The sequence below is a fragment of the Prionailurus bengalensis genome, chromosome B4, assembly GCF_016509475.1.
Source record: "Prionailurus bengalensis isolate Pbe53 chromosome B4, Fcat_Pben_1.1_paternal_pri, whole genome shotgun sequence".
Classification (NCBI taxonomy): Eukaryota; Metazoa; Chordata; class Mammalia; order Carnivora; family Felidae; genus Prionailurus; species Prionailurus bengalensis.
This window is the reverse complement of record NC_057358.1, coordinates 69,754,647-69,898,825: the sequence shown is the minus strand read 5'-3', so window position 1 is coordinate 69,898,825 and position 144,179 is coordinate 69,754,647. Positions and strand designations below refer to the sequence as shown.

The 144,179-nt window shown below is 41.7% G+C and overlaps 1 protein-coding gene across 3 annotated transcripts; it reads left to right on the top strand.

The window, feature by feature from the left end:
* The first annotated feature begins 31,157 nt into the window (after window positions 1-31,157).
* On the top strand, window positions 31,158-142,974 carry PRICKLE1 (prickle planar cell polarity protein 1). 3 transcript variants are annotated; one of them, XM_043563415.1, is made up of 8 exons: window positions 31,158-31,784; window positions 132,576-132,761; window positions 134,342-134,455; window positions 135,102-135,239; window positions 135,814-136,017; window positions 137,299-137,485; window positions 138,405-139,265; window positions 141,121-142,974. In XM_043563415.1, the coding sequence occupies exons 2-8, from the start codon at window positions 132,630-132,632 to the stop codon at window positions 141,981-141,983; spliced, it is 2,499 nt and encodes an 832-aa protein (XP_043419350.1). In that variant the 5' UTR covers window positions 31,158-31,784; window positions 132,576-132,629; the 3' UTR covers window positions 141,984-142,974. The 3 variants fall into 3 exon arrangements, with proteins under 3 accessions (XP_043419350.1, XP_043419348.1, XP_043419349.1); XM_043563413.1 differs by lacking the exon at window positions 31,158-31,784 and adding an exon at window positions 122,691-122,753; XM_043563414.1 differs by lacking the exon at window positions 31,158-31,784 and adding an exon at window positions 122,884-123,273.
* The last annotated feature ends 1,205 nt before the right edge of the window (window positions 142,975-144,179 follow it).

The following is a 144,179-nucleotide window of genomic DNA, read 5'->3' as shown; positions in this document are numbered from 1 at the left end:
TGTATTATCAAAAAGACTTTCATTCGTAAGTTATAAAAACCTAATGTGGTTTGAGCCAGGTTCTTATCCAACTAAAATACCAAATGCTCACCAGACATTAAGACTCTCATTTCTCTGTATCACTCAGCTCTGCTTTGTGGGCAAATTTGTTGGCATTATTCTTGGACAAGCTCTTCCCAAATAACCAAAATGGCCCTTTGGCTACTTGAAGATTATATTTCAGCAGCATAGCAACCAAGTAAGAAGCAAGAGTCTCTTTCCCAATAGTTTCAGCCACCAGTGTGATTTTTTAAATGTTAAACAACTGGATTTTCAAAAAAATAAATGAACAAAAAAACTCTGGTTTTGGATATCCACTGGCATTTGCCAATTTCCATGGTGTAAATATTCAACCCTGGGCCAATTTCAACCAGCCAATTTGACATCACTAAACAAGGAACTGAGGAGAGATGTATGGTGTTTCTACCATAAAAAAAGAATGTGACATAAATAACTTATACAACGTAGGTTATAATAAAATGTAGTACAATAATTAGAAAGCTATGAGTTTTGAGTATTCACTACCTTTATTTTAATATAATTATAAGTTTGTGTCATCTAATTTTTAAAAAAGACTGTGTTTAACAACTGATTTGTGAAATTCCTAGAAATTAACATAGGCTCCTGTGAGCCAGTATGAGCCAGCACACCACTAAGCCCCTCAGAAATCCAGGGTGGGGGGCGCCTGGGTGGCTTGGTCGGTTAAGCGTCCGACTTCAGCTCAGGTCATGATCTCGCGGTCCGTGAGTTCGAGCTCCGCGTCGGGCTCTGTGCTGACCACTCAGAGCCTGGAGCCTGTTTCAGATTCTGTGTCTCCCTCTCTCTCGGACCCTCCTCCATTCATGCTCTGTCTCTCTCTGTCTCAAAAATAAATAAACGTTAAAAAAAAATAAAAAAAAGAAATCCAGGAAGAAAGTTCACAGGAGCCTGACTTGGGTCGCATGCCCATTTGTAGATCCATCTTTGAACCCGAAAGGACCTGGTGTTCCACCCGACCAAACCCAGACCAGGGCCAGGAACAGGATTAGACTGCAAGTGTGCAGACTGGGGAAGAGTCTATGGTGATGAGAAAAAGCAGTTCCATGGTAGAAGATGCTAGAAATAGGCTGGGCAGGCAAAACAACAGATATCCATTTAATAAATGAAATACCTCACTTATTGATGCACAAGGTAAGCATGGAATTTTATGATTCACTTTGAGAGTAAAAGAAGATAGATAGTATTAATTATTATCCTGGAACCACAAATAAAGAGTTGAAGGCCCAGGAAGGGGGCCTTTCTGGCTGACATAGAGTCACACACGTCAAGTGAGTAAAAGAGACAGGAATAAAGGCCACATTTCCCAATTCCCAGTTTAGCATACTCCATAGACCTTCTGCATTGTAATGGCATTCCATTTTTTCTTTCTTTGGGATGGTTGGCCAATAGAAAAATAATCCCCAAACTGAAAAAACAGAGTAGATTTAGTAGTTGAAATGATCTGAAATGTACTTTTTATTTTTTTATGTTTATTTATCTATTTACATAGAAAGAGATGGAGTAAGAGGGGAAGGGGCAGAGAGAGAGAGAGAGAGAGAGACCAAGCAGGCTGCATGCTCACTGCGGAGCCTAACACAGGCAGGGCTCGATCCCATGACCATGAGATCATGACCTGAGCCAAAATCAAGAATCGGACACTTAATCGACTGAGCTACCCAGGCGCTCCTGGAATGTACTTTTTAAAATTATGTATTGCACCTTCTACATCTCAGAGTTTCTTATCCAATGTTTTAATTCACGATACACTATTGTTGGCAATATAGAATTTCAAGAACAATTTGACAAAACCAGAAAAAAACCTTAACATCCTATATACCCATTGCCCCCAAAATTTAACTTCTGTGGACTAGTTTAAGGACCTAATCACAGATGTGCTCAAACATTTTACTTTAAGGATGTTAATTATAACATTAATGAGAATGAAAAAATTAGAAATAACTTACATGGTCAATACTAGACAAGTAGGCAGATAAATCATAATACATCAGTCCACTGAAGAGCCATAAAAATGAGGCAGACGAAGAAGGAAATGCCCAGAAAAAGAAGTCCATAATATACGATCACATATTTTTGTGAGAGGAAAACACGACTGAGAGGAAAGACCATCCCAAAATATTCACAGCGATAATCTCTACATTGAACAAAAGTTGCTTTTTTTTTTATTTTTTGAAGATTCTTATTTTTGTGTCTTTTTAAATATTATTAACTATACAAGTTGCTCAACTATTTTAAAAAATTTCCGTGCTCTGTCCACTGTAATGTGCTGGCTTTCTTCATGTTCCCATTGCTGCACTCATCCTGGTTTAAGATCAGTTTAAAACATTTTACTGGAGAGGAATCTGTCCAACGACAAGAATCACAGGGAAGGGGGGGCGCCTGGGTGGCGCAGTCGGTTAAGCGTCCGGCTTCAGCCAGGTCACGATCTCGCGGTCCGGGAGTTCGAGCCCCGCGTCGGGCTCTGGGCTGATGGCTCGGAGCCTGGAGCCTGTTTCTGATTCTGTGTCTCCCTCTCTCTCTCTGACCCTCCCCCATTCACGCTCTGTCTCTCTCTGTTCCAAAAATAAATAAACGTTGAAAAAAAAATTTTTTTAAAAAAAGAATCACAGGGAAGGGGAGACTGTAAAAACACAATTAAAAACAGTATGTGTCTCTCTCAACATTCAGAAGTCTGATTTTGCTGGCCTCCGAAAGCTAGGACTTTCTGCTCTGTGCTGACTTTTTCACAACTGTCCCAACTTTGTTTTAAACTTCCTACCTTGAGAAACTGTTGTAAAAGAGCAGAAATACACATCAACTCAGATTATTTTCAAGAATCTCTTGGTGGATGCCTGGCTGACTCATTCAGGTGAACATGTGACTCTTAATCGAAGGGTAGTGAGTTCAAGCCCCATGTTGGGCATGGAGCCTACTTAAGATAAAATTAAATGAAATTAAGTTAAAATGTAAAGAGGCACCTGGGTGGCTCAGTTAATTGCGCATCCAACTCTTGATTTTGGCACAGGCCATGATCCCAGGGTTGAGGGATTGAGCCTTGCATTGGGCTCCATGCAGAGCCTGGAGCCTGCTTGAGATATTTCTCTCTCTCTCTCTCTCTCTCTCTCTCTCTCTCTCTCTCTCTCCCCCCACACCCCTCTCCCCACTCATGCTGTCTCTATATAAAATAAAAAAATTAAAAAGTAAAAATAATCTCTCCTGTTTCCCACATAAAGGATGAATTCCAAGAGCCATGGGCTTTTAAGAACCCAGAAAAGACTCGTGGAGGATTGAGAGACTCGGCAAACACAGTTTATAAAAGAGTCAAAGGGTCTAATTTTGAAATTCATTTAACCAGAGGAAATTGAAAGAATAAAGGATATGAAACAGGGAGAAGAATGTTGTGGAAAATGAATTTCTTTAACGTCATTTAAAGGAAAGTTTATGAATGCAAATTTTAAAAACACAATCATACATTCCTTTTACAAGTCGTAATGAATTTTGAGGCGATCCAAACTCATTTACTTGAAGATAAAACATCACCCCAGCAACACACATGGTAAGAAGTCCCTGAAGGTACAAATCCATTTGCCTAGAGATGGATTTATTTTGCCATTAAATAGTAAGTGAAGGAGTGAACGAAGAAACAAGGACGCTTCTGTAGAAATGTCTGCTTCAGGGCCCAGATTTTAAAGCTACAGCTCTTGCCTTAGAAAGAGAACTGTACTTGCAAACTGAAAATATGAGTTTGGATCCTGGTTCTGCAATTTGTCAGCTCTAGTGCCTTGGAAAAAATAACTTCACCTTTCTAAATATCAAAATTTCAATCTTAAGATACGGATAAAATTGTAACAACGCCACAGTTGTAAGCACAATGGCTACTACAAATGGGTTGCTCAATGAATATGTGTTGAACAATGGTGTTTAGGAGATTACTTTGCAAACTGTGTGGATAATAGTACTTTCTGTTACTATAGTAACGGCGCCTGACACACATTACTTATCTATCTTTTGTGTTTTCTGCCTCCCTCGGCAAACGCAAGCTCCATGAAAGCAGGAATTTTCGTCTTTTCTGGGTCTGTTTCTGAATTGGTGTCACTTTTTAGAATTTAAAACAAGGCCATCCGGGCAGGGAAATGGATAATGCCTGTGGAAAGATTTGTGTTTCAGGTTCTCTTTCCCTCCTCATATAATCTTGAAAAACCGACAGAGATACCTATAGCAGAAAGAACTCCTGGCCCTGAATTACCAATGCCTTAACCCAGTGAATGTGATTTTCTCTTAATAAGAATTCAGTCTCACAGAGCCTGGCTAGTTCAGTCGGTAGAGCATTATACTCTTGGTCTTGGGGTGGTGAGTTTGAGCGCCATGCTGGGTATAGAGATTACTTAAAGATAAAATCTTAAAAAAAAAAAAAAGAATTCCGTCTCAATCCCAGTAGGATGTGTTCAAACTACAGGAGTACACATCTTGCCATGAAAAAGAAAGCTACAGAAGATTTAAGGCGATCCAGTTTATATTTTACAGTGAGAAGCTGATGCCCTCTCCCCTTGAACATAAGCTCCATGAGGGCAAGGGTTTTCCTCCAGCACCTAATATAGAGCCAATGACACACTGTCCTTCAATATACAGTTGTGGGGGCGCCTGGGTGGCTCAGTTGATTAAGTGTCCGACTTCGGCTCACGTCACCAGCTCATGGTTCTTGAGTTCGAGCCCTGCATCAGGTTCTGTGCTGACAGCTCAGAGCCTGGAGCCTGCTTCGGATTCTGTGTCTCCCTCTCTCTCTGCCCCTCCCCCACTCATGCTCTGTCTCTCTCTCTCTCTCTCTCTCTCTCAAAATAAACATTTAAAAAAAACTTTTTAAACAGTTGTGAGAAAAAAAAAACATTTGGGAGATGAATTTTCTCTGTGATTAGATTTCAGAACACAAAGCTGCTCTGGGACAGTGAAAGGTAGGTCTGTGAGAGGATCCTGGAGTCCAAGAGACAGATTTCCATAATCTCAAAGCAGGACATAGAGAGACAGAGGCACACTGAGTGCCATGAAAGGGAAATACCAGCGTGTAAGTGAAGAGAAGAAAATATCTTGCAGGGATTGTTGTGAAATAGAAGAAATAGAAGCCAGAAGGTGATGGAACCACGTCATTTTAGGCAGGCTACCACTCCTAACCTAAGAAGAACACACATAGAAAATAAATCAGCCCATAAGAAGGATTTGGGTTGCTATATTTTGAAAGGCAGTTACTAAAAACTGTCAACTTTTCTTAAAGTAATTTGCTCTTCGTCACCTAGAATAACAAAGCAGAGAGAGAAAAAAAAGGCTAAAATGAAATTTCCTCACTTAATGCCTTAAAGCAGCTTCAATGTTACCTATCAGAGGCATTGACCAGGAAATGAATTCCTTGCTTGTCTCAGAGAAGTTCAATTATCTCCATGCTCTCTTCATGTGCATTCCGACTTTGACAGACAATTAAACAGTAGTTGGAAAACTGCACTTACCCAAGTGACAAGGTACCTTTTAAAACACCTTCCTGAAAACACCTGAAAAGCCTCTCTCATCTCAGAAGTTGTGACTTCCTCAGTTTCCCTAACTGTTGACACCTCAAGGAGGTAATTAAAGTTTGTTCTGCTCTCTGTGCAGCGCTCTTAAAAAACAATGTTCCTTTCAGACTTCTGAGTGTAAAAAGAACATAAAGTCGCATTTCCTTTTAAACTGTGTGCAACAGACTCCTAGTAAAGGCTCCATTGAGATTTCCTGTAAAGCAAAGAGTGTGAAAAGGCCCAGAGTTTCCTGCCACACAACAGCGACACAGATTAAAATAAAGACCTAAATGATACACCTTGTTAACATGTGCTGCAATGCTTTATCAACACTATGGAAATTGGAATGTTTCTTTTATCCTTCTGGACTTTCTTGGAATGACTACCCAAATTCCCTTAATACATAGGCAGGAATGCACTTGGCAAGCTTTCTGGAGAGAAAAGAAAAAAGAGTTCAGCTTTGAAATCACTTGACATGATTTAATGGGAGCTTTAGAGAAAATGGAAGCTGTTGGCCAAATCTCGGGCTGCGTTATCGCAATGTGGACCTAGATACCATAGGGGACATTGGCTGTAACCGTCGCGGCTAGAAGCAAACAGCGCCATATGTCAACAGCAAGTACATTCAGTGATGGCTGCAAGAACAGTAAGGGGGACAAACCAGGGTCTCGCTCCACAGACGTCTCCATAGAGGCTTTTTAAAGCCAACTACACAGTCCAAGCCAAAGCCCTAGTCTCCAAAGGATGAGCAGCTTTCTCATAGTAGACAAAATGCAGATACCGGCCTTGAGAAGCTGAGCCAAAAAAATTCTCACACAATAAAACACAGGACTTTACCTACAAAGTTGTGTTGCAAATTTAAAATGTCCACCAAGAAATTCATCTGAAAATTAGGAAGATACAGGAAGATATGGCATACTAGCTAGACATGATCTTGGAAGGAAAAGAAAAAAAAGACCATAATTAACTGAAATATCCTTGTGTTTGGATGGGAGTTGTGGTGACAAAAGAACAAATGGGGCAGTGTTGGCCACCCCCATTTGTGACCAGGACTCTGCACAGACGTCCACTTTGTGCACCGGTAGCTCGCAGATGGAAGCGGTCCATTCACATTTCCATTCCACTGTGGCTTGCTTGTAAAAATTGCGATTCGAAAGGGAATGTTGAAATCCCAAGTATCTTATTTTTTGTGTAGACCATTCTCTTATAGTTAGATGAGTAGTTGACTTCGCGACATGCCACAGGTCTCTGCTGAGTAACCAATCAACTGGTTTAGTGATTTTATCTTGCAATTTATATCTAATAAAAAAGGAAGAGGGAATTCCTCCAAGAAGTTTAAAAAATTAGCCTTAATTAAACGACATTTTAAGTAAAACATGAAAGTACCAAAACAACTAAAAGTTACACCTTCTACTCCGCTTTCACTCCTGACGTTGCAATGATTGGGGACGAGGGTAAGGAATGCCGTGAAAAAATGATGTGGAAAAACAAAGAAGCAAGAATTTGATAGAACACAGGTTTTTCTTGTATTTGGATTTAGCCAGTTCATCTGTCTGGTATTCTGACCCATAGGTTTATACAGACAGTTTCTTAGAAATGGCTGAGGTATACTGACCAGAACTCTGACGCTAGAAGCAGAAATCGTTTTCTAAAAAAAAAAAAAAAAAAAAAAAAAGCCTGAATTGGGCCACTGATTACCTGTGTGATCAAGTCACAACCTCTCCAAGCCTCATGTACAATATGAAGTTAATAATTCAGACTTCACAATGTTGAAGATTATAAAACAATGCATGTGAAAATGCTTGGTTAAGTACAAACTATCTGTGATTGGATGTTAAATTCTGAGGGTCCCATTCAGTTCAAGGAAGCCTAGATCATAGAAGCTAATGCCTCACTTCCTACAGCCTAGTCATGGAACCTCTCAGAAAAGTGGAGGGCTCCGTTGGCTGAAGGGCAATGCGGAGCAAGAAGCCAAGGGCAGTGTCCTAGGACCGACTGTCTTATAAACCAAAAATGGACCTGGTATTTACTATGCATCATGCACTTTAAAAAGCACTTTGCATATATTAGCCTATTTATACCTGACAACAACCATGGAAGGCAACAGTACTATCCTGATCATCCCCATTTAAGGCGGAGCACCTGAGACAAAGATAAAAACACAAAGAGGTTCAAGGTCAGCTGGCTCTGCAGAACCAGAAGGCAAACCCAAGCTCTGAGGTTCAAGAGTCTGTTCTTATCACTTCTCTTGCCCACACCAGCATGGAACAAGAGAAGCCCCCAAGCTCCGTGCCATGGCAGTGCTGAAAAAGCCAAAGAGGCCTGGGGTCTGAACAGAGAGTCTCAGGCAGCTGGGTATGGAGTCTTGGGCACCAGAGGCAGTGGTCAGGCCAGTGGTCAGTAGTGGTGACCAGATGAAAGCACAGGAGGAAAAAGCAGCATCAGGGCACATCGCGTTCACCGCAGCAGACAGAGCAGGGACAGATCTGCCCAGGTACAGAGCAGGACAAGACATTTCATGAGGACCAGATGCTCGCTCTGTGGCCAGCAAGCACATGCTGTGCAGACAAGGTGGGAGGAACCCCCTCCACCCCCCGTAGGGCATGGAGGAGCCACGAAGAAAGGGACTACTAAAAGCAGAAGAGACTCCAGTGCCTTTCATCACAAAACCAAGTGTTTCCTTCCTTTAGGGAGTGTAGAGTCTGGATACCAAGATCAGTTCACGAGGAGAAAGTAAATTTGCAGGTTTGTATCTGCCAAGGTCCTTTACTCACTGTTCTCTCCACCTGAAATGTTCTTCCCCAGATCCTTTGTCTCATCTCTCTCCCATTTTGTTCAAATGTCACTCCTTGGAAGACGCCATCGCTCTCTATGCCCTGGCTCTGCGTTAATATACCAAGCTGTAATCACTTCGCTTATGATCTTTCCTCCAACCAGAGTGTAAGCTCTCTCAGCATACGGACTTGGTTTCCTTATTGCTTTCTTCTCAATACCGAAAACCCTGCCTCCCGAATCAGACACCCAGTGACATATGTTGGCTGACTTAATGCACCAGTTGTGCTCATATCAACCCCGACGCATACATATTTAGGCTAACAGAGCTACAAGGGAATATAGCATCCAGTTTAATAAATCCCCAATTTTTTTTCTTTTAATCAGAATACATCCTTCAAAGACTAAGATATAAGCAGAAAAAAGCCCTAGCAGCTCTGCTTGAATCCCGGAAGTGAGGGAGAGGCACTACAATTCTAGAAAGAATTGTAGAGAACTATTTGGAAAGCATTTATCTAGACCAACAGCTTTATTTTTTAACTGAAGAAATCGAAGCCCAGAGAGGTTATGTCATTTGCTGAAAGTCACTAAGTCCAAAAGTTAGTTTTCATGAACTTGAATCTGAATGAATACCGTATTTGCCAGTTGCCTGTTTTGTACCAGGCAAGGTGAAGGTTCTGATTCCAGAAATGAACCCCTTGTTTAGATTTTGTGTGATGGGTACCTTGCCTGCAGATTCCAACGGGCATGGCAGTCTTTGAAAATCACAAATCCAGGCTCTGGGAAAAGAGTTCCGTTTTCTATTTTTTTTGGGGGGGGGGGGGTCATAATAACTAAAATTTGGCAGACGTAACTAATGGCACAACGTGAGTTTCTTCTACTTCTTGATACTGTTTCCCTCACTTGCACACCCAGGATTTTAGCCTCATTTCTTTCTGCAGTTCAGTGATGTTCCTTCCTCCCGAAGTCCTCCCCTCCTCCAAACAATGTTGTGCCACACATGCTCCACATCTGTCAAAATGCCCTCTAGCTACACTCCAAAATACTTACACACACAGTTCTTCCTGAGTATGTGCATGTGGTTCCCTCTCTCTGTGTCTCTGTCTCTGTATCTCTCTCTCTCTCTCTCTCTCTCTCTCTCTCACACACACACACACACACACACACACACACACACACACACGCATGCACACACTTCAACTCTTGCTATAATAGGCTCTTTCTTCAAGTCTTTGGCATTCAAGTCTCTCTTCTTTTGGTGTATCTTTCCTCCTCCCCATCCCCCTCTCCCCCCCTCCTCCTCCCCCCCACCTCCTCCTCCTCTCTCCCTCTCCTCTCACTCCTCCCTTTCTCCCTCCTCCTCCTCCTCCTCCTCCTCCTCCTGCTCCTCCAGGCTCTGCCAGGCCTGACTCATTTGCCACTTTACTCCATTCCATGGCTCCTGCAGATGACAGGGGGGAGCAGGACCATTGGCCATGAGTACCAAGTGATATGTTATTATGGAAAATTCTTCTCTAAATGAAACTCGGCCATCTGGCAAAACGTGTAACAAGAGGAAACCAAAGGGAGAAGGAAAAATCCATGAAACATTTGCTCATTTCAGGTTAGGAAGGAAGATAAAAAACAGAAGATGATCTACTCAAATCCATCTAGTTAACATGGAACATAAAGTAAACAGGCTGGATTAGTGATAGAAACACCTGTATTCCGGTCTTGTGTACTTAATATTTCAATTCAAGATCTGAAGTTAAGTTTTGCCAAGAGAAACTTGTGGGAGGTAACATTTTTAATGGAGTTAGCAGGGGAGAAAATTTGCACCTCTTCCTGGTATAATCTGTGAATTACATTTCTTTGCCTTGCTCTTCCTAAGTGAAAGTAAAAACTATCCTATGGAAGATTTTTCTTTAAGTTCCTTGTTTTTTTTTTTAAATATTTTAATGTCAAAATAAAAAATTATCTAACATTTATTCTTTATGTCCATATTTTAAACACTCTGTCTGATTTTTAAATATTCTACTCAGGTAACCTTAAATCAGAACAGAAGGTCAAAGGATAGAGTTAGAATCATAATATATTCCTTCTCATAAAAAGCTATACATCAACCACAATGAAGATTTTTCCACTTTATCTTCAACTGAGACAGGATTCTGGCACAAAGCAGAGAAAGAATGTGCTTTATGAAAAACAGACAATGCTGACTTTTCCATAACTTGGCTCTATCAAGTAGAAAGTTATTTTCTAGTAATGAAAATACACGACCGTTTATGTTTGAATAATAATCGTGTTGAATTCACATCATAATTGGGATGTGAATTATCTACATCAAAAGTGGAAAAAAAAAGAGTGGTGATTATCAAAAGACTTTCAAGCACCTCTTAGTTCCCCCACTCTGCAAATAAAATGATGATATGCAAATTGTAAAACATCCTAACCACTCCTTCAAAAACAGATCGTTCCTGGCTCCTATCAATGGTATGTGTCCTGTGGAGGGATCCAAGATTCAACATTTGATCTGCCCAAGAGAACCAGCATCTTTGCGCTGGGCACACACTCCACATATGTGAAACTTCAAACTCGGACTCTGTCTTTCAAAACCTTATTTCTTTCCTGACTGTAGCTACGTCATGCTCTTTGCTATTTGTTGTCATGGGCCCGGATCTCCAACTTCTTGCACGGACGACAGAGTCCCCCACAGGAAGAGAGTCTGTGACTGTGAGTGAAAAAGGGAAGAAAACTCCCCATTTCCCCCCTTGATGATGAACTGTTTGTTTACATGTTTCTCCCTTCCTCTATCTTTATCTTCCCCTTGGAGTAGTGGCAGCGCAAACTGAATACTGGCTCGGTAAATGTGGAACCATTGAGATACCTTTGATTAGAGGCAACAGAAGAAAGTCTCACACTTGGTCTGGCCAAAAAAAGAAAAGAAAGAAAAGAAAAGAAAAGAAAAGGAAGACGAAGGAGTGAGAGATTTATCATTGGGATACAGAGGTGATTCACACAACCCAAGGGTAGGAATGTGGCCAGGCTTAGGGAAGACTAGAACAGGAGTGGAAGGTAGAGACCTCTTCTCTTCTGCTTCATCCTTCTTCTTCTTTTTTAATGTTTATTTACATAGTTTGAGGGGCAGTGAGAGAATCCCTGAGCAGGCCCCGTGCTGCCAGCAGAGAGCCCTCTCTGCAGATCCATCTCACCAAACACGAGATCGTGACCTGAGCCGAAACCCAGAGTCAGATGGTCAACCAGATGAGCCACCCAGGCGTCCCAATATGCTTCATCTTTCTTAATGTGCTGCTACTTTGTCCACTGGGTGAATATAAAATGGACACCCATAACTCCCAAGTTCAAGTTCAAATATTAAATTTCCAGGTTTTCAAGAGATTCTTCCTCAGCATCCATAGAAACGGTTCACGTTGGCCTACTGCACACCCTTCACCCAATCAGTGGTGACCGGGAGGGGTAAGGTCATCGTGCCATAGAGCTTCAGGGAGCCCACCATTCAGAAGGGGTGATCGAGTGGTGATGTGTTGGGCAAGACACAAGATAGTCACCACCTGGTGACTGAACCAGGAAAACTAACCAGGAAACAGAGCAGGAGTGACACCTAGAAAAAACTGACATTATTATTTTAGCCATTAGAAAAATATATTTGTGACAGACAGGGCTTGCTAAGTGTAAACCACATGGAATCCCAATATAATAGAAAGATTAAATGTGTAACTTGGGTGACCCGTGAGGAAGCACTTCTCATCCCTTCTCAAAAATACCCAAGAAAATGATCCCACTGAATTGCAGTTGACACAGAGTAAGTCCTGTTAAACTCTGATAATTTTATTTTAAACTTTGTGTGAGAGAAGGGGTCAGTGAGGCAGAGGGCAGGAGGACAAGACAGCTCGCAAGGAAAACATCTGAGTGAGGTATAGCAAGAGGCTCCATTCCGTTGTGGCCTGGAGACCGAAGGAGGGGGCACTTCCCCCTTGTCCCTCAGCCCCTCAGAAAGCCTGTGTCATCAGCAGCACCCCTTCCACCTCGGTCTGTTCCTTGGCCTGTGGTCCCTTCAACCTAACACAAGAACTGTTTGCCACCAGGCGCTCGGTAAAGACAGCCCCCACCATTTAACATCTCCCAGACCCAGAATCCAGCGCCCTGGGTCCTGTAAGTTCCTGCGTGTCTGTTACATATCAACACAGCAAGGAGTCTCCGAAATATAAACGAGATGTTGAGAAAATGAAGTGTCTTTGCAGAGGTGAAGGACAGAACAACGCACAACACAAGGCTGTCGCCTCATATTAACATTACCCAAGAGATCGTTTCAGGCTTGAACACATGGGCCTCAGCCCAGTTGTAGAAAAGGATAGGGCCTTGTGGGTAGGACTTTTTTTAAGGTATGAGAAGCCTTAGAGTGTCTCTGGGAACCAACAAGCCATCTAAAAATGTATGCTTCATGTTTATTAAACATAGTTCTATTCCAGAATTCTAGCATCTACAATTAGAGCAATTGGGGCACCTGGGTGGCTCAGTCAGTGAAACGCCCGACTTCGGTTCAGCTCATGATCTCATGGTTCGTGGGTTCAAGCCCCGCTTCGGGCTCTTAGCTCTCAGCACAGAGTTGGCTTCGGATCCTCTGTCCTCCTCTCTCTCTGCCCCTCCCATGCTCTCTCTCTCTCTCTCAAAAATAAACATTTTTTTAAAATAAAAACAAAATAAAATTAGAGCATTTGAACAAGAAGCCAGCAACCAGCAAACAGTATGAAGAGCAGCCTTGGGCAGGTCTGCGACATGCACGGAAACTGCACCCCATGCCCAGGACTCAGGAACGCTGTGGTGTCACCTTCCTTCTCTCTGTCCCAGCAGAAACTCATCCCTGATGACAAGAATGGCAGCAACAGAACCTTCTGTCTCTTCTTCTCCTCTCTTAGAAGCTTCAGGGGTACAGGAAGTGTTATTTAAGAGAATGGGAGAGGAAAGAAGGAAATATCAATGGAAACAGGGCAAGCATGAGCTCGTTTAAAATAAAAGAATGGTGCTGTTGACGTTCAATTCCAAAGCGAAAGTCTGCAAATGACATTACTAGTCAACTCGGTAACGAGAACCGTACTTTAGAGTTTGTAAACTCCTGGTGAAAGACGATGAACTTTGTGGGCTTATTTGATTTCTTGGCCAAGACTTTTCCAAAGACCCTAGAATCATTCATCTCCAAAGGGAGTACTGGCTGCAGAACTTTGTTAAAAATACCTACAAGATTTTAGCTTCTGTTGTCTTCCCACTTCTGGGGAATATTGGTGTTACCAAAATCTCTTCTGGGGAACATCGTGTTACCAAAAGAAACTTTATTCCTTCATCAGTCAGTCTTTCACTTATTTATCTAATACCATTAAAAAACAAAAAACAAAAAACTGGTTATTCACTATGCCCAGGCGCCGTACTAGATGCTGGGACTATGACAATGAATAAGAAAGACATAGACAGTACGCTTAAGGGGCTTTCAGTGGGTGGAGGAAGAACAGTGACAGAACCAATGCGCAATATTCCTAACTGGAATCCCCTTGAAACTTGCAATCCTGCCTGATACTCCTAACCCTATTGAACAGTGTTGGACATATTTTTCACCCACTCTCCATAGTCAAATGTTGGGGAAAAAATGACATTTTCTGATCACAAAAGTACCAAATATCAGGAGAAAGCATCACCCAACATATAAGGAAGATGGGGCGGATAAGGATAGAAAGTAAATAAATTACAGTCTTCAGAGAGAAGGACCAGGTTACAGAAGCACCATAAGTTGAAACAAAATTTCTTCAAATGAAATATATGAGATAGAAAGATACACACCTTGGGGCGCCTGGGTGGCTCAGTCGGTTAAGCGTCCGACTTCGGCTCAGGTCATGATCTCACGGTCTGTGAGTTCGAGCCCCACGTCAGGCTCTGTGCTGACAGCTCAGAGCCTGGTGCCCATTTCAGATTCTCTGTCTCCCTCTCTCTCTGCCCCTCCCCTGTTCATGCTCTCTCTCTGTCTCAAAAATAAATAAACATTAAAAAAAATTTTTTAAAAAAAAGAAAGATACACACCTTAACCTTACCGAATGTTATATGTCAATTATATCTCAATAAAGCTGGAGAAAAAAATAAAAATCTCCCAGGGCTCCTTGGTGCCCGCCTAACAGAATTTAAGCACACCTGCTCACACAAACAGTTGATGCAGTCATTCAGTGGAACCTACCTATGCTACGTAACGACCTAGACAATGGGAATCCGAGGCTCTGATCACTGCCCTGAAGAATCTCAGTCCAAATGAGAACACAGGTAAAAAAATAATAACAGTAACTGTGATATAATAGTGATATAATACCCTCAGAGCCATTGTCATGTTTACATTCAAGGTGCCGTGGAAACACAAGGAATGGAGAGTCAAATCCTTCCCAGGGCAAAAGGGAAATAAAATTTTAGAATAGATGTTCACATGAAGACTTGAATGATCAATGAGAATTCTTAAAGAGATAGAGGAAGAAAAGTCACAGCAAATTAGGCAAAGCAAAGGGACTAAAGCATCGTTTTCCTTATTCTTTTGTATGGAATTATCTGGTTGTTTAGATGGGTCAGTCAGCCAACTCGGGCAAGGTGACTACACCTGTCTACATAGCCTGTCCTGAGCAAGTAAAACTCTTGGCTTTAAGAAGTAAGGGTTTTTCTAGGAATGTATGCATATTTGAGACCTTTACCTGTTTGGAGATTTCTCAAAAGTATATATGAGAGCAGAAGACTGTATTTACACCTGGCAAGAATGAGTTTTATATACCTGTGCAGCTTCAAATCTTATCAATTTATTGTTTGGTTACTTTTTTCATCTAAAAATCAAGGGTGCTTTTAGTAAAAAGTGAAAGGCAAAGTTGGCCATTATGTAGGTGAGTTGATACATAGAGATAATTTTTATTGCATGAGCAATAGGAGATAATTCGTCAGTAATCTGGTAATTTAGACTATGTACATCACTGAATGTTAATATTTACTTATTCAACAAAAGTAATATAGGTGCAAGACTTGGTGCTCAATCATTACAAAGACCCAGCTGTCCCTCAGAGACCATACATTCTAGATAGACAATGAATAGGAATAGAAGTTTAAAAGATAATGAAAGTAGGGGCACCTGGGTGGCTCAGTTGGTTAAGCGTCTGACTTCAGCTCAGGTCATGATCTCACAGTCTGTGAGTTCCAGCCCCTGCGTCAGGCTCTGTGCTGACGGCTCAGAGCCTGGAGCCTGCTTCAGATTCTGTGTCTCCCTCTCTCTCTGCCCCTCCCCTGCTCATGTTCTGTCTCTCTCTGTCTCAAAAATAAATAAAAACGTTTAAAAATTTTTAAAAAATAAATAAATAATAAATAAATAAATAAATAAATAAATAAAAGATAATGAAAGTAGTGACAAGTGCCAGCAAGGAAATACAAAATAATATACTAAGCAGATGCTCCTCTCTGGGGAAGCAATGCTTTGGCAAAGATCGGAGATGAGACTAAAAACTTGAACTCCTGGAGTTAAATGTTCATTTGGGTTTCTACATGGATTAAATTAATAACAGTATAAAAGGGGAAAGGATGCATTCTGGAGCCGGGCAAACAGAATCCAGCCATCACCACTTGGGACAAGTTACTTCTCATTTCTGGGCATCTGCTTCCTCCCCTGCAATTTGGCCATGATGATGGCCACTTACCTGAGCCACTGATGGAGCCAAAAGAGGAAAATGCAAGAATAACCAGATATGTTGCCATATTAACTCATTTTTATCACCCAGCAAACCCAGACATAGGTACCATTATTATCCCCAGTTTACAGATGAGGAAACAGAACATAAATTAGAACTGAGGTTTAAATAAGGGCAGTCTGCAGATCCCACGCTTTTAAAATACTATATTCTGTTGTCCCGGTATTTTTAGCAGACAGGCAGGGCTCAGTCTTCTTCCCTTTACTTTGGACAAATACAGTTTTAGAAAACAGAAATCTGCTTACAAATTTATCCTAAGAAAATAATATGTGAGACCAAAGAATTCGCTAAAGAATGCTCATCATCACTACTAAAGAACATTAAAAAAAAAATTAATGTTAATGTCCAATAAATGTATCCTAGAGCGATAAAAATGGCTGTAAGAGAGTATTAAATAGCATGAAGAAGTGTTCATTATATATTAACTGAAAAGCAGCTTTCACTTGTCCAGTGTGATCACTTTTTGTAATATATGCATGCCCACGAATAAAAGGCCAGAAAAAAACATTTTCTTTATGCATTTCTATATCTTTAAAAATGTTTATAATGAACATGTTCTTTCAGCACAAGAGAAAGAATAGAATGGAAGTTATCAAAACACTACTCCTTTTACAATGGTCTCTTCATCTTTGTTTATTCGTATAATATATTTTTCCTCGTGGAATAATACTTCTGTTAACAAAGATACAGCATTCCAACCATACGTTGCATTCTCGGAAGTTTAAAGACCAGGGGTGGACAAATATAGAGTACTCTGGCATTCGCACCGCCTTCCAGTTTGGCTGCAATAGGACCCCTCCTCTCCACAGGCCCTCTCCAAGTTCATTGCTTTCCCCACCAAGGATCTTACCCGTCTCTCGGGGGCAACATGAGGGGCAGTTGGAATGTGCGTTTCTCTGGTGGAGAGGAGGAGCATGTGGTTCCTTGCCACTTAAAACGATTAAAACGCTGGTCATTCATGTGGAATAGAGCTAAAGAATGGGTTGCTAGAATTAGGCATGTTAATTTAACGGCCAGCCTACCACGGTGAGGAAATCGGACCTCATTTGATTCTTCTGACTGCGACTACAACTGATACCTTTACGCTTAGAGAACCCTGTAGCACACTAACCTATAAAACAGATAAATTAGAGGAAGCGTTTCTGCATCACACAGAAAAAGATGCTTTGCTTTACAAAAGATTCACCTCAGGGTTTTTCTGGGTTTTTTGTGTTTTTTGTTTTGTTTTGTTTTGTATTAATATAGGGACCCCTGTGAACAGCTGTTTATTTGTTTACAGGTCATTAACTATTTGGCTGAAAGACAGGCAGGTCCGGGTGGGTTCAGGAGCCAGCACCACTAGGAGCTAGAGATTAACGAAAAATGAAAACAGAGCTTTCTGGTGGTGAATCCCACCCTCTTTTTCCTGCCCTGTGTGTAGGAAGGTACTGCTAGAGAGCCAAGAAAAGACAGGCAGATTGGCAGGAAAGTAATTTTAGTGCAGTTCTGAGAAAGGTACAATATGGGTTTATGCGTAGCAGGGGAGGAAGGAGGAGCGGCGTGGAGAGGGTAGGCCTGTCCCCTAGGCTGTGGGTGGTGGCTGGGGCTGTGTGGCTTCCGGCAGGACTGTGGTGGGAGGAACCGTGGATCTGGATCCTAGATCCCAGTCCATATGCCCGGGCTCTGCTGTTGAGGCTTTGGAACAAGAGCTCTTGTTTTGCAAATCCAGAACACTCCCTAAGACACGTCTTAAGCCAGAGCACGGCCCTAAGAAAGAGCTGTCCCAGAGCTCTTGAACCTCTACAGCAATTAACAGGTCCTGATTTTTGTAAATTTCTGTGCATCCATTAAACCATTCAAAAATAAAACAAAACAAAAATAATAAGATACAGTGTTGCTTCTCCCATTTCCTCAGAAAAATTCTATGTCCAGAGCTTTGTCCTCAACAAACCTGGGTCTCACAGTCCCTTATCCCCCCTGAGAAGCAGGCTGGTTTTAGGTTTAGCTGCTCAACCGTTGCTTTCTGTTTCACTTAATGAAAAATTTAATTTTTCTGGCAATTATTGATCTGATGTCAGTCCTTCATTCCACAGGCGATGATTTATGGCCAGATTGCATGATGTGCATTGATCCAAGGCTTTTAATACTCCTTTACAGCACTTATTTTCCTACTAGTCTGAGAACCAGAGCTGGCAGGATTCCCTTTCTGACTGCTATAGCATCATTTTCAGGAACACAGACAGGAGTCAACCACAATCTCCTCTGATTTTAACTTGTGCCTGAACTATGAGGTACCAGCTCCAAATGCAATCCGACTTTGGCCAGCGGAAGATAAGGATCCTTTTTATGCCGATTGTATGGCACCACTTCCAGATTCCCGGAGTGGCCTCTAAAAGTAGTTGAACCTGTTGACCAATTACTGTCTAGAAGAACGGCTAAATAGCAATTACATCACACCAAACTCGGCTCTTGTCAGATGCATGTCACATATAACTGAATAACAGTAAACAATTTTATCCAAACGATTTCCCCCATTCAGTTATACAGGCTTCGCTCTAAGGCTGAATTGTCTTGCAACCAAATCAGGTTGTAGTCCTATTTAAAATTAAACATGATTCAGGGGTTAAATCAAGATTCCCTGAGGGCAGAAATAAATGGGGTTTAGGGTGACTGCTTCCCTTAAAACACTCCAGGCCAGAGTCATCTTATTTTTTTAATAGAATAGAAATTTGGAGATTCAGCTAAGTATTTCCTTTAATTCTTAAACAGATGAATAGCTCAGAAATGAGAAAACCCTCTACATTGTCCATAGATGTTACTGAGTTTATTGTCTATTATTTTACTCAAGAGCCTTTGTTTAGATATCCTTTTGACAAATCTCTTTAAGAGCTTAAGATTCTCTTCCAAAAAAAAAAAAAGCTTTCTTTCGTGATAAACCTTGATCCTTGAGGGCTTTGCAAATTGTCATATTTCCTACTTTATCTTGGCAGCTAGAAAGCATAGTACCTGGCAGGGAAGACTGGGTGGCTAGGACAAGGGGTGAGAGGGAGATGTTCTTATCATATACATGTTTTACCTTCTGAATTTTGAAACTTATGCCTGCATTATCTACCAAAAATGCGAATAAAATTTCAATAAGAAGGCACAATGACAACTTAGAAGACTGTCCTTTATTCTGCTATTATTCCCTTCCCTGTTTTTGGTGGCGATTGCTAGATTGTTTTTGCTTTGCTGTGTTTATTTTTATACCGTCCTTATGTGGCAAAATTAAAAGTTAGCAATTCTTACTGGAATTAGGCTAGGTATAAATACACAAATACGTACACACCCCACACACATACCCAAAGTCACACACTCCAATCCTCGTGCTGAAAGACCCCTGCAAAGCTCCTGCTCCCCTCCTCTGACCTGATGACTGGGAAAGACAGGCCGGAGAAGATTGGTACTGTCCCTCATCAATGGTGAACTTGGACCCAGAACCCATGCCCCCATCATTCCCAGTCCATTGCCCTTTCATTAGCATTGAATCCACACTTGAAATCAACCAAAAATACGATTTGCTTTATAAAAGTACTGTTGTAAGCCACTTGGAGAAGGCTAATAATTGCAAACGCAAAAGCTATCTCCAAGAACCGATTTTCATCTTTACAGGAAAATGAAATGAGCCCAGATATGTACTTTCTTTTCTTCAGCAGTGCTATTTATATTCGGCGACTTGTGGTACTTTGAGGAAAAGGACATTAGTTTAGTCAGTTTCTGCTCCACTGGTTCCTTCCTCCCTGTCACCGTCAGCTAAAAAAATATATATAAACTCCTTAGCACAGCACCGGCGTCCTTCCGATTTCCGATTCCTGCTTTCCAGCCTGGTCTGTCAGCTCTCCTGCACACAACTGCCTGTTTTCCACCATGCCAAACTACTTCTGGGTTCCTCCACATGCCGTTTCCTCTGGCGTTTGCTTGTGTCTGCACACACTGCCCCCTCCGAGGGACATCTCTCTTCCACCGAAACCCACCCCTCCTCCATGGTAGCTCTTTGGTGAAGACTCTGTCACTTCCTGGGAAACACTCGCCTGACCTCACAGGTGTCATTCCTTGCCCCTTCCTTTGCTCTCTGCTTCCATTAACATTTGCCAGACGCCTCTTTCAGCATTTCCCTCACCGTGGGGTGAATATTTATGACACGTGTCTTCCTGATGAAACTGTGAGCTCCAAAGCAGGACAACTGTCTTTTTTGTAGTCATTTCCCCACTGGCTGCCTAGCATTGTGCTCAGCATACAGTAGGTGATCAATAAATGTTCTCAGAAGGAAAAGGGGGAGAGAGGGAGCAAGGGGAGCCAGTATTTGGGACGCAAACAGAAAAAAGCCATCCTGTATGTTCATCTTTAGATTGTAGCTAAGGAATAGAATATTTCCCCTATGGCTAGTGGGCCCCGAATTAGCTACTTGAAAAGAAATTTAGAAAACCAGGCAAGACAGGCCTCAGGTCGAATTAGCTACTTAAAAAGAAACTTAGAAAACCAGGCAAGGCAGCCCTGGGGTAGGAAAGCAAGCAGATACAATGTTTGCTGCCTTGCTCTCTTCTTTCTATCTAGGCTCCTGCCTGGGAGCTACTCTTAGAGGAACATTCCCTCTGCCTCACATAAAGGCAGGGAAGCATTTGTATTAGCCTTTGGTATTAAGCGAAATGTCTTGCACTATGCCTACATAATAGTTATTATACACAAAACTGAGACCAGTACTTACAAGCCCCATGACTTATGCCTCTAATTCATTGTACCAGCCAGCCCCTCATCTCTTGAACTTTACTGAATGACACCAGTTTCTCCAACTGGGAACAAAAGAAAAAATTAGAAGTCTGACAGCCCAGTTCTAATCCCCACTGTGCCATGTGACTGTGAGATTTTTTTTTTTTTCTTTCTCCTCAGGTTCCTCCTCTATAAAAGGAGATGTTTGGACTAATGGCCCCTTCTAGATCTAAAAGCTTTTTTTTTTTTTTTAATGTTTCTTTATGTTTGAGAGAGAGAGAGTGTGAGCCAGGGAGGGGCAGAGAGTGAGAGGGTGGGGGGGAGACAAAGAATCCGAAGCAGGCTCCAGGCTCTGAGCTGTCAGCACAGAGCCTGATGTGGGGCCCAACTCACGAACCGTGAGATCATGACCTGAGCCACCCAGGTGCCCCAAGATCTAAAAGCTTTGATTTTGCATCAGAGTATAATGAGGAGTAAACTACATGCTTACTAAATATGAGTAATCGACCAATATTTATTGGATTCAGAGGATGTGCAGGCACAGTATCAAGGACATAGGTGTATGTGAAGGATATAAAGAAAGATTGGAAATGGCCCCTGCCCTCTAAGGGCCAACAATCTAATCAGAACTTTACAACACGCAAATCCTGCCAAATATTATCAAATCAGGCATGTGAAGCACCAGGTGAGGAAGAGAGATGATAAAAGCTTTGACACCACATTGCTGATATGTTAGCAAACCTCACTCATAGCAGACAAGGGAAAGAACGGACCGCTGAAATACTGACAATACTAACTGCCCAACTTATGATGCTCATAAATCAGGGAGTCATCTATGGTACTGTTAGTTTAAATCAATTTCAGCATCAAATTTAACAAGGAAAAAGAAGGGACACCTGGGTGGCTTAGTCGGTTAAGCATCTGACTCTTGATTTCTGCTCAGGTCATGATCTCATGCTTCATGAGTTCAAGCCCCACATCGGTCTCTGTGCTGGCGGCTCAGAGCCCGCTTGAGATTCTCTCTCTGCCTCTTCCCTACTTGCGTGCTTGTGCTCTCTCTCTCTCACTCTCTCTTTCTCTATCTCAAAAGTAAATAAATATGTAAAAAAAAAAAAAAACAAAAAGAGGAAAGGAAAGAAAATGCAGTCCTCCAGAGTGAACCCTCAAGACCTGAATAAAAATAATGTCAATAATAGTAACAGTAGGGCACCTGGGTGGCTCAGTCGGATCAGCGTCCGACTTCAGCTCAGGTCACGATCTCTCACAGCTCGTGGCTTGAGCCCTGCGACGGGCTCTGTGCTGACAGCTCGGAGCCGGGAGCCTGCTTCGGAGTCGGTGTCCCCCCTCTCTCTGCCCCTCCCCAACTCATGCTCTGTCTCTCAAGGATGAATAAACGTTAAAAAAACAAAATAATAATAATACTAGTAACGGTAGTAACAACTTGCCAAGTGCCAAGTCCAACTGATCAGCACTTGCACTGTGAAGTCAGGTGACTTAGTTCTGTTTCCAATGACTGCTCCCATGAAGAGTGCTTCCCTGACGGACTCATCCACCTCAACTGTGGGGAGAAAATAGTATCAGCGTATATCTGCCGAGACTGGGACAAGAACTTCCTCTCCTTCGGGTGTGTTTTGAGAGTTACCCCTCCTCTCTCCTTTTCCTCCCTACGCTTGTCTCCCACACACCTTTCCTGATTCTTGCAGGGACTCGATGAACAAAGCCATCAACACCCCACCGTACTCACATTTCTCTCAGGCCCCGCTGACAGGATTGCCTGCCTACTCTCACTATGCAGCAAGAGAGTAAGAGAGCAACAGTCTCACAGGCCAACTCCAACTTCAGATTAGACGAGATTTCATACGACTGGAAAATATGAAGTTCAAATGCCACGCAGAAGCATGGGCTGGGATCTCACCATCTTGAGTCACTTATGTGGAGAAAATGTACTCCCGATTCTTTGACTTCATTTCCAGCTCCTTTCTCTGGGGGGCGTTTCTTTTTTTCTTTTTCTCATATTGAATTATTCTGCTTCGGTGGCTGAAATAGTACTTTTTAGCAAGAGTGGGTTGTAACTCTGAAACTCTATAAAAAGGATTAAGTGTGTTAATTTGCTTGGCACCCTAATTTCCTCTGTTTCTCTGTGAGGCCCCTTAAACTTCATTATTACACAACATGGAAAGCTAAATTAAAAGAGAAATCTCCTGTCAGGTAACTAACCCTGAAAATTAAAATATTGCCGTTAGATTATCGGTGTAGTCTCCCGTTTGCCTTTTAACCTAATGGAGTTAGTAAACTAATTTCCTTTCTACATTGCACTCAGTCACATCATGAGTGACACATTATTCTGCTAATGCGTTAGGACAGTAATGTAGAGGAGAGTGTGCTCTAGTCACAAGGTAGGCACACTAACAAAAGAGGCTAACTTCGAAGCCCATTGGTGGCTCTCACTCACCCGAAAACCACATCCTGGTGCAGAGTGCTGGCCTGGAAGCCAGTTCCCAGGGGATCAGGAATGTGGCTCCAGGATTCTCCCGCCCCCTTCCTACCACGTGACTCCGGATCTGGATTTTCAGAGTGGGTGAGCATAAGGCTACTGTTTCCTTTTGGTTTTTTCTGCTCAGAAATGGCACGTAGTGCACCATTCAACGGTTTCCCCCTTCCCGTCTCAAACTCCAGATGCTGGACCGTAAGTTTAGCAAGGTCTATGTGAAAGTTGTTCCTTTTTCACACTTACAGCCCATAGCCACACTATTGAGCATGTAATTTTTTTTTTCTCACGCTTGCTTAAGTTTTGTTTTACTTTAATGCCCCACAAATTCTGGGCTCAGGGTGGGAGTTGGGAGTTGGCTTATGGAGGGGGGTGGCCATGAGCAGGAGTTATGGAGTTATTTAAACTCTGACATCTGGAAACTCCTGCCCCAGCCAAAGCATGAGGGAGGGGAAAAAGCTAATTTAGACATTGCAGGTCATTCTTGAAGATATTTATGGAACACTATGTGCTATCTATAGGAAATCTTCAAGCCCACGGCCAAAAGAATAAGCAACATTCTGAAGCAAGAATTGCAACGTTTTATAAAAAGGAGAGAATATGTAGTCAGACCCAAGATCTAGAGTTTGAGAGGCAGAGGATTGATTTTAATGGTCCTTCAGTGATTCAACTAAAAGCTCCAAAGTTCCTTTTCGATGAAAAAAAGAGAAAATGAGGCACCATTTAACTCAAGACATTTCCAGGAAGGTCATTAGAAGCCATCATGTCACTCTCTTAAGTTTTTATAAGCTGTCAAAGTGAATAAATTAGTTGTGTCTCTACATTGCACTAAGAAGATTTGAAATATAATAGGGATAATAGCTGGGAGCAAAAAGGACATTTATTTTTCTTCTTTCTCTCTCTTTCTCATACTCACAAGTATGTAAAATCGATCGTGTCTGGTTTGAAGTATAAATAAGGAAGACAGAATCAGAGAACCAAAATACACAAACACCAATCTATCCTCCAGTCTCAGCCTCTCCATTTTGGCGGTGGAGATCCAATTAATCTTGTTCCCCAAAGCGAGGTATCTGCTCTGGGTATCCTACCAGCAGCAGCCATGCCCCACTATGGGTAGATACCATTGGATTTCACCCCTGCTTTCTAATTTGGTCACTGGGACTCTGGTCCACACTTGAACTCCAGCTCCTTTGGTTGAATGCTGACAATCTAACACTCCCTCTTCCTGGGAGGTGAGACCCTGCCCCAAACCCTAATTGCCACTTCACCTGGCCCACTGCCTCCCCATCCGTGGCTGTCTCTACTGCCCAAATGCCTGCCCCTGCGTCCCTGCAGACTGTGGACCACACTAGCCTTGGCTGGATCACCTTAGGCATGTGCTGACCAGCTCTATCTGTCCCCCACTCACTCCTTCTCTCCCTCTATTGAGACCCCAGTAGTCACTTACTGTTCTGTGTATACTGAGCACCTACTCTGTTCCAGTCTCTGTGCAAGGCAGTGGAGTCACAACTGCTCCTCAAGGAGCAGACCAGCAGCAGAGACAACAGGTGGAAGATTACAAGGATTGCTCTGACAAAGGAGCGGACCCTAACCCACCATCTTGCTCCCACTCACCTCTGAAGTGATCTTGGATTCTTGCATATATCCTAGGGAAGTTTTCACAAGAGATGATCAATGTTCACAGTTTGGCTCAGCTGACTGTTAAAACATTTAACTCTTTTTTCTTTAAGGAATTGATTGATTGATGGATTGACTGATTTAGAGAGTGAGAGGACAAGCAGGGGTGGGGCAGAGAGACAGGGAGAGAGAGAGAATCCCAAGCAGGCTCTGCACTGTCAGCACAGAGCCTGAGGAGGGGCCGAATTCCGTGAACCATGAGATCCTGACCTGAGCCAAACCAAGAGTCAGACGCTCAACTAACTGAGCCACCCAGGTGCCCCAGACATATAATTGCTTTTTAAATGAGCAGCAGAGAGTGGTTGAGTATTGCCAAGGAATGATAATTTCAAGATCACTACTGGCCAAACTCCCAAAAGCCTGGTGCATATTTATTTATGGAGGATTGCCTGAAGGACACGCGCAGATTAGCCAGTATACTTTATACAGCTACTATCAACTGCAGAACCTTCCTGAGGTCCCCAAGGCCCACCCTTCAGGACCTCAGAGGGCCTCCTGCAAACCTCTAATTTAGATGTTCGATAGAACTATTAGGGCTTCATGGAGCACAGTTTGTTCTGGGTGGTCTGAAATTTAGCAGAAGAAGCTAGGTACTACTCTGCTCTTGAAATGCCCTCTGCTCCTGAATTCTTTCACACCACGTCCTCCCTCGCTCTTTCCTAGATCTTTGGCTTCTTAGTCAGTTTGGAGGGTTACCTTCTCTTGATATCCAAAGCTGAACTCACCAGCCTCCCCCACCAAAGCTTATTTATGACGCAGCCTCTGCCCATCTCCCCAGGCTCATCCACGCCTCCATCACTGCTCTCCCCTTGTCCCCCAAACTGCGGCCAGACTGGACATCTTTCAGTTTCTCAGATCCACCACACCCTCACTTTTACACGTGATGTTCCCTCTAACTAAATTGGTTGACCATGGACACACACACACACACACACACACACACACACACCTTTGCCTAGGTAGTTCACCTTTCAGGTGCCTCTTCTCCCAGGAAGCCTTCTCTGACCTTACCTCTATCCCCTCCAGCTATGTGGCTTACCTCTGCTGTGCCCTACCAGAACACTTTGGACTACCAACTTCCTTGTGATTGTCATATACTCTGTGAAGTGCTTGTCACAAAGTGAAGTGAATTAAATTACTCTTTCTGAAAAAGGAATTTTCTGAGAAACGAATTGACAGATGCTCTCACCAACAGCCCCAAGAAACGCATTGTCGTGTACTCTGTGAGGATGTTGTTGAGGATACTGTACATCATTTTTCTAGAGCCTTATTCATGATGACCTGCTCTGGGTGCTTCCTCCTGCTCTTTGAGTTAGCAATAGTTGTGCTTCTCCTACAAGGAGTATTTTATCTTAGACACATTTTGAATTGTGTAAGAATTATGATACCCTTGTTATATTGGCTGCTAGAAACCTGAAAGCTAAATTGTGTGCCACTCTTTATGGAATTCATTTTATAAATTTGTCTCATTTCTGTTTCTCATTTCATACTTACTTTCAAATTACAATTTCAAGTTCACTTGCCATATGTTATTGTTGCTTAATTGTAAGTGGGCTTAACTCTTTTTGGAATAAGATCAGGTATAATTAATCAAATAAACAAATGATGTGATAAAAGAGTAGAAAGTTGAACAGAGAAGGTAGCATCTAAATGGTGAAGGGAATGTACCAGTTAGTATTCTTTAATTTGCAAGTCACTTAAACCCCAAACTGGCTTCAAAGACAACAACAAAATATCAATTTAATCTGAAAAACTCAGTGGTAGTTTGTTTTCAGGCAAGGTTTGATCCAGGGGCTCAAAGAAGAGCGATAAGGATAAAAACTTTGTCTGTTTGGTTTATTATTAAATTTCCAGCAAAGAGGTCACTATTATATAAATGCTCAATAAGTATTTGTTGACTTTGTTGTTGTCAAACTCCTAAAAGTTCCTGCAAGATCCCAGGATCTATCCTGGATCATATGCCCATCCCTGGACCAATCTTTTGATTAGGAGGATCCAGGCCCCTAATTTTCTAGTCTTAGTCACACAGTCCAAACAACAAAGCCAGGGGTGAGTCCCCAAGGCAACCATAGGCATCGCAATGGGTGAAAATGGTTCTCCGAAGAAAATCTGGGCATTGCAAAGGAGAAATAGATGCTAGACAGACAAAACAATATGCATATGGATGGACAATCAAGAAGGTAATGCTTCAGTTGAATTTTAAAGGATAAGCAGGAGTTAGCTAATAAAGAGGGCAGTTATCAGTGGGTAACGTTCTAGGTATGTTCAAAGCACAGAGGCATAAAATAGCTTAATGCTTTTGAAGAATTGTAAATACTTTAATATGCTTAGAGCAAACAAGGGTGGGGACCGGTAGGAAAATAACTAGAGAGATAGAGTACAAATATGAGGGATCTTTTAGGCTAATACAGGAGGGTGTACTCAACCTAGGAAACCTATGTAGAATTTCTAGCAGGGGAACATGCCTTACAGCTAAGCCTATGACCTTCATTAAAAATTTTTTTTTAACGTTTATTTATTATTGAGAGACAGAGAGACACAGAGCATGAGCAGGGGAGAGGCCGAGAGATGGAGAGACACAGAATCCGAAGCAGGCTCCAGGCTCTGAGCTGTCAGCACAGAGTCCGACGCGGGGCTCAAACTGACAAACTGCGAGATCATGACCTGAGCCGTAGTCAGACGCTCAACCGTCTGAGCCACCCAGGCACCCCAGCCTATGACCTTCATTAAAGAGTCAAAACTGGTTTGCCCTGGAAGCACTGAGTGGAGCTGAGTCTTCAGGTCACGGAAAGGAGTCCCAGTTGTGGGCAAACACAGGGAACAGGGACCAAGCAAAGCCTAGGAATCAGACAGACCTGGGAACCAAACAGAGCCTGCCAACACTGTCCGGTTCTTGCTTTTTTAAGGTCCAAGCTTGGGGCCTAAGTTGTCGAGAACTTTTCATCTTCACGTGAAAGCACTCTTCTGTGAGCCGAGAGATATTCAATGGCATGACTTGGTTGCATATTGCATTCATTTGCTGAGGCTGCCATAACAACACCCCGCAAACTGGGTGCCTTAAACAACAGGAATTTATTGTAGCATAGTTCTGGGGGCTAGAAGTCTGAGATCACAGTGTCAGCAGGGCTTGGTTCCTCTGAGGGCTGTGAGAAAGAATCTGTTGCATGTGTCTCATCTAGCTTCTGGTGATCTCTTGGTTTGCAGAGGCATCACCTTTAACTTTGCCTCCATTCCATATTCACCTGGTGGTCTCCCTGTGTGCGTGTCTGTTTCCAAATCTCCCCTTGTTATAAGGACTCCAGTCATATTGGATCAGGGCTCACCCTACTGACCTCATTTTAACCTGATTATCTCTACAAAGACTGTACCTCCAAACCAGATTACATACTGAGGTACTAGAGGTGAGCACTTCAATGTATGAATCTCTGGAGGACACAATTTAATGCATCAAGCTATCATTTTAAAAATACAGTTGTGGGGTGCCTGGGTGGCTCAGTCAGTTAAGCATCCGACTTCAGCTCAGGTCCTGATCTCGCGGTTCATGAGTTCGAGCCCCACATCGGGCTCTGTGCTGACAACCTGGAGCCTGCTTCGGATCCTCTGTCCCCCTCTCTCTGCCTCTCCCCGTGTGTGTGTTCTGTCTCTCTCTCTTACTCTCTCTCAAAAAAAATATATAAACTTAAAAAAAAAAAGATCCCTTTGTTATCAAGGCTGTAAAAGAAAAGTAAACATTCCCTAAGTGAATTTATTTGCTTATAAAGGGTATGGTACCATGTTGGTTTGTAAAGGCAAAGAAAGTAACACCAGTAATACAAAAGACCCAGAAGCAACCCAATACTCCATAATGAAGAATGCTTTTTTCGATTAAATTTTAAAATGCTTCTTTTCTCACTTGTAGGATTTTTCACGGACCCTAGTGTAGAGAAGAGTGGCTGTGGCGTTATACGAACTTTCCATCTATTGAGTCTTTTCTGCACACCTAGCATTCAATCCTCCCCTAAAGTTCTCCGAGGTAGTTATCACTCTCCTCATTTGCAAATGAAGAAACTAAGAATCACCTCAAGATTAACTGCATTTCCTGGGCTGCATTTGGTGGGCAGTGGGGCTGGGATTTGAATTCAGATTTCTCTGATGACAAATCACCACATGCAGTATCCAAAGGAGTGTTATGAGAGTCCTGGTTGAAGACCAAGCATTCACATTTTCATTGAATCCAAAATATGCTGCCCGACACACTGTCTGGAGAGGAAGTAAGCCTCTGGAGGGAACAGTTGTGGATGCCCTGCCATGCCATGCCCAAACATGACATGTTTGATGCTCAAGTAAACAACACCTTTGTGGAGTCATCATAGAGTTGTAAGTCCTCTGATAACAGATTCATCTCTTAGCATAAGAAAGTAGCATTTCCCCCAATTAGTGGGGAAGTCCAAGTGCAGGCATTACAAATATTCTCTCCATGAGCTTCTACATACCCAATTCTGCCTGCTACAAATGCCTGCTGGTCCACTGAAAAGGACTTTCTCGTGAAGACGCCACAGTATGAGTGACGCCATTCTCTGCTCCATCCTCCATGGATTCTATTCTCCTGCATCACTCATTTGGTTGGGAAAGTGCTTTCATGTGAAGGTCTTGATTGAGACAATAGACAGATAGACACCCACAGATACTAGCAAAGAGAGTGGACTCTCTGCCTCTAAAAGTACTAATTTTACTACCTTCATGGGTGAAACAAATCACCTTGTCAGTCTTCTTGGGCAGTTCTGGAGGTTAGAGAGAAGCTAAAAGTTTATAGCTTAATAGAAGCATTTGTAACCATGGCAAGATAAACAGACATAACTTAAAAGCTAACTCCAATAAAATGCGGAGGGGCAAGACAGCCTAGGTTGTTTCCCTTCAGATTCCCATCAGTTACAAACACCACAAGCAAGTGGAGTTATTTCAAAAGCAACAGCCTTGTTTCCTGAGTGATCTGTGCTCAAAGAATTAGAAACTCATCCTGTGTATCTAGAAGGGAGACAGTTTCTGTAGTGCAGGAGATGTGAGTCAGACTTGGAATTACAGAGCACAGTGCCAAGGCGAAACCTTTCCCTAGATTTGTACCATTTCCTCCTCCCTTTGCCTTTAGATGTTATTTCCTTACATCCTCTTTTTCATCGGCTCTATTTTTGCTGAGTTGTCCCTTGCTTCACTTCCAATGAAAATCCAGGAGACTCGGTGCTCTGAAAAATTCTGAAATTGGCAATTTTGATTTTTCTTAAAGGAATATAAATGCTTCTTACAACACCCCCCCCAACACACACACACACACACACACACACACACACACACACAGACACACACACACACATCTTCGTCTTCCTGGAAGATGATACAGTATCCTAGATGGTTGTGACGGGTTGAGAGATCAACAAAGTCCAGCTTTGCACAGACACCTGTCAAGTTGGGGGTTAGCAGCTGCCATGGAGTCTGCCCTCTGCAACCTCGGGGGAAATCGTACCCACATGGGTGTGTGACTCCACTGATGTGGAACTGGAAATGGTGAGAGGTTCTAAGGGGACACAAATGTCAGAGCAGAACTTGCAAACAGGCCTAGTACATCCTGGGAGAAAGTGCCTGAGAGCCCAACCCTGGGAATCGGGCGGAGAGAAAACCTGGAGAGTAGTTGGCCAATGAAAAATGATCCTCGTGATCAAATTAATACTCTGAAAACAACTCCAAAGTAAGACGCGCTAACTTGGGTCAGGCTCTGGACATTGGGGTGGGCTCAGGTTCTCACATGAGCCCCCCACACTTGGGGAATTTCTTTGAGATGCTAGGACCGTCGAGGAGGGGAAGGGAAAGAACCTAGAGGCTGAATATTCGGCTTCTTGTTCCCAGGCCCAGGCAGCCCAGCCTGCAGGATTACACGAGATAGGATCGAGTCCAAGGGGGTCCCCAGCGAGGCGAGGCGAGGAGCGCCGGAAGGAATCTAAGAGTTTAATTAACTACCCCTTCCCCCAGCACACACGCCAAGTGAAGAGAGACCCAAATAGGCAATCCCCAAACCGTTTGATCAGAGGAAATTGGGTTTGTCTTTTCCCCCGCGTCACCCCTTCCTGTCTTTCAATCCATGAGGATTGTTGGTTTAAAAAAAGGGGGAGGGAGCATAAAATCGGGGGCGGGGCGGAGGAGAAGAGCGAGCTGCACTTGAGAACCTGGGCTGCGCCAGGGTGAACTTCATCTCGCAGCTTACCCGCCCCCAGCTCCGCGCCGCCGGCTGCTCGCCCAGCGGGTCCTGCCCAGCTCGCCGCCCGCCCGCCCGCACTCCCGGCCGCGCCGCCCCGCGCCCGCGCGCCCTCCGGAGCCGGGCACCGACCTCGCCGCTCGGGGCCGAGCCGGGGCGCGCGTGGGTGCGCGCCGAGCGGCCTGGATCCCGCGGCGGCGTCCGCGCTCCGCGTTTTCGCTCCCGCCGGGCCCCGGAGGCCGAGGGCGGGGTGCGCGGCGGCGCCGCGGCGCGGGGCTCCGGAGTCGGAGCGCACTCTGCCTGCAGCCCGCTGCGAGCGCCGCCTTCCGCGGCCGCCGCCGCCGCCGCCCGACAGCGCGCCCCGGAACATGCCCGCCGCGCGCCGCCTGCGCTGACTTCCCCGAGGGGCCCCGCGGCCGGCGCGGCGACTTGCCGGGCTCTCTGGATGGTTCGCTGGCTGCCCGCCCTCGCCCACCCCTGACGCCGCGGACCGCAGCACCGCAGACCTGCCGCGGCGCGGAGGACCGTCCAGCCGACCGCTCTCTGCCTCGCGCGGGGTGAGTGGCAGCCCGGCTCCCGCCGGCTCTGCAGAGGGGCTGCGGCGCGGCAGTGGGGGGCGAGCGCCGGACGGGAAGGGCTAGGCACCCAGGGGGTCACTGCGGGAGGTTGGGGGGGGGGGTGCTGTGACATCCAGGCTGGGCCGGCAGAGCAGACAGCAAGGGAGAAGGGCATAATCTGCTTGTTGGGCTGTGTAGACGGTGAAAGCAGATACTAGGTTGCAGCACCGACAGGGCTTCAGATAGGCTGTCCGCATGGCTCCGGTTTGCTGCATCACTACCAACTCTTCCCCTGATTCTCTCCTACGTGGAAACCCGTTCAGTGGCCCCAGAGTCGGGGCGATGAGGGGCGCAGGGAGGCGAGGGTGCGTCGGCATGTGTCCGCCGCTTGGGATCTCCTGTCACCTACTGGCCTCCGAAGGGAGGGTGCTGATTCCCTCCCAAGGCTCTGCGGGAAGGGCCGGTTGCTTTTCGGCAGGGGTGCTTCGGCTCCCCCGCGCCCCCCACCCCCATCCTCGACAAAGGTATTTTCTGAAGGTAGCACGTCCCTGGAAAAGAATGGGAGCGTCTTCCTCCCTTTTCGGCAGAAAAAAAAGTTGGAGAAACTGGGCATGTTAATTATTAGCAGGGCCGGGACTCGGGATGCAGCAGAAAGCTGTTAAAATTTCATTGCCCTCTAAGAAAAACAAACGACATCGCCAGTGACCATCGGCAGTGCCATATTATCTGGGGGGACTTGGGGGTAATTGCCCACAGATTGTCTTCAGGAGCCTGAAGAACGACATACGGATGGCACCGCACTGAGTTCCAGCCTGGCTGAGGGCGATTCAGAGTCAGAACCCAAAGGTGTTCGATTGCTGATTTTCTAAAGAGTATGGGAGGCAAGTGCGGCCATGAACAAGGTGAAGAGCGCAGCCTGGGAACCTGCCTAAAAGGAAAAAAGCCCCTGGAAAGATGTGGCCTCTCCGGAGAGGTTCACATGCATCTATGCTGTAAAAAGCATGCATGTGTATGTGACTTTTAGAATGGATTTGATGCAGGACGCTTTGTACCTAACAAAATCGAACGTGAGCATGCCTTACAGTTTCGTGTCCCTCTCTCTTCATTTTAATCAGCTGTGTGTGCAGCTGGTGTTACATAATTGGCGTGCTTCACCCTCAGATTATTTTTTAATGTACTTTTGGAGGAAGGGGAACTTCTGCTGTCCCTTCAGACAAGCCCAAGGTGTAGACCAGCAAGGGTTGCTGGATGTTTGCCCTGGTCCGGCTCCAGATGTGTGAGCTCAGCTGTTGCCTGTCACTTAGGTGACAACTGGCCTTTTCCCACTAAGCCTTTGCTGTCTCCATTCTCCTCAGCAAAGTGTCAGTGTTCAGCCGCCTTCTATTATCAAGAGTGGACTGCAGCCCCTTGGGGAGGCGGCAGTCTTGTTTGACCATCCTCAACAATATGTGTTTTCAGACTCTAGGAAGGGGGGGGAAATCCCATGACAGCAAGATAGATACATTTTGAATTGAGCACCAACTTAATCCAAAGATTCTGCTTTAATCAAGACAGCTCTGGAAGGATGACGCAATATTTGTCAAGCCTTTTTCCCTGGAACAATATTTACTCCCACCAAGGGATTTTCAACTTAAACAGCAGCCATTTATCTTGCTGTCTGGTGGGGCCTGGTTCGGGTTGCCTCCAGTGGGGTCCTAGCCTAGGTGGCTGGTTTGGCCTGGGACAGGAATCTGTCATTGTAACCCAGCTGGAGCCCGAAGAAAGCAAAATACAGCACCTGCTGGTACCAGGGGGGGGTTTCTAACTGCCATCAACTGGCCAGTCAGGAAACACAGAAGGAGATATTTTACAAGCCCTTCCAGAAATGTTTATACAGAGGATTTAAAGGTTAACAATGCATGTGTTCTACATATTAAAACTAAAGGTTCTGGAAACAAATGGACATTACCCACAGTTAAGAGTCAGCACGCTTGCTGATGGACTCGAAAATCTGTTTTAATAAGTCATGGCTAACAATAGTGACTCATGTGAATAAATCTAGAAGGAAGGAAAGAAGGAGGGAAGGGAAGGATCAAGGGAGGGAGGGGAAGAGAGGAGGAAAGGAGGAGGGAAGAGCTGGATGGTACATAGAGGTGGCCATGTTGATGTGAGCAAATGGGTTTAGTAAATTAATTTTTCCATCCTTAATTTGGTACTTAACTGTTGATTTGTCACCATGTGATCCTGTTGGTTTACAGATTTTTTTTAAGAAAAGTTATATATTTTACTAAAGTGACAGATTCAATCAGTTCTGCTAACAATACCAATGAAACTTAAAAAGTTTATCATGTTTTTATAATCAACTTCCATGGAACCACCGTTTGTCTCTATAATAAAGGAGATTGTAATGAGTCAGCTTTGGTCATGCAAATAAAATCTAATATCAGCTGGGAAGAAAAAAAAAACCTTGTAGGGTTAATAGCTAAACTATTAAGTTTAGAGTCAGATGTGGGTAAAAGTCTGATTGCTACTAATATCCTCTCCTATGATAATTCTGAAAAGACACAAAAGAAAAAGTTAAAATTTGAGGTTTCTTTAATGAAGGATTTGAAAAATTAAGCTGAAATCTAATTTTTAGATTAGATTTTAAAAAGTGGCATTATAAAATAATTTTTCTAACAACTTTGATAATTCCTTGAAAGCAAAACACAGAGTTGAATATTATGAGTGATGTTCATATTATTCATGGAATGGAATGAGAATCTTTAAAAATTACCTTCCAGTAATTAAGTAACTCTTAATGGCCTAAACCTGTAGTTTGTATTTTCCAATATTATGGGAAATGATTTTCAGAAAAAATGATCATTACGAGTATTCTAGTTAATTGCAGTCGGTTTTCTGGTTAAAGTAGTTCATAAAGAGTAGATTTTTCCTTTTAAAGAAGGGAAGTAATTTAAAAAGTCAAAGTGATTCCCATCTGTGCATAGAAATGTTAAAGATGCCACTTGACCAGGATAGACCCCTTCCTGTTGGAAAGATAGCTCTCTCGCTCTTTTCCCCTCACTTTTTGTAAAATAATATCAATTGTTTAACTCTTATTAGTATGAGAATATTCAATTTGCTTATAGCCACATGTAATTATTCCATAATAAAGAGGTGTTAAGAAAGTGAATGAATTGGATTTCTTGGTTGGTTGGTTGGTTGGTTGGTGTTTTAAGGGACCCTTACAGCTTTTTCTTTTGGTCACAGAACAAAGCATTTTCATTTTGTGCACTAACATCTTTGGAAGGCTGTTGTGAGAGCAAACACACTGGAAGAAGAAAGTCCAATAATCTAGGTGCCAAGTCCTGTATTGTTGCCGTTCCTCGAAACCTCGGGCAGCATGTGGGGCCAGCGCTCCAGAGCAGGGTACGGGGACAGAGATGGCACCGGGAACCACAGCAGTCCCCCCACTTCTGGACTTCACCATCTCCCATAGACACAAGTGTACCACCTCAGCTCCCACCACCACCCCGTAACACAAGACCACACTCAGTTTGCAGCTGTGCTGAACTGAAGTCAAGGAGGGTCACTGCATGTGTGTTGGTGAAGGAACACTTGGAGCAGTGGAAATGGGGGATCCAGTTAAGCTCTTGTTTCCCTCACTCCCCTCTCTCCCGAAGGAGGGATGGTGGGAAGAGGCATACATTCCAAGTTGGAGCATGCTGATGTCATGACGCTTCTGGCGCGGAGATACCACAGAATAATCGGATCACTTCCCTGTGTGCCAGAATGACACGATTTTTCCAAGAACCAGTCCTGAGCCAGTGGTCCACTGGCACTATTTCCAGTTACTAGAGGGGATCAGACCTCTCAAAGAAAATGGGATAATTCCTCCTGTGTTTCTGTGTTGTTCACTTGTTTAGACTAAATTCCAAATGCATTTTGGTCACTTTTGAAGGGACCTCTCTAGGAACAAGAGTGATTGCCCATCCTGAAGGGATTAGACCTTTCCAGCTTCATTTCCTTATAAAGAGAGATTTTAAATTTAAAATACAAATAAAAATGTCAGCAAGGCAGATGCCAGCGGAAACATTTTGAAACTTAAAGCTGGAAACTAGCAAACAGCTTTCATTTACCTTACCTAACTTTCCCCCAACCCCACCCCCAACCCCCCACCCCCGATCCCCCATCCCCCCATCCCCAGTCCCACTTAACTTTACTTAACTTCGCACCCGCCTTCTGTAAGTTTGGTCCTAAGTGATCCGTCTGACCAATTAAACTGCAGTTGTATTTTTCTCACTGGTAGATTTGGGGTCAACTCTTGGGAGAGGTGCCTTTGATTTCTAGTGGATTGCACTTCAGGAAAAAAAAAAAAAAGTTAGGGCTGTGTTATTTCAGTTGTTCTAGAACTGAAGTCATATACTCCTAAGAGTTTTGACCCAATTGCTGATTTATAGCATTCCCCAGCTTTTGCTTTGTGTATGCTTCTCTGTTTCCTTCTTTTCTCATTGGGTCTCTGGAAAGAAAGATTTGTCAATAATACAGTGGAAATATTGCACTCAGATGCAGACCGGTAAGTAGACGACTCAGTGCAGTGTGCTCTCACTCAGCTGCCCTTCTTTTATCCGAGGCAGATCCCACAGCTCGCAATTATGGTCTTTGACTTTGGTAACAATTCTGTTTGAAATGTTTCCAATTACACACAATATTGGCGGCATGTAGCAGCTGCATGCCAAAAAGCATTTCGAAGCATGTTCCAAGAATCAGGCTGTGATTGCTTTTAATTTAAATAAAGGCTATTTGGTTTCCTGTGAAGTTTTTTATAACCACCTCCCCCCCCCCCCATTTTTGTTGCCTTAAAAAAAAAGTCTGATATAAAGTAGCCACCACTTAACAAGATACAATATTGGTCCTGGTTTGTAGGATGGCCCTTTGCTTTGAGCAAGCATAACTGAACTTTTCATTAAAGGAAATTTTAAAGAAACATTGTACAGTAGTTTGGATTTCCCCAAAGAATAAGAAGGGAAGAGGTTATCTGATCACATACTGTAAGTAGCTAATGTTTTCAGGTTTCCCCGCCCCTTTCTTCTTTAGCCAAATATCATTCTAATTATCTTTGTAGGGGCACCTGGGTGGCTCAGTCTGTTAAGCCTCTGACCGGTTCAGGTCATGATCTCTTCGTGAGCTTGAGCCCTGCACCGGGTTCTGTGCTGACAGTTAAGAGCCTGGAGCCTGCTTCAGATTCTGTGTCTCCCTCTCTCTCTCTGCCCTCCCCTGCTCCCACTCTGTCTCTCTCTCTCTCTCAAAATTAAATAAACATAAAAAAAAAAATCCCCTTGTGGAGAAACTTAAATTATCTTTTTAGGTCACTGGAGACTATTTGACATACTGTCTTCAGATTTTTCTATTTTACTTTTGTGAGCCCATGATCATGTGTTAAAAATACATTAAAAGAGTAGGAGAGGTCAATAAGAATATTCTTTAAAGGAGTGGTGGGGGCGGTGGCGGTGGGGGGGGGGGTAGTGGGGGGGGAGAGACCAGCAAATAATTCCACCATTCTGCAGCAACCAGGCCCTCCAGATCTGCCCCCTCTGTGGGGTTGAAATTTCTGAACACTGAAACCTTTTAAAACGGTAGTGGTTTCAATCTTTTAATAGCTACCAGATATACCTGACTTATTAAATCTGAAAATAAGAAAATATACACTCTCAGGACTTGGAGTGAAGCGATTGGTTATAGCACCCGGGCGGCGGGGGTGGGGAGGGTTCTGTTTCCAGGATAGTTTGTTGGCCCATTTGAAATGTAACACCTAGAGCTAGAGGGTATCCAATAACTGAGGTGCTAAGATGGTCCTAATTAAGGTGTTTTCACATAGGCTCTTTCAATCCTGGCAAAAACATCCTATAGAATATAGTGCTTCTTTGGGTTGAACAGTAGTTGACTTGCATAAATGCCAACATCTCTTCTGGCATTTTTGGAAATCTTCCATAGCGTAATAAATAGTGCTGTATAATCCAAATTTGTAAATGCCATGTTTCATGTAGCCCCTGTAGAGACAGCTGAAATTAACCCAGGCTGCTAGGAATCATTGAGATCCTGGAGGCTACTGCCTAAATCCAAGGTACCTTTAACGAACAATAGTGAAGGCGTTTGATATAATCTAGGAGAAAGCGTGAGGTTCGATTTCATGTAGCAGTGTCTTGTGAAGAAGTGCCCTCCGACTGATGCTGAGACTTCTCCTTTATCCTTGAAACACTGTCTTGCAATTAATTTTAATTCTAAAAATTTCCTTTTTAGAGGAAATTTGCTCAGCTCGAGGTAAAACGAGGTTTATGTTGCTTTATCAGCGGAGCACCCCAGCCTGCCAGATACATGCCCCACCAGGGCCCATTGCTATAGTGACAAAGCCCACAGTAACCATGGTTGAAATAGAAAGTCTATTAAAACCCTTTTCTATATTGGCCATCTCCTCTGCCCTAGTTAAAATGCTGTCTTCTGGACACACACACACACACACACACACACAAATACAAGTGCATATATACCACTCTTTCAGTCTAAAAATAGTAAACTGATTTAAACCATCTTACAGTTTCACCAAAAGCATTTGCGCTTCTTTTTTTTTTTTCTTTTATCTCACTGATAAGCAAATAATATGGTAATCTCCTGAAGACACTCAGGACTTGTTAACCGTAATTGATATTTCCAACTATGTTATTTACATGCTTGGATAATCTAAGGTCCTTAGTTAGGATCTGAAAAAGAGCTAGTGTGGCATTTTGTTTTGTTTTAAAACATCACTTCCAAACAATTTAGGGAACGGTTAGATTTTATGTGCAAAGACTGCTTAGTGCTCCAGTGTTGAAACACTTATTGTAATGTGTGTCAAAAAAAAGAAGGCATTTTAAATTCTTCTGTGACTATGTAATAAGTGTGTTCGGAGCTTGGAGGATGCGCATGTTACATAATTTTTAGAAAGAGATAAAGTGAGGTCTGAAGTACCTTAGAGAATCACAGATGTTTCTTGTAAGGAAATCCATATGCTTCCTACAAATTTTGAACTGCTTTCTGATGCTTAGCCTTGTTAATTGCAAGAATAATTTCATTGAGTTCCTTAGTTCTTATTTACACGAGCCTTGAGAAAGGAGCTGAAGTGATAAACAACTTGCTCCCCTCACCTAATTCTAAAGTACTTTGGCCCTTATGTTTTTGTGAATGTGAAGGGAGGGAATAAAATATACAGAGAAGATGTTTGTGTTTAGTTAACGTAATCATGTAAGTTTCCTTTGTGGGCCTTCTATAAGCTTAAACAGCTTGCCAGGCTAATAGCCAAAAACATGTCCTTAAGTACTGCCAAACACGTTAAAGGCAGACCAGTCTTTCTTCATATTGAGGTGTTAGAAATGTTTTTTTTTTGACCTTCTGAATTTTAAGGAATAAACCAGAAAAATCACTCTCTTCTCCCCCTCCTTATCTGTGAAACCCAAAATTATTATTCATTGCAGTGCTGACATGAGAAACTGATAGGAATAATGATATTTATTTGAGAATGTTTTAAACTAGCTTGACTTGGCTGTTTAAGGAGGAAGCAACCAGCTTGCTATGGTGTATGATGGGTCTTTTGCTATTTATATGTTTGTCTTGCCCGTTGACACTGGCTTTTTACTTTGGTTCAGTAACTTCTGGCAAGTACTGGTCAGTTTATCCTGTCTCTTCTTGAGCAGAGCTTCAGGAATAGTGCTAGGGTGACTGGGTGGCTCATTCGGTTAAGCGTCCTATTTGGCTCAGGTCATGATTTCATAGTTCGTGGGTTTGAGCCCTGTGTCGGGTTCTGTGCTGACAGCTCAGAGCCTGGAGCCTGCTTCAGAAACTCTCTCTCTCTCTGTCCCTCCCTGGCTCACACGATCTGTCTCTCAAAATAAATAAACATTAAAAAAAAAAAAGGAATAGACAATAGTGATGTGGTATAATAATGCAGAAAAAGACAGCTTTTCTCCAGTCTCTTTCTGAAAATCAGGAAAATTAGACTGTAATATAGCTGTGTGATTTTGGGGAGGCCTCTCAACCTCTCTGGGCCTCAGTTTCCTCATATTTAAGTGAGGGAATTAGGCTAGATCAGTACATATTAACCAAAGGTTTGAATCGGAAATGTCTGTGCAGCTTTTTCAAAATACAAATACACAAAGATTTTAAGGCAGGAGGTTTTGAGTGTGGTCTTGCACATTTCGCCTGAAAAGGCTTCGTAGGTAATTCGATGCGCAGCTGTGGTTAAGAGCCACTAAATCAGATGATCTCTAAGATTTCCTTCTAGTTCAAAAATTTTGTTTCTAATCCTACTAAGCTGAACTGCTTTTCTTTCCTTCTTTCCTTTCTCCCTCCTTCCTTCACCTCTATGTTTATTCCTCATGTTGCTGTCAAAAATTTATAGATACCGCGGTAGCCCAGTTTCAGGATGGTCTATGTTCTGCTCTTGTAAATACTACTGGTAATTAATGTGAGGGAGGGACCATGTCTGCTCACCATTGCATACCCAATGCCTACCTAACATGGCCTGGCACGTGACAAATAGAGAGAGCCGAGAAAGTCAGGAAACTTTTTGAAAATGTAATATTACGTTCCAAAATAACATGCTCAATATGCTTTTTGTCAACATTCCAGATACCTTTCCAAATTAAAAACAATGGATATAATTGTTCATCTGAAAAACAACATGACAAATATATCATTTTCCTTCTGTTTCCAGACTTTTGGAATATCCCGTAGTGTATCTATTATTTTCGGGGGTCCAGATTAACAACTGCTCTTGCTGCTTTAAATTCAGAAATACAGAAATCACAAGTGTCGGCAAGGATGTGGAGAAAAAGGAGTGGCAGTGTAAATTAGCAGCCATTGTGGAAAACAGTATGGAGGTTCCTCAAAAAATTAAAAGTAGAAATACCATATAATCCAATAATTCTACTATTGGCTATTTATGTACCTAAAGAACACAAAACACCACTTTGAAAAGACGCATGCCCTCCTGTGTTTATTGCAGCACTATTTACAATGGCCAAGATATGGAAGCAACCTAAGTGTCCATCAATAGATGAATGGATAAGGAAGATGCGGTGTGAGTATGTATAATATATATAATGTATATACATATATATAATATAATTGTATTATAATATAATGGGATATTACTGAGCCAAAGGATGAGGTTGTTCCATTTATGACAACATGGATGGACCTAGAGGGTATTATGCTAGGTAAAATAAATCAGCCTGAGAAAGACAAATACCATATGATTTTACTCATGTGGAATCTGAAAACAATAGATGAATAAGCAAACAAATCAGATCTCTAAGTAGAACAAACTGATGGTTGCAAAATGGGTGAAGGGGAATAGAAGATACAGACTTCCAGTTATGGAATGAATAAATCGCAAGAATAAAAGGCACAGCATAGGGAATATAGTCAATGATATTATAATGGCATTGTGTGGTAACAGATGGTAGCTACATTTGTGATAAGCATGGCATAACATATAGAAGTTGAATAACTAAGTTGTACACCTGAAACTAATGTAACATTGTAGGTCAGCTATACGCAAATTCAAAAACAGTTTAATAAATAAGTAAACAATAAGGGGAAATTTAAAAAAGAATAGTTTATTTTTAAACAATAAATTCAGAGGCACTTCTGAAAAGTTATCTGGAGGTTGGGAAATAAAGGAGCAGATAATTTAAAGTGTAATTAACCTACAGTTAAAAAATAGTTTATCTTATGAAAAACATAGTTTTTCCTAAGTGTCCTTACCTTCTGGTGCCTGTATGTGTTGAATGAATGAATGAATGAATGAATGTGCAGTTTTCTGTGGTCATTCTAATGTGTATCAGTTTGAGAAATATAACCCAACCATAATTGCTATAAAGGTTTCAGAGCTCATCTAACAAACTTACAACTTCATTACAATTTTAAATCTCATTTTATTACATTTTAATTATGGTCATTTTAATGACAAAGGTCAAAATTCTTCAATAGATTTTTACCACTATAGTGTCTTTTTATTATTATTTATTTATTTAGAGAGAAGGAGCAGGGAAGAGGGGCAGAGGAAGAGAGAGAATCTTCTTTTTTTTTTAATGTTCATTTATTAAACATTAATAAAGAGAAAGAGAGAGAGAGTGCAGGGGAGGGGCAGAGGGAAGGGGATCTGACGCAGGCTCTGAGATGACAACAGGGAGCCCAGTGCGGGGCTCAAACTCACAAAGCTTGAGATCATGACCTGAGCCAAAGTCAGAGGCTCAACCAACTGAGCCACTCAGGTGCCCCTGCCAATACAATGTCTTAATAAAGTGTGTGTCTGATTAAGCCCTTCGTCCTTTTCAACAACAGAAATGCCAATTCCTATTTTTTTTTTGTTAGTGTAGTAAGCTAGCTAATTATAACTATTTTTTATGGCCAGCAATTATTTTGATTCTTTTACAGAGTCCGACTTCAGCCAGGTCACGATCTCGTGGTCCGTGAGTTCGAGCCCCGCGTCAGGCTCTGGGCTGGTGGCTCGGAGCCTGGAGCCTGTTTCCGATTCTGTGTCTCCCTCTCTCTCTGCCCCTCCCCCGTTCATGCTCTGTCTCTCTCTGTCCCAAAAGTAAATAAACGTTGAAAAAAACAAAAACAAACAAAACAAAACAAAAAAAAAAACTGTCCAGATCCATATTATACAGAGGCTCATATCCAAAATGTATATATATTTCTTGTTCTAGATAAATCAGAGTCTTAATAAAATATGATAAGTATGCTCTCAGTTTTTCTCAAATAACTGTGATGCATCTGAAAGTTTTATTTTCAAACATTGAAAAATTCTTGGTTACATAGTTTTATGGAAATTGATTAAAAGAGTTTATGAGCCATTTTGTTTCTTTGCTTTTTCTTATTTGGTCTTTGAAAATGGATTATTTCCTATCATTATCCATTATTACCCTTGCTGTAGAATAGCAAGTAAATTTAAAAAAATCCGTCATTATCACTACTGGCTGTGCCTATATAGTATAGACAAACAAAAAAGGAAATTTATACTTACATAGCTTATTTATTTTTTTTGTTGTTGTTATACATTGCTGTTATATGTTATATGTTGCCGTTTTTGTGGGTGGGGTTTTATTTTATTTGTAATTAAAAGAAGGATCTTAAAAACACACCATTCTAAAAGCTGGATAACTGTCCAGTTTCCTTTGACCTTTCACTGTATAGGATGACCAGTAGCAAAATCAGCTAACTTCAGCTCAGTTTTTCCTACTGGATGTCCATTGCCAAGTCAAATAATCAGGACAGTAGAGTGGAAATTTCTACCTGAATTAATCTACTTGTGTTGTTTGCACAATGTAACTGGAAAACTCTCTCTCTTAGCCATTATATGAAGAGATACTCTGAGGCATTTTAGTCAGGAAAAAGATTAAGTTGTAGCTAAACAGGGTTTAAGGATCATTGGAGATAAATTGAGAGCTGGTTCAAAGTATTGTATAAAGCTTTATTATTTATAAGTTTCACTTTTTTCTGACAGTTCACAGCTAATCTCCTTGTTTGACTAGACTTGACAAGCTAATATAAAAGGACAAGTTTAGGTTTGTCCAGGTGGGATCATAGCTCACTGCATCTTTTCAGGTCTCTGCTCAAAAGTCATCTGATACAGGGGAAGCTTTCCCTAATCACCCTGTATACAATGGCAGCACCTTTGCCTGCCCCGGACATTACCCAGCACTCCTGAGACCGCTCAACATGCTGACTTTTCTCCATAGCACTTATCACTACCAGACGGATACTTAGTTATTATAGCTGTCTGTTCCATGAAGTAGTCTCTATGCTGTCTCCTGCTTTATCCTCAATCTTAGAGGCACATAGAAGGTGCTTAATAAACACCTGCAGAATGAATGACTGCAAAAAGATAGGGAGCTGTCTGCGCTTCAAATTGGGACACCTCCTCCCCAATCTAACAGTATGTATTGCTGGGCAAGTTAGAGAGTTTTATGCTTATGTTCTTATTTTATAGTAAAGTTAGCAAATGGCTACCCTCATTTTACCGGATAAGCATTTGTGGACCACTTTAATGTCATATATAAAATAAAGACAAAGAGAACCCAGTATTTTGTTTTTATCCGAGTGTGAATTTTCAGAACAAAGATTTTTCTAGGTGTTGTTTGGATTTGTATGGGCATTTTGTTTTGTTTTGTTTTTGCAGCTAAACTAAGGTTTCTGAGCTGTTTCCTTCCTTGTCTGAATAAAGCCAGAGGAACATGATAAGAATATGAGGGAAGAGACTGACAGAATACCCCTCCTCCCCTCCCCTCTACCACAAAGTGACCAGTGAAATGTAATCAAATAGCAGATGGATTGTATTAATAGAAGATTGAATATTCACAGCAGGGAAGCTATGTGACTTACCTCTCCATAATGTATCCAAGCTACTCTGTAACCTTTACCAAAAATAGAGGCAGTATCTTGAGACAGACTTGTGCTGTTGCCTCGTGTGTGAAAATAAGGGTAACAATGGGCCATCTTTCACTCAAGAAATCGTCTGACTTAAATTCCAGAGGTGAAAAGCTAATCCTCTAAGTGATTTCAACTAGCTTACTAGGAAACCTAGTTGCTTAAAATTATTATTTTAATGTCTCAGGTTCCAGGGCTAAATGGGCATTGGGTCAGCTCTCCTGTTAAGGAGCTGAACCCACTTATTTGTCCAGAAATTACATCTTTTGACTGGGGTGGGGGGGTCTTTACTACTAATAAGACTAATACCTCCAACATACACAAAGCCTTGCAAATTCATTTACCTTTACTGCATCTTTGTGTGGAGGTTTAACTGAGATTTTCCCAATTTACTTTTGAAGAAGCTGCCTGTTAATTCAAGATGCACCTTCTTAAGGAGCTTTGGTTTGGCAGATCCTAAATAAATGAATGTTTGTAGTTCAGTTTTTGGAAAGAAAGAAGAAAAAAGCAAGAGGGAAAATAAGCAAGCACTTGAGACTTCTACAAAATTGTTTGATGATGTTTTATTGTTTTGTAAATATTGATGTTTACATTCGTTCTATATTAAATGCTTTTAGATAATTATAGCCTCTCCTTTAAAAAAAATTTTTTTAATGTTTATTTTTGAGAGAGACAGAATATGAGCAAGGAGGGGCAGAGAGAGAGAGAGGGACACACAGAATCCCAAGCAGGCTCCAGGCTCCAAGCTGTCAGCACAGAGCCCAACGTGGGGCTCCAACCCACTAACCATGAGATCATGACTTTAGCCGAAGTTGGATGCTCAACTGCCTGGGCCACCCAGGTGTCCCAATTACAGCCTCTTCTATCACTAACTTGCATGTGACCTTGGATAAGTCACTTAATTTTCTGGACTTCTTATCTGCTCTTTGTCTTGGTTTCCTCAATTATAAAAGGAGGGTCCTGATGACCTTTTAGACTCAAAATTTCTGAATTCTAAAATACTGAATTTGGAGGCTGCAACTTCAAGAAGGATTGGTAATAAATAGGAGCTGATTTTTTTAAATCATTAATTATCACTACCTAAGTCTCAGGCTAGAATTATTTAATAGTGAACTCAAAATTATTCATTTTAGCCAGGTGAGACTTTAAAACATGGTTTCCTTATTCATGATTCAGTGTGGCCAGTTCAGCATTCAACAATAGCTATGTTTTAAAGACCTAAGAGAAATTATACACTTCCCCTTACCAAAATTTTGGTTTAATAGGTTACATTATAGTTTAATATGAGGAGCTTAAAACTATAGTAATATTAAGAGCAAATTGTTAATCTGACATAGTTACAACAATGGCATTCTTATGTTCATACTAAAAATTAGAAATGTGTATACAGTGTGCATGGGAAATGTGGAAAACTTATAAAGTGGAACTCAAAAGCAGTATGTTCACTTTCTTTTGTAATCACATTGTGATTATAACTTTGTTTAACCTGTGTGTGTCCATCGACCAAATTGGAACTAATTTGGGGAAGTGTAGAGAGGCTGGAAAATAAACACAGCCCATTTTAGTTGCATTCCTAATATTTTTGAAACTGTAATAATATTCTTATCTCCCCCACTCCCCAAATAAAAGCTAGTGAAAAATATGCAGTACAGTGGTGAGACTCTTTCTGTATTAACCTGAAACACCACATGTTGGCGTATGTCACCTTACCTGCTGGCCTGGGTGTTCCATTTTTATAGCACTGTGATTAATTAACTCTGTAACTTTTAACCAAATTCTTAGGGCCTTGGATCGCATTCACATTCTAATTAGGCTGAACCCAAAGTTACAAATGGCCCACCGGGAAGTCGTATACCATCTGTGTTATATCTAAGAAGATGGAGTTTATGAATTGTTCGGATGAACATAGCAATGAGCCGTGGCACATCTCCTGGCAGATTCATAAATGACTATGAAGTGCTGTTCTAATAGGAAGGACTATCTATATAAATGTGACATTAATAATCACCAGTTTGAATCTGGGTCACTCGAGCCATGACTCAAAGATCAAACGCTATCAGCTGGTAATGAGTGTGTGAAAGGGCTGCAGGAAGGCATTCCCTTTCTTAATGACACCTTTGTGGGCCTCCTCAGCAGACTGTTAGAGGGTGGGCCAGAAATAAAGTCACGTATGCCCTCGGTTGGGAGGCTGGCCCTCCAGGTTACAGTTGGCACACTTTTGCAGAGATGGTTTGGGAATAGTTCACAGTGGTTTCTGTTGCTCTGGCTCCTTAAGCGGATATACAGAACCTTTCATCTTTTGCCTCTTTCCCTGACCATTTATTTGCTTCAAAGTGATGGTAGTAGCTCTTTTTTCATAGTCTCTGTCTTTCCTTTTTCTTTTCTATGCTCTGAAAATAAAGAGAAATGGCACTTATAAATACATGTTAATCATTGAATGCTAAACTTCCCCACTTTTTTTTCAATTCAGGGACATCATTTTCATTTCAACACACCATTATTGAGCCCTGTGGTTAGCTGGGCTCTGTGCTAGGCTCTGGAAATACAAACATTGTGTAGGGGTGGTTTCTTGTCTTTAAAGACCTGGCGGTTGTGTAGGGAAGGAAGGCATTGCAGTGCCTCCTTGTAAAACATCCTTGTGGTGGAGGCAGGAATAGAGAACCGTACTAGATGTAGTAGTGGCACAGAGGCAAAGGCAGAAGTCCTCATCAAGGAAGGCTTCAGAGAGGGGGACACGGTTGAGCTGGATGTTAATGACTGCACGGGAGTTGGCCGTGGCATTCGAACTGGAAAATGACTCATCCTGGGCAGAAGGAAAAGTGTGTGCAAAGGCAGGAAAATGAGACAAGCATGGTACTCTGTGAATTGCAAATCTTTCTGTTTGGCTCTGAGACTAATTACGCTCTTGCTCGTGCACTTCTTGCCACCTGTATAAAATCTCAATCAGAAACTAGACCTAAATTTTGACAGCTTTCATTGTGATCCTTTCTTCTCTGTCACTGACTTGAAGCTTCTGAATACAAGCTCTCTATTCTCCTTAAATGGTGCATTTACCTGGGCCAGTCTACTAACTATGTACACTGTGCCTTTTCATTGTTACGTTGGTACGATCTAAATTTATTTGCTCTTCAGTTTCACCGCCAGGTTTCAATTTCAGCCTCAAGTGTTTAGACAACATTATGTAATGCGTGTTATACTTTTATGACATTGACTTTAAGTACTGTAAGAACTTTCCTTGAAAGCTAATGGTTGGGGGGGGAAAAGAACCCTGAATGTCACCAAGTGGCCTCCAGATGTGTTTTATTGTGTTGGTATCTCTGTTTTGTTTTCAGAAAAACTTTTTTCTTAAGCTTAAAAAACCTTACCAAGCAGAAATAGCAGACAATAGACTCATAGGAGATGAACTATTTTCTTCATTTCCTGATTGTTTTCTTGAAGTCCTATTTTAAAATCTCTGATTCAGCTGGGGGAAAAAAATCACAATATAAAGTACTGTACTTTTAAAAGCAAATCATGTATGTTCGTGTTTCAGAGATAAACTCACAGGTTGGAAGATTCTGCTGTGTTTCAATATGTGGTTCTCCAATATGGTGACATAAAAATTGTGATTTAACATATTTTAGATTTCTTCCATCTAATTGTTAATCAGTATGTTTTCAGGAAGTCTGGCATGTGATAAATATTTTGTAGCATATGCGGCTGAACATGCCAATTTCAAAGGGCTTTGCAAGCTTTAATTAATTTTCACAACAGCCAGACGCACCCCGCTTTATTGATGGGAAATCCACAGACAGTGGAGTTGAGAGTGTTGCCTCGATTCCCCCAGCAAACTGCTTTTCAAGGTTTGCTTTTTTGTTTTTGTTTTTGTTTTTTTTTGATAGCTGAACACTTTCTTAAACACAAGATCATCTGGAACTCCAGTATGTAAAGTAGGACTGCTCTTGTTGGGGGTAGAGAAGGGGTTCATCACAGGGCTTCCAGATTTATCAAAATAAGAAAACACATTAGATGCCTGGCTAATTTGCATTTCAGATAAACAGTAAGTTTTAGTGTGAGTATGTCCCAAATATTGCATGTCCCTAAAGCAATTATTGGTGGTTTATCTGAAATACAAATTTAACTGGGCATCCTGTATTTTACCTGGCAACTCACGGTCCACAGTGTCAGTCTCCCTGTCTCCTCCCCAGCCAGGTGGGGGTCCTGGTTCCTTGAACATAGTTTGAAAAAATCTATACCGATGCTGAGAGAGAATGAATAATATGTTCCCCTTCTCAGTCCAAATTTAGAGAATAGTATCACTCTGAAGGCTATCTTAAAGAATCTCCATGATCATGCCTCTTCTGCTGCACATGGTAATTGTAAAGATAACTTCCTTTGCATTGCCTTTCTTATTTTTTAGGATAAAATAGTTTCCCAGTCTTTGGGAGCAGTGCCTTCTGTTTATAGAAGTCAGCAATTTAACTCACGTGAGTGAGGAGAACTCATGGTTTAATCAGAATTGCAGGTCGTCCAAATAGAGTCTATAAACAGAGAAATGGGTGGGAGCTCTTGGGAGTGATTCTAAAGCAACCCAAGGGGAGAAGTGTCTCGAATAGGTTTATCCTTGTCTTTTGGTTGATGTGTATATATTTGGTGGTCCTGGCTTGATGACAGTATCCATTAAGGTAATTCAGTCATTTTGCCTAAGTATTGTACAGTAGCCCTAGCGTATTACTCATGTTTCTCAAGCGGGCTACTCCACAGGATATTTTTATTTCTTCAACCGTTATATTTCTCAGTGTAACCGAGCACAGTCTGATTAATGATCAGAAGCCACTAACTTTGTTTAGGGTGAAACAGTCCTCCCATGCCCAAGCGGCTCCCCGGAGGACCCTGTGCTGGATCTGTGGAACTTGGATACGTTGGGTGTGATGCCCTGCAAGGGTGTCCTCTTGACTCTAGGTATGTGTTTTGTGTTTGCAAAATGTTAGTAGTAGTGTATTTCTTGGTGGTTAGATTAGGAATGGGTATGATTTTTTTCCTTTGTCCCTTTTTCAGTTTTTCCGAAATTTGTGCTGTGAGTGTGTTACTTTTAGAAATAAGAAAAACAGGGGTGCCTGGGTGGCTCAGTCGGTTAAGTGTCTGACTCTTGATCTCAGCTCAGGTCATGATCGCTCAATTTGTGGGATGGACCCCCATGTCGGGCTCTGTGCGGACAGTGTGGAGCCTGCTTGGGATTCTCTCTCTCCCTCAAAATAAATATATAAACTTAAAAAACATAAAAATAAGAAAAATAAGTGTTAGTGATATAGTTTAATATTCCTCAAAGGAAAAAAAAAAGCCCTATCATGAATAGTGTTTCTCTGTTTAAATGTTCCAAAATAGAGATGAAGATCATCTGGTTTACAGATAATAATTTTTTAAAAATTTGCAAATGCTTCTCTATTTTGAAAGTTAATTATAATGTAAAATCTACCCAAATTGTTTACACTTAAAATTTGTCTCTCATTCATTCATTCATTCATTCATTCAACTAATACTGAAAAAAACGTAATAATAGACATAATTCCTATACATCACAAGAAAGGGGGTGATGGAAGGAAGGAAAGGGGAAGAAGCATCCACTGCATCCTTTCTTATGTAACAGGGCTGCACTGGGGAAGGCACTCGGACAGGCATACCTAAAATAAGGAGAAAAGATGATTGGCCTCAATTAGCAAGTGGGATCTCTGCTGCTCAGTGACTTTCATGAAGCTGTGTGTCACCATCAGAACCCAAAGGCCCAGGTCATGCAAGGGACTGTTAGGTGCTCATGTTCTTGTACCATAAACTCAAGCTTCCCTCCTGGGAGCTGGATCTGGAAAGCCGTCAGAATCCCTGCTTCTTTCCCAACCCAAGGCCTGGGGTCTGGAAGTTCACCTGCTTCTCCCTGCTGGCTTCACATACAGGCTGAGTTTGTGCTTGGATGCCTCACCCTCCCCTAGGCTGGTTTCAGGGACTCGTTTTTAACCAACTATGTAGTATAAGCTATGGGACATTTTCTTTTCTTCTATTACCTTCTTTTTGAATTCTCTTGGAAGAAGAAGTAACCTGTAATTTTATTCTTAGAATACCACTTCATAACATCCCTTTTGCTGGTGTTATTTTGACTCTGAAACCTATACCAAATCTATAATATGGAAAAGCCCAAAATATTTATAGTTTTTCTTTTATGATATTAACACATGTGAAAATTTAGCTATTCATTACGTTTACCTCCTTTCACAGTCAAAGAGGCTACATTTTTCTCTACATTTCCTCAGTGGCCAGAGGAAGGTGGAATTCAACAGGCTGTTTGAGGAGATTTGCATGATAAAGGCTAGGAAATTAAAGGTTTTTTATTTGCTAAAACAACCTTTGGGGTCCAGGTTAAATTCACACAAACTATTGCATATTAAATTAAGCTAAGTTATTGTTGATATTAGTATGTAAATGTTTGTGAAAATCATCTCCCAGATATACAAGTTACTTTAAAATACAGCTAAATAGTTTTTCTTTATTTTGACTATATATGTTAAAGTTTATATAATAATTTTCAAGACCTTACTGAATATGGAATTTTTTATTTCTTAAGATGCACATTTGGATTTTGAAATCCACTGAAATAAATATAAAAATTTTTAAGTTTTTTAACCTTTCATCTGCATAAGCTAGGTGTTTTCTAGAAGAGAGATACGAGTGCCATTCAGAATTGCCTAATACTGCGTGTGTGACTTGTTGAAATCAAATAAATATCTTGATCAGTTGAGCTGCCAGATGGAATTTTATCTAAACTATTACAGCTTCTTTCATACATTAGGACTCCGGTGAATTTTATCACAAAGTCATTTCATACTCCATTTGGAAGGCAGCCACTTAAGCATGGAACATGACAATTGTTTAACAGTGCAGAGTAAAAGTTAAATAATTTATGACTCATGGAAGGGAACTGTATCCAATTGAAACTTCCATGGTAATTCAGGTAGGTGGACATAACCACCCAGGTGTCTTGGAACTATTCCAATTTGAACTGGCTAATGAGCTCATAAGGCTGAGGCCTCCTTTGCTGTGCCTCCCTTGTTAATTTACTTGTCCATTAGCTCAGTGCCACCTGACATCTTGCTGGGACATTGATTTTACATTGAATCACAAAGGAATGCCTTGGGTCACCCAGAGAGTATCTAGTCTATAGCAGGTGCCTCTGAGGGACTCTGATTTCAGAATCTGTGCCGTTCATCTGGCTGATGATACAGCCTTTCATCTGTACCAGCCAGAGCAGAATTTCTAATGCCACACTGCTCATCTTAAACATGAACCTTGGTAGAGTGATATGTTCCCATTACTGATCCATCTGTTCCAGGGATTACCTCAGCACAAAGGGTTAATTTGTCTTGTTTGGGGGGTCATGTTTAATTGCATAGGTCAGCAAAGGATGATAAAAGACTGCTTTTTAATTTCAAGTCTATGCCTTACTTTTTCTCCAAGACAGCGATCAGTTTCTTTAATCGGCATAGCTGTTACCATAGAATGAAGTATAGGCTGAAAAAGGTTACCTCCATTGAAAACCCAAGTTAACCAGTCCAGAAAGTTAACTGTAGAATATCCTTAAACTGAAAGCCTCCCGCATCCAACAGGAAGAAAGGAGGCACTAGATGGCAGTCTTAAACTTAAAATGACCTTTCCTCTCTTAAAACAAATGCATTGCTTGAAAGCAGTTACCTCTCTTTTAAATGAACTTGGATTTGAACTCCATTTTATAAAACTTGCAAATCTAAGGGCATTATGAAATTTAATGTCACATTATAGAATTTTGTTTTTTAAATGAAAAACAGTATATTAAAGGCCCATTGCTGAACTGATATATTGACTGAGTTTTTTTAATGACTGTTTCAACTTTACATTTTAAAATGCTGTCAGAGGGGCGCCTGGGTGGCGCAGTCGGTTAAGCGTCCGACTTCAGCCAAGGTCACGATCTTGCGGTCCGTGAGTTCGAGCCCCACGTCGGGCTCTGGGCTGATGGCTCAGAGCCTGGAGCCTGTTTCCGATTCTGTGTCTCCCTCTCTCTCTGCCCCTCCCCCGTTCATGCTCTGTCTCTCTCTGTCCCAAAAATAAATAAACGTTGAAAAAAAAAATAAATAAAATGCTGTCAGAAAGCTTTTATAGACCTTAAAAGCTAGGAAAAAAATGTTCAAAGGGTGGAAAATTATGCAGCTGTTAAAAATAAAGGTACAAAAGTAAAGTTGTATGAACAGATATTCAGGATATATTGAAGTGGAAAAGCAGATGATAAAATAGTAAAGTAGGATGTGCTCACTCTTTGGGGGAGAAAAGTGAATACTCATTTGTGTTAGTGTTTGTATGTCTGTGTTTGTCTCTAAGATGAGGTTATGGATTTTTCTTTCTGCTTACTATTTTTCTACCAAAGACCGTGTTTTTTTCTGGAGTGCAGCAGAATTCTTTTAATGCACACAGTAGAGGGGTGCATGGATAACTCAGGCAGTTAAGTGTCTGACTTTGGCTCCAGTCATGATCTACAGTTCGTGGGTTCGAGCCCTGCATCGGGCTCTGTGCTGGCAGCTTGGAGCCTCAAGCCTGCTTCAGATTCTGTGTCTCCTTCTCTCTCTGCCCCTCCCCCACTGGTGCTCTGTCTCTCTCAAAAATAAATAAACATTTTAAAAAATGCACGCAATAGAGTAAAATTGCCTTCCTGATCTAAAATGAACTTCTTGAGGATACTCAGTGTCACTTCATTTTTCCATCAAGTAGATTTGCCACCCTACCTTGTATACATTAGTATTTACCTGTGGGATTTTTGTCATTTATAATAATGCAGAAAGTGTTCATCATGTGCCAAGGTATAGCAAAAATGATACTGTACATTGTAGCAAATACAGATCTCAAAGATGATTTGTGTGTTTAATTTCTTTTTCTTTAGTTTCATCTTCAGGTGGATGCTTATTGGACCAGATTCATCCACAGTGAACCTTTATTATACACCAAAGACGTACAAATCACATATTATCAGATGTTATAAATATTGGGTTGTAAGGATGGAGAAGATGAAGGTTTGCAGGGGTTATCGCGAATTTCTCTTTGCGCTCTTCCTCATCTCCATGTGTGTTCGTGTGTGTGTGTGCGCGTGGTTAAAGAGGAAGGCATTTCCACCTAAAGATGGTAACCCTTACACTTCTGACCTTCAGTCTTGGACCTTGATGTCATCTGGGAGTTAATGGTCCCTTATAAGGTGGAGAAAAGTACGATAAAAAAATTATTGAAATGCCTTTTACATTAGCAACAACAATACACCAAAATTTTAACTCCATTTTGGAAGTAACCCAGAAACAGTCTGGCAAGACTGAAATTTTCTGTACCAGGTTATACCCTAATAGCTTTTGTAATGAAAGCTCAAAAAGTACAGTTCTATTAAGAAGGGGTCAGTGCAGACTTTTGGGGGACATTGGAGATTGTTAAAGAGTGTATCCTGCCCTTAACAGAATTCCTGGCACAGAATATGTATTTAGTACATATTTGTCTGTCAACTGATTGGTTCCGTCAGGAACGTTTGTAGTATACAATAGATCATTTGGATTGATGATCTCTGTATCCTAAATGTAAAAAGTTTTAGAGAAGAGCATTAGCAAGGTTTAAATCCTCTGAACGTTTTGTTAAGGTATGTTGATGCCCCATGAGGCCAGTTAATTACACTGCACACGATTATTTTAAATAGTAATAATCATCTCTTTGCCCCTCATATACAGAATTGGACTAAGTAAGGAGGTTAGCTAACCCTTTGGCAAAGATGGCAGGTGAATTCATCCAATTCACTCAGCCTCAGGTCTCCATTACAGCACAGAACACATAGTTCATCTCTTTATATTTTATGTTCTGCATCCTGAAATTTGAAGTCCTTAAAGAAAACAAGTGTGTATTATTCGTGATTCTTTTTCATTGTTGTTTCAAATCATGTTTCCATTTTTAAAATAAAGCATTTGGGGACACCTGGGTGGTTCAGTCGGTTAAGTGTCCGACTGGGGCTCAGGTCGTGATCTCATGGTCTGTGAGTTCGAGCCCCGTGTCTGGCTCTGTGCTGACAGCCCAGAGCCTGGAGCCTGCTTCTGGCTCTGTGTCTGCCTCTCCCTCTGCCCCTCCCCTGCTTGCACTCTGTCTCTGTCTCTCTCAAAAATAGATAAACATTTTTTAAAAAAAATTAAGCATATAATAGGACTCAAAGGTTTTTTTTACTTGATGAGTAAATAAATGCTTTTCAAGTGAAAAGCCAAGTTTGGGACACCAGATCCTGATAACTGTATCAACGCCAGTGGGGGTCACTGTCTAGTTCTTCATCTTTGGTGCCTGGGTTTGATGAATGGAGAGACAGACACAGAGAGGGAAGGTCTTAACTCTAAAGCTTCAGAGTTGAAGACTGCTTTGACACATTCTTATTTGATCCTGGTAACAAACTGTGGGTTAGCTGTCTAATTTTATAAAGAAGCAGATTCCAAGTGGTTGAGAGAATCTTACTCGGCTCGTACATGTTAGCACCAGACTAGAATCTGGGTCATCTTATAGGAGTCAGTACAGTGAGCCCCAGTTGGCTGGAGGTCAGCCTTAGAGCCCTCAGGCTAAGACACCTGTCAGACAGCTGCCTCCCCCCTCTAGCCGCTCTGTCTGCCATTGTCCATCCTCCGGTCTTCTCCACCATCTGTGTCTAGCCTTCTAGGTTAGTAGCCTCAAAACTACCTAGTTAATCAAACTAGAAACTTGAAAGTTACCCAGACTGCTTGTCTCGTTCACATTCATTCAGGGACAAGTCCCATCTAATTTGCCTCCTGGGCATTTCTGGGACTAGCCGTCCTCTTCTTTCCAAGGTTTTATCTTTTGTCTTAGTTCACTAATCCACCATGCAGGCTTTGGGCCTCCAGTCTTGCCCCCTTCACATTGCAAAGTGATATATCTAAAATGAAAATCTGAAGGCACCTGGGTGGCTCAGTCGGTTGAGCGCCTGACGCTTGATTTCGGCTCAGGTCATGATGGTTGTGAGTTTGAGCCCCGCGTTGGGCTCTGAGCCGAATATGGAGCCCGCGTTGGGCTCTGAGCCGAATATGGAGCCTGCTTGGCTCTCAATCTCTCTCTCTCTCTCTCTCTCTCCCTCCCTCCCTCCCTCTCCCTCTCTCTCAAAATAAGTAAATATTTAAGTAAATAAAGTGAAAATCTGATTTTGCTGTACTTTGTTCAGACTGTGCCCTCCATGGCCTGGCTCTCGCGTACCCCTTCCCATGTCTCTCCCGGTCTCTCCCTTGCCTTTAACCACCCATAAGACGGGCTGGGTTAGAGTGTCCCCATATCTTGCTTTAGTTGTCTCTTTCCAGAGTAGAGCTACAGTCTTCCTTCCCCTCCCCCAACACCCTGTCCCTTATTCTGGCCCATTTTTGGTGAACACAGTCATAGAATCAGCCTTCAAAGCCTGAGACTTGGACAAAAAAATCTCCGCAGAGGGTAGTTGTAGCTCATCCATGAGTTCCTATAGCCCAGTCCTTCTCCAGCACCACCCGCTCACCAGCCTCTGGGATCCTGAAATCAGCACTGGTTTAAAAAGAAACAGAACAAAACAAAACAAATACCCTGAGGAAACTGGCTATGGGTGAAAAGCAATTAGCAAAAACCAAGCAGATGCGAGCAGATATACACAACACATGGACAAAAACCACAGAATTTGGCTGCTTTGGTTGCTGGGGGCAGTGGACCCCTAACAAAGGCTGCCTTTGGGTTTACCTCTTCCCTGCCCCTGTGTCAAGAACCCCCATCGTGTATTTGGTGCTGCTTTCTTCAGTATCTGTTTATCATAGTCTTTCTGACATTTGGAAAAGCACCACTTTGGGGGGGCGGGGTGTTGAGGTGGGACAGTTGCTTACCATGTCCTTGCTCTACCCCTCCCTTCTAGATAGAAGTATTTCCTGAAGTTTCTTGATTCTTAAGGAGACCCCAAACCTTTTCTTCCACCCGCTGCTCTCCCCTGTCTTCAACTTGCCTGACTGATGAGTTTCGAAGAAGCCAGTTTAAAACTCTCATTGTTGAGGCACCGGGTGGCTCAGTCGGTTCAGTGTCCAGCTTCGCCTCAGGTCATGATCTCACGGTTTGTGGGTTCAAGCCCCACGTTGGGCTCTGTGCTGACAGCTCAGAGCCTGCAGCCTCCTTGAGATTCTGTGTTTCCCTCTCTCTCTGCCCCTCCCCCACTCATGTGCTCGTGTGTGCGTGCTCTGTTTCTCTCTCTCAAAAATAAACATTAAAAAAATAAAAAATAAAAATACTTTTTTAACAAATGTTTTTGATGTGTATTATTTTTGATAAATTTGTTTTGATAAATAATGGGGCTCAAACTCCTGAACAGTGAGATCATGACCTGAGCTGAAGTTGGACGCTTAACCAATGTAGCCACCCAGGCGCCCCAAAACTTTTATTGTGGATGGACCGTCCCTCAGACACCACCCACACTCCTGTAGTGCTGGCCAGATGTTCTTTCCGCACAGCTGGAGTTGCTGTTCCCAGAAGTCTGGTGATAGCCTCTGGCAACTCAGATTTCAGTAAGTCTGGGAACCCCAATTACTATATTCACATTTATGTTTTTGCCTTTGACTGTACTGAGTCAGATGTTTGTGAATAATTTTTAAACATGTGGATGCCTATACTAACTCCTCTTTGGGTTCCTTGTTCACTTTCATTTGCTAGAGCTAATGTTCTTGCCCCAAATAAAATGTATTTAAATAAATGCAAATTAAATTTAAGTTAATCCCTTTTGCAATAATTGAATTATTGTGCTTTATTACAGGTGACATTGAGCTCCACATCTGGATACATTTCAGCAAATGTATCCTTTTGCTTTTGTTTTCATCCCAGTAGGACTTTGGAATCCAAATGTTTCTGAAACTGACTCCCCCCTCCCCAAATTCAAATCCTCTTACAACTAACCCTTCCCAGGATATTTCTTTGAACGCTTCAGTGAAGTTTGGGAAACATTGGGAAGTTTAAAACATAGTTTTAAAAGTATGACCTCAAGAAAGATTTCATTGGTGCTTTGGAAATGGACATTTTTCATAGCAGGAGAAAAGTTGGTGTGATGAGTCCAATTTCCTTGATGTTATTTCACTTAAGAAATTGCTCCATATTTACGGGGACTATACATTCCGGTTTATGCCCATTGTCCCAACATAATAATTAATTGCTTTCTGAACGTGTCGTGGTTTGTGGGATGAATTATGTGTTCTCCCTATCTGTATTCTGTTTATCAAACAACTGAGTTTTAGGGGTCTGTAATTAAGCTTTGCAAAGAAATGGCAAAAAAAAAAAGAGAGAAATTATTGGGCTTTTAAAAGCTCCAATATTTATGTAGTTTGAGAAAAAAGCAGTCAGTATTCTTACTCATCCTGCTTGAACTTGGCTTGCCACAGGCAGGTTTCTATTTGTGGCAGTAACTTCATTCTTTATCTTCCAGAACCATGAAGTTGTCCTGATCTCAATTTAAAAGTTTTATTTAGTCTGCTAAAATTTGAATGCGAGCTGTGTCTTTGTTGGTGATCCATATGTCTGAGCGATGATGTCCCACTGTCTTAGGAGTGAAGTTTCATTCACCTTTATGCAATGCATCCTTTCTCTTTTCCCTCTGTGACTTGGGTATTGAGGCTACTCTTCCTCTGAGGATGTTCACACCTCTTCTCCACACTGTGCAGTTGAAGCTGCCTTACTTTGGTTCCTCTGTTCTGTTTAGTTCTTCTCTTCTGGTTCTTCTTTTGGTCTTCTGCCTTGCTTTGGTTCTTGTCTATTATCAAACCCTTAGGTCGTTGTTTTTTCTTATGCTTATTTGTTCATTTATTCCTTTTTCATCTCTTTCACCGCCAGCTCTCATTTTTTTTTTTTCATATCTGTTTTTAAGATAATCTTCCAGAGGTTCCTTATATCCCGGTGGACTGTGGTTAATCCTGTATCAAGCCGATTTCAAGTACATTAGCAACTTCCTTTAACTTCCTTTAGCGCTAATATGCAAACAATATCATATCAGTTTGCCTTTTTAAAAAGGTTACCAATGTATTTTACATGCCCGGGGTGCCTGCCTGGCTCAGTCGGTAGAGCACATGGCTCTTGATCTCAGGGTTGTGAGTTCAAGCCCCACGTTGGGCATAGAGATGACTTAAGAAAGTAAAGTATTTAAAAATAAAAAATTCCATATATATGTATTTATTTTTTACATACCCAAATTCCACTGCCTTTTACATAATCTGTAGTGAGGTTTCCCTCTCCTTTCTCATCTTTTCCTTTGTTTGACCACCATGCCAGCATATATACTTTGATTTCCAATACAACAAATGAGATATCTTTGCCTTTTGATTGATTTGAAGATGGGTGAGACATTACATTTTTGCCTTGCAGCAGCCACAGTTGGTAATTCAGTGACTGTGACAAATTCCCAGAGTGACTTTGAACTAGCAGTATATCTTGGCCGTTCTTAGAGATGACTTTTCATAGTTACTGTACATAAACAGTGCGTCCTTATCATTCAAACCAAACATCTGAAATAGAAAATAAGATGAATTTCATTTTGTACTCTGATAAAGTCCCTATTCAGGATTTATAACAAATGTGTTAGCCTGAAATTGAAAACTACTTGGGGGCTTCTAAAAATATGACTTTTAAGTTTAAATCAAATTAGCTCATTAATTCTTGGACAGAATAGAGTTAAGTTACCCTTGTACAGAAGATCACGCATTTGAAAACACACATCCGGGGCGCCTGGGTGGCGCAGTCGGTTAAGCGTCCGACTTCAGCCAGGTCACGATCTCTCGGTCCGGGAGTTCGAGCCCCGCGTCGGGCTCTGGGCTGATGGCTCGGAGCCTGGAGCCTGTTTCCAGTTCTGTGTCTCCCTCTCTCTCTGCCCCTCCCCCGTTCATGCTCTGTCTCTCTCTGTCCCAAAAATAAATAAACGTTGAAAAAAAAAATTAAAAAAAAAAAAAAAGAAAACACACATCCACAGAAGGTAGATGCCATCAGGAAGCTTTTCTGTGACTGCATGTTACGAAATCTGTAAGCTGAGTTGGGGTGGGAAAAAATACCACTCCGGAAAATACTTGGGTGGGGTTGCAGGAAAGTCCAGTAGAAGAAAGAAGGTCAGAAAAGTGACAGGGAGTGGTGAGAAAGGACCTTCTTAATGAAAAATGCCTTTGTCTGCCTATTGTGTTATAATTTTTTTAAGTGGATCTTTCCCTCACAAACACACACAAAGGAAAAACAGAATAAAGGTTATAACTAAGTATATAGTCCCTTTGTTGGCCCAGTGTCCACCACCTTGCTCTAGCAGATGACAGTTTATTATCAGTGGTAGGCATTTGAAGGATGTTGGTTTGATAAAGTATAACCCCTAAGCCACTTCCCTAACATGATCTTTCTAATATCTTCAAAAAGTTTCTGAGGCTTATCTCATTCTAATCTTGTCTGGCAATGTGACAAATGCCTCAGGGAAGTGGGAAGGATATAACCTGTCTTGAGAGATTTATAGCGTTTCAGACATCACAAATCCTGTAAGACATTCTTGTTCTTTTTGGGGATAGGATTCTATTAATATTTTTTACATTATTAACACAAGTTAGCAATATGGTCACTGGTTATCAGAACTGCCAATAGCACAGGTTTTTTTTACATGAAAACGGTGCTTTTGACCTGCCAAGATTAAGGGGTGTATTTTCCAGAAGCAGATGCACATTCGTTCTTGCCTGACCATCTTTGTGGATGGTGGTGGCCCCATGTGAACTGACTGCCCAGGGTTGGGGATTCTGGCTTCAGCCTTGGCAAAGCACAGACGTAACCGAATAACTGCCTAATCCAGAATAAAATATGGAAATAATAAATGCTTGCCCTTCATGGAAAATTGGGTCACATGTTCTCTCTTCCTCACTCTTGGTCTCTGACATTGTGTCCACACTTTCCAACAGATAGTCCCACACAACAGAAATGGTATAAATAAGTTTGAATACTGGGTTCAAAGATGAAGAATATATAAATGTGGAGAGGATTCCCATTTTATTGGTGGTATCCAAGAATGTAGTTCTCCGCCCTAAGTTTGAAGAACTTACTCCTGTTCATTTCCTTTCCAGTGTATATAGAACGATTGGTTAGCGCATTAATTCTGTGAAGTAGTATGTCAGGCGTGTGGATAAAATTGTTTTACTTGCCCTCCATTTGTGGATTGCATGAAACCCTTCAGCACAGGCTCTAAACTCCCCGCCTGGAACTTGATTGTAACTGCCCCCGCTGTGGGCACATGATAAAGACTGGTTTAAATCTAGTCCTTCAAATCCGGTAGAATCAATACCAGAACCGGGACGGGTGGGTTGACTGTAGCTGACGAAAGACAGACCAGGATGTTTCCCTTCACCTGGAAAGTCTTAAGTGGGTTTTATTTTGGTACATTTTAATTAGGAAGGTGTGTTTAAGCATCTTGGTATCAAAATAACTCTTGTGAATATAAGATCTGGGGCATCTGGCTGCCCCAGTAAAACATGTGACTCCTGATCTCAGGGGTGTGAGTTCGAGCCCCATGTTGGGTGTAGAGATTACTTGAAAAAATAAAATCTTAAAAAAAAAAAAAAGATCTCTGACTGCTCACATGGATTATATAGGTTAATGTGGCTTTCTAGAAGCCACTAGATAACAATTTGAAACGATGGCGCACCTGGGTGGCTCAGTCGGTTGAGTGGCTGACTTCAGCTCAGGTTATGATCTCACAGTTTGTGAGTTCGAGCCCCACGTCGGGCTCTGTGCTGACAGCTCAGAGCCTGGAGCCTGTTTCGGATTCTGTGTCTCCCCCTCTCTCTGCTCCTTCCCCACTCATGCTCTGCCTCTCTCGCTCTCAAAAATAAGTAAACATTCAAAAAATAAAAAAATTAAAAAAAGAAATGTGATATGATGGCAGTGGCAAAGAAAAAACATGATTTCTTTGTAGGAGTTTCGGTTCTGGTCTCACACTTCACAGAGGCCTGAAATCATTGTCCTTTGATTTTTTTTGGGGGGGGGGGCTGGTGGCAGAGGTAGAAGTGCCCCTTTTTTAAACTCCTTAGTGCTCCCAACTTCTTGATTTTCTACAGAAATTTACCCTTTTCCATCACAGCCTAAAAGCTAGGACTTCTTACAAATGAGAAACGTATACAACCAATCATGCAATTTGGAACACCTGGTTAAATGTCAGATTTAAAAGAAAAAAAAAAAAAACAAAAAAAAAACTCCTGCCTGTTTGCTAGCCCTTTGGCTCCGAAAGTTAACAAATTCCACGGACTTGTACTCGCAGCGGTGTGCCCTGCCTCCTGGGTTCAGCTTCTCTGGGATGCGGTTTATCAGCCGCGTATATCAGCTCTGGCTCTTGTGTGGGAAAATGAGGTTCTTTAAAAGAAGATAAGGCCATCAAACCCCAGAAACAGCACTTTATTACTTTCTGTAAGACGACTTTTAAGACAGAGTGTTTCTTTGTAGCTTAGTGACCCAAAGGCAACAGCAGCGCCCGTCCCCACGAGCTTGTGAGCCAGCGCCCGCTCCTGGCTGGCATCCGCAGGCCCGGGGTAGAGCCGGCTCGGGGACCAGACAAGCAGCGTCCTGTTGGAGACCTTCACTGCATTTTCCACAACAGCGTCGGAATTTTCCTAAGGCAGTTTCACATCTGGAATTTTAAAGAAAGTTTGCCCTTCAATAAAATGGCAGTAAATCTTAGGGAACATTGTGCCTTTTTTGTTTTAATTAACCTGGCATTTCTCTGCTAAACTATTAACAAATTATTGGCTGTTCCCTCCCTTGTTTGCCCTTAATGGTAATAATGGAGAAAGAGAAGCTTTATGAAATGCTCTTCTGTGTGTTACTTTTGAACGAAGGTGGTATTAATATTTCGCAGGATATCCTCTACATTTCTCACGTAAGAATATGCATCTGCTAAATGTAAGGCATAACTATTACATTTTATTAATGCAAAAATCGAATTATTTTCTTATGAGACTATGGAGTTTGTATGATTAAATAGTATTGAAACACATTTCTACTGAGTGGCTTGTGTGTGACATGCCTTTATCCGGTTTTTAGAGACACTGTCTTTATTTGAAAACCTGCTTGGGAGGCTGTCATCACTATAATATGCCAATTACTAAGCATGTGAACTATCTCTCTAAAAGCCAATTTTAATGACTCCAGCCTGCTATTAGAATAGTCTAATCAAATTCTGAAAGCGACAGTTTCTTACTTTAAAATGTCAAAGCTGTTCACTTTTTGATTGAAAAAATTGTGATGATTTTGGAATATCTTAGCGTGTGTTTGAGGAACCTTTTTAAAATATCTATATATAGAGAAAAACTTTGCATGGTTACATAAAACAGTCATGAAACCTAGAATTTTGATTTTCCAATTTTATAAAAACAAGATGACTCCCACAGAAATCTCAGGATTGTAATAATTCAAGTGTTCTACAAGTTGTGCGTGACAGATAACATAAGGATAGATCCCGTCCTTCCAATGCCTAAAGCAACTTTTAGACAAACACGGACACCTTTAAAACTAGAGCATTTGCAGAAAGCAAGAGAGGATCGTATGGGACCGGATGCTTTACAGTCTGGAGTTGTGTTTGGTATTTGGATTATTGGTCCCCCCCCCCCCACCTCAGATTTTGAGGGAAGCATCTGGGGGGGAATAGTTGCAAACTGGAACTTATCGCCAGCTCTCATGTACAGAGATCTGAACTACTTGAGCTTGCAAGTTGTTTAGAATTTGAAATGCATTTTCCCAAACAAACACTTTGGCCAGGTGCAGTTCACTTGCTTCCTTCATTTGTGCTTTCCTTCATCCATCCACTTACTGCGTTGTTCCTCAGCCCAGGTCCTGTTCCCAGGCCGGTGCACAAAAGGTTAGAGTGCATATGTTTTGAATAAACTGACTTTATTTAGAAAGCGTTCAACCATTTCCTCAAAGGCCTAGCTTGGTACAGCTAGGATGAAGTTTCTGGTCCCAAGAAATTAATGGCCTGTTATGGTATGTGTCCTGCACTGAGTGTAAGCTCTTCGATGGCAGGGCAGTATTTCCTTCTAGCCTGGATACTTGGCACAGTGTAGGTGCTTGGAAATATCGGTTAAACAAATTTCAGCATTGTCCATTTGAATCCTCTTTGAAGCCTAGAATAAGGTTATGTGCAGTGGAAAATCAAGAAGCCGGGATTAACTTCTTGACTTCTTGACTAACTGTAGAACTCATTTGTTCAGTCACTTAATAAGGATTTATCGAGGCCCTCCTTTGTGCCAGACCCTGTCTCTGAGTAAAAGTCGGATTGCAAGAGCACAGACCTGAAGCTAGACCGCGTGTTTGAATCCTGGCTACTACACTTGCTAGCTCGATGTTCTCAGGCAGGCCGTTTAACCTCTTCCGTTAAGGCGAGGCAATAATAGTTGCTCCCTTAAAGAATTGTCCTAAGGATTAAATGAATTGCTTTGTATATAATGCTTAGCCCCATATAGGTGTCAGTTATCACTGTTGTTGTGGCTGTGGTGGTGGTGGTTATTAGAAAGAACGAAGATGGGCATGTTGTGAGGTGACGCTGTGCAGATAGGACCACGTCTCTCAGTTGGGGCTTCATCCTCTGCCCAGGGAAGCCACTGAAACCCTTTAAGCTGGGGAAATGGAGTCATTAGCTTCTGCCTGTGCCAAGGCCAGAGAACCTCATTTTAGGAATCAAGAAGCAATTGCCTAAGGCACCCTCATAAGGGACCGCTTGAACATAATCAATAGGACTTTCTGTCTGAATCACAGAAAAGAATATTGAATGCATTCAGGAACTGAATGGGGTGGTAAATGTTTGCTTACCTTCAAAGTTGAATTAAGAGATACATAGTATCACAGACTTACCTGCAGGTTATTTGAAAAGAAAATCAAATTTGGTGATTAAATACTGAAAGGTGTAATTCTTTATACTCCCTGGGCCCCTTAGAATAATGGAAGGTTTGTATGCGCTGGGAATAGGGGTAATTATGACTAAGCAAGAGATTAGGAAGATGCTTTATAGAAATAATGGTCGTTCTAGAAAGATTCTAGAGGGGCAGCTTTAAAAAGCGATTCTTTATTAAGTAAACTTCATTTCTTATTGTTAAAGAATTTAGAATGTATTATAACTTACAAATATCCGTTTGTTATATTTCACAATTATGTGCTAAACCATAAAAAACTATAATGAGAAGAATTTCACCCCTGAGCTCTTGTGTCATTTGAAACTTGACAAAACATTGGAAATAATTATTTTTGTGCTTCCTTATATGAGAAATTAGTTATGTATGTGTAGTATTCAGGTAGATATATGTTGTGAAAGATGTTACATTTTAGAGGTAGGAATAAAAAAAGCAAAGAAAAGAAATGCTGCTAAACTGATTTTATATTCCACCTAAAGACTTTGGGTTTCCACATATTTAAACACAATAGTACTATTTAACCACCCCCCCCCTCCAAATACTTGGGCTAAATTTCTTCTATTTTCCTCTATATCGTACTGGAGTTTGTATATTCTACAAGAGTTTGGAGGGTTTTTTTCTTAAAGCCACTCACCAAAAGTGGTACTTTTAAATGGACCATTCCATCTAAGTGTCTGAATTGTACTGCCTAGGAAGGTGCTCTGAGTAAAAAAAAAAAAAAAAAAAAAAAAAAAAAAAAAATTCCAGGTCCATTCTGTTTTCTTCAAACTAGGGATTTTCATATTAATACTCATTATTGCCAAGTGCCTTAGGGAAAGAGTTGCTGAAGGGAACACGAACCTAGGTTTTAGGGGGAAAGTCTAGGTTTTAAAACCTCCACCATGAACTTGCATTTGTTGGCATTAACAAATTGATTCCCTTTATTCTCTTGGTTTTGGCTGAATGTCTTGTTTAAACCTGAAATTTCCTCTTTTTTCATAGGAGTCCTCCTGGCCTCATGTGATGTTTTTGCTGCTGTATAGCTTGCTAGTTCCTCCATGGAAAGACTTGGGCACTGTTAACGAGTCTAAAGGGAAATACAGAGGTCACCTCTCACCTTGGGAACATAACAGTGTCCTCTTCCAGATTCCTTTTTAAAAGATAATTAGGGAAATACATTTCCACCATTTTCTTGGAAATAATATCTTTCCCAAAGTACAATTTTAGTCATTTTTATAGTGTTTTACTTAATTCTAAAAGTTTCCATTTAAAAATGATCAGTTATTTTATTTTTTGCTCATTCGTATTTTCTAATTTCTTTACAATAAGAATGATAGGTACTGCATAATGAGCACATAATACATCCCAGGCTTATGTGCATTATCTCTTTTAATGTTCACAATAATAAGCAAAATGAATGAAGTCCTGAGACCCTTAATGGTATCAGCTTACTTAATGCTTACCACAACCCGATGGGTATTTTTATTACCCCCATTTTTCAGAGGAGGAAACTGAGGCAGACGTTCCATGACTTGCCCCCTAGCCAGTCAGGGTAAGTGGCAGAACCAGACTTGAACCCAGGTAGTCTAGCTGTCCAACTACTCTCTTAATGGCTGTGCTGTGGCACATTTCACTCCATCACATCCAGATTACTTGATATTTACCTGTATTTTACAGGTGAGTAAATGAGCTGAGAGAGGTTAAGTAACTTGCCCAAGAAGACAAACCTGGGGAGACATCCTTCCTTCTGATTCTAGAGTCCATATACCTTGCAATAATGTATTTTGATGGACATATTTGTTTGGAAAAAGAAAAAATGGAAAAAGAAATGGGGGGTGGCAAATATTCATGTTCTTTTTTTTAATTGTTTAACGCTTATTTATTTTTGAGAGAGAGAGAGAGAGAGAGAGAGAGCGTGCGTGAGCGCCAGTTGGGGAGGGGCAGAGAGAAAGAGGGAGACACAGAATTGGAAGCAGGCTCCAGGCTCTGAGCTGTCAGCACAGAGCCCAATGGAGGGCTCGAACACATGGACAGCAAGATGCAAATATTCCAACAGGGATGCAATATTCAGACCTGAGCCAGAGTCAGACACCTAAACTTAACCGACTGAGCCATGCAGGTGCCCTGAAATATTCATGTTCTAAGACACCATTTTCCTGTCTGTCATAAACTTGTTGTGTTTACTTGGCTTTAGAACGGGATCTTTATGTCCATTCCTGATGGAGCTGCTGTTGGCTGCTACTGCTCACAGCTACCTGAGCCCAGCTCTTTTAACGTCCTCTACTCCTTTTCAAAAGAGGAAAAAGGATGCCTCCTTCTTGGCACGGATGCTCCTGATGCTGGTGACCCCTTGGGAATCAGTGGTTTCTGTGACTTTCAGCTACTCTCTCTGATGAGGTTGGCCATACCGATAATGACAATAAAACTAACACATGTTACTCACACTTGTGGGGCACTTCCTCTGTTCTAGACCCTGGACTAAGCACTTTGCATACTTATCTTCTTTGATTTTCACAGCCCTCTATGGTAGATACTATTATTCTGTCCATTTTACAGAAATAGAAAATAAGATATAATGCCCAAGTTATAATGACTAAGTACCTGAGAGTATACAGGTAGTGAATAGCTAAGGGATATTTCAGTTAGCCTATGTCATACTTTACAAAACTCATCCTTAGAAAAACCCGCATGCCATTTTGTAGGTGAAGGACCATCATAATGACTAAACATTACAGAACCAGAGTGAAGGTTTTTGATGGGCTGGAATGGTGTGGATCAGCTGCTTCTTGGCAACTGGTTTTAAAAATTCAAAATCCTTCGTTATGTTGGTTAAAAACAGTATGGTCTCTGCCAATGAAATCAACTGAGCTCTAGCACTGGACCCATCCAGAAGCAGACAGTCACCCGGCCTCTTTTCCCAAGGGAGGATGTCCAAATAAACATCCCCTCCTCCCTCGGGCCACACACAGAGAGAAGAAAGCAACCTGGAGCTGTTGGCCCTAATACGTGTTTCTCTTTGCTCTGCTCTCCTTCTTCTGTATTTATTTGCCACCATACAGAGGTGGTGCTCTTATTCTTTACAGGTGGATCAATATTTACAGCCGTTCAGGGGAGACATTGCCTCCTCCCATACCGTAGGCTGCCGTGTAACAAAAGCCGCCTGTTTTTCTGGGGCTCTTCCCAGCTGCTAGCAGAGGGGCAGTTAGAGCGACCAGGAGCTTTGAGAGATGGCCATTTCAAAGGAATTCTGTTTGGAGCACTCACAGCCGTCTTTCTGTTTGCTAGGAAAGGAAAATAACCCTGCTGCACACAGGTATGAGACCCAGAAGGCGGATATGTGGTTTACGGTAGACGTTTATTTCTCCATCTTTATTTTTCTCATGATCTCCTCAACATTCTGATGTGTGATCACAACCATCTGTACAATTATAGTTATTTAACCTGTAAGTCTAAAATTGAAGGTTGCATAGGTGCATATTAACAAGGGCGGTGCTGATAAATAAAAAATAGAGGCAGCTGATCACAACAGCGTTTTTAAATTAATGAATGCGATTGGCTTTAATTATAAAAAAAATACATATGTCTAGCAGGCTTCCTCAATAAGACTCTTTTATGCTGACTGTGGCACATTTTTCCTCAAATAATTGCAGAGCTCAGCTTTATCATTAAGCAGATGGTTTCTATTAATTCCCAAGGAAAGTAAATGATTGCAATTAACCATATACTCAAAACTCGAAGATTGTAGAGTTCAGTCCTACAACTTCAGGCATGAATCTGTGTCATCTTTTTTTCAAGGGATGCAAAGAACAGGAACCCTTCTAACAATTTCATAAAATCTCTCATGATGTATGGGGGCTTTGAAAGTCATTTTGAGAGTCCTCAGAGCTAAGTTAGCACTAAATCCCTGTTGCCTGGCCGGTTCTAAATTTTTGTAGTGTTTTTCGTCTCTTAATTTTTGTTGTGTTGGTAGTGAGAAGGGGGTTAAAATATTCTAGATAATTTTGAGTACCAGCTGAAAAGAGTTCAAAAACTCTGTAAATTCAGGTAGTACCCTAGAGGTTATTTCTTTTAAGCAAATGTCCTATTGGATGGCACGTGAGATTATTTCATTGGCCATTTCAAAGAGAAGATAGACTGCTGGAGAATATCCCTATGCAAGTCCCTAGCCCTCCCCCCCCCCCCCCCCCCCCCCCCCGCTGCCCCGCATCAAATAAACTAATGTGTGCAGTGTATTTCTACAAACTTTTTGATTTCACCTAAATAATATTGATTCCTCTCTTCATTTTACAGTTCCGTCATTTGCTCAATGAATTTTTGCTTGGGTGGGCTAATGTGTGTGAGGGGCTAGGACTGGAAGGAGAAAAAGGATTTTGTTCCTGATTTCCAGGGCCTTATGAAGCAGGTGCAACCATGGCAGTTCTGTGAAATACCCAGACAGGGAACACCTCAGCACACGAGCAGGTGTCAAGGAAGAATCAGAGCAGAAATAGTACTTCTGCTAAGCTGGAGGGATGAATAGACATTTTCCAAGTTGTAGACAAGGTGGTGAGGGAAAAGTGTCGGGGAGGCCCCAAGGCAGGGTCGGTTCAGGGACCTCTCAGCTAATTAGATGTTGCCAGAATGTAAATTTCAAGGGAAGAGGGTTGGAAGCTCAGGTCAGACTGGTCGGCTGAGGCCAGGTAATGAGGCCCTTTATGTCTTGCTAAGAGGAGTTAAGATTTTATCCTGTAGGCGATACTCTTGGAGGCAGAATCCAGGGAAAAGATGGATTAGAGGAGGTGGGACCAGACAGGGGAGATGAGTGAGCAGTCTATTGCCAAACCTAGGGATGAGAGAGAAAGGAGTCTACGGTGACTTTCTGATTTCTGGTTTAGACGGTGTTGCAGGAGGCATGTGTATTCTGTGTGAAAGGGACTGTGGGTGGAAGGAGAAAGCAAAGGGTGCTCTTGAGTCATCCAAGCAGAGGTGGTCAGTATGCAGGGGCAGAGGTGGAGGGTAAGCGTGCCACCCATGTGGTCCCGAGTGTAAAGGAGTTCTGTGCCTTTGAGCCACAGTAGACCCTAACCTGAGGCCTCTGCATGCGGCTCATGAAAAGTATGTCAAGGCAAGCTTCGCAGCAGTGGATATTTTAACCTTTGTTTTCCCCTTGGGCTTTTTAAACCTCGTTATCTTGTATTCACACAAATCCCCTTTGATGTGGATTCTGCTGTAGCTTGTTTGGTGTATGTTCTTACCCCCTGACCAAATGTCGGCAGTATACCTGGTGACACACTCGCCTGAGAACACCAGGAAATGAGGGCCGCTGGGATGTGTGCAAGTTGTTCCTTAATGGCGCTCCTAGTAGTTCTATTCTAGCTTCCTGTGGGGGAGAGGCGACCCTTATCTAGAAAGCTAGAAGCCACACAAGCTGTCTCCCTTCTTATACCAAATCACGGAACCTTCCGAGACACAGGTTTGCAGACTTATCATTAGTTTAAACTGGACATGGAGGTTGGACAGGACAGCACATTCTCTCTGAAATCACGATCTGTGTCTTCCTCACCTCCTCTGCGAATACTGGCTTAGCTCAAATCCCACCCCCTCCCTCTTTGACCACACGTCCTGAAAGTGAGCCTGCCCTTGCTCCTTGGAACTTAGTCTTTTGCACCCTTCATTTGCCACTTAGCTTACACTGCCGTATGCAGTTAGTTATTCTGATGTGCATGGATAACTTATACTTTTTCTAGATTGAACTGTCCTCATGGAATTAGCCTGTATTATCTTCTTTGGGTCCCCTACTCTGTCTTTTGTAGTATGCTTATGCTTAGGAAGAACGTAATAAATATTTTTGTGTTAGTATGTAAGGGGGACTTAAAGGTGTAGGCTTTCCTTTGTCTACTGCATATACCATGAGTATTTAACATTGATTTTCCTCTCTTATAAATTAAAATTTTCAGTTATAAACATAGCTGCCTTTATTAGATACATAGCATTATTTTTTAATGTTTATTTATTTATTTTGAGAGAGAGCGCGACGCAAGTGCGCGTGGGGGGAGGGGCAGTGAGAGAGGAGGGAGGGAGAGAATCCCAAGCAGACTCTGTGCTCTCAGCACAGAGCCCAACCCAGGGCTCAATGTCCTGAACCACGAGATCATGACCTGAGCCGAAATCAAGAGTCAGACTTTTAACTGACTGAGCCACCCAGGTGCCCCTAAGGGCGTAGTATTATTAATCTGAGAATCTTGGAAGTAAGTTTTTCCAGTATCCAGCTTTTCATCTGAATTGACCTAAAATAATAGCTGATACTTGAGCATCACATATGTTATCCCATTAGTCTTTAAAAATGACATCATGAATTAGGTGTATTATTTTCTCCATTTTACAGATGGGGAGCAAGGGCCATAGAGAAGGTAAGTAACCTGTCCAGAGACACACGGCTGTAAAGAGACAGATCTGGGACAGGTGCCCAGCTGGGTTCAGCTCCAGTTCCAAACCCTGGGGTTTCATCCATTGCAATGTGCTACAGGATCTTGTGCACCGTTACATTACATAGTCTGCCCAAAGACTTTCTGGAAACTGGTTGCTAGCCTTGTTTACAGATGATTAAATCTATGTGGCTCCAAAGCCCTTGCTTGGTCAACTGTGTACCATTTCCTCTTACCAGCACTTGCTGGGGAGAGGCTTCAGATGTGAGTTTGATGTAGCTCATCTCTAAGAACCTTCCCATTCTAAGACTCTGTGCAATAAAAGCTAGATATCTACAGGAAATACCATTCCAGGGATAGAAATTATTCCAGCTACAGAAAGTAACCTGCTCTAGATTGCTTTTATTAGGCAGAATTCATGAATACTTGGAACCTGTAGCTAATTACAAGGGAAAAAAACCCAAAAATGTAGGTTTTGTTTTGTCAGACTCTTAACAAGTAATCAAAATGGCTGCTTTGGATTTCTTCCTTTTCCTTTCTTGCAAAATAGTTAAAATGCAACGGAAATGAAGGACTTGAAGACAGACAGCAACCAGAGAAATAGACCTCTTGGAAAATTCATAAAACTACATAATTTAGCAAGTACATTTTAGAGTTTTATTGCCTTGTTAGAAAACCTGATGTTCACTGAAGTTGGCTTCAGAAACTCTGGAGTACTAAATGGAAGATTCGCCACTTGAAAGGGTCCCATGTGAAGAAGAATATTTAGTTCTTTCATCAGTTTGCCTCAAATATTTCTAAAAGCTGGAAAGTACAGAGAGTCAGCGGCAAGTCAGGTGAAAAGTTCCTTCCATTGTATGAATCTGTTTTGATTTAACTTGTATTAATGTCCACTACTCCCATTTTGTCTCCATATAACATAGTTGTGTCTGTGATTGATTACCAGTCCATTGCAAATTTATGTATACTGTGATTTAATTAACTTTACCCTTAAGCAATGTATTTTGAGACATATTAATGAGGTGGGAGTCTTCTCAGAGTATTCATAATTTATACATCCTTTTTTTTTTGGTTTGTCGTCAAACCTTGAAATTCTAAGAGGCAAAAGGCTGAATTCTGAGCCTACGGGACTCCAGGGAAGATCTCCCATGTATTTTCAGGCACGTTTGCTCATCAATGTTTGCGAAAGATTACTTCCTTACACCTAAATTATTCTTTTCTGTACCTCCGATTAAGAATTTACTTGAAAAACATTTTTTGGCTGTAGAAATTTTTTACTGAGTCATTCAAATTAGTTTCATGATACTTCTTCAAAAAGTATTTTAATTTGGGGCACCTGGGTGGGTCAGTCAGTTAAGCGTCTGACTCTTGGTTTCGGCTCAGGTCATGATCTCTTGGTTCCTGGGATCGAGTCTCATGTCAGGCTTCATGCTGACAGCACAGATCCTGCTTGGGATTCTCTCCCCTTCTCTCTGCCCCTCCTCTGTTCATGTGTATGCGTGCATGTGCCCTCTTGCTGTCTCTCTCTCTCTCAAAATAATAAACTTAAAAAATATTTTAATATGTTGAATTTTAATGTTTTCCAAGAACATAGCAAAACAAGGTACAAATAATTTAATATATGTGACTTTGAGAGATTATGTATTTTCTCCTACCTTTTGCTCAGTGCATACTTGCTATGAGAAACTGCAGAGTGCTTCTTGGCTTTGTGCATTTAGATGCCTGTGTCCTTCATTCAGTGACATTCAACAAATATTTTTAAGACCTCCTAACTGTGCTAGTTGCTGTCAGAATTCAGTGTGGTAACCCTAGGAATTTATACCTACTTCTCCTCCAAAGCAAGACACAGGAAAAACAGCTCGTTCACATGTACTATAATGGGGAGTCAGAGATAATGACTAAAAATCTTAAATTATTTAGACACATGGAGGTAAGTATCAGAAGAAATAACTACAAGGACTAAACGTGATTGACTCTGGGGGGCCCCTGGGTGGCTCAGTCAGTTAAGCGTCCAACTCTTGATTTCGGATTAGGTCATGATCTCACAGTTCCTGAGTTTGAGCCCCTCATAGGGCTCTGTGCTGACAGAACGGAGCCTGCTTGGGATTCTCTCTTTCTGTCCCTCCCCTGCTTTCTCTCTCTCTCTCTCAAAATAAATAAACAAATGTAAAAAAAAGGAAAAAACAAAAAACTTCAAGTGATTGACTCTGGTGGCCAAACCACTACTGTTTCTATTTTAAGCCTTTTACCACTATTTGGTTCTTAAAAACAATTGCATATATATTACTTTGTTAACATAAAAAATGTTAACGCATAACTAATTTTGCCAGATGGCTAGTATTGTTCTTAGAGTTCTGGGTAGAGATTGAATCCTGTCCTTATCCTGATGCAATTCTCCTGTCCAGCAAAGGGCTCACCATCTTACTTGGAAAGTACAGTAACTCCATCTTTACTTGGTGTTAGGCCCATGAATGTTAACACTGGGGGATAGGAGTGGGGAGATTTTGCCTCACTGGATTCCCAGCCCAAATAATGAATGTTGCAGACTTTTCGCTGCAAACAGAGCAGCTACAAACATAGCATAAAAATTAGCTACAAAAATAGAGAAGATTTTTGAAAATAGGATATTGATACAATACCAAATAATTACATATACTAACCATTGGCAAAGAAAAAGAAAATTTTACAGTGGAGGAATCTGGTGTTTACCAGTTCAACCAAGCGTTTTCTTCTGAATTCAGTAATAGCGAAGCAATTTGATATGTCCCTCGGTGTGAAGTGATATGAAGTACACAACACCACCAATGAAATCTTCTTTCCAAGAATATTGAACCTGATCCAATTAACAGGACATAGAGGGGCTAGCAGAATGTGATAAAACACAATATAAGGAGATAACCAAATCCAGAATATGGGCCCTTCAATAAGACAACTGTCCTGACTCTTCAGAAAGTCATTGTCATTTGAAAAAACAATGAGGACACTATTCTAGACTAAAAAGACTGACGAGACCTTATGGCCAAATGTAGAACACAATCTTCAATGGATTCTGGTTAGAAGGGGAAAGAGCTGCTATTAAAACATATTTTTAGTTTATTTATTATTTATTTTGGGAGAGAGAGAGAGAGAGAGTGCACAAGCAGGGAAAGGGCAGAGAGAGAGAGAGAGAGAGAGAGAGAGAGAGAGAATCCCAGCATGGAGCCCAACATGGGGCTCGATCTCATTGACCATGAGATCATGACCTGAGCTGAAATCAAGAGTCAGAGGCTTAACTGACTAAGCCACCCAGGTGCACCTATTATTAAAACATTTTTAAAACAAATTGAAAATTTTGAGTGAAGTCTTTGAAATCCCTAGTTGTATAGCCTTACATGCTTTGACAATGTACAGAAATAAAAGCAAAGGCCACAAGAGCCCTATCTTGGTGAAATCTAGCAGTGTCACAGCCAAGTTCTCATTCTTCCCCTCCATAACTTTCCTCACACTTTGCCAATGGAATGACATGGGCATAACTTCCAGTTCTGCCACTTACTGGGTTGTTGGATATTTCCTGGACAAGCCATCTTCCTCTCAGAGCTTCATTGTCTTGGTAATGTAAAATAACTACACCAACCACATGAAGATGTGTTCTGCTGAGTTCTGGTATGACCAGATGGGAAAGCTATATGAATGTGAAGTTTCAAGCCTGTTTCTCTTCCTGGCTCCAGGCTGCCCCTCCCCATACCCTCTATGACTGGAGGGGGGATATAGATTCTCTGTCAATTACTAATACTGTCATAAACATCTTGAACATGAACATGTCTGCTGCTCTCCCTGTATTTATTATTTATTTATTTATTTATTTATTTATTTATTTATTTATTTATTTAATGTTTATTTACTTTTGAGAGAGACAGAAGCAGAATGCGAGTGGGTAAAGGGCAGAAAGAGGGAGACACAGATCTGAAACAGGATCCAGGCTCCAAGCTGTCAGCACAGAGCCCGACGTGGGGCTCGAACTCACAAGCTGTGAGATCATGACCTGAGCTGAAGTCGGCCGCTCAACTGACTGAGCCACCCAGGCACCTCGTGCTGCTCTCCCTTTAGAGAAAGGTCAAACTGATGGAAATATGCTCATCAGGTCCCTTCTCACCTGACTGCTGATGCACTGGCCCTTTGGCTGATGATAGGAGTTTGACTAGCCTTTGTGATTATCGCTGGGACCACTGTCTCTCCTCCCCACTGAGGAAAATGGGGAGGTTAATTTTACACTCAATAAGAAAAGAGAGGAGTTGGAACAATTCTTGTATAGGCAACAACCAAACTAGATAAAGACAAAAACAATCCTCTTTGTGACCTGAATAAGTAAAAGATATCCTCTGTATAATATAAATTATACATTTACTTCTCAACTCCTACCTTGTTCTGGGTTGTCAGACCTCACTTCACCAACTCTGTGACTTAGTTTTCTTCTAGAAGAGCACATCTTATGTTATTGACTATATGTAGATATTAATATATTTCTTGAAATTGTACTTCAGTGTCTTTGAATTATCATTTTTACTGGTTTATCTTATAAGTGGACATTTGTAACTCTTAATCCCCTTCACCTATTTTGCCCATCCTCCCATCCCCTCCCCTCTGGTGACCACCAGTTCTCTGTATTTTTAAGTCTGTTTCTGTTTTGTTTTGTCTTAGATTCCACATAAGTGAAATCATATGGTATTTGTCTTTCCTTGTCTGACTTATTTCGCATAGTATAACATCCCCTAGTGCCATCCATGTTGTCACAAATGATAATATTTCATTCTTTTTTATGTCTGAGTAATATTCCATTGTATCCATATGTATACCACATCTTCTTTATCCATTCATCTATTGATGGACACTTAGGTTGCTTCCATATCTTGACTATTGTAAATAATGCTGTAATAAACATAGGGGGGCATAGATGTTTTCAAATCAGTGTTTTCATTTTCTTTGGGTATATATCCAGTAGTGGAATTACTGGATCATATCGTATTTCCACTTCTCACTTTTTGAAGATCTTTAATATTGTTTTCCATAGTGGTTTCACCAATTTATACTGCATTCTCTTTTCTCCATATCCTTGCCAATACTTATCTTTTGCGTTTTTGATTCTAGCCATTCTGGCAAGTGTGAGGTGATACATCAAGGTGGTCTTGATTTGCATTTCTCTGATGATTAGTGATGTTGAACACCTTTTTATGTGTCTGTTTTGCCATCTGTATTTCTTCTTTGGAAAAATGTCTACTCAGGTAGAGCATTTTAAGATCAGAATATTTGTTTTTTTGCTGTTGAGTTGTATGAGTTCTTTATGTATTTGGGATGTTAACACTTATTAAATATATCATTTGCAAAAGACCTTCTCCTCTTCAGTGGGTTGCCTTTTTGTTCATTTTCTTTGCCTGAGGAGACATTTCCAAAAAAATGTTGCTAAGGAGATCACTGCCTACATTTTCTTTTAGGAGTTTCATGGCTTTAGATCTTACATTTAGATTTTTAATATTTTGAGTTTATCTTTGTGTACGGTGTAAGTAAGTGGTCCAGTTTCATTCATTTGCATGTAGCTGTCCAGTTTTCTCAACACCATTTATTGAAAACACTGTCTTTTCCCCTTGAGTATATTCTTGTCTCCTTTGTCATAGATTAATTGACCATATGATCATGGGTTTATTTCTGGGCTCCCTATCCTGTCCCATTGGTCTGTGTGTCTGTTTTTGTGCCAGTACCATACTGTTTTGATTACTGTAGCTTTGTAGTATATCTTAAAATTTGGGATTGTGATACCTCCAGCTTTTTTCTTCTTTCTCAAGATTTCTTTGGATATTGTGGTTCCATACAAATTTTAGGATTACTCATTCTAGTTCTGTGAAAAATGCTATTGGTATTTTGATAGGGATTGCATTGAATCTGTAGATTGCTTGGGACATTTTGACAGTATTAATTCTTCTAGTCTGTGAGCATGGAATATCTTTCCATTTGTTTATTCTTATCAATTTGGATGCCTTTTACTTCTTTTTCTTGTCTGATTGCTGTGGATAGGACTTCCAGAGCTGTTGAATAAAAGTGATGAGAATGAACATCCTTTTCTTATTCCTGATCTTAGAGTAAAAGCTTTTTAATTTTTCATCATTGAGTACCTGTGGGCTTTTCATATATGGCCTTTATTATGTTGAGATATGTTCCCTCTAAACTTACTTTGTTAAGAGTCTTTGAATCATTTTATCTCTGAATGGGGGTTATAGGACAATTCAGGGTGAACAGATAACATACTTATTTTTTTTAAATCCCCAAATGCCTCTTTCATTTCTTTCTTTTTTAAAAATGTGTATTTATTTTTGAAAGAGAGAGAGAGAGACTAAGTATGAGTGGGGGAGGGCAGAGAGAGAGAGGGGGAGACACAGAACCTGAAGCAGGCTCCAGGCTCTGAGCTGTCCAGTAGTCAGCACAGATCCTGATGTGGGGCTTGGACTCATGAGCCATGAGATCATGACCTGAGCCACAGTTGAACAGTTAACTGACTGAGCCACCCAGGCGCCCCTCATTTCTTTCTTAAATAGGTATTTTGTATATCTTAAGGGAAGATTTCTAAATACAAACACAAAGTAAAGGGTCTTAGAGGGGTGTGATTGGAGTGAAGGAAAATATTTCATGGCCACTGAGCTATGATTAATCCCTTTGAGATCTCATAAAAATAATATTCACGTAAAACTTACTGCTTTACATTTAAAGTCTACTGCGGGGCGTCTGGGTAGCTCAGTCCATTGAGCGTCCCACTTCGACTCAGGTCAGATCTCGCAGTTCCTGGGTTTGGGCCCCGCGTGGGGCTCTGCATGACAGCTCAGAGCCTGGAGCCTGCTTCGGATTCTGTGTCTCCATCTCTGCCTCTCCCCGGCTTGTGCACTCTCTCTCTCTCTCTGTCTCTCTCAAAAATAAATAAACATTAAAAAAAAAAAAACATTAAAAAGCGTACTGCTAAGTACTTGCTTATTGTGGTAAGTGTCATATGGTCAGTATTGTATTTAGTGCTCCCAGCAACCTTTCTCTCATTCCCATTTTATAGATGAAGAAACCGAGTAGCTAATTTTCCTCAGGCCCACATGATGAGGTGGTTCAGTGGAGAATTAGGATGCAGGCAGTGACTATAGACCAAGGTTCTCAGCCATCATACTGCTCCCCTCTTTCTGTCAGAGCTGTTTGCTCTCCTCCTGGGAAAAAAAAAAATGCTGTCAGTTAGTTATCCTCCCAAAGTGAAGTGGGAGTTTGAGGAATCTTAGCAGGAGCTTGTATTGGCTTAGGTTATGTAGCAAAAATAAAACTCCTGATTTAACTGTTAAAACATTTCCATCTTATAATTTGTCAGACAAGGTCTTAAACAAAACCAGGGAGGTTCATGATGTACACACGGTATAATCCTGATTAACTTGACTAGGTGGAATGATTTTATGTTGTATTAATCGCAGTTGATTTTCTTCTCACATCAGCTCAAATGCCAACTGGAAGAGATATCAAATATTCTTCTCTAGGACATTGGATTGTAATTAAAGAACTCTGTTCCACTGCTTCCTTAACTTTCTCTGAAGTCCAAAATCAAAACCAGAACTCTAGCATACTTGACATTTCTTTCAGTCTTGTGCATTAAAAAACTCTCTTTCTTGTTGCTTTGTAAGGAATACATTTAGAAAGGCACAAAGGGCTCTTATTTCCTTAAAAACTTAATGCATAAATATGTGACTTTTAAATACAAAAATGATTGACCTTTTAAACTTAACTACAAAGTTCTTTTTTTTTTTAATTTTTTAAATGTTTATTTATTTTTGAGAGAGACAGACAGACCGAGCATGAGTGGGGGAGGGGCAGAGACAGAGGGAGACAGAATCCGAAGCAGGCTCCAGGCTCCAAGCTGTCACCACAGAACCTGATGCCCGGCTCGAACTCATGAACTGTGAGATCATGACCTGAGCCTAAGTCGGACGCTTAACCGACTGAGCCACCCAGGTGCCCCAACTACAAAGTTCTTAATAATAACTAGTTACAAACAGTGATTACTGAAATTTCTAGAAAAGGGGAATTTGCTGATAGAAAGCTATGATAAGAATTCTAGAGGTGGCTGCTCACACAACAACTGTCAGCTGTCCCATTAAAAAAGGTTGCTCCCTATTTTCCGGGTAGGATGTAAGGTCTCAGTAATACAAAGACACGTAAAATTTCTGATTGTATATTTTTAAGTCTTAATCATTTTTTCTAATTTTGAGATAGAGCTTGGGTATTCAATTGTTTGTAATTATAGGAGATATTTAGCCTCCCTTCATCTATCAAATACACATTATATATGTTTTTTCAACTATTTCTTAAATGATTTTAAGTGTATGTGCTCTAATAAAATTTACAATTCATTTGAAAGCCCTTAAATAGGATTCATTCCCGTGTGTTTTCTTGAAGTTGCCATGTACAGCTACCAGCATCTTACTTTTAGGAAATTGAAGGCATTAAATGGCAAGGTTAAAGACCTGATGTCTTTCAAAAAGAAAAAGAGGACACCTGGGGAGCTCAGTTGGTTAAGCATCCGGCTTTTGATTTTGGCTCAGGTCCTGATCACACAGTTTGTGGCATCAAGCCCTGCTTTGGGCTACGGCGCTGAGAGTGGATTCTCTCCTTCCTCACTCTCTGTCCCTCCGGTGCTCACGGGTGCTCTCTCTCCCTCCCCTCCCCCTCAAAAACAAATAAATAAACTTCGAGAAAAAAAAAAAAGGAAACTCTACTTCTATGTCACATTGAAGCAATTTGTACCAAATGTAATGCACCTCCAGATAGGAGAACTTACTACCCATGCGTCCCTGCATTCTGCAGCCCATGATGAGAGGGGTGAAGAATGCAGTGTGGAGCTGTCTTCTGAGGAGTTTAAGTCATACTTCGGAAGACAAAAAATCATGCGCATTAAGCTTTGCGGAATTAACTGCAGTCCTGAGCTGGAATCTTGGTACTCCAGTACGTCAGGTGTGGCGCTCAGGCTGGGGGCAGCTCGCCTGCTTGGAGAGTATTAGGACTCTAGAGTCCCAGGCCCCACCCCTGACCTACTGAGTTAGAATCAGCTTCTTAGCAAGATCCCCAGGTGAATACTATGCATGTTAAAGTTTGAGAAACACTGAGCTAGAATAATGCAAGCAAAGTGTTCTAGGCCCCACAGCACTGTCCAATAGAACTTTCTGCAATGAGGGGAATAGTCTTTTTTTTTACTTTTTTTTTTTTTTTTTTTGCTGTTCAGTGTTATAGCCACTAGCTTATGTGGCTTTTGAGCACTTGAAATGTAGGTAGCACAGCTGAGGCACGGAGTTTTTAATTCTAAATGTAAATTTAAGTAGTCGCTTACTTAAAACTAGTGGCTACCATACTGGGCAGTGCAGGAGAAGAGCACTGGACTAAGAGTCAAAAGATTCCCTACTGTTTCAACATACAGTCTGTCTATGGGCCACCTTTTCATCTATAGATAATGGGTTGGTTTAAGTGATCTCACAGTTTTTCTGTTACTATGACTGTCACAAGACTGTTTCGGTGGAAAGAACACTTCTTCGAACAACCAAATCTTGACATAACTAGTTACACACAGTGATTACTGAACTTTCTAGAAAAGGGGAAATTGCTGATAGAAAGCTATGATAAGAATAGCTTATCATTTTTAGAGTCCTTTCTAGGCAGAGTCATCAAGACAGGAAGGAATGAAAGATGGATTTACTAAGTGGTGGCTCTACCAAGGTAGGAGAGTGTGGGGTGATAATCAGCACATACGAAATATTCAGAGAATGTCTTGTCCCCAGCTGTGTCCCTAAGGCCTAGATCACTGTCTGGTGCATGGTAAACAGTCACTAAATACTCGTTGCAAGAGTGGATGTGATGGTTAAAATGAATACTCAAATTAACCAAATAGAGTTGTTATTCAAGTCCGTTGCATTTGGGCTATATGACTGGGTTTTGTTTTAATTTTTTTTATGTTTATTTATTTATCTGAGCAAGCACAAGCTGGGAAGGGGCAGAGACAGAGGGAGAGACAGAGAGAATCCCAAGCAGGCGCTAAATTGCCAACGCAGAGCCCGATGCGGGGCTCGAACTCACGAACTGCAAGATCATGACCAGAGCTGAAGTTGAACACTTAACCAACTGAAGCATCCAGGCACCCCTGGGATTTTGTTTTATTCTGTTTTCTGTTCCATGGTAAATTTGCTCTAGAATAGTCTCACCTCAGGCCCCAGTTAAAGCAAAACTGAGATAATGCAGTAGGCATATTTGTGTTGAGTGAGGTGTTTTAATTAACACCATCCTAAATAAGATCTTTATGTTGAGATTTTGTAAAAACAAGAACTAATAAGAGGGGCACCTGGTTGGCTCAGTCAGTAGAGCATGTGAAACTTGATCTTCGAGTCATGAGTTCAAGCCCCATGTGGGATGTAGAGAGATTACTTTAAAATAAAATCTTAAAAAAAAAAAAAAAAACAAACCCGAGAAGAACCAAACCAGCTCTGTAGGTGGATACATATAATTTTACCAGTTGACGTAAGACAATTGCTAATCATACGTATCCTTACCAGTATCCCCACCTCCACTAAAAATGCATTAAAGTTTCCATGATTTGGGCACGAAACTTCATAAGTCTTCCTAGCAGACAGGGCGAGACACGTACACAGGTGCGCACCACGTAAGGAGAAGGTCTGAGAGATGAAGGGTGGGCAAGAGAATGGGAAGAAGTAGAAGACATTAGTGAGCCCACAGGCAGTGAGGCCGCCTCAGCATCCGAGGCCCCCCAGGAGGTGGGGGCGCCTCAGCCAGGTGCCAGAGTTCATGAACTCTGCAGAAGGCGGAGGCCTTCTTCGTGTGCACCCAGGGATTCAGGAGAGAGTGTTCGGACGTGAGAACCGAGCAGGGTAGCAGGGAGAAGAACTCCCAGTGCCGAGGACTGGGGCCCTCGAGAACGGAGGAAGCAGAAGCCCGGAGCTCTTGCTCAGTTCCTGAGCACCAGAGCCTGAGCTTGGGAGGACGGCTGATGTCCAGCCTCACTAAGGAGAGAGCTGGATGTAGAATCAATCTGAGGATGATACAGTAATTGGTCAGAAGGACACATCAGCCATAGGGATCTCAGGCTGGTAAAGGCCAGGAAAAGTTCCCAGAGCTGACGTGGTTTTGCAGCAGCTAGAAGCGTATTTAATGCTGGTCCTCTTTTGTGGTGTCCCTCCTTACCTTCTGTCCTCAGGTTCCCAGACTGATTTCTTTCTTTAGCAACTTTATCTCTGGAAATAGACCGGAGTGCCCTTCGATTGCCTTAGTTCCAGTTCTAAGTGCTAAGTCTTTCTGCTCGAGGTACAGCTACTAATGCTGAACATTCATCTTTCAGATCTCCTTATCTTTTGGCCTCTGCGCGATCCAGCCTTTCATTATACAGTTTGGCGGAAGATGCTTATGTCTAGACCAGAGAGTCAAGAGATTTCATTGTGATCAAGTGCTGATTTTACTGCACTGTGTTCAGTTTGTAGGTAAATTATGATGTAGGTGTGCTAACCTGTGCCTCCTGCCTTTGCTGGAGCTAGAGTAGCTGATGAGCTCGAGGGGGGAAGAGACTGTATTTGTTACCATATTCCTGCACCTAGCGCAAGTAAGGCACACTGTAAGAGCCAGTAACCGTTTATTGACTGCTAGCTGTTTGCACCTGCATTTCCACGTCATCGGCGCCTGACTCCAAGGAGGAGGAACAGTTTCACTCTGACCACTTGAATGCTCAGTTTTTTCAAAGGTCATAGAATTTTCAATCTTTCTGACCACTTCTCTGCCATTTTGGCTAACAATGGCCTTACTTTGACCCTCATTTCTATCCCTTCTGCTCTGACTCTGATCCATACCAAGTCCCTTTTGGTTGAAAACAAAGGGGTGCCTGGGTGGCTCAGTCGGTTAAGCATCCAACTTCGGCTCAGGTTATGATCTCACGGTTTGTGGGTTCGAGCCCCACTTTGGCCTCTGTGCTGACAGCTCGGAGCCTGGAACCTGCTTCAGATTCTGTGTCTCCCTCTCTCTCTGGCCCTGTCCAACTCGTGTTCTGTCTGTTTCTCTAAAAAAATAAACATTAAAAAAAAAAAAAGAAAATCCAAGTCAAAATTGCTAATCTGAGAAAGGGAATTAGTTGATTGATTCAACCAAAAAGTCTAGAAGTAAATCCCATTTCTAGCATGTTTGAATCCATGTGCTCAGTGATTCATAAAGACTTCGTCTCTTCGTCTCTAAGCATAGTTTGCTCCTGTGCTGGACTCATTCTCAGGCAGCATTGTCCAGCATGGAGGCAGGTGTGCATACCAGCAAGCTGTAACTTTATATCTTTCTCAGTCATTCAGGAAAGCCCCGGATTGAGCTCATACGCCATCAGTCATACCATCTCTGAACCACTTACTGGCCAAGGGGCATGGAATGTTCCAGTTGCCTAGCTTTGAAGGGTCATGTGCTCTGCTCTAAAGCCAGAAGTAGTGTTTGCCCCACTAAAATACCGTAGAGTGAGAGTAGGGGAGGGGTACGTTCCCAAAGAAAGTTGTTTTTCCCAGGAAGAAGGAAAATGGATGTCAGGAAGACAAAACCCAGAGATCTTTACTACAGAATGTGATACATACTTCTTTGTCCTTCCTCTGTGCTTTAGACATGAATGAATTAGATCTTTAATGTCTGTAAGGTATGTTTATCCTTCTGGAAATAACAAATCTCAGTTTCTTTGTTGTTGTTGTTTTTCCATTATCCTCTTTCAAAAAAGAGGGACAACGGGCATCAGAATGTAAATCTTGGAAGTTGAGGCAGTCCAACAAAGAGGGTAAGAACTCTGACGAGTGTCAGCAGCTTCCAGCCCTGCCTTTATAAGTCATGTCACCCTAGACAAGTTACTAACCTCTTAGGCGCTTAATAATAGTTACCTTAAAGGGCTGCTGTAAGGAGTTAATCCATTATTATGTCTAACGCTTTTAGCATATGTCTGGCTCATCAAAAATGCTACATTTTGTCTGTTGCTACTGTTGTTAATAATAATAGGGGTGCCTGGGTGGCTCAGTTGGTTATGCATCCGACTTGGGCTCAGGTCATGATCTCCCGATTTGTGGGTTCCAGCCCTGCGTCAGGCTCTGTGCTGACAGCTCATAACCTGGAGCCTGCTTTGGATTCTGTATCTCCCCCCCCCCCCCTCCCTCTCTGGCCCAGCCCCCCACTCTTGCTCTGTCTCTCTCTCTCTCAGAAATAAATAAACATTAAAAAATTAAATAATAATAATAAAAGCCACGGCTAGCATACTGTTGCCTAGCATACTGTTGCCGATGCCTCTGCTGGCACCCCACAGGCTCAAATGTCTCCAGCATTCTTCCTTTACCATACTGGCCAACATTGGACTTCGTGAATTCACCTGAGCCCCCATCTACCCTGGGCCGGTGCATGCCCCACTGTGGGAAGGCGTTCTTACCACTTGCTACCTCTTATCCATCAGGTCTTGTCAGTGGGTTTGTCCTTTGTCAGTGGAGAGGCCTTTCCTGACCACCCACACAACCCCTGCCAAGCCCTGACCTATTATTTTCTTTTGTAGCACCCTCTTTTCCTTTATTGCCCTTATCACCATCTGTGATCATTTTTGTCTTTTTGTGTACTTGTACTGACTATAAGCCCCACTTTGTGCCGTAAGTAGGAGCTCAGTAAATATTTCTCAGTAAGAGAAATCAGCATCAAATGTTTGTTACTTGAGAGTCATAGAAACCTTGCTGAGGATACAGTGAGGAATGCCAGAATAGCCAAACAAAGCTCGGCTAGTGATGGGGGAACGTTGAGAGCAAAGTTTGAAGAAAGGGGGGCTAATTTTGCTTAAGGGCCTTTTGCGTGTGTGTTGGGGGTGAGAGGGGAAGAACACGATGAAGAAGGTCAGTAGAGTAAGGTCTCTGCTGTGTGAAGTGGATGTCAGGCACACAACATTCGTTTTCAGTTTTAGTCTCACTGTTTCAAAGTGGATTTTGTCTGTTTAGCATCTTTGCCAATTTTATGTATTTTCTCTCTTTTTGTGCAATTTAGGGGTTTAAGGAGGGGTAGGTCACATTGCCTATTTATTATACAATTCCCCAAGTACTTTGAATGGAAAATTTATAAATAATGGCTATTTATAATTGTTGTCTAGACTTAACAAACGGTTATTTAACAGGCAATGAAATAATTTCCTCACGGTTCTTATACTATAATTACACACACCACATTTAAGGGGCAAATGTTAGGGCTTGTGCTGAAAATATAAGTCTTGTTCATAGTGGTGAATTATTCTCTATGGACGATGAAATTTGTATTCACTAGTGTGAGGTACAGAACAAATTCACTTTTCAGGGATCAAATTCTTACAGTGGAATGTCTAAGGTCATAAACTTCATCGATTTAATCATTGCTGATTGAGGGATATTAATAGAGTCGTTTATTAGCTTCAAAATAAGACAGGTTTATCGTCAAACATTTAGAAAACAGAGAAAAAAAAAAAAAAAGAAAACAGCCATAATCCTGATTCCCAGAATAACACTGTAAACATTTTGGTGTCTACCCATTTAGGCTTTTTTCTTCTACTCATGAAGTTTTAAAGTATACAATTAGAATTATACTGTACATATGTCATATAATCTGTTTTTGAAGTTTAATATATTAATGATTTTCTAAGTCTAAACATTGTCTATCGCTGCACTATACTATAACCACTAGAAACATGGGCTGTTGAGCACTAGTTAGTTAGCTAGTTAGAATTAAGATGTGCTGTAACTGAGCCCGTGTGGCTCAGTTGGTTAAGCGTTCAGCTCAGGTCATGATCTAACAGTTTGTGAGATCGAGCCCCCTGTGGGTCTCCATGCTGCTTGGTTTTCTTGCTCTCCCTCTCTCTCTGCCCCCTCCCCTCAAAATCAAGCAATAAACACTTTTAAAAAATATGTGCTCTGAGTACAAAACCACACCAGATTCCAAAGGCAGTACAGAAAGGAGAATATCTCATTATTAATTTTTGTATTCATTACATGTTGCAGTATTGGGTTACATAAAATATATTCATAAGTTAATTTTACTTGTTTCTTTTTGACTTTCTGTAATGTACTTTCTTTAAACCTGGAAAATTTAAAGTTGCGAATATTCACATTCTATTTCTGCTGGACAGCACTGGTTCTATGACATTTTATAGCTGCATAATTTTATTTTACATGAATATAGTTATTTAACCAATTCTTTTAAAAAAAATTTTTTTTTCAACATTTATTTATTTTTGGGACAGAGGGAGACAGAGCATGAACGGGGGAGGGGCAGAGAGAGAGGGAGACACAGAACCGGAAACAGGCTCCAGGCTCCGAGCCATCAGCCCAGAGCCCGACGCGGGGCTCGAACTCCCGGACCGCGAGATCGTGACCTGGCTGAAGTCGGACGCTTAACCGACTGCGCCACCCAGGCGCCCCTATTTAACCAATTCTTAATCAATTCCATTATGCTGCATCTTCAGGTTGCTACTTACTTTTTAGTACCGAAATTAGTCTCTGAACACCCTGTACACAAATCTTTTTGCACATCGGACTGTTTCCATAGGACTTTCTGCTAGAAGTAGAATTGCTAGGAGAAGAGAAATTTTTAAATGAGAAATAATGTTATAAATAAATGAAGAAATGAAAAGTAATGCTTTTACTTCTCATTATTTAATGTTTTCCTTGTAGAGAAAGATGTGATTCTGATCTTTAGCAGCTGCTCATTTTATATTGAATCACAAACACCTATAACAACCATATTCAATTTAAATTAGCTGTGTATGACTAAGTTTTTGAAAAGTCTGCTCTGAATTTTCATGTTTTATGTGAATTGCAAGGTTATTAAAGGGCTGGAATTCAGCATTCTACTCTCTCCTAAATGAAAACATGTATACTTTAGGTTGTTGAGTTGTGGACAATTATGAAATGGAAAAGATTCACAGTGTACAGATTTTGAAAGCTTTGTGATTTATCTTTGTAATACTATGACAGGGTGGGGATGAGCTTAAAAGATCTTTTATCAGAGGTCCAGAGTATTTGATCTATTATTTCCATAAAGATATAACCTACCACTCTTTATCATTGTATATTAAAAGCAAAGCCTTAGGATATTTAGCAATAAGGCGTATATTTGATGAATGTGGTTGTACTTTTCTTATAATATTGACTGGATAAAGTACACTGAAGTTTTTGCATCACATGGCCTGTGGACCCTCTGTAAGATCTTACTTTCTGACTCAGGATTTTTGCATTTTGTATGTTTCTCAGGGGTCTCAGGGAGTCTTAGGGGAAATGTCAAGATCCTTCAGGAGTTGCTGGACCCTCTTCCTCACCCCCCTGGGTAATATTGAAGAAAATGCCAGTTCAAGAAATAGAGGTTATGTTTGACTCAGTAATTTAGCATTGTTGAGGATTTATCGGACTAAATAGTGACTTGAATATAATTTAGAGGGAGTGATTCATGGCATTCTAAAGTATAAAATGATGAGTTTCTGGTTCTCTGTCAGTGTTTCATTTAAAATAATAAATTACATTGTCCACCAATGGAAGAAGAAAAAAGAATCCATAATGCAATCCCACTTGGCAAATTCTTCCTTTTTCCTAACTTTGGGTCTAAAGAATTTGAAGAATCAACCTCCCCGTGCCCTTTCTTAGCAGGAATTCCAAACTGGATTTTCTCCTTATGAGTGAGGATAGAGACTAATTTTCAATAGAATAGTATTCAGAACCACACACAAAGAATTATTACTTTCTGAAGATAATGTTGTATGAGAGTGTACCATCAGTACATTTCAGATTATTATTTAGTTGCTTTATCTTTTCTCTGTAATAGGTGATCATCCAAAAAAAATATTTACAAAGCTCTTTTTAATTTGAGGTACAGGGGCATCTGGGTGGCTCAGTTGGTTAAGTGTCGGACTTCGGCTCAGGTCATGATCTCACAACTCGTGGGTTCAAGCCCCACGTGGGGCTCTGTGCTGACAGCTCAGAGCCTGGAGCCTCTTCAGATTCTGTGTCTCCGTCTCTGTCTGTTCCTCCCCGCTCACGCTCTGTCTCTCTGTCTCTCAAAAATAAATAAACGTTAAAAAATAATTTGTGGTACACTTTTCCCATCTTTGCCAACTGATTGCGAAAGAGAGTCTCTTCGCTTATTAATTTTAAATGTGTCTTCAGTGAACACCACCTCCTATATTCTTCATGGTCTGCCTTTCAGTTAATGTCCACAGAGGTGCAGTATGTTCTAGTAGCATGGGACACTTTTCATTTTCAGATCAGATGAAGAAGCAGTGGGTCTGAGATGACCTGACTTCTGGTGGCGTTTTAAATAAAAGACTAACATTTTATTTCAACCAGTAGCAAAGTACAAACACTTTGCCCTAACTCTTAATTCTAGCCTGACTCTTGCATTTCCCGGCTAAGCAGACACTCAGCTGCCATTTTGCCTATTAGAAGTATGAAAAAAAAATGTAAAAGGTCGTTCATTTAGATTTCTTTTAACTTGTGTATATAATTAATAGCTTAGTTTAATTTGGTATTAAACCTTTGCCATCTGCAGGATTACCATGCAGACATGGTGACATAAAAGTTCCGTAGCAACAGGTTTAATTGAGTAATTAAGACTACAGAAATGTTTCCAGAGAAATATTTTGATTGCAAATAAAATCAAAGTAAAATATCTAGTTTTGAAGGACTAGGTATTTTTCCTAATTTAAAAAAAAAAAAAACCTGCCATTTATCTTAGTGTAATTTTCTAAATGTTTCCATGTGTAATGCCACAGAGCAACAAGTCTAAATCTAACACATTCATTCACTACAAAAAAAAAAAAAGCAGAGGAAGAGAGGCTGTTTTCAAGAGAGGCTTCTCTCAGTAGTGGTACTTTACAGAGTAATCTTTCAGTTTCCACATGAAGATTTACTGGAGATGTTACAAGGACTGTGTTCTAAGTATGATGATGGAGAAGAAGCTGTGTGGCCCTTTTAAAAACTTAAATAGCACAGCTCATCCACACGTGTATTGTAGAGCTTATATATACGTATTAGCTATGTGATTATTATGTCTTGATTTCATTCACACATTCAATAGAATTTTTTAAAAGGACGTTAGTTTTTTCATGGCGGTCTTAGGTTCACAGCAGAATGGAGAGGAAGGTACAGAGATTTCCCATATACCCTCTGCCCGCCCCCCCACCCCCCAACATGCACAGCCTCCCCTGCTATCAGCATCCCCCGCCAGACTGGTACATTTGTTACAATTGATGAACCTACAGTGACCCATCACAATCCCCTGAAGTTCCTAGTTTACATTAGAGTTCCCTTGGTGTTGTACATTCTGCAGTTTAGAGAAGTGTAGAATGACATGCATCCATCATTAGAGTGTTATAGAGAATTTTTTCCCAGCCCCTCAAATCTTCTGTGCTCCGCCTATTCATCCCTCTCTCCAAGCCCCTGGCAACCACTGATCTCACTTAGTGTCTCCGGTTTTGCCTTTTCTGGAATGTCGTAGAGTTGGAATCATGCAGTATGTAGCCCTTTCAGATTGGCTTCTTTCACTTAGTAATATGCATTTTAGTTTCTTCCATGTCTTTTCATGGCTTCATAACCCCTTTCTTTTAGCTCTGAATAATACTCCATTGTCTGGATGTACCACAACTAATTTATCCATTCACCTACTGAAGGACATCTTGGTTGCTTCCAAGTTTTGGCAGTTGTGAATAAAGCTGCTATAAATATCCAGGTGCAGGTTTTTGTGTAGACATAAGTTTTTAATCCCACTGGGTAAATACCAGGGAGCACTATTTCTGGATCATATGGCAAGAACATGTTTAGTTTTGTAAGAAACCAGCAAACTGTCTTCCAGGGTGTAGCATTTTTCATTCCCACCAGCAATGAATGAGAGCTCCTGTTCCATATTCCTGCCAGCATTTGATGTCAGTGTGCTAGATTTGGGCCATTCTAATAGTCTGAGAGTAGACTGTAGGATATCACATGGAGTTTAGCTGTTATACAGTAGTCCAGCCTTATCCATGGAGAATACATTCTAAGACCCTGATAGATGCCTCAAATCATGGATAGTATTGAACCCTGTATGTACTATTTTTTCCTATACATATGTACCTATGATAAAGTTTAATTTATAAATTAGGCACAGTACGAGATTAACAATAATAACTAAGAATAAAGCAGACTGACTATAACAACATACCATAATGAAACTTACATGAATATGGTCTCTGTCTCTCAAAATGTCTTATTGTCCTGTACTCACCCTTCTTGTGATGATATGAGATGATAAAATGCCTACGTGATGAGATGAAGTGAGGTGAATGATGCAGGCATCACGATGCAGCGTTAGGCAACTGTTGACCCTCTGGCAATAAGTCAGAGGGAGGATCATGTACTTCTGGACCTAGTGGACCATGGGTAACTGAAACCACAGAAAGCAAGATCACAGATAAGGGGAGACTACTGTATTCCAAACATTTCTGATTACCTCAAATTCTACCTCGTTGATAGAAGAGAAAAATTTCTGGGGGCGCCTGGGTGGCTCTGTCAGTTAAGCATCCGACTCTTAATTTCAGCTCAGGTCATGATCTTATGGTCGTAGGATTGAGCCCCATGTCTGGCTCTGTGCTGATTGTGGAGGCTGCTTGGGATTCTCTCTCTGCCTCTCACTCTGCCCCTCCCCCCCCCTTGTTCTCTCTCCCTCTCTCTCTCAAAATAAATAAACATAAAAAAAGAATATAAAAGTTTCTGGTGTTTCAAAATTTTAATACAAACATTTAAAATTTTCATCATACCTAAGATTTGAAAAATGATTATGTTTTATTAGGAAATGACACTTAAAGGCGGATGTAAACCAGGCTGTATTATGTTTTTTTTTTCTTTTTAAATATGAAGACTTCTTGGAAACGTTCAGTTTTTCTCAAAATTGAAACATATTTTTTCTTGCCACGGTCGGACTTGTACACAAATTTAGCTTTTCCATATAAATTTGAGAAAACATGCCTTTTATTCTTTTTTGTTTAATTGCTTTAAAACAAAAAGATATTTAGATAGACTTAAAATAGTAGAGTATATATAAAATACTTAATAGATTGCATATCATTAGATACAGAATTAATTACCCATTTTTTCCCAACATAAATACTTCTTGACATGTCTTCCTTATTTTACAAATTTTCATTTTTAAATTTGTAACATTTCATCTCCATTTTATAAATGAAGAAATCAAGGCACAGGAGGGTTCAGAAGATTCAGGTAATTTTGAGACACAGTCCACTACTTTGTTCACTTTCTATTTAACAAAGTCAATGAACAAGCATTTATTAAGTGCCCTCTACATGACGGACCATGTCTTCAGGGGCTCCCAGTGAAGTCTAATAATTGCCCTGTCATAACCTGGGCTTCTAGTAGTGTCTCTTGTGTTGCCTGCTTAGTGAATCTTGAGTTGCATCTTGACTTCCACTGTGGAAGGAGGAGAGAAAGAAGCAGCTTTCCTTTAGGAGATACACCCTCACGGGCACCTGGGTGGCTCAGTCCATTGAACATCCGAGTTCAGCTCAGCTCATGATCTCACAGTTTGTGGGTTCGAGCCCTGTGTCGGGTTCTGCACTGACAGTGTGGAGCCTGCTTGGGATTCTCTCTCTCTTTCCCTCTCTTGTGGCCCCCTCCCCCATTCATGCTTTCTCTCTTTCTCCAAAATAGATACATAAAAACTTTTAAAACAAAAAAGAAAGACACCCTTAATTTCTACACTTCCCCATGGCCCCATCTGACTTCATCACTCCTTTCTTCGTTGTTACAATCACCTGAACGTATAGAGATGGTGCCAGTCCAGTTTGACATAGATACATCGTCTTTGACTATCACCCCCTTTGTCACTCAAGCATCATAGATTGTTGGTTCTACCTGGGAACCATCTCTCAAATCATCTTGGCATCCTTCTTGTCATGCTTAAGGCACCACCATCATCTTTAACAGCCTCCTAGGTGGTCTTTATGTCTCAGCTTCTTTCTATACTCCTGAACCATTTTCTACCCTGTGGCCTTGGTCACTGTTCCAAAAGGCAATTCTGATCATGGCCTGGCCCTGCCAGAACATGCCAGTGGGTCGCCCCTCAGCAGAATTCACATGCAAGGCCTTTACAAAGCTGTCCCACCCACTCCTACATACCTCTCCATCCACCATTTTGGTACTTGTGCTACACAGAACCTCTCACTACTCTCCAGGCAGGAAAATGCCCAGAATTGTCCTCCATATTCCTAATGGACATTTCCATCACTGTTAGCTCTCTATATTACCCATCATTCCAGTTCCTGTTTGAATGTCATCCTGAAGCTTCTCCTCATTCCCTCAGACACAGTTTGTCTTCTGTCCTCTGCCCCCAACCACCCCTTGCTCTTCAGCACTTTGTCCAAACCTCGTTCACACTTCCATTGCATAATTTATTCCATCAGTTTATGATTGTGCCTTGCCCCTACCAGATTATAAACTGTTTAAATGCAAGTCTACTTTTGAAATGATCTTTGTCACTTAGGATCTAGAAAAGTCCCAGGAAATAACATGTGGATGCATCTCTGGCCTGAGTTTTTGCCTCCATATCCCACCAGCCGAGCTCAGTCTGGATCAGAAGTTTCTCTGACCTTCTCGGGGCACCTGGGTGGCTCAGTGGGTTAAGCATCCAACTCTGCATTTCAGCTTAGGTCATGATCTCATGGTTCGTGAGTTTAAGCTCTGCGTTGGACTCTGCACTGACAGTGTGGAGCCTGCATGGGATTCTCTGTCTGTCTGTCTCTCTCTTTCTCTCTGCTCTCCCCCACTCATGCTCTCTCTTTCTCTCTTGCTCTCAAAATAAGTAAAGAAACATTAAAAAAAAAAAGATTTGATCATCTTAGCTTTACACTGTGTCCACTGGCGTTTTAAAATCCTAGACGCCTCTGCGGCATGCGTCCAAACACTTTAGATACTATAACCGTTTCAAACAGAAGACAGCTTAAATGCTTTGCATTTTGTTCTTGGGAAGAGGCATCCAGTCCCTCCTTGTCCTTGGTAATGGGCTTTGGTATATTGGTAATAGTGACATTTAGCATCTAGTGAGTGCTCACTATGTGGTGGTCATGGTGCCTTATGAAATATCACACTTAGTGTCCATAGCAACGACTTTATGATGTACGTGCTATTACTGCCTCCATTTTAGAGAACAGAACATGGTGGCCCAGGGAGGTGACAACGTTTGAGTGGCACAGCTGCCATATGAACCGAGTCTCCGTGAATCCAGAACCCATTGTCCTTAACCATTGTGCATCACTGTCTTCTAAAAAAAAAATCTATTCTTAATAGGATCATAACTGATACAGAAGAATTTTAAGAAAATGTAAGAACATTTAATAATGGTTATCACCAGAAATTTTTACTCAGTGATTTAACTTTGGTTCTTTTATTATTTCAGGAACACTTCAGACCGTTATTAGATTAGTAGAAAAAATTATGAAAAAAGTCAAGATTACCTAGCCAAAATTCAGGTGCCTGCATTTACCTGTCCTTTGTTTTTCTATAATATGCAGTGCTCCAGCATAGTCTTGATTTTCATAATCAAATATTCTGTACAAAACATTTTATAGAGCTTCTGAGTTATAGGTGCACTTGCTGTTTCAAATTACATGGATTGCATAGGTCATTTTAATGGAAATAAAATTAGCTTAAAAATAGGAAGTGCCCTTGATTAACTCAGTGAAGCCATGGTCAATTCAATTAAAGTGTTAAAATATATTTCAGAAGAAAGAATGTTTAGGGTCAGAAATTAATTCAACACAGTTGTTCCTAACCACTTACTATTTACCTGGGAATGGGTACTATGTTTGGTACTTTGAAGATAAATGTTATTTACAAAATGCCTGGTTAATAAAAACTTGCTTCAGAATGCTGTTTAACATCAAAGATATTTATTCTGAACTTTGTGGTTGACAAGTTTTAATTTTGTTTAAGTATGGGATAGGAGAGTCTTACTGGATAAGTTTGCATATAGATAAAAGTTACAGGCTTATCCAAATCACCTGTTCTGTGTTTATAGATGTTTTTCCACCTGTACTACATAATGTGACCCTAGAGTTTTACCCTTTAATACATCTACAGGGCTTGTATTTATAATTGGGCATTTTTTGAGCCATCTGAAACACTGAGTATGTGAAAAACTTGTGAAAATTCATTATGTCTATCAGTCTCCCTTTTTTTCTTTCTTGGTTGTTTGAAGACTCAAGAGAGGTGGTTAATATCAACTTGTTTCCAACAAAGCGTGTAAAATAGTTTGTCGAAATATTTACCAGGTGACCTCATTGTAAAGTGACACGAAAAGACCTGGTCCCCCATTCAAGAGTTGCCCCTGCACAAATTGGGCTCGAAGAAAAATTCAGAAAATGGGCATCTAGGTTAACCTTTAAATGCCTATTCCACGTGTAAAGGGCACTTAAAAGCTCTAAGAATCAACTTTCAATTCATATGAACTGCTTTGGGATATGGGTAGTCTTTCTATCCGAGTGGCTAGGGATAAAACGGACAGAGGAGCACAACGCTTGCTTTCCTCATGAGAATTCACCGAAAATTCCAAGGTCCCTTAAGATCGACTTTATGTAATATATCCACTTTAAAAATAACTTTGCCAATTTCTTGCTTTAAAGAAAGATTATATTTGTCAATGGAAAAAACAAAACTTTGTGCCGCTACCAAAGGAAAAAACTCACCGGACGCAGGGGTGGGTTTTCTGTGGCAGAATGTCCCATGCGGTGCTGAGGAAAGGACTGTTAATATGACCAAGGCCATTTTAGTTTCAGATGTAAACACAGCTGTTATTTTTGAGTTCTTAGAGTATTTTTTGACTGTACGTTACATTTATTAAAACAAGATCAATTTTCATATAAATACACTTTCTTTTGGCCCGTTTAGATGGTAAGTCTGTAGACTGTGCTGTGATATAATTTAGAAACCAGATTTAGGGGCGCCTGGGTGGCTCAGTTGGTTAAGCATCCAACCTCAGCTCAGGTCATGATCTTGCGGTCCGTGAGTTCAAGCCCCGCGTCGGGCTCTGGGCTGATGCTCGGAGCCTGGAGCCTGCTTCCGATTCTGTGTCTCCCTCTCTCTGACCCTCCCCCGTTCATGCTCTGTCTCTCTCTGTCTCAAAAATAAAAAAACAAAAAACGTTAAAAAAAAATTTAAAAAAAAGAAACCAGATTTATACTACCTCGCTTGCAAATTTCAAGGCTAAGACACAGCCTGGATTATCTGAGGAAAAAAAAAATCAGTAAAATTTGTGCCACTTTGTTCTGGTTCTATGACAAGTGGACTATAGTCATTTAATTTCACATTATTCTGGTTGGATAAGCAAAGTAGAAAGTGGCAATCCTAAAAGCCCCTGATTTCGTTTGAAAAATGTATATAACTAAAACCATCTTAACTTGTTCTAAGGGTAGTTGTCTTGTTGGGAGAAGTGGGACAGACTTCAAGTGGAGCATTTCTTCTGAATTTCACCTGGTTGTTTTTCTCTGTTAACACTTTTTTTAAAGTAGGCTTCCTGCCCAGTGCAGAGCCCAACATGGGGCTTGAACTCAGGACAGTGAGATCGAGACCTGAGCTGAGATTAAGAGTTGGACACTCAACCAAATGAGCCACCTAGGCAACCCTCCTGTTACCACTTTTAAGTAGATTCTGTTTACAACCATTTTGAGATTGAGTTACATTGTAATTTTAAAGATATTTCCCCCAGTGCCTGGCTGGCTCAGTCAGGGGAGCATGATTTCAGGATCATGAGTTCGAGCCCCATACTCGGTGTAGAGATTACTTAAATAAATAAACCTAATAAAAAAAGATATTTCCCTTTATCCATTAAATATAGAATTAGTAAGGAAATACAACTGTTCTCAAAATAAGGTTTTAAAGGTTTTTTGCCATCATTCTTTTGCCTTTTAATTATATAATTAATACTTATTAATACAGTATAAATTGCCTAGATGGATTACAGGTATAATATATGATATTATATATAATATATAAAATAAAATAAAACCTAAGTAATAGATAAAATAAATAAATAAAATTATATTATAAAAATTATATAATATATATGATATGATATATAATATAATATAATATATATGGTATATCTTTCCTCATTTGTCCTTCTCTCAGTAAATGGAAGCACACACTACCACATCATGACATTATATTCGACTCAGATTGTGCACATACTGAAATTTCTTTGAAACCTATGTTCAGATTTGCAATACCTCACTGTATTGTTAATTAACCAAATGCAATCAAGGGTTTGATGCTCTACCTAAATCCAATAACTTTTTTTAAGTTAAAAATCTTTCAGATTGAAAGTATATAGGGGCACCTGGGTGGCTCAGTTGGTTGAGCACTGAGTTTGGCTCAGGTCATAATCTCACAGTTCATGAGTTCAAGCCCCGCATCGGGCTCTGTGCTGACAGACAGCTCAGAGCCTGGAGCCTGTTTCAGATTCTGTGTCTCCCTCTCTCTCTGTCCCTCCCCTGCTCATGCTGTCTCTCTCTCTCTTTCTTTCTCAAAAAAATAAATAAATATTAAACGTAAAAAAAAAAAAGTAACCTTAAAAAAAAAGAAAGTATATTGTTAGGTTAATGTAGGTAACACATGAATTAAAGGGAAGGCTCAATCGATTAAGACAATGTAAAGGACCCTTGACATTGATCTTGTTCACAGTATCTCCCTGCTGTGCTGAGAGCACATTCCATGCATCATCTCCTTTAATCTCCCTCACAACTCAATGATGGAAGTTTTACATTCCCAGTGCATAGTAGAGGAAAATGAGGCTAAGAGAGAATAAAGTGGCTTGCCCCACATCATGAAGTTGGTAAATGGGAGAGTCAGCATTCTAACTCAGGGCTGTCCTAATGGGAAAGTCCACTATCTGTTAGTGTTCTCATGGACATTGTGTGTCAAGATCCTACATCTTCCTTTTCCACCTTCTAGGTTATGTTGGAAGAGCATGGTGAGAGGCTCAGTTGCCAGTGTGTAACAGGGACTCCTTGATGCTCCTGTGGAGACTCCATATCACTCTCCTACATCCATAACTGCAGACCCGCCAAAGATCTGGTGACCCATAGATGCAGGGTGACCTTGTAATTTATCATCCAGACATGGATACTTGAGAGGGTCAGAGAGGGTGCTGTCAATAATTTTACCTGGAAAAGAGGCACAAACTAAGATTTTCCAGAGCAAAAGGGGACAGACATATGGTTACCCAATACTGGGCAGTGGTGGTGGGGACGGGTGCCAGGTCAGCGGTAGGGGCAGGCAGTGTTGCTGGTTGAAATACACCAGCTGGTGGGGAGAAGGAAGACTGCGAAATTATAGTGTTTAGATCAGTATTTCTCAACTGCTTTCTAAAGCCTATGCCCGTATTGCTAACCACATAGGTCTTCCTTTAATGTTACTTGAATTGCTAAATAAAGTTAGTGGATTAAAACACTCAAAGCCATGGGTCAGAGTTCAGCTTTGTTTTTAAGGGACCCAACCTCACCTCACCCCTTCCTCCTTCAGAGGTGCTTCCTCGCCTACCACATCACTGGTCTGGAATTATGGAGATTAATCCAGCAATGGATTAATCAAAAGAATAGGCCATTTTACTAAGTATAGGAACACTGTTTTGTTACCATCACCACCATTGGTCAGTATTTGCTCTCCAACATCAGAGAAGGGGATGGAGTTGATCAAGTGCAATGAGCCACAAAGGTCAGAAGTAGCTCTTCTATCTGGTAAAAGTCTAAGGCTAGTGCTATGAATGCAGTAAACACCTGGTAACAACCAGTGGAGGCAACAGTTTCGTTCCCTGGAAAATGCTACAAGAAAACGCGATGAAGAATTTGTCACGTTGAAGACATTTTTCAGTGTTAAAGATGATAATTGTTACTCACTGAGGGTCATGTACCACAAGTGAGAAATGATGTAACCCTTCCTTTCAACATCTCAGATCTGACTGTCCTAGATAAAGCAGAGACTTATCAGTTATGAAGCCACAGTGAAGTTGGTGGCAGGCATGGTTCTCTGTATGTGTTATCACCTTATTGCCCACAGCAACAGCATCACGATGTATGTGCTATTATTGCCCCCATTTTACAGCACAGGAAGTGGAGCCACTGGGAGGTAGCGTAGCTGGTGAATGAATGGCAAAGCTGTTCAATGAACCAAGGCTCCAAGATTATCTTGTTAACAAGCGCAATTTATAGTTTATCAGAGGCTACGGGGATGTTATCGCTAGTTTTTTGAGAAGTGGAAGATGTGTTATTCCTGCATCAGTCAGAAAATAACTGCCAAATAAATTTCAAGATCATTTAACTAGATGGTAATATTGAATACAGTTCAATTTTAAATGAAAATAGGATTAAGATTCATCTCATAACTTTTATATTGGTGAATTCAATAGTGTTTTCCTTTTAAAACTGGAAGACAGATGCAAGGACAAATATAGGAAAATTAAGGACCACTGAGCTATTTTTAGCACTTTCAAATTAAGATGGCAGCTGTTGTTAGCGTCAGAACTTAAATAACTTTGCTTCGTTAAAAAATAAATCTACAACATATGGATTTCAGCATGTTGTATACTTATTGTTTGTACTTGTTAGGGAAAGACACTTCAGTTGGAAAAAAAATGAGAAATTCTCTAGAATATAAAAAATCATTCTTGTCTGCAGGCAAGCAATACTAGTGTTATCAAGATATCTATCCTCAAAAATGTTTGATGCTTTTAATTTAGCCAATATTTACAGTAAAACCAGTTTTTCATGCTAATGAAATGAAAGAAATGTATTAGGCTGGGTTTTAAATTCTCTTATTTTTAGAATTACAAAGTCAAGTGTACAAGAGATATCCTGAGACTTTTTAATTCCTGCTTCAAACTCCGGAAATTCATGCCTATGTGGTGTGCAGAAATAAATCTATCTATTATGTAGAAGAGAAAAATCTTTCAGACAACCAAAGAAAATACCCCATCCTTCTTCTTAAATGCCCTGTTAAGTATCTAAGGACACATTTGCCTTTTATCAACTGAAATTCCTTCCCTCTCCCTTCAAACTCAGACCTCAGGGGTTGCAAGGTGTCATTAAGTTTGGAGGAGGCAGTGAGGCTAGTAATTGAGGATGACCTTGAAGTCTAGCCCATGGAAGAAATGCAATAGGAACCTCTGATTAAAGATGACAGACCAGGGCACCTGGGTGGTTCAGTTGGTTATGCATCTGACTCTTGATTTTTAGCTCGGGTCAAGATTTTGTGGTTTATGAGATCAAGCCCTGTGTCAGACTCTGCGCTGGCAGTGTGGAACCTGCTTGGGATTCTCTCTGTCTCCCTCTCTCTCTGCTCCTCCCCCACTCAAGCTCTCTTGCTCTCTCAAATAAACTTAAAAAAAAAAAAGATGGCAGACCGGATACACATATTTAGCTCTGTCCTCTTTCAAAATTTTACTAAAATGCCAGTAAATAAATTATTTTTTAAGAGAAGATAACCCACATAGGTGAAGAGAATGGGAAAGAGGAAAATAACAGATTTTGGAGCTGGCAACAGGATAATTAGTAACTGACTTAGAAGACCCAAGGAGGCAGATCCCAATGTAGAAGTGGAAAAAGTTGAAAAGCAACCTGAGTTATACCATAGAACTCCCAAAAGGCTCAAGAAGTTTTATACTTGGGTGAGAGTAGACAGAGGCTGTCTCAGCTGTAAGGCAGCAGGCACAGTTGAGGAAGGGGCACCTAACCCAAACCAGAAGAATCAGGTAACATGCCTCAGCTTGCCTGCCACCAGGTTTTACCCTGTAGACAGGAAAGCCTTCTCTGGAGAATCTGGTTAGCTAACCAGGGGGTAAAGATAACACAAAACTGAAGATACTGACTTTGGGGATTCCCCAAAGAAACAGCCAACCTATAATCTCAGTCTAGAATGAAGACAGAATCAAAAATCTCCCTTCCCCTGGCCCCATCCTCACAAGTACAGATAGCTTCCAATCAGCTTTTTTAGTGAAATATGAACAGATAGCTAAGGATCATCAGACATCAGAAGAAATAGCTAATATGAAATGAGCAGAGAGAGAGAGAGGGAGAAAGGGAGAGAACAGATGCAATAGATACCACCCAGAGAGAAAAACACTTACATATATGTATATTTAATATCATCTGAGAAAGGAGAATATATTATACCCAGTAAACAAGAACAGAAAGCTACAAAAAGGAATATTCTTGGGCAAACAAAGGAGCTCTTGGAAATGAAAAATAAGAGAAGAAACAGAAGCCATTCACTGGATGTCTTGGAAGCTGCTATGTAGAAAGTTTCCTAGAAAGTAAAACAAAAACACTAAGAAATGTAAAACAGGAGAGAAAAGGTAAGAAAAGTGGAAGTCTGGTTCAGGGATCCAGCGTCTAAGTAGGAGGAGGAAATGAAGGGAAGAATATCATCAAAGAAATAATTCCATACATTTTCTTGAACTGAAGGACATGGATTTCTGGATTGAAAGTCCCACCAAATACCCTGTGCAGTGTTTGAAAAGGCATATACCGCAAGGTGATTTGAAGGTAATTTCACAGAATTTGAGGAACATAAAAGGTTTTACAACCTTCCAGCGAGGAAAAAACAAACAGGTTTCATGTATAGGATGAAAAATCAGAGTGACAACACTAAAAGCTGGAAGACAGCAGAGCAGTGCCTTCAGAATTCTCAGGAGAAATCAGTTCTGGCATAGAATTCAGTAGTCCACCATAGCGTTATTTGAAGTTAAGGGTAGATAAATGAAGTAGCAGGCATGCAAGGTTTCGACAAGTTTACCTCCCATGGAGAGAGTGAAGATAGAAGGTAATAGGGGCGCTTGGGTAGCTCAGTCGGTTGAGCATCCAACTCTTAGTTTCTGCTCAGGTCATGATCTCACAATTTGTGAGATTGAGCCCCCATATCTGGCTCTGTGCTGGCAGTGCAGAACCTGCTTGGGATTCTCTCTCTCCTCTCTCTGCCCCTCTCGCAACTCTCCCTTTCTCTCTCCCTCTCTCGCTCAAAATAAATAAACTTTAAAAAATTTTTGAAAAAAAAAGTTAACAGATAATGCATTTTCAAAAGAACAAAAAAGAAATCAGAGTAATAATATCTCTGTGCTATCCAGAGTGAATGGAGATAAATAGTAAAAGAGTAAAAAGCATGAACGTGGTTGCTTTGGGGAAGCAAAATAGGAGAGAAACGGGACTGATGTTTTTCAAAACAAGCCTTTTAGAATTGATTTAAAATTTTTTTTAACATTTATTTTTGAGAGACAGAGACAGAATGCAAGTGGGGGAGGGGAGGGGACGGAGACACAGAATCCGAAGCAGGCTCCAGGCTCCGAGCTGTCAGCACAGAGCCTGATGCGGGGCTTGAACTCACAAACCATGAGATCATGACCTGATTTGAAGCCAGATGCTTAACCAACTGAGCCACTCAGGCACCCCTAGAATTGTTTGATTTTTAAACTATGTGCTTCTATAATTCCAATGAAACTAAATTTTAAAAAGAAATTTAAAAAATGCAATCAGCCAAGATGGGCAAAAAAACTTTGTTCTCATTTTAGTAATGTGGATCTTTCAATTTGATAAGTCCTTTGACAACATGTAATAGATAAGTTGTTCAGATTTAATTTTAGCTCATCAGCCCTTGAATTTCCCAAGGTGTTTCTGTTGGTCTGCATGCATTAGTGAAAGTGTTCTTTGTGGCAATAATTAAGCTGTATTTGGATAACTATTTCTTATGGGAACACTGACGAGATTCAGAAAAAGAAGAAGAAGAGGAGGAGGAGGAGGAGGAGGAGGAACAGGGTCTTTCTTCTCCCTCGGAAGAACCATAGATAAGAGAACTATCTGGTGAGGGATCTAATAGTTTCTTGAAACACTCAAGAGGAAAATATGAAATGCAGAAAATAAAAGGTTCTAAATCCCAGAATAGAAGACATAGTTTCAGTTGCTGCAACCTGAAACTAATTGCTTTTATTAGATCATTAATGTTTCGTGATTTGGGGATATATTTGTATACCATACAACTGCTGGACTATTTTATTGCAATGATGATGCCTCAAAGGATTTTGAAAAGCGGCAAATGCATTTTGGAATGGTTATGGTTGGGGGCTGTTGCGCGTACCAAGTTGAATAGCTTCCTAACATACATTGGATCCATGTTTTACTACGTAATGATTTTTTAAAAGAGACACATTAAAGCTTGGAGAGAGGCATGAAAAATGAGGAAAGCATTGAAGATGTACACAAATCTACAGGGAGTAGGTCGTGCGTTACTTCAGGGCAAAGAGCAGCTCTTCATGTTCACACCCCAGTGCCCAGCACGGCTGCCTAAACACATTCATGTAACAAATACTGAGTACCTACTATGCACCAGGTTCTGGAGCAGGTTTTGTCAATGAACAAAACTGATAGAAATCCTTTTGTCTGTGGAGCTTACATACCTAGTGGTGCAGGGGGCGGGGCCGGGGGCAGGGGCCAAACAAAATCATCATGTAAAATAATAATCTGTCAGATGGGAAGAGGTGCTAATGAAGATAAATAACTCAGGAAAAAGAGATAATGAGTGTGGGGCAGAGAGAGGGCAGGGGATGCATTTTAAATAGGATCGGTTCACTCAAATGTTGAAATTATATTTCTTGACATTAAAAAAAATCCATCCATGTCTCTCGGAGCTTCGTCTGAACTTTTTATTTGGTTTAGAGTAGGACCATCTTGTTGGGCATTTAAGCCCCTCGTTAGGGTTGAAGCAAAGACAGGAACCTAGAAAGAACTAAGGCCAGGGTGCTGGCAAAGCACAACCCCAGTGAGGGCAGAGCGATCCTATGAAGGAGACCCAGGTAGAGTCTAGTGTCATAGACCTCACAGTCTTTCTGGTCCTTAGCAAAGCCACCAACCTCTTTGCAAGATACAAAGGATTCCCTATAATCATGGGAGGTTGTTTGCTTGTTTTGAAAACACCCTCAGGATCCTAGAGTGTACAAAGCACAGGCGCTAACTTTGAAAAATAAAGAAAAGCTTACAACTTAACCTTTGATCCAGAAGAGATCCCTGTTTAGCCTTCTTTTCCCCCTTTAGTGTCCTGCTTCCAGCATCCAGGTGCCTGAGTTTCTTTGAAATAATACTATTTATATATGTCTCTAATACACATCCCCTCTGAAAAGGCTGGGGAATCTCAAAGGTCAGCTTTTAAATCATTTTCACAGATACTGGATTTCCATACCTCTTCCCCAGTGGGCCCTGACTTGGGAAAATAGGCATTTGTTTTTGATTTTCAGAGAAGTTAGACAAACAAGGCCAGCAGGTCAGAGCCTCCGCCACGAGGCCAGATCCTCAGAGGGAATTCACTGAATTCTTCTTTCTGTTAACCATATACCTGCAGGCTTCTCTTTGCATCTTGCAAGCCAGTATAGTCTTTTATTCTGATTTTTATTCCTGTCTGCAAAATCCGCGTGGACACCTGCAGCTTATTCTGGGTTATCAGCAGACGCATTTCTTTCTCCTCCCTCTCTCTCCCTTTCTAATTATGTGTGAGGATGCAGCCCCTGAAGCTGAACTGCATTCCCCCTTACTGCCCACCCCCCCCCCCCCGCCCCCAACAACCCCAGCAGCTTTCTTACCCCGGTAGAATAATGAGACTCTGTCTTTTGAGAACACAGCCTCTGAAGTAAATGGTGTTTAAACTGAAGTTTTCCCCTGGCTTTATTGGTAAACACAGAGAGTCCTGGACTACTCTGCAGGCACGGTGCCCTTGACTATCCTGCCTGGCCTTTGTTGTGCGATGAGCTGTTGGAAGGTGTGTGTAAACATCACAGTGAGGGGCAAACTCAGGGCATCCCCTGTGCAGTGCCTGCTTCTTTTGAAGTGTCTGGTGATTGTACCATTGTCATGCCAGTTGGAGGCATCCTTTGTTTTACAATGGCAAAGTTCTGAAGCGCCAGCTGATAAGACTTGGGACCCTGGTGTGAAACCGACCCTTTGAACTAGGAAGGATCTTTTAAGATAAGCAGGCCTTGGCATTTTTATCACACAACTTTTTATTAGAGCTCTTAGGAGCAGGTTAGTGTCATTGCTAGACATGTAAATAAAGGTTTTTCAAGCTCTTCTGGAATAACACAGACACAGGGTATGGCCCCTTTCTTCCCAAAATGCAAGCCTTCCAAGTCACCATCTCAATGAAGATTTGGGGGGACAGTAGCATCAACTTGGAGGGTTTCATTTGTTTACACATTTTAAAAAGTTAATTATACCAGGAATAAAATACAGATGAAACCCAATTAAAGAATTTTTCAAGAGAATGTTATGGTTTCCAACTGAGAAATTATTTTGATGATCTTTCAGACCAAAAGGCACGAATTATTTCTTAGGAAAGGTCATGAGTACAATGGGAAGCAGAAGAAAATAGAATAAATGGTAGTCATTTCTTAATTGACTCTAATATCCTGAGTGTTCCCCATCTTGGATATTCTCATAAAATTAATTGCATTCATCATTCAGCCATTCAGTCACTCAACAAATCTTTGTCAGTCCCTGCCTGGCAGGTGTCAGGCTAGTTCTTGGAGGCAGGACTGAGCAAAACAGTCCTGTCCACCATCCTCAGAAGTCTCCCAGCCCTGAAGTGGCTGCAGACATCACACAGGTGATTAAAGGCTGAACGGGATATAGTAGGGAAGTGACAGGTGCTTTTTGAGTTCCTTAGCACTTTCTTCTGGTGTGTGCTTTAAAGAAAGAATTTGTTTCCTTTTTCATCAGTTCTGTGAGAATTTCCCCATTTTATGTTCAAGTTTGCTTTCCATCTTTCCCTTCATGTGAGCCTAAATACATCTCTAGACAGTTTCCCAAAATAGAATTTTCCATTTCAGACTAAGGAGTTGCAGATGAGTTAAGAGATTTAGGGTACATGCCTGGGAACTTTCATTTGCAGTTCTATATAGTCTAAACCCTAAAGACAAAAGAAGTCAGGAAGGATTGTTGTGGCTGCTCAGCCTTCCAGGCAAATCCCTGTCTGTGGTCTTCTCTGTGAGAGCAGTGCTCACCACCAGCAGGCTGTTGCTTTCAACTAAGTGCAGTTGTTTCTACTTCACCCCTCTGGGGTATGGCAGTGAATTTTAAAACAGCCTTTTGGTTTAAAATGGCCCCTTGTGTATACAGCTGACCTCCATTCTTAGGTTTTCTAGACCGAAGAAATCAGAGAATTACAGGGTGTCACAGTGAAAAGGCCTCAGAGATCATCTATCGTTTTGTGGATGAGAAACTGAGGCCCAGAAGGGTGGGGTACATGTCTTCCAGGCAGTCGTGGGCAGAAGCAGATGTACAGTGACAAGCCCGGTCCCCCTCCTCATCCCAGGCTCAAGAGTGGAGCACCACAGCCTTCCTATGGCCCTGAAAGTGCACCCACTCGATGCTTTTTCTCTCTTAACGCTCTTGGTACTTCTCTGCCCAACTGTGTTTGAAACCAGGCAATTTTGAGACATTTCCCAAATGTTTAACCTAAAGCAAATTTCTATTATTTTTCCTTTAAACAAACAACAAACAAATAAACAATAAAGCTATTTATAATAGCTCTCTAATGAACACACAGAGCTCTAAAGAATAAAGCTATTTTATGCAACGGTTCTCTATCAATGAGATCCGTTGGTGGGTTTTACATTTCTAATTTGGTATATATTATATACCTATGTATAAAACTGTTGAGCCCAGACCAATAAAGGTGATCCTGAAAACTGTAGTAGGGATTTACAGATTTATTACCACTTGCCTTTTCCCCCTCCAAACAGTAGCTCATTTGTGGGAATTACATTACACATAATGTTCAGACATACTTCAGTGTTAAGCCAAAAAAAGTTCAAGGTAATGGTACAGGATATTCTAACAGGAAAATATGTTGCGCTAAGATTATTGCCATATAATAAACTTCATAGTGCCCTTAAGCAGTATGAGTATGGAGGGTCCTTTATAGAAATAGTCCAGGGCCAACCTCCCACCCCCTTCCCCTTTTCCTGTTCCCTCCCTCAGAACCACATTCTCCATACTTTTCATTTTTCGCTATAACCAGTACAAAAGGACTATGATCATTTGGTGAATTTTTAAAAATGTAAAAGGTGTTCTCAATCATCATTGACACATACTTTCATTTGTTTAGACAGTTAACTTTTGTAAAACTCCAAAGTGACAAATTGATGGATTAATTCAATGAGATTGACATAATTGCATTTCATACCCTGATAAAAATCACACGGGAACAGGAATCGTAATCTAATCCTGGGATGTATCCTCAGATATGTATTTACCTTGTTCTCTGGCTAATGAGGAAAAATTAATACCGTCAATACTGCGAGGCAACCCGGTGATAACCTCACATGTCATCTGCCACGTGACTGGCCATGAGCATCTTCTCTTTCCACAGATGTGGCCTTTGAAATATCCATCAGCATCATTTCAGTTCTGCCTGCTTGGTGCGTTTGCAACCTTCATTGACTGGTGTGGTGGGGAATGGAGGTTAGTTCCTCCAGAAGAAGTCTTCCTTACGGCAGGCAATCTAACAATAGCGGCAGAAAAATTCTCCCATGCGATAAGACAAATCAGAAAAGCAAGAGAAAAATCTGTAGTACTGGTGCAAGAAGGAAGGAAAAATACTGTAGCTGCGGAGAACCAGAGACACAATTGTGAATAGATTGGATTGTTGGTTGTCACTTTGGGGGAAGTAGCAAGTTGTGGCAGAAGGTAGTACTCCCTAAGTGAATTAGAGTTTGTTTAGTTCGGAAAATTTTAAACACGGTCCCAGCTTATGTCTGTAAGGGTCATGCGATTTACTGTTTTTCTGCTTTGTCTACACTACTCGATCTGCTTAGTATGTTCAGTAAACATCCCCTGACCCCCCACATGACATGTGATCTGCCTGCTATGTGTTTATGTGCTGGGACACTTGTGAACACTCAGAACTCAGGAGACGGCAGCTGCCCAGGAGCCTTCAAGCTTCAGCAGCCCTACCCACCAGGACAGCAGTTAATTTACATCAATGGGAAGTTTGCCTCAAAAGCTTCAGGAGGGGCGCCAGGTGACTCAGTCAGTTGAGCATCCGACTCTTGATTTTGGCTCAGGTCATGATCCCAGGATCATGGGATCAAGCCCTGAATTGGGCTCTGTACTGAGTGTGGAGCCTGCTTAAGATTCATTCATTCATTCTCTCTCTCTCTCTCTCTCTCTCTCTCTCTCCCCCCCCCTCCCCCGTTCTCACACACAAATGCTTTCTCTCAAAAAAAGGGAAAGAAAAGAAAAAGAAGCTTCAGGGAAGTGAAGTTTACATGTAGGAAATGCTCTGTAATTACAAAAACGATGCATAATTAAAATTAAGCATTGGGGCGCCTGGATGGCTCAGTCGGTTGAGCATCCGACTTCAGCTCAGGTCATGCTGTCACCGTCTGTGAGTTCAGGCCCCACGTCGGGCTCTGTGCTGACAGCCCAGAGCCTGGAGCCTGCTTCGGATTCTGTGTCTCCCTCTCTCTCTCGCCCTCCCCTGCTCACACTCTGTCTCTCTGTCTCTGAAAAATGAATAAACCTTAAAAAAAAAATTAAGCATTGCATGTCCCCAAAATAATGGGTGTAAATGTTACATCTGAAATGTCTTTACATTTCTTATTTTGTGGGTTTTTTTAACCCATTCTACAAAAGTTGTTGAGAAACCATAATTTTTCATAGGTTCTATGGATAAAACCAGCAATGCAGCCAGACCAAAAGAACAGCTTCACTTAATATAATAAAAGAGAAGTTAACTTTCATTTGAGAAAGACATCCTAACTAAAGTGGGTCAAATCCCTAAAACAGCATTTATCCTTTCAGAGCTTTTCATGAACGAGATCTAAGGTTCACTCATCAGCATGACTGCTTCATGAGCAATATCAAAGACCTTGTGGTGTCCAGGTAGAATTTTCCATTGACTAACCACCCAATGAAAACTTCAAGTAGCTCCTCATTCTCAGTACACAAATTTACCATTATCTTAGGAGAGCTAGTTCACCAAAGCAAATGGTATCCTATAGATCAGTCCTAAACCTGGTTACAAGTTGCAGTTACCTAGGGAGACAGTGAGAAAGGCAGATTTCTGGGTCCTAACTCAGACTTACTGAATCAGCATCTATAGGGAACAGTCCAGGCATCTGTATATCTTAAGGCTTTCTAGGAGATTGCCAGCCAGCTCAGCATCAGTAGCGGTTTAATCCACAATGGTATAGATAACCTAATTCCAATCCATAATATCTAATGCCAGGTACTCTTGCCCCATTCTACAAATAGAACTTTTAATCCATGGAATAGATACTTGTGGAATATCTGTTCAGGACAAAACAGTTCCACCTTCACTGGGAATTATTGGCCTGCAGCCTACAAAACACACACACCCAGCTCAAATCCATCTGTCCCCATGGATGCATGGTCAAGGGTGGATTCCAGGCAGTCATGTTGGATTCTAAGCCCAAAACCTGGGAGGTGACCATTTTTGAATCTCATACACTAAGGAGCCACAGAGTCCTGTTTTTCAAGGAGAGAAGCCTAAAGCATTAACCAGACAGAGGCAGGGACAGAAAACGGAGGGAGGATATTGTTTAGACTTCTGAAGGATTCCATTTCTGAATTGCAGCCATTTTCTGAGGCTCAGCTACATTCCTGCCCTGTGTTTTCTGAGAGACATTTCTGTATCCCTCCAGGAAACTATCACTCCCCACCCCTTTTCTCCTTAAATTAGTTGGGTTTCTGTTACTTGCAGCCCTAAAGTCTTAACTAATACAATCCTCATTCAGTATTTTCAACATAGTCCAGAGCACGTTAGCATAGCCCCATCCTGTACCTACGGAGCTTGCATCCCCCCAAAAGGGAGAAGTAACCTGTCTGTGGAATCAATTCCAGAGTGACCTTCGTTCTGTTCATATTTTCTGCCCAATAATGTGCTTATTTTGGAGGCAGGTACTCTTTTGTTCCTCGTCAGAACATTCTCCTTAAAGACACTTGAATTATAACAGAGCGATTTTCCCACTCTGCCCACGAAATTTCATTTCCTGGCACCTCTCCCAGGATTCCTGTCCAGGAGACGCGCCTCTGAGCCGATCCTGGCTCTGTTTTCAGAAATCTGCGCTCAAGTGTTCCCATCCCTTGCTTTTTAAGTACCCTCATATTGTATGATGTAGACTTTTCCTAAGACCCCACTTTTCTTTGCATCTCATTTCCCTTTTTAGAAAACCATCAGCAGAATTGATACTTCAGTGGGATTAGTATTTGGAACTTCTAAAATCCACCTATGGTTTTTGTGAGCAAGTGGGGTTTTGTATCTGATTTTTTTTTTTGCCATGGACTCAATTTAAACTAGGTGTTTGTCTCAAACCTCTTTTTCCCAAGAATCCCCTTTGTCACATAATTCAATAACCAGAACCCTCTTTTGAATCCATGCAGTTAGATAATAGGAGGACCACAGAGAGGGATCTGTGGAGGCTACAGGAACCAGAGACCTGACCTAGCCTTCATCTCCCTGTTAAGTGAGTTAAGGCATGAAGAAGGTGTTGGGGTTAATCAGAGATGCCCACAGCTGAGAATTACCCAGCAGTTGGGAATATTCTGATGTGTTTTGATTATTTCAGGGATTCGTTTTCCTATAAGACTCAGAAGAAAAATTCACTTGCATAATTTCTGTTACTTTTTATTTATTTTTGGTTGTCTGGTCCTTTCTGTGGGACAGATATTGAAGCCAGTGGCTCCTAATCTTTTGTCTTTGTGTGTGTGTGTGTGTGTGTGTGTGTGTGTGTGTGTGTGTGTGTTGCATGAAAGCTGTAAATAGGCCATCTCTTGTGAGGCCCGTGTTCCTTTCTCAGCAGTTCCTTAGCTAAGATCTGCATTGTGATCATCCATTTGGGGAAAATTCCAAGGGTTTTAGTGTGTCTTAATTTCTTTACTACCCGGTACTCCAAAGAATCTGTCCCTCTGTGTAAAATGGGTGTGAGGGAAGTCTGGACATGCTCATCCCAGGTGGGAGTAACTCAGCCCAGGACTTTACTAGATCAGTAACAGGTGTGAAGTGTTGTCAAAAGGCTCTTCCCTTTGACAGCTGAATTGAGCCATAAAATTTTTGAATAATTTATGCACGTCTGTGGAAGCCCAGATATAGATTGTTAATCCGGGGTTCAGAATGCCCTAGTGTCGATTTCACAGTGAAATCCTTAAAGTTAATTTTTTAGTGTGTCTCTTATCTTTGGCGTAGGTGAAAATACTCAGATCACCCCCTAAGTCAAAATTAGTTTTGTAAGCTATTATCCATGGTCTCAGCATCTTCTGATTGCTTCGGAGTTTATCACAATCACGTGTTTCAGTTTACATTTTAAAATATTACAAGATGGCCAAGGCTGGGGTTAAGAAATCTTTAAAACATCTTTAATTTCGGTTTAACTGCTAAGTTGCATATTCTTCTTGTAAATTGGATTTTTCCCCTCCAAATTAAAAAAATGAAAAGAAGAAAAGAAAAGGAAAAAAGGGAAAGCAACATGCGGTTTGCTGTACTCATTGCTCCTCCTAGCCTGCCTGTTTTGCATTAGGAGGTTATGGAAACCTAAGACTGAAAGGTCCATAAAGAAAACCTTCCAGCAAAGGAAAGAAATAGAGAAAAGAGGCATCTGAAACTTGGCCCCTTTCCCCCATCTGCCCTAAAAATACATTCCAGAACAAAATGTGAGTCCCTGATAGTTGGAAATAGAAAGAAGAGAAGCAAATAATTTTTTTTTAAATCATACTTAAGTACTGTGGTTAAGTAGTCCCTAGTTTTGCCCTTAAGAACTATCTAAAATGTAAAACCATCTGGGAAAAACCATACAGAACTGTATATGTCCATTCATTCCCAGGTCATTCTGTAAGTTAATTGTTGGTTCCTCCCCTGTTCAAGACAAGAACTGCCACCAGGAATCTGCCCAGTGAGGCTCGTAACTGCCATCCCTGTTGGCAGATTCCTAGCAATAACATGGCAGAGGCCTCAGCCCACTTTCTCTTAGTTTCTCCTAGCAATGTTAATAGTAAATATTTTCCTTATAATGCCCAGAAGATGTGCAGTCTAGGTAGCACATGAGTGGTCATCTGGAATTATTTTTCCCCTTATAATTCTACTATAAATTCGTTTTTAATGTTTATTCATTTTGAAGAGACAGAGCACGAGCGGGGGAGGGGCAGAGAGAGAGGGAGACACAGAATCGGAAGCAGTCTCTAGGCTCTGAGCTGTCAGCACAGAGCCCGATGCAGGGCTCAAACCCACCAACTGCAAGATCATGACCTGAGCCGAACGAAGCTGGACACTTAACCGACTGAGCCACCCAGGTGCCCCATAATTCTACTATAAATCAAATTTGTTATTAGATAGCATTGGCATCATACTGCCAGCGTTCCTAGTACAGGTTTTTAAGAATTACAAATATTTATGTATGCGATCATCATATTTATTCTCCTTAAGAACTCTCTTAATTAAGCATGAGAAACAGCGTGACATTTTTCTGTAGATTTAAATTTGCCTGATAGTGCAAAAATAATATGGTGCACTTCATGAAAGCTCTTAGGGATCACAGTTGCAGGTTCGAGAAGGTCATCTTAAAGGTTCTTGGAAAGTGATCATTAAGTGTTGCTTGTGCAGGAATTCACCTTCCTCTTTTATCTTTGAGTGCTGGCTCCATTTGAGAGGTTGTCTAACCATATCATTGGATTCTTTCAAAAAAAAGTTTGACTCGTCAGAGGCTAAAAACATGATATTTCATAAAACTATTTTCTTTTTTTAATGTTTACTTACTAATTTTTGAGACAGAGAGAGAGAGAGAGAGAGAGAGAGAATGTGCATGAGCAGCAGGGAGGTCCAGAGAGAGGGAAAGAGAGGATCCCAAGCAGGCTCCATGCTGTCAGTGCAGAGCCCCTTGGGGGCGGGGTGGGGGTGGAACTCACAACTCTGAGATCATGAGACCTGAGCTGAACCTAAGAGTCGGACACTTAACCCACTGAGCCACCCAGGTGCCCTCATCAAACTATTTTCTCATGATACTTCCAGTCTTCACTAAGTTGCTCCCCCTCTCAAACATATTTTTTCCAAAGGAAAAGGGAATCATTTCAGTGATTCCTCGAATCTGGTTAGAGTCTATTGAAAGAGAAGCTAAAAATTCAGAAATGGTTGATAATGGAAATCTGGTTTGGTCCATTACGTAAGCAAAAATGCAGTGCGCCGACTTAAATTGGAACTAGCGTTTATGTTAAGGAAAAATGTTTGACCCTCAGTGGGAAGCAGATTGTCTTTACAAGCCTCTGTGATGTCATATGAGTCCTCATAGTCTCCCATTATTTGGGCTCATCTGCAAGAAATTTTTACTGGGGGACATATTGGCAATTAGAATTGCCCAGAAATGCTGCCAGAGTATTAATTCTGTTGTCTTTGTTTTTCATTTGCTGCAACTGAACCGAAGGACCTTAGTATAAATATGTGTACATATACATAATGTATTATGGTTCTGGGAGTTGAGGTGTAATCAGTTTTGTCTGACACATCTATTAATGGCTGTATTATTTCAGTGCCTTTTGCCTTGAGCATGTGAGATGCGTTCAGAATGGGTTACCCACAGACTTCCAAACGGGACCATTCTCACGGTTTGCTCTTTGTTCAGCGTGATCTGCCTGTAAGTTGAGGAGGTGATGGTTGGGCTGCTGAACCCATCCGAGAATGAAAACCTTATTTGAGTAAGAGCTTAGTACGCCCTGACACTGGTAAGGACTAATGGGCGACAGAGCCACTGTTGTATCTATGACCTTCAGATACAGGCCACTTTTGTTGTATTGGAACAATAAAACAGACTTTGCATCTACAGAAATTAAAATGGTGCAGTGAACTGCTTCAAAAAGCTGACGGTCTCACTTGTCTGAGGATCTCTAGGGCTGGGGGCTGGGGAGTCCAACTCCTTTGAGCTGTACAACTCTTTGGTCCTAGAGGCCAGCAAACTGATGTATTGTCATCGAACCCCGCTAAGTGACTCACAAGTACTGCTTCATTTCAACCCAAAATAACATGATACTTAAAATTTCTAGAATTTTTCTTCCTACTTTCTGATGATGTTGCTGAGGGACAAGTCGGGGAAAGCAAAGCATTTTATTTTGCTATTTATAAAAAGCTCTGCTTTAAAAACAAACAGGCTTTGATGTCAGACTGGGTTTTGAATCTGGGATCTTGCACTAATTTGCTGATGATTAGGATGGTTGAGCAAGCTGCCTTAACTTTTCTCATTTGTAAAATGAGGAATATATGATCTACCTTATGCTTTTACAAGGACTTTAAAAAAGATATTTGTACAGGATTCAACACAGTGCTCAGCAAACAAGTCCTCCCGAAGTTATAGCTGCTGTAACGATAATAATAAGGGAGATTCATTTGGCGTTACTGGGTTCTTCCTCAATATATAAGCACAGAAAATGTAGTGACATCACCCTGTATGTCGAAATGACGCACAATTCTGGCACATACTTGATTCCTCAGTCTATCCTGATTCCACCACTCTCTTGAAGTTACTGATAATTGGTTGAAATGCAGGCCCTATAGCAGGTACTCAGTGAAATGGTATAAGACAGAGCTCCCATTCTCTCAAGGGGGCTAAGGATGTTCACAGCCTCCAGATCCACTCAGACCTCACTTTCATCCCTGACAAACAGCTTCTTCACCATGATCACCTTCAGAGAAAGATTTTCCTTTGAAAATCCTGGTTTTCTTCTCTTTCTAGACCAGCCACTCCCACCATTAGCCCAGGGATTGTGTTTTGTCTCTGAGGAACCTAACTTCCAATTTCACTGCTCCTCATTCTCCAGGGCTGATGGCATAGATCTTCTATGACTTTACATTTATTTTTGTGTCTTAAAAATCCTTCAGGGGCGCCTGGGTGGCGCAGTCAGTTAAGCGTCCGACTTCAGCCAGGTCACGATCTCGCGGTCTGTGAGTTCGAGCCCCGCGTCAGGCTCTGGGCTGATGGCTCAGAGCCTGGAGCCTGTTTCCGATTCTGTGTCTCCCTCTCTCTCTGCCCCCTCCCCCGTTCATGCTCTGTCTCTCTCTGTCCCAAAAATAAATAAATGTTGAAAAAAAAAATTAAAAAAAAAAAATCCTTCAGTGTGGCCCACAACAGGCCATTAATGATTTGGTTGTGTCTTAAAGGGTTGGGTTTGGAGCTGTGTGCGTGGGCGTCGGATCAGACAGTTGCGCACATGGAACCCCAGGTCATGCCAGTGCAGAGGGCAGTACGTCAGCATCTGACTGACAGGAGAGGAGTCCACTCCTGTGGCCTGGTTCCTGCACTTTATCAAAATCACAATGGTGGCTCCGGCAAGCCATCTTCATTATGCTCAGTCCTGTGAAATAACAGTGATGGGGAGATGGTGCTCTCAAGAAGCGTCTGCTCTAGAAACAAGACCGACATACTCAAAATTGTGACAACTCAAGAGAGGGTATCGTGTGTTGTGGTCTCCATTGATCTGGCGGTCCATCATGACTGTTTCACTGAACTGTGTGGGGCTGAGCTTGGCAGGAGGAGAATGAAGGCAGTTGGGACAGCTCTTTGAAGGAGCTAGAAACACCAGAAGGTCTGTTTCTCAAAAATGTGTCTTTTCCATACACTAATATTAACCAAAAGAGTGGCTCCAGCCCACCCTTATTGGTGTAGGCGCTGAGTGGAAAGGAACGCTTCTGGGTTATCTCAAAGCTGTGTGCCAATAAGAAGAAAATCACATCACTCCAGTGGATACCATTTTTTTTTATGTTTATTTGTGAGAGGGAGAGAGAATGAGAGAGAGAGAGACAGAGACAGAGACAGAGACAGAGACAGAGCACAAGTGGGGGAGGGGCAGATAGGAAGGGAGACAGAGAATCCGACGCAGGCTCCAGGCTCCAAGCTGTCAGCACAGAGCCCGACGACGCGGGGCTCGAACTCACAAACCGGGAGATCATGACTGGAGCCGAAGTTGGACTCTCAACCTTCTGAGCCACCCAGGTGTCCCATACGATTTCTGATTAGGAAAGAAAATAAGCTGTAATTTGGGTGGTGGGACTCACCTGAATAAGGTGGGAGTCTAAGGACATACAGAGGGTCCTGCAGCAGTGGATGCACAGCCTAGAAGCCCTTGCTCAGGGAACATCTCCCGGGCCCACAGCAAATCATGTCCTGAAGTAAGGTAGCCGGCAGATCATAGTGAGTGGCTAGACAGAGCCACAGAGAGGGAACGGCCAGGTTAGGCAAAGGGTCATGAAACAGCACGATATGGCTGGAAGCCAGCAGTTACAGAGTCCAGGGTCAGGTAAGACAGGTGGTGGTGATAGAGCTGGAGAAGTCCCCAGGAGCTGACATGGAGGCCTTCACTGCCAAGAAGATGTGGAGATGTTGGGCAAACTGTGAAGAAGGGACTTTAAAGCAGGATGAAGCTGGTCGCATTTGTGGTGGTCAAGTGAAGGAGAATGACTAGAGAGGAGACGGTGTGAGGAAACGAGTCAGGCTCCTGTGGTAGCCCCGAGTGGCGGTGGCCACAGCCTCGGAGGGAGGGGGGACAGAGCCGGGAAAGCTGAAAAGACACAAAGACCTGATAAGTAACGCAGTGAGGGTAGGCAGGCAGGAGGGCCTGTGATGATTGGTTGGTGGCTTACTCAGAGTATTGGTGGTACCAGAATGAGACAGGAACAGAGGAGGACGTCAGGTGTTGGTTTGGAGGTAGGTAGGGCACATGATTTAGAAGTTTAAGCTTTCTGGAGCGCCTGGGTGCTTCAGTCAGTTGAGCGTCCTGCTTCTGCTCAGGTCACGATCTCGTGGTTTGTGAGTTCGAGCCCCACATCAGGTTCGCTGCTGTCAGCACAGAGCCCACTTCTGATCCTCTATCTCCGTCTCTCTCTGCCCCTCCCCTGCCATCCCTCTCTTCCTCTCTCTCTCTCTCTCTCTCAAAAATTAAAAAAAAAAAAAAAAGAAAAAGAAATTTGGGCTTTCTAAAGAGATTCCAGGTTAGCCAGTTAGTGTTCCTATCAGATCTCATAAGCCAAAAAGAATAAATGACCTAAGTGATGATAAACTTCACAAGATTGCTTTAAGTATTAAAACTGAAAGTTTTAACCTCAAATTAGTTGACATACTTTTTTTTTTTAAACAAATACAAATAAAGAAAAACAGAATCAATGGACTGATCGTTGAGATATAAAAAGGAGTACTGTATGTGCAAGGTCTGAGTCAGGTTCTGTGGAGAATTGAATGTGAACAAGACAGCAAATATTTATTGAGAATCCTGTATGTACCAGGCAATGTGCCTGATACACGAGGCCTGTGTATCTATCACTAAACAAAACAGACAGGCTCCCTGCCCTTCGCCCCTCTAGAATTCAGTGTAAACTCAGTGTTGAAGAGACTACTGCTGTGAGCATAAAGGACAAAGGAAATATTAAAAGTAACTTCTATCAAAAGGCAGTTACTCATCTGGAACTACGCGATTCAAGACCAATAGAACAATGTGAATTCCAAATCCTGTCCCTGGCACAATCTAATTAAAGCTTGTAAACCAGTCTCCACTACAAAATCACCTCGCTTAAATTCCCACGGTTGCAGAAAGGGACTTGGGATCTCAGATAAGATAAAGAAATGTTATGGAAAACTTTGCTGACCTTTTTCTTTTTGGCAAGAGGCTTCTGGCTGCTTGAAACAATTCTTTGCTGACACCTCTCTAAGAACACCTTGATTAATTCAGCACACAGTAACAGTGTTAAAAGCTGGCATGCCTTTGTTGGTCCAGATTCTCCCTTGAGGAAAATCAACCATTTTAGTTGGTGGAGAGTTTAAATAGCGTGAGAAAATACATAGGTTTGCAAAATAGCTTTGCATATGTAGTTCATGAAGTAAAGCAGCAAATGCTCCATAATTTTAAAATTTAAGACAAAGCAGCATCTATTATTTAGATGTTTTGTATAAAACATGAACTGCGAGATTGTAGACCCCCCACTTAACATACCAGTGTCATTTTCAATGCCATTTTGACCTTTGTAGTAGGAGTTGGGTAGTTCTTCTACATAGATTATCTTCCAACCTGAAAATCATGTGCCTGTTTCTTTCACAGTGATGGACTCTGAGCTCTTTAACACTAGGGGATGTAAATGCTGTGTTGTAAAGGTGAATATCAACAGGAAGATAAAGTTTGAGCTTAGAAATGTAATTCCTGGGCATCTGGATGGCTTATTGGGTAGAAAGTGTGACTCTTGATCTCTGGGTCATGAGTTTGAGCCCCACGTTGGATGTGGAGATTACTTAAAATAAAAAAATGTAAATCCGTCAGGTCACCTTGAGTTTGTCTCCCATGGGCAGTGAAAAGTATTTGCTATTTCAAGTTAGAGTTCACATCCAGGCTAAACTGTCGGTTCTGTTTCAAGTAAACTGTGGGAATGTGGATTCACTTAGGAATGTCCGCACCCCATCTGCCTCCCTAACCCCCACCATACACAACGGGCCGCCACAGAGTCCAGTTCCTTCACCCTCAGACACATGGTCTGGTTTTCTCTGCCCTTGACTGCTGAGGCAGCTCCTAAGCTCTTCCCATCTAGCTTCCCTGCACTGCTCTTTCTGCCCTCCCTCTAATTAGGGCATAGATACAATCACGTACCTCTGCTTGAACTTCTGTGGCTCCCATAGCCCCTAGAGTAGCTTAAAGGGCAGCTTTCCTTTGGGCACAGTCTCCAGCCCCTCCGTCCTACCTTCCAGTCCTCCTATCACATTACCATGGGCTTACCAGGAGCTGCTCCCTCCCTTGGTCCTCAGGCTTTGATTGGCTCAACCTGGCCGGGGGCCCTGTTCCCTACCCCAACTCCACTCCAGTAATTACCCTGATCAACTCCTTCTAATCCCTAAAGGCCCGGATCAAAGCTTCCCCCACCTCCACACTTCCTTGATCTTCCAGAATGGATTGATCAGCATTTCCTCTTATTCCTTTATTGGAATTTTAACCACCCCTCTACAGTAGTGTAATCACAGTGTTGCATGTTTCAAAAAATGAAACTCTTTGCCCCGCTCATCTTGTGTATTTTCCTGTGCCTTCTTTTTGAAGTAAATCAAGATACAAAGAGAGTATGAAGTTTAGAATAGGAAATCCTTAACTCAAGGGGAGGGAGGATCTCGGTGTGACAGTGCGGCCCTTCAAGAGATATCTTTTGAGTCAACCAAAGAATAGATCAGTGACTCAGCGGATGGATGCAGGAGGCCTCAGTTGGGGCAGCTTCTGAGCCAATACTTGTGAGTCCTTGGGAAGGTGGGACTGTTTCAGCCCCTTCCCAAAGTATTGTCAATAAATGCAGCAGGGATCTCACTATTAAAGTTTGTGACTGACAGGAAGATACAGGAGAGGAATTATGTGTTCATGTCTTTTCCCATATCAACTAATAATTAAATCAGGAGCACCACTTTCGGCTTCAGAGATTTTCTTCCTTATGGTAATACTGTAGTATATTCTCTTTATTGTTTCTTAACCTGTAAAAGTTTTATTTGATCCTCATAAAAAGAAAAACGGTATAAATCGTATGAAAATACATTTATTTTACAAATGTAAATTAAAAACTGATACAGTTTCCTATAATTTGCCTTCCCTTAGAAACCATATTAATGGCTTGGTATTTATGGTTTTGGTATTTATAGTCCTCTAAATAGTTTTGCTGTGCATATACTAGCCTATAACAATGTGATCATACTACATAATGTGTCTTTATATCTTTGATATCTTTATGTTATAGATCTGTCAGTATTTATCAGAAAATTAATTCTTCGTTCCTTAACATGTTGGTAGTGAAATCTGAGGAATGTTTGTATTAAACCACAGATCTACAGGAGTCGAGAAAGTTGAAGAACTTAAAGTCAAGATGCTTGAATACTAGTTTAATTATCTGTCCATGAAAACTAACACACATTTCCTGGGTGTGGGGAAGGGGCATTTCAGAAAAGGTGGGAGAGGGGGTGGGCAAAGATAGCTGCCCCGTTTTTACCGCAAGTTGTAAGCCAGAGCACGAGCGAAATGAAAGGATCTGATGATGCCCTGTTCTCCCTCCCAGCCTGGGCTGTGGACTCCAGACATCGCAGCTGGAAACACCTATCTGCCGTTAGTGTCCTAAGCAGCTATTATTGAGTTTTTAAGAGACTCAGAAAATACTAGAACTGGTGGAGGCTCCAGGAGCATCTAGTTTGAGGTGAGGGAGCCTGAGGGCTGACCTGGAAGCCCTTGCTGGGGGTGGGGGGGGAGAGGGGTAAGTATTTGTGGGAGGGGTTTGGGGAGAAACCAACCCTGAGCTTCAAGGGAACACTTCCCCTTGCCTCTGTTTGTATACTGAGGTTCCTATTTTAGTTGAAAAATGGATTGTGTTCCCTCTTCCAAAGCTCTAACCATTGACCTAGCCCCAAACACTAGCATTTTTAGAAATGAAAAAAAAAAACCGAATACCTTAGAGAAGTGATTTATCCCAGTGTGACAGAACGAGTAAAATTGACAGAGAAGAGACATTTCAGTCTCCTGAGAACCCAGCACATCAGGGTACTTGGATGGAGGAGTCACATCACTCTCAAAGGAGGTACGAGTTGGGGGAGGGGACGGACAGGAAGCTGGGAGGGTTGGAGTAGTAAATCTAAAGAGGGATTGGGTGTAGAAAATGTTAAAGAACCAGTGCTCTCTAATCACATTGCTTTAAATATAATCAAAGGGCAAAGAGAGTAATTGGAGGCCTAGAGGAACTGTAACCTATTATAAAACACCGTAATGCCTGTTAACTCTAGGAAGAGCTGATATCTGCCTTGGGGCCCTTCCCAGGGGGAAGAAGGCTCTAGAGACTCAGCTAATGGTAACTAGAATTCGCAAATATATAGTAACCCACTAGGTATACCTGTCCAATCTGAGGTACAACAGAAATGTTTAAAATTAACAAGAAAAAAAATTTTTACCTAAACATTCAGTGGTAACAAGGATGATGAATTATTATGATTATTTTTTGAAAAATGATCTCATTTTTTACAAAATCTGGACAAGATGTAGGATCCCATAGATTGTCATCAACTCTGTTGTATGATTTTGCAATTAAAAAAATTATTTTAAAAGGCATTTTAATTAGAAATTACATCCTACATACAGGTGTTACTTGAGATTCTTTTAGTTACCTATCTCTTTATAGTCAGAACAGCCGAACTGCTGTCTTAGACCATGCTGTCAGTGAAGACTAAAGCTGTCACCCTACTTAACATTACATATGCCAGCTGCCCCTCAGATTTACTGAGTGAGATGTCACTTGATGACTATTAGAGCCCTTGGTCTCTCTTCTCTATTAAGAAACTGAATCATTTAAATAGGCTCTTCCTAGATTTCTGACCTTTAGTTACAAATTCTTCCAAATGTCTGGGACAAAGAGCACCTCTTACTGTTCAAACTAAAACCCAGGTCTGTTTTACAAATGAAAAAACAGAGGCAAGGAACAGAAAAGACCTTAAGGTCACTATATACAAATCCCAGGAGAACCAAGAAATAGCACCAAGGTTTGCTTTATATTTTGTCCTTTATCTCTTTCCTCCAGACCCGGTAGAGTTGGCAGGCATTTGACACACAGAGTGCTGCCTCTTTATTTCTTTGCCTTTGGCATTTTTCTGGTTTTTTTTTTTTTTCCCCCTATCATAGTCTCTTCCATTAGGACACTGTAGTTCAGTGTGGTTTTAGGTTAGAGACGGAGTTACTTGCCCAGGTATGGTATATCTGTAAGGCCTGAGAAGAATGTCCAAAACTCATTTGTTCATTTAACTCATGTTTATTGAGCTTGTCTGCTATGTGCCAGGAGTGATTCTAGGTGCTGAGAATACAGTAGCGAATCCTGGAAGTCCCCGCCTTCTAGGGGAAGAGAAAGAAAGCAAACATGAACAACTAGGCATATAATAATGTCAATCAGAGCTAAGAGCTATGATGTGAATAGCGCAAACCAGAGGAAGGGATGACTTGGGGGATTAGGAACATTGGAGAAGGCCTCTTTCAGGAGGTCACAGTACAGCAGAGACCAGGATGGGATGAGGGAACCAAGTCCTGTGAATTTCTGGGCTTCCTTTCTCAGCCTCCCCTCAAGTGTGATCTGCAAGCAATGAATATTCCACCTGGCTGAAACAAAAGGGTGCTGGTTGGGGGCCTTGCTTCCCATCCTGCATAAGTTCACCCTTGCCGATAACAATGCCTTTCGGACCAGACCAAAGTCTGTTGCATTCAGTTGGAACATTAGTAAAAGCTTTTAACTCTCTCCAAAGTGCTTCAGCACTAAAAACACTGACAATAGGCAATAAAGCTGACAGTACCTGCTGAAATTGTAACAAACAGTATTTACAAACAACGGCCTTAGAGGAAGCACACTTAACAATGGCCGACATTTAATACTGATAAGTGTTGCTATCAGTTTGTGGCCTTGGCTGATGTGTAGCTGCCTTTTGAAAGCTGTTTCCGGGGCGTCTGGGTGGCTCAGTCCGTTGTGCCACCGATCATGATCTTGCGGTCTGTGGGTTCCAGCGCCGCGTTGGGCTCTGTGCTGACGACTCGGACCCTGGAGCCTGCTTCGAATTCTGTGTCTCCCTGTCTCTGCCCTTCCCCCGCTCACACCTTTCTCTCTCTCTCTCTCTCTCCCCCTCTCTTTCTCAAAAGTGAATGAACATTAAAAAAATTAAAAGCTGTTTCAAAAAGGATCCACCTGGCTTAAAGCATTGGTCTGCTGCTACTTCCTTTATCATAATGATATGATAGTTTAGGATTTCATTTAAGTCCATAACTGACTGCACTTTTGTCCTATAGATGCTGTCAGTTGATGACGTCCCTGAGGAAGCCCAAACAGAATGAAATAGGAAAAAGGAAATCTGCCCTAGGTCTTCACGGCTAATTTCACAGGTCCAGGGAGGAAAGTGGTAACCTTGGAAGTCCTCCATCCACCCTCTGCAAACCCCCACACAACCTGAGGGCCAGAGCAGCTCTATATCACACCTGTTGAGAAACAGCCTTCAAAACTGGCCCCCGAATTGGCCAAAAGAGTCTATTTGAATCACAAATAGAAGCGGTATTTCCAAATTACTCTACCAACAGAGCCACAAATTTTTTGTCTCTGCCACTTTAAAGCAATAACTTAAAAAGGGAGCTTCTCGGCAGCTGCCATGCTTTAAGGCAGAGATAACAGAAACTGGCTAGGGAGTTGTTGGCTGCTCTATTTATGGCAACTTGTTTGTGTATTTTTAAATCACAGTTACAATGGACTATTGTTCAGTTGAATAATACTGTAGAAACATATATGTTACAAATCACTCTCCCAAGGAATCCTGGTGGTTCAAGGATTCTTTTTTTTTAACCTTGATAAAAAGGTAGGATACCTAAGGAACCAGTGACCATTTTAAGTTGCTTTTATTTAACAGCACTTTATAAACTGACACAACTCTTAAGTATTTAAATAATGCATCTTTCTCTCTCCCTCCCTTGGCATTTTATCACCTTGTGATAAGACTATTGTAGATATTAAAACTTGTGGTTCAGAAGAGATCCATACCTCAGGTATGTCTCCTTTCTGTAGACAATTAATGCCAAACTTCACTTTCTTTCAGTGTATCTAGAAATAGCTCAGAAACAAGATTGGCCTTTTAAGTGTGAGGCACGTTCTTGTGTTTGAATAATGATATTCACTTAACCTGTTTGTAAAAACTCTGACTCATGTACTTGATTAAGTATATCCCAAGACCCGGCACCATTTCTTTTGCTGTTATTTACCGATAAAAATAAATCTCCTGCGCTAAGCAGTAGGAATCACTGCGAAATGCAGGAAAAGTCCGAAGAAGAGAATTCTCATGTTAATGAGTCCTTCCAAGTGAGAACTTGGTTAAACGTGCCATTTGCTGACATCATGTTTATGGGGCTGAGTGGAGATGATTTCTTTAAGAGGTGGCCTTGCATAATTCTCCTAGCGTTTTGTGGCCCGCGTGTGCACCTGCGGGAGGGGGAAGTTTACATAAGCGTCCTGGGGTATTTGCATCTCAGCTGCTCCTCTCACTAGGGCTCCTGGGAATGGAGCGGGCGGACGGAGGTAAGGGGCTCCAGCCGCGAGGCTGGCCAAGTGGGTGGGTAACTTTTCGAGGAATAATGTGCGCGCAGGACCTCGTGGAGACCTGCCAGGGGCACGGTCAGCAGTGACAGTTCCTGGAAAGCGGGCGGCCGTGAGACCAGGCTGGGCAGGCGCCTCCTGCGGACGGGAGCCGGGAGCCCAGCAGGGCTGCGATTGCGAGCCGGGAGGCCGGCCTGCGGCGCTCCTTAGGAGGGTGGGACCAGCAGGAAGCGAAATGGTTACTTTTTTAAATGCGGGCTCTGGTTACTTTTGAAGCTCGCCGGCCGCGGGCGCAGAGCGGACACCGGGATTTTTCTCTCCCGGGTGGAGGATTCTGGAGGAACGCAGAGCTGGGGGGTGGGGGATGCGGTGGCCTGGACGAGGCGACTCAGACACGGGGGAACAGAGTCGGCGACGCTGGCGGGGACAGAGGGTCTCCGGGGAGCTAAGGGACCTTTTTGCAGCCCTCCCCCCACCGCGGCTGGTTAGGGAGCTGCAGCCGGTGAGGATCGCCGCCTTGCACCGAAAGGGGGCTCACGGGGGACAGCCGCAGGGGCCGGGGGTGCGTCAAGGAGGAGCGGGGGCGGCAGCGACCCCTAGCCAGCGGGTCAGGGCCGGTGCTGAGCCGCGACAGGGGGTGCGGCTTTAACCGGGGTTTAACCGGGGCCCTGCGCTCGCCGCCCCCGCCCCTCCGTCCCCGCCTTGCTAGGGTGTCCTCCGGAAACGGGTGGACGAGGGTGACCTCCTGGAGGGCACTTAGCCCCGTTTTCCTTCGGGAACCTCCCTGCGCCGGGCCGCCAGCTTCGGCAGGACGCGGAGCGGTGGGCGCCTAGGGCGCGCCGAGAGGCTCCGCGGATTCGCGGGCCGCGGCGGGTGCCGGGAGGGGCCGCAGGCCGCGTTCCACCCCGCGGTTGCAGGTGGGGAGCCGCGGTCTGGCCCCGGGGCTCGATGGCAGCCGGGCGGCGGGGACTGGACGCCGAGGGCCACGGGGGTGCGCGCGTCACCGTGCGCCCGCCGAGAGGGGGCTTCTTGTCGGAAGTTGGGGGGTAGAATCCGGGACCGGCGGCCACTCGGTATCGCCGTCAAGCCGCGGGGCGAGTGCTCTTCCTTGGAGGGGACGCTGCGCAGAGGCGCCGCGAGACTTTCCGCTGGAGGTGGGTCAGGGGGTTCGCAGGCGACTGTTGTGGCCCCTGGGGAAAGGGGAGCTGTTCTCTGCGGGCCTGGCGTCGGCGCCCGGGACGGGCTCGCTCGCTGCCGCTGGGTCTGGGGCTCGGCCTCTGGGCGCCGTAGCGGGGAGGCGGGGAAGGGGCCGGGTGGTGGGGGAGAGGGCCGCGTCCCACCCGCGGCTCGGGGCGCCCCCTTGCGGCCCGAGCAGCCACGGCCGCGCGGAGGGTAGGGCTTGCGGGGCGCCGACGCCTGCTGCAAGCTGTCTCTTCCCGGTGCGGGCCTGGGTTGACCCAGCGGAACCCCCACAGCCATCACTCGCAGCCCTACCCAGAATTAGCCTGCTGAATTTTCCCGAAGAAGGGTGACATCCTTTCCCTCCGGCTCCCCTCCCGAACCCCTTCTTAAAAAGCTCAGGTTTTCACATTAATCTATGTCAGTATAAACCAGGCTATGTGTGGAATTTGTTTTTACAACTCGAGTCTTGTGACTTCTCAAACACTTTCTTGAAGTGTTTTCTCTGGAAACTTGTTTCAAATGAGTGCTGTAAGTTTCACAAAGAGGAGTGTTGTTCAGGAGCCAACAGGTGACGGGGTGAAACCTGAGTCTGTGTGTACATTGGAGTCAAGTCTGGCTGCCGTTTCCTTGGGCCGCCGTTGAAAATAGAAATTCAAAAAATCAATAGGAGACTGACTGGAACACGATTTGCGAAAAATATCTGCGTCCCCCTTTATGGAAATTAACTAGTCCATTAGAGCCGTGCCTTGCGTGGTCCGCGGCACACCCCAGCATGCGTTTTGGATTTTGTCTGTATATACCGGTTTACAGCCAAAAAATCTGACCCCAGAAGCGTCGCTCTGGCAAAGGACCATGCTTTGTCATCATGTTTCCTCCTTTTGTTAGGCAGTCTGTCTTACTGTCGTGGAATGTATTTGTGCATGAAATTAGAATGCTTTGAAACCCCGCAGCGTTCCACATTTCCTCTTGGAAAAATGGATAGCTTCTTGGCAATTGGATGGTACATGACAGGCCACTCAGCTGTTGGAAAATGTACAAGTTGGAGGGAGGTCTACCTGGAAAATACAGAAAATGCCAAAGGGCACATGGCCTAATGCCACTAATTGCTGGTATGAAGTTCTTTTACTAATGTTTGATGGAGCAGTGCTGTTGGATACCTTCATTATGTTTTTATTTTACAGTTATCTCAACAGTTCGTTTCAACAGAAATAAAAGTGAATTGGGCCCTGAACTTTCGTCTTCAGCAGACAATAAGCATTGCGTACTCTTTGTGTGTGTGAAAACTTTAAAGAGATAACAGTTTAGGATCTCTACTATGAAATTCAAACTTTGGTTATCATAGTTTTGATACCTATGGTGACTACAGGTCTTTCTGGCTTTTTAAAAGTCTCCATAAACAAGGGGATACCTATATCCACAGGGTTGTGTATTTTGTGTGTTGAAAAGAACAGAAGTGTTACGGGTTTTTGTACTACCAAATTAGTCTGTAGTTAAATTTAATCCACCTGCATATTTAGCCTGAAGAGTTAGAGTAGCTCTTGAGTGGTTATGTGTGATCTGCATCTTTTATGTGCTAAGGCCTTGTTAACAAGCAGTTTAACAAAGAAGTTGTTAAGCAGTTTGTGGCCCTCAGGATGACACTTAGCAGCAGGGGACACCTAGGGAATGTTAGCCCAACTGAGTTCACAAATCAGTATCTGTTCTGGGTTTTGGTGATCAAAGGATTTCTAACTTCCCTGGGGATGTTCACACAAGAAATACCTTTTCGTAGGGACCCTGCAATGCCATGGTAATCTTCACATAGGAACTAGAGTGGAATTTGGGAGAAGTGTTTGTAAATTAGGGGTATGACCTTAGACTTCGTATTCAATGGCAGGGACTGAAAATTATTCTGTTTTCCATTTGCATGATTTTGATTTGATTTGGTGACTTAGTCCAAAAAATGATTAATAATAGGAACCATACCAGAACTGATGTACAGTTATAACCTCAATATGTATCTGATTGAACTCCTTCTCCCCAACCCTCTCAAATCCTCATTCCCTCTGACTTGCCAGTGTAGTATTTCTGTTTTAGTACATCATCTTTCAGTCACCTAAGACTACCTTTGACCCAGATCCCCCCCTTCCTATTGGTTCCCCAAGCCACCATGTTTAGGCTCTCTTGGGAACAGTAGACAAATAGGCCCCTCCCAGGTTCCTGTTCTCTTTCCTGACCATCACTGTAGTATTAATTTTCTTTAAGACCAGCAGTGGTACTCTGCTCACATGCCTTTTGTCTTTTCCCATTGCCTTTAGGGTTAAACACAAAGTCAGCTCCCTGATCTTTTTAATTCTTGAAAGCGTCATTCAGTGCTGTCATTGCCATCTATTATTGCTTTTGGCTTCCAGCAAAACTCTCGACTCTTCACTGCCTCTGGACCTTCATATACTGTGCTGACTTATGAAACTTTTTAGGGAAAAATAGTAAAGGCTCGTTTATGTATATGTAAAGGTCAACCAAAATAGTACTCCTTAGCTATTCTGGAGGCAGCATGTAAGTGCAGTAGAAAATAAATGATCCTCAAATGACCAAAATAGCATAGCAGAATAATAGAGCTGCTTTTAATTTGCATAATACCTTCACATTTTGTGTATTATCTTATTTAACCAGTGATTACTTCCAGAAGGAATGTGTAAGCCCTTATTCATAGAGTAATGATTCTATATACGTCTAGATGAATTTTTTCAAATTACAGTTGCCTAATTTGCAGAACATTGAAAGCAAAATACTAAAAAAGATTTAGAGGTTGGTTGTGGGCAAAGGAAAAAGGCTACTTACTTTATAAGAGACTAAAGTAGCAAGAATTCAGAATCTGTCATGAGTGCAGGGAGGGAAAAACCTATAAAAAGTTTGTCAACCATCTTAAAGCCTTGGGGCCATGCAATTCCACACATCAGCTCTACACTGTGAGGTAGCCCTAAACTTGTGTTCCAATTGAGGAACTAGGTTCCGGGGTCACATCCAGCTGAATGACTAGATTGGATTCCTGAAGCCAGCGTTCTTTCTATTGTTCGTTTTCTGTTCAGAATGAAAACAAATGATCAGTCAAAGGCTAACTCACATATAATTTACACACACGCACTCAAGAAAACAAGGAAATGTATAATGGAATTTGGAAATATTCTTACCATGTTAAATACATTTTCTTTTTTAAGTTCTAGCTTTTAATGGAATGAAGTCAATTGCCTCTTTTTGGTATTTCCTAGAACCACTCAATAATGGCCCTTAAATACAGAGATGAATGAATGGATGGAGTAAATGAATCTCCAAAGTAAATTTCACAAGGAACCCCTCCTTATATCACTGTTGGATGAATGAGACCATACTCTGATTGGGGGAATAAGGGCCAATTTACAGCCAGTTATCACCATTGTTGCTCTACTAAGACACCTGGAAATACCCTGCCGTGCTCCGTAGACCATTATGCATTGCGTGCGTGCGCAGGCATGCTGGTATTGGAGATTTTGTTGTGAGGACTGGTTAGAAGTTGATCCCAAGGGACTTGGGAATGGTGGCTGATAGTTTGTCAAAACTGTTTGCCCTTCAGGAGGCTACAGAACCTCCAGAACTGAAAAAGAAGATGAAATTCACATGTCAACCTTTGTCTTGGCTATTAACGTGTTCTTATTCTGGATGTTGCTGGTCAGTTTCAAGAAAAATCTGTGTAGTCAGAGTGGAAATAACAATGCCAATTGACACAGTCAGTAGTAATTTTAATTCTTTATATTCGTGTAATTCCTTTCTTCTTTAAAACTTTGACCTACTTAGACCATCTTTGTAAGGAAAATAGTTACAATAAAGAACAAGGCCCCATTGCGTTTGGTGGTTTGCCAAAGGTCTGAAGAGTTCAGGGCTGGGTTTACTGAATGCTGAAGCCCAGATCCCATTCCTTTACGTATTGCTCTGTCCCTTGGGTCAGATGTTCTCTTGACAATTATATGATGATTGAGAAGTCCTACGTCTGCGAACTGTTTGTCTTTGAGTTTTTTTTAAATGGTGAGAAGTAACTAACTATTTTGAAGGAAGAAAGGAGAAAAGGAGAAGGAAGGGAAATGAAACTCTTCCACCTTCTGTTGTTTGGCTGGCTGGGAGCATCCCCACGATAGTCCTTGTCTTCGTAAGAAAAAAGTATCTCATTTCTCTCTACCCAACCCTGGGCTTTCTTCTCGTCTCCCTTGTCCATTCCCTTTTCTTCTTTTTGTCATTCGTCTCCTTGAGTCTTCTTTCTAGTCTGCTTTTAGTCCTCTCTTTAAAATAGTACCTGCAAATAACTCCTTACCTGCTGTAATTTAATCCAAGTATCTGTTCTCTGTGCTTGACCTCAGTGCCATCTTCGACAGTGCTGTTAGCTCTTAAAGGTGTTGCTCCCTCTACATGCTTCCTTGACGGTCAAACTCTGGAACCTGAACAAACCCATTCCTGAACATTGTTCTACTTTTTTCCCTGCATTGTGAGACATGCGGAATTATGAAGAGACTTTGGAGAGGTGGGGCCCTTCCAGATCCATTTCCTTAACAGGGGCAAACCTAGCACAGAATTAGTTAATGCATAATTGTCATTCACATGTGATTAAGTTCATTCAGTTACAGCATTTCACTACCAGTACAATAAACCTTCCTCAGAATAATCACAGAATACTAAGTTATTTTGGCTTTTTACTCTGTTGATCTCCAGTATCTAGCACCGTGTCTTGCATATAGTTTTTTTTTTAATAAACATTTAAAAAATATAATACCATATTTAACTTAGCTGTGGTTAGGTAAGAGGATGTTAAAAATCTGCACTTCCGTAAGGCTCCCACAAAAGTATGTGTTTGTGATCATGAGGAGGAGAATGGTGATAAACCAGATGAAGCAAAATGCAAACACTTGATGAGTCTGGGTAAAGGCTACAAAGGGCTATTCCAACTTTCCTGAAGCTTGAAATTATATCAAAATAAAAATTTACAAAAATTAAGTACAAAATTAATAAAGGACAGGGCCACTTTTGCCCATCTAAGTGTGGTTCTTCAAAAAAAAATGTTGAAAATTTTCTATATCATAATTCCAACTTTGGATAGTTCTATTCCTGTTATAATTCAACTCATTTGTAGACCTGATTTGTGTCTGTATTTCACATGATCAACCTAGAGACAATACCTGGAAATGAAATTAATTAAATCTTTCTGTTAGATCTAATTCACACATGGTTTCGTGTTTGTTCTAAAAGGTGGTATTTTGGCAGACGAGACAGAACCACATTTAGATGTCATTAGGAAGATCCTACATCATGACCCAGAGCATAAGTAATGGCCACGTCCCCCTCTTTCTTTGTGCTGTCAAGCATTTTCAATACAGTAAATGTAAATGCCTACATAAGGTGTATTTGGGAGATCGTGTATTTTTTTTTAAGTTTATTTATTTTGCGAGAGCGAGAGCAGAGGAGGGGCAGAGAGGAAGAAAGAATCCCAGGCAGGCTCTGCACTGACAGCGCAAAGCCTGACGCGGGGACTGAGCTCATGGATTCGTTAAGACCATGCTCTGAGCCGAAATCCAGAGTCAGATACTTAACCGACTGAACCACCCAGGCGCCCCTGTGAAATGTTTTTATTTATCGTTTTTATTACTTTAACATTTTATAGTCCAAGAACCATGATCAGCAGTCACCTGCTTTCATATGACACAGTTTGAGAAAATGATATACTTAAGAATATAAGGGTCTACTGACACAAGTAATTTTTTAAAAGAGAAAAATCCATATTCAGATTTTTGTGTTATCAAGTAAAGGTCATGCTATGTAACTTTTATTATTTTAATTTTTTTTTGTCAGCTCTGAGACCTTCCCAATGCATGTAATGTTTTGTCATTTTATTATCCTCTGATAGAAAGCAAAAAGAGGGTCTCTCCAGAGAATAAACTCTGAACCCACAGCTCATGAGGCTGGTGAATTTTTATAATCCTTTTTCACTGTGTGCTTTCCTTGAAGTGCCTTTTCTGGGCAAAGTGGACTGTCTCCCTACATTCAGTCATTTGTCGTGACTGATGCAGTAGCGGTACTAACTGGCCACAGCAAAGGGGAACCGGCTCCGTCAGGTTCCACCTCTAGGAGGCAGTGTGGGGTTAGAGGTTTAAGATCACAGGCCAAGTTCTAAGGCCACTGTGCCTTTGGACAGTTGTCCTGTGACAGTTCGTTCTGAGGCTCCGTCTTCCCCCCTGTGAATTGAGACACGCCCTCATTGGGTTGCTCCATGTGATAATTAAATGTCATAACACTAATCCCACCAGGAATCAGTTAGCTGTCAGAATGCCAACACATAAAACTGAAAGCCTTGCCTGTGATAACTCGTGTCCCTCCCATCTAGATTGGAAGGAGGTGGCCTCCCATCTAGATTGGAAGGAGGTGGATTGTGTCATTTAGTGCTAAAGTTGATTTACCTTGATTGGGATGGCAATTTACTACTTTTTTTGCAAAAGGCTAATCTAGGAATATAGCTGTAAAAGTAATTCAGATCTTTGGTAGTCTGCGTCTTTGTGCTAGCTTGGAAAATCCATGGTTTGTCTTAAATTTGTGTTTTCTCTTGTTTTATAATATATTAATATTTAATAGGTTCTTGTTAATATTTATGCTTTTTGTAAGTTTCTGCAGTGCAGGTACCTTAGTGTCTCCTTCCTCAGCCAGATTTGGGAAGGGCCAAATATATATATTTCAATATTCAGGTTAAAATTGCATTGAAGGTTCCCAGCCCCCCTGCCCCCGTTCTCCTGGTGGGGATTTTTGAGTTACTAATTAAATTCTTAACCTCTAGTTCTCTTCCTTTGACATGTGGGAGTTGCTTTTTCCAAAACAAAAGGGAAAGACTAGATCCAAGAAATTTTCTGACTTTCATTAACACATCCTTTTTTTACGGAGGGCTAAGAGGAATGTGCCTGTTTAGAGAGCCTTTCTTAAGTCAAGATGGGAATGAATTGCACCTGTGTGAAATGACGACTTGTTTAAAAGGTCGTAACCTCCCAATGATAGTGGAGGAAATGAGTTCATCTTTACTTTTTGTTCAGGGTGAAGGAAAAGTTAAACTAATAGCTGAAATAATATCTGCCTACTGTATGGCGTCGCTCCTTCTTCTAACAACGATTTGTAGCCCTTGGATGTTTGGCCTTCCATTTGTTAACTGTTGCAATTTTAATTTATGTCCTTTGATTTATAAAAGAAAAAGTGTACGTTTTAATAATTGGGTTGTGAGAGGTAACTTTCTGATACTGTAGAGTTGGGTTTGACATAGTGGCTGAGAAAGGACTTCCTCTCAGGCAGAAGTGTGCTTAGGGTTCACTGCCTTTCCTACTTGTTTTAGCAAGAGAGAGAATTTTTTAAGGCAGAACAATTTTTGGGAGTCTGATGAGTCAGGCACGTAGTGTGACTGTACTCTGTGGCTTTCAGCTGTGTAACCTTAGGTGAGTGATTGAACTTCCTGAGCCTTGTTTTCTTTAAATTGGGGTCAGGCTAATTATGTTGGTTTTTGTTTTTGTTTTTGTTTTTTTTGGTGGAGGGAGAAGGAAAGGGGCAGGTATAAAACAAGCTGCATCGATTCTGAAAAGTCTTGTATCTTTTTTTCTTAGTGCCTTGGGATGAGGGATGATGTTTAAGAATCAAAAGAAATTTAACAAGGAACTTAAACGCCGATAACAAAGTTCCTGGGCTGTAGAGCAAGAGACCCCTGTGTTAACAGCTTTGCAGCCCTTCCCTCTGAGGAAGACTTTTCATCCAGAACTGGATTTACATCTTACTTTGCCCAGTAGCTGGCTGCTAGCTTGTCACACATAGTAGGTGTGACTTTTCAATGAATGCCTGCTGGTAATGCAATTCCACACTAATAGTCAGCTAGCAGGATTTTATTTTAGCCTCGTGCTTGGATTCAATTACTTTTTGTTGAAGGAACTCATTAATGAACTGTCTGGCAGACTTTGGCCCATTGATACTAAAGGCTTTTGGATTGAATGTGCTATATTAAGGATTCAACTGCTATTTCTAGTCAGGGAGTAAATGAGGTTTACTGACTCTCAGAACTTGATTAGAAACCAGAAATCTGAGCAGTCTGCCAGTGGACCCACTCTGTGCAGGCAGCAGTAAATGGCTGGGATTAGGAGACCCAGGAGCAGGGTGGGGTCTCGGGAGCACAAAGCAGCAGGCAGGGCAGGAGGCGGTGCCATCTCTGACACTTCTTCCACTCTTGGGACTTCACAGGATTTCATTTGTGGGAAAGTTAGAAAGTCAACAAAGCAGTTTCTTGAGAACCCTTCTAACGAATAGCGTGTTAGAGGCGCTTGTTAAAGGCAGCTGGAACTAAGCTAGTTTTGGTAGCATCTTCTGAAATGCTAAGTTGTTAAGGGGGCTGCTTCCAAATTGTGTAACTCTAGATGCGCAGTTTTGGTGGGCCTGGGGGTTGGGGGGTGGCGACACTGGTAACTTGGTGACTAGAAACGGGTAACTAGTTACTAGAAAACCAGGCCCAGCTGTGTGTAAACAGCATTCCATACAAGTTCCTGGAGGGCAAGAGTAGTGCCTTCAGGTTTTAATTTCTTTGTTTTTTCCCTATATTGTCCACAGCAGCCATTGTTTGATGTCCTGTGACTGAGAAACCGGCCTTTTCACTTCAATATTATGCCTTTGGAGATGGAGCCCAAAATGAGCAAGCTTGCCTTCGGGTGCCAGAGGAGCTCCACATCTGACGACGACTCTGGCTGTGCCCTGGAGGAGTATGCCTGGGTGCCCCCAGGCCTGCGGCCAGAGCAGGTGGGACCTCATCACTCCATGTGCTCTGTTTACCAACAACATTTCAGATTTCTTTTGAGAAATGCTAAAAAATGTACAGACCATTCCTACCATTACTGACACGCTATGCTACCCTCCTTTGTCCTTACTCTCTGGGTAGTATAAATTTTTGCTTTTGAAGGGCATACTTAATTTCTTCGCTCTTGGGAGAGAGTGAGAGGAATTTAAACTTTTTGAAGACATCAAGTAACAATATAAAGGTAATGAAAGGAAAGAGGAACATTTCCATGCCAGCTCTGAGCAATGCTTTTGCTTTGGAAGAGATGAGAAGTACAGAGCTGTAAGAAATCACCTGAAGTGTTATTGCTTAGACGTTTGACCTTTGATAACCTGACACATAAAAGAATCTGTCACCACAGAGTGTATTGCAAAAAAAAAAAAAAAAAAAAAAATTTATGCTTTGTTTGTATTGTTACTTTAAGATAAGAATATTGTATATGCAGAGTTTTATTTCCTCAATATCCTTATAATGATGAACTTACTAAAAATTGCTGGTGACAGATGCAGGTGAAGCCATAGTTTGAAATAAAAGGTCCCAGCTGGGTGTATGACTGCTCCTAAGTTATGGGGGTTTCCTGCATGGTGGGAAACTTTTCTGAGGAATAGGGGCTCCCTACTCATCCTGGCACAGTACCCGGTGCACATGGAACTGGTATTCAGTAAGCACTCCTAACTGTAAAAGCTTCTGTGGCTGACACAATGGGGAGGGAGGGTGGTGTGCTGGCACACTGGTTAGGAAAGCAATATTTTGACTACTTACTAGCAGAAAACCCCTTCTTTCAGCTTACGATTGGGTACGTTTTATGTGATAGAAAGATAAACTGAAGCAGACAAGCCCCTAGTTCCCTGATCTTTTCCCCTCAAACCACCTTGATTCTCAGCACTGCAAAGTACTCTACATGCATTAAGGGATATACCTTGAAATACCATGGGGGAAAAAAAAAACAGAAATGGAGTTCTCCTTTCAAAGTGACCTCAGTACAGCTCAGTATGGCCCCCCTCCAGTTTCCGTGGGGAAACGGACTCCGGGTATTTAGAAAATAACACCCATGGAAGCAAAGAAAGCTGATGCTTGAGAGAACCTGATAAGGGAGAGTTTACACAGTTTAACAAAACAGCTTTTGTCTTTGTGACGTGTAAAATTCAGAGAGCAAATTGAGTGTGCTTGTGTAGTGTCTGGGTTTTGGGCGGCGTCACACAGCCTGTGTGGTCATATGCAGCACTCACCCGGCATTCTTTCTTGGCTGACCCTAGGGAGATAGGCTGAGGAATAGTAGCATTAAGTGTGCACATTTTATGGTGCATAATTTATGATGCCCCTAATTGTCACTACAAATTACATTCCTGAAGAGCAATTTAGCAGCTGGATGCTAGCTATCTGAAGATTTGCAGTTCTGCTGAGTTGGCTCAGCTGGTCTTCTCATTAGCTACAAGAGGCCAAACCCTGTACCTAAAGAGAAAGGTAACTTTCTAAGATGGAATGTAACCTAAGATGTTCACTTCCGGTATGCTGATGTCCTTGTTTTTCATCTCTTACCCAGATCCAGCTCTATTTTGCTTGCTTACCAGAGGAAAAGGTTCCTTATGTTAACAGCCCTGGAGAGAAACATCGAATTAAACAGCTCTTGTACCAGTTGCCACCACATGATAATGAGGTAAAATAACAGGAAGCAGCCTAATTTAAAGAAAAAAAATACACCCTAAACATTGAGCTGCCTCTCATAAACCCTACCTTCTCACTGGCCAGGGCTCTTTTGCCTTTCTTCAGTTAAAATTTGCCTTGAGAATACAGCTTTCCATTCTTTGAGAGAGAAAAGGGTGTCAGTGCAATAAACTTAACAACAAGTTGTTTTTTATAGTGTTTGCAGCCACCCACCACTTATCAGGAACCTATAAATTCCTGAGATTTCCCTGCCCCTTCATCTAGAGTCAGTGCTTTCTGGTAGTTAGGGCTGGCCCTGCAGTGGAGTGCCTGTAGAATGGAGAGTGAAAGTGGCAATTAACAAGTTTAAACCTTTTGTAGAAAGGTTAATGTCTTCCAGTTTTTTTAAGTGTCTCTGATAAAAGTTTAAACACTCCTTATTTTTTTAAAAAAAGATCCTTCAAATTGCATTTCCCTTTTGTTGGAGAGGCTATAAGATTTGATGTCATTTTAAAGGTACAGTGCCATTTTTAAATTGGGGATTTATGGGGCAGGCCAGTTAAACTTGCTCTTTGCCGAAACTCTAACCCTGGAAATACTGAATTGGTGAGGGAGACTGGGTGCTCCAGGGTGGTGCTTCTGTTTTCTTCTCTCTGAAGGTGCGGTATTGCCAGTCGCTGAGTGAAGAGGAGAAGAAAGAATTGCAGGTGTTCAGTGCTCAAAGGAAGAAAGAAGCACTAGGAAGAGGAACGATTAAACTTTTGTCCAGAGCAGTGATGCACGCCGTGTGCGAACAGGTAGCACTTTCCAAGGATGAGTAGTAGCTTGTGGTAGTGACGTGGATGGAGTATGGTTGGGGGTAGGTGACCGGGCCAGCACAGGTGTGGGCCCTAAAAGCCTCCAAAACATAAAAGGCAGCCTAGCTTTTTATTAAGTGGACATTAATGTTTATAACTGACAGGGGGACTCAGTCTGCCCTTGTGTAAACATCAGGTGAAATCTGGGCATGGAGAGAGGTGCTGGGGTACACCCACTGTTCAAAACTGCAGAAACAGAATGAAGACGTTCAGACACTTCCTGGCTCAGAGTAGGAAATGTATCCAATAGGAGGCTGGCTCAGGAAAAGGACTCTTCATGTGACTTGGATGAAACCATTCTTAGAAACAGTCTAGTGTGGTAATATATCTGAGGCATGTTCATTCCAGTTAAGAATCAGAAATAATCCAGCATTAAAGAGCTATTTAATCACTAACAGGAGGGGCCACAAATAAAAGCTTTCTTGACAAAATGGAATTTAGTGTAAAGTAGGAAAGGCTGAGCATCCAGTTCTTAAAGAAGGATCATCTAAATTTCAAATCCTTTTGTTTTTAGTGTGGGTTGAAGATAAATGGAGGTGAAATTGCAGTGTTTGCCTCTCGTGCGGGCCCTGGAGTGTGCTGGCACCCTTCCTGTTTTGTCTGCTACACGTGCAACGAGCTGCTGGTCGACCTCATCTATTTTTATCAGGATGGAAAAATTCACTGTGGCAGGCACCATGCTGAACTGCTCAAACCACGGTGTTCAGCATGTGATGAGGTAAAAAAAAAAAAAAAAAAAAGTTTATCCCTTAACACTGGAAAAAATAAGCTTCTAGTAAGCCAGTATTCCACTGTTCACATCTAAGCAAAATATAAATATCTCCTGCTTTTGCTGTCTAGATATTTTTAAGATAATCTTGTACATTCATATAATGGAATAATATGCAGCTAATAAAGAGAAGGCAGCAGGTGTGTTTGTGCATTGATAAGTAGGATGTCCTTGATGGATTGTGGGAGAAGAAAACCAGTTGCAAGAATATTAAGTAGTAGACAATCTTCTTTTTGTTAAATAAAGGGAGAGTAAGTCGAGATTGTGTATATATCTGTATACACTCAGAACTAGTATGGAAAGACATACACTGAGTTAACAGTGGTTACCCCTGGGGCATGTGGGAAGGGATGGTGGTGTGAAAGGAATTTTTTTTAAGCTTTTTATTTTAAAGTAATTTTAGATTTACAGAAGACTTGAAGAGATGACAGAGAGTTCTGTAGACCCTCTCCCAGCTTCCCTTATTGTTAATATCCTACCTAGCCATGGTATATGCATCAAAACTAAGAAATTAACATTGGCATAATACCATTAACTACAGACTTTATTTAGATTTCCAGTTTTTCTGCTAGTGTCTCTTTTCTATTCCAAGATCGAATCCAGGGTACCTTATTGCATTTATTCTGTATCTCCTCAGTCTCCTTCAATCAGTGACAGTTAACTTTCAGTGCTTGCTTTTATACATTTATGTTTTTAGTTTTTTTCAATAATATGCAATTTGAAATTTCTTTGAAACCAAAATTATAAAAAATAAAGTCTTTAATCTGGAGATGACCACCGGGTCAAATGAAACATTATCTACACGTGCTGTTCACACAGCACAGCATCTGGATAGCTGTAACTGCTGATTCTGCAGACATTTTTATGAGTTAAGTATCAAAATACAGACTACTAAATTATTTCAATGTTAATGTATTCTTTGCCAGATTATGCCAACAAAGTGTGACTGGAGAGCAAAAATATGACCAAATGAATGATCTCCTACGTAAAAATCTGTTTTTTGTTGTAAGTTTAAGCAAGCACTGAGTTTCTCTTTTTCAACATTTTCAATTCATGCTTTTATTTCATATCTAAATCAAGTAAGATGTGAGCCTGAGGCTATAAGAACCAAGGTTAGCTAGTTAAGTGATTTCTTTAAGAGCCAATGTCTATCAGTTGTCCAGAAAACATGCAGTTAATTGGCCTCTAGAAGAGCTCACCATGATCTTTTCATCCCATTTCTTTTTAAAGATAATTTTTGCTGATGAGTGCACAGAAGCTGAGGGTCGCCATTGGCACATGAAACACTTCTGCTGCCTTGAGTGTGAAACGGTCCTGGGGGGACAGAGATACATCATGAAGGATGGCCGCCCATTCTGCTGCGGCTGTTTTGAGTCTCTCTATGCAGAGTACTGTGAGACCTGTGGGGAGCACATCGGTAAGTGCGTAGCCGGCCTATGATTGTCCAGTCTCTGTGTGGGTTTGTTTTGTAGAACTTACAGGGGCATGTACAGATCTTAAATGTTTTAGTTTGAGGAGTTTTGACAATGGATATGTAGTCAGCTGTCATTATTTGCGATGGTTGTGTTCTATAAAGTTGCCTGAGTTACTGGACCATTGCTCCTCGGGGACATTGCTCCTTGCAGGGTTGGGGTCCTGCAAGGCTCTGGTCACATTTTCATGAACTGCTCAACAGATAATCTTGTTTCATGTATGTCTTAGTTTAAACACACCTTATTTAGTGTATACTGATTCACTAATATTGAACTCGTAGCCAAGAGCACTGTAGCTCATGCCTGAATGACGCTGCTAGATCTGACACACTTACGTGCTCTATACGGCACATCACAGCCTTCTTGAGCTTAGGGACAGTATACAGCACTTCAGCACTATGCTTGGGAACCCTTTTAAACAGCGGAATCAACACAAAGCCCAAAAATGCAAAGAAAACTTTGCAGAAATCGACCATGGCTCTGTCAGCTGTTATAGTATGAGCGCAGAGACAAACGACAGAGCGTCGGTTGTTTGACCTCAGCTTGGGAACATGGCACATCAGTTGACTCAAATTTTTCATCATTCTGCACCTGTCAGCAAATAACCCTGAAAGCTCTGCAAGTATTGATTCTGCGGGTATAGATACATTTTAGCAAGTAGGCAAATTAAAAAATTATGGCAAATTCAAAAATATGGGATCTGTGAATAATGACAATTAACTGTACATGTGTGACCCACAGCCCTTTCAAGATACAGACATTTCCATCACCTTTTAGAGTTCCCCCATACAAACATTCTTGTCTTTTTCTTCCTTTATTTCAAGATTGAACTGTAACCTCCTACTCTGTCCTTCTTCAAAACAGGTGTCGACCATGCACAGATGACCTATGATGGGCAGCACTGGCATGCTACAGAAGCCTGCTTTTCTTGTGCCCAGTGTAAAGCTTCTTTGTTGGGGTGTCCCTTCCTTCCCAAACAAGGTCAGATTTATTGCTCGAAAACATGCAGCCTTGGTGAAGACGTCCATGCCTCTGATTCTTCTGACTCTGCATTTCAGTCAGCTCGATCAAGAGACTCTAGAAGAAGTGTCCGGATGGGCAAGAGCAGTCGGTCAGCAGATCAGTGTAGACAGTCTCTTCTTTTGTCGCCTGCTCTAAACTACAAGTTTCCTGGCCTATCAGGCAATGCTGATGACACCCTTTCTCGGAAATTGGAGGATCTGAGTCTCGCCAGGCAGGGAGGTTTCGTCAATGAAGAATTTTGGAAAGGCAGAGTGGAGCACGAAACCCCAGAAGACCCTGAAGAATGGGCTGAGCATGAAGATTATATGACGCAGCTCCTCCTCAAGTTTGGTGATAAAAGCCTCTTTCAGCAGCCGCCCAGTGAGCTAGATATACGAGCCAGTGAGCACTGGATATCTGATAACATGGTTAAAAATAAGACTGAGTTAAAGCAAAATAACCAGAGCCTTGCAAGTAAAAAATACCAGTCTGATATGTATTGGGCACAGTCACAAGATGGACTAGGCGATTCTGCTTATGGCAGCCACCCAGGCCCTGCAAGCAGTAGAAGGCTCCAGGAATTGGATCTGGACCATGGGGCTTCAGGCTATAATCACGATCAAACACACTGGTATGAAGATTCCCTGGAGTGTTTGTCAGACTTGAAACCAGAGCAAAGTGTTCGAGATTCTATGGATTCTTTGGCTTTATCTAACATCACAGGTACGCAATCTAGGGATTATGGGGTTTTTGGAAAAAAGAGCCACTAAAAAATTTATTCTACAAACTACAGTTCAGCAGTAGGGCCCATGTTACGAAAAACTGTAGACCAAGGGAAGGAAGAAGTTTACATCGAACGCCAAACGCTAACAAAATAAATGTGAGCATACGTGTTTAATAGAAGCTTCTTGAATAGGTATTATCCTTATTTTAAAGAGGAGGAAATTGATTTATGTGGATAATGGAGTCTGTATCTGTGTCTGAAAGATCCTGTGCTCTTAAGATTTGCTGTAGGAATTTCAAGATGCTAAAATCAGCATGTGTGCTTTATAAGCTCATGGCATCTTTTATATTTTTCTGAATTGCCCACTGGCAACAGATAGCTCAAAAATAGCTGAATGTTTTTTATGCAGATTAAAAAATAATTTCATTTTAATGTTTTCAAAGCATATTCGTATCAGTTATCTACATTTTATCCTTAAAATGATCCTGAGCTGTATCAAGTGGGTATTACTTAGTATGTGTTACACATGAGGAAACTTAAATCACCAAGAGGCTAAATGCCTGACTTTACATAGGTTTTTAAAGGCACGACTGAGTCTGGAACCCACCCCCTCCTGAATGTCACATTTGCGTTAAGTCTTTGAACACAGAAATATTACTGGTCCGTGGCTAGCAAAGGCTGTGGCTAGTTTTATAGTCCAACTGATAATATTCAGTCCTTTCATAAAGGTTATGTTACTGTAATATAGGCAGGAAAGGCTTTACTGGCTGCCCTGTGCCAGAAATAACCCTGGCAAGAAGGAATTAAGACAGCTAGCTACCCTCCTAGTTTCTGTTGGACTTGTCAAAGATGAGGCAGGCCAACAATAAAGGGGAGTTGAAGAATGTGGGTGGGACTGAATTAAGCATATCCTGTTTGCTGGGCTCTGTGTTTTAACACTTAGTATCAAAAACAGACCTCATTGGGTACACAAAGTGTTAGGGCTGACATTCCTTGACAATAATGGGCTGAGAAACAGGCTCCCTCTAGAAAGTAGGAAGTTATGTAGTCTCTAGGTGACAATAGTCTGTACCATGCCCTAGTCACTTACAGTCTGCTGGGTTATATTTACTTGTTTTGACTTGCCTGGGCCCTATTAAAAAAGGAGAGCAATATCCGTTTTGAGAAGAGCTTTATTAAAGTAAAATTAATCTGAGAGTGGCATATGTTACAGAGGTAAAGGGGGAAGAAGACTGGATCTGATGATCTAGGTGTCAGGGCTTGGCAAACTTCTCCTGTAAAGGGCTAGATAGCACTTTTTAGATCATACAGTCTCTGTTGCAGCCATTCAACTCTGTCACTGCAGAAAGCAACGATAGACCATGTGTAAGTGAATAGGTGTGGCTGTGTTCCAGTGAAACTTTATCCACAAATAGGCTGTGGGCCAGATGTGGCCCTTGGGCTGTGGTTTGCTGACCACTAAGCTAGGTATAAAAGGATCGTTAACTGTGGCCATGTGGATGCAAAGGAAGGGATTGATTTGAGAGATGTTCAAGTGAAGTAGTCTGGCTTTAATGTATCACGAGGCAGAAGCTTCTGTGTGTCACGTTCTACATGTGGAGAAGTTTTAAAATGTTTGCTGCTCGTGACATGTGCTATAACTAATGTCTGGCCACAAAAGAGCTGGGCTTGTAAGAGGCTATGCCCCCTGTATCGATGATAAAAGTCAAACCTTCTCAAGTGCATGTTGGTTTTACCTAGTGGGTGTTAATCAAACATTGACACTTGGGAGAATTTTCTTTGAGATGCTTCCTTTCAGTAGCTTGTGTGTAGTAATTGTCAGAAGATCACATTTTGTCTTGACTTTTCTTCTAGGGGCTTCAGTGGATGGAGAAAGCAAGCCAAGACCCTCATTATATTCCCTGCAAAACTTTGAGGAAATGGAGGCAGAAGATTGTGAGAAAATGAGCAATATGGGGACTTTGAACTCTTCCATGTTGCACAGGAGCGCAGAGTCCTTGAAGAGTCTAAGTTCAGAGTTGTGTCCAGAAAAAATCATGCCTGAGGAGAAACCGGTAGTACATCTGCCAGTACTGAGAAGATCCAAGTCTCAATCCAGACCACAGCAGGTCAAGTTTTCAGATGATGTCATTGACAATGGAAACTATGACAACATTGAAATCCGGCAGCCTCCGATGAGTGAAAGGACTCGAAGACGGGTCTACCATTTTGAAGAGAGGGGATCCCGGTCTCATCACCATCGCCGCAGGAGAAGTAGGAAGTCCCGCTCTGACAATGCCTTGAATCTGGTCACAGAAAGAAAATACTCTCCCAAGGACAGACTGCGGCTTTACACCCCTGATAACTACGAGAAATTTATACAGAATAAAAGTGCCCGGGAAATCCAAGCATACATCCAGAATGCTGATCTGTATGGACAGTACGCCCATGCCACCTCCGATTACGCACTGCAGAACCCAGGAGTGCCTAGGTTTCTGGGACTCTACGGTGAGGACGATGATTCCTGGTGCTCTTCCACCTCCTCCTCCTCCGACTCAGAAGAAGAAGGATATTTTCTTGGACAACCAATTCCTCAACCCCGGCCACAGAGATACGCCTACTATACAGATGACCTTTCGAGCCCAACTTCTGCACTCCCCACTCCTCAGTTTGGTCAGAGGACAACTAAATCCAAGAAGAAAAAGGGACACAAGGGCAAAAACTGTATTATTTCTTAACCTAGTAGCTGTGGGGATCATGTTTAAACTGCCATTAACCATCTTGAATCCTATCTTTTTTCTTCATAGGAAAGTTGCTAAAATAGTTTGAAGTGCTTTGCCCATGTAAATGAGACCCCTGCTGCTGTTTACAGTGTCAGATTAACCTTTGGAAGGTGTGATTTCTCCAGTTTGCCCTCCTTGGATGGTGCCAGGTTGATGCCACATCTTGTGCCTGTCAGGTGCATTACAGCCCTATGTAGCGGTTTTGGTCTCCAATCCTCAAGAGACTGTCAGGAGGTGATTGGACGGGGGTGTTGATTTTAGACAATGGAGAACTCCCGCCACCTTTGTAAAGTGATAGTGTGTGTCCTTTGTCTACACCAGGTTGGCCCAGGTCCTGATCAGTCTGTCTTGTTGTGCGGCATGCACGTAGTCACGCTGACCCAGCCAATACTGTGCATCCCATCGTGTGAGGCCACCTCGTCCCCTTTCAGTTAGCCAGGTAAACGCTGCATTGTATTAGCTCCAGCTCCAGATTGAAAAAGACGTTGCTATTTATAATGTAGTATTTCATAGACTTAAGTGTATTCCTAATTTAACGGTGCAAATATTAATGTACATACTGTACAGTTCAGATTTTAAAGCTGATTATTTTTATATCCCTGAATTGCAAGACATTTGTTACACTGCAGTGCTAGATTTGTTGGAGAACCAGAAACAGCATTTATGGATGAAATGATTGCTTGTATTTTAGTCAGGGTTTATAAGCTTAGATGGCCAAATTTATATTGCTAGTGATGGAAAGTTCAAATTTTTTGATTTTTTCAATATTAAAAAGGCTCTGTATGCATGGTGGGGCTATGTAAATACTCTTTAAAACTATGGCCCTATTAATCTTATGAGTGCTATTTATGGGTCAAGCAATGTAAACTGTATAAATGTAAAAACAAACAAAAAAAAAAACCCCATACATATCCCTGGAATATATGGTAAAAACAAGTAGAAGCTGTTTGGGTGAATGTTTTTTTTCCCCCCTTGGGAATGGTAGGGGGTGCCTTTCCCATTTTCAACAGAGTGGTGATTATTTCCTGGGAAGAGACCAAAACTACAAGGATCTGCTTTAGAGGCAGAGGACTTTGTAGATTTAGTATTTGAAGAGAGGCTATTCCTTTCCTTTCCAGCTAACTTGTTGGCCTTTTTCTTTTAAAATCTTTAGAGGATGCTGTGCCACTACTTCAAGTTTATATGAGGTTCTGTTTCAAGGAACAATGATCTTGAATTTGAACTGATGAGCTGATATTTTATGTGCAATTCTTGCATATACGTTTCAGTCCTAAGTAAGGTCCTAGTGGTACCTTGGACCTATAGGAAGGTATTTAATAAATGCTTATTAATAAATAACAAACTACCTTTCTGAACACAGATATTTTCAAACATATCCAGGTAATTTCTGTTTAGCTCCCCTGTTCAGGGATGACTGCCCATTCTTATACCATTAACAGGCCACCATTTGACTCCTGCATATTCCCTTGTTCGTACTAGTAAGTGGGAAATAGAACTTGAGGCCCAGAGGCAAAGCTGTCCATGTTTACTGGAATGGGGAAAAGCTGTTAGGCCTTGGGGAAGGGGGATGTGAATCCAAGAGATAAACGAGTAGTCTAGCATCCCCTACACCCATCCCTGGAGAGGGCAGGGCTGTGTACGTGGGATGGACAGAGAACCTTCAGAAACACACAGTTGGGGAGAGAGCCACTTACTCAACAAGTGTGTCATGATTTCCGTGGTCTTGTTCATTTTAAAAAACATAGTGAAAAGGAGATGCATGCACATGCTAACAAAAATCAAAACACACACACAAACTCAAAAGATAGTGGCGTATCTCTTTTCACTCTTCATCTCCAGTCCATCAGGTCCCTCCCCAGAAGTAACCACTATTAATCATTTCTAGTGTCCTTCAGATGTTCAAAGCATATTTATGTAAATGTTTCTTTTAAAAATGGTAGCAAACTATACATGCATGCTTAGATTTGCTTTTTTCACTTTGTGTGTGGACTTCCACATTAGCACAAATAGGTCTACCTCATTCTTTTCAGTGATGGTATAATACACCATAATCGACTTAACCATGGACTTGAATTTCCTCATGGATAACCTTATCCTGCATTGGCATATATGCACATAAATTCTGAGCAGCATAATTCCTGGGACAGAAGT

Coding starts and splice junctions, on each gene's coding strand:
- PRICKLE1 (XM_043563415.1), top strand. CDS start 132,630: ATGCCTTTGGAGATGGAGCCCAAAATGAGCAAGCTTGCCTTCGGGTGC. Junction 135,240..135,813: donor TGCACGCCGTGTGCGAACAG/GTAGCACTTTCC, acceptor TTTTGTTTTTAG/TGTGGGTTGAAGATAAATGG. Junction 136,018..137,298: donor GGTGTTCAGCATGTGATGAG/GTAAAAAAAAAA, acceptor TTCTTTTTAAAG/ATAATTTTTGCTGATGAGTG.